The 112,793-nt window shown below is 53.3% G+C and overlaps 3 protein-coding genes across 18 annotated transcripts; 2 read left to right on the plus strand and 1 right to left on the minus strand.

The window, feature by feature from the left end:
* The first annotated feature begins 15,644 nt into the window (after positions 1 to 15,644).
* Positions 15,645 to 67,449, plus strand: COL16A1 (collagen type XVI alpha 1 chain). Of its 15 annotated transcripts, XM_003828130.5 has the most exons (71): positions 15,650 to 16,190; positions 17,800 to 17,906; positions 19,895 to 19,969; positions 20,080 to 20,197; positions 21,400 to 21,523; positions 21,834 to 22,100; positions 22,706 to 22,786; positions 22,918 to 23,043; positions 23,864 to 23,917; positions 24,218 to 24,244; positions 24,784 to 24,819; positions 25,835 to 25,861; positions 26,851 to 26,913; positions 27,197 to 27,238; positions 27,363 to 27,407; positions 27,496 to 27,531; positions 27,926 to 27,988; positions 28,351 to 28,395; positions 28,481 to 28,576; positions 28,766 to 28,804; positions 29,419 to 29,463; positions 29,599 to 29,625; positions 30,141 to 30,251; positions 30,907 to 30,942; positions 31,021 to 31,131; positions 31,490 to 31,525; positions 33,704 to 33,739; positions 33,848 to 33,892; positions 34,213 to 34,344; positions 35,127 to 35,162; positions 35,352 to 35,459; positions 35,751 to 35,873; positions 35,979 to 36,032; positions 36,234 to 36,275; positions 36,613 to 36,648; positions 36,735 to 36,788; positions 36,980 to 37,048; positions 38,915 to 38,959; positions 39,051 to 39,077; positions 39,881 to 39,940; positions 40,131 to 40,178; positions 40,297 to 40,350; positions 44,656 to 44,709; positions 44,928 to 44,960; positions 47,128 to 47,244; positions 47,331 to 47,372; positions 47,466 to 47,552; positions 48,309 to 48,353; positions 49,322 to 49,366; positions 51,114 to 51,167; positions 51,751 to 51,804; positions 52,341 to 52,394; positions 53,890 to 53,934; positions 54,036 to 54,089; positions 54,354 to 54,389; positions 54,738 to 54,800; positions 57,307 to 57,378; positions 57,580 to 57,633; positions 58,263 to 58,307; positions 58,509 to 58,553; positions 58,848 to 58,901; positions 59,329 to 59,382; positions 61,002 to 61,052; positions 61,389 to 61,478; positions 62,896 to 62,931; positions 63,518 to 63,562; positions 64,460 to 64,648; positions 65,089 to 65,155; positions 65,903 to 66,079; positions 66,278 to 66,355; positions 67,099 to 67,449. In XM_003828130.5, the coding sequence occupies exons 2-71, from the start codon at positions 17,834 to 17,836 to the stop codon at positions 67,299 to 67,301; spliced, it is 4,815 nt and encodes a 1,604-aa protein (XP_003828178.2). In that variant the 5' UTR covers positions 15,650 to 16,190; positions 17,800 to 17,833; the 3' UTR covers positions 67,302 to 67,449. The 15 variants fall into 15 exon arrangements, with proteins under 15 accessions (XP_034815849.1, XP_003828178.2, XP_034815857.1 ...); XM_034959958.3 differs by lacking the exon at positions 30,907 to 30,942 and having other exon boundaries at positions 15,645 to 16,190; XM_034959966.3 differs by lacking the exon at positions 40,131 to 40,178.
* Positions 67,450 to 74,734: 7,285 nt separating this feature from the next.
* On the plus strand, positions 74,735 to 90,044 carry PEF1 (penta-EF-hand domain containing 1). Of its 2 annotated transcripts, none has more exons than XM_003828129.7 (5): positions 74,735 to 75,112; positions 84,394 to 84,694; positions 86,603 to 86,758; positions 87,271 to 87,414; positions 89,068 to 90,044. In XM_003828129.7, exons 1-5 carry the CDS (start codon positions 75,089 to 75,091, stop codon positions 89,295 to 89,297), a joined length of 855 nt encoding a protein of 284 aa, XP_003828177.1. In that variant the 5' UTR covers positions 74,735 to 75,088; the 3' UTR covers positions 89,298 to 90,044. The 2 variants fall into 2 exon arrangements, with proteins under 2 accessions (XP_003828177.1, XP_063449347.1); XM_063593277.1 differs by lacking the exon at positions 74,735 to 75,112 and adding an exon at positions 84,051 to 84,190.
* A 1,984-nt stretch (positions 90,045 to 92,028) lies between these two features.
* On the minus strand, positions 92,029 to 102,265 carry HCRTR1 (hypocretin receptor 1). The gene is made up of 9 exons (XM_055103351.2): positions 102,035 to 102,265; positions 101,790 to 101,895; positions 100,525 to 101,160; positions 100,206 to 100,384; positions 98,830 to 99,073; positions 98,324 to 98,439; positions 96,170 to 96,396; positions 94,797 to 94,918; positions 92,029 to 93,119 (listed from the first exon to the last, which is right to left on the minus strand). Exons 3-9 carry the CDS (start codon positions 100,721 to 100,723, stop codon positions 92,929 to 92,931), a joined length of 1,278 nt encoding a protein of 425 aa, XP_054959326.2. The 5' UTR covers positions 100,724 to 101,160; positions 101,790 to 101,895; positions 102,035 to 102,265; the 3' UTR covers positions 92,029 to 92,928.
* Positions 102,266 to 112,793: the final 10,528 nt, after the last annotated feature.

A 112,793-nucleotide genomic window follows, 5' to 3' on the forward strand; every position in this document is an offset into this window, starting at 1 on the left:
TAGGATGCCAGCAAGACAGTAACAACATGTGCACACACAGATAAGCAGAAAGAAATTCTGAGGCCAGGTGCGGTGGCTCATGCCTGTAATCCCAGCATGTTGGGAGGCCGAGGCGGTCGGATCACCTGAGGTCAGGAGTTTGAGACCAGCCTGGCCAATATGGTGAAACCCCGTCTCTACTAAAAATACAAAAATTAGCTGGGTGTGGTGGCGGGTGCCTGTAATCCCAGCTACTTGGGAGGCTGAGGCAGAAGAATCGCTTGAACCCAGGAGGCGGAGATCACGTCATTGCACTCTAGCCTGGGCAATAAGAGCAAAACTCCATCTCAAAAAAACAAACCAAAAAAAAAAAAAAAAAAAGAAGAAGTTCTGCTTCCATGAACTAATCCAGAATTTTGCAATTGAAAATCCAAAAGGAAGTGGTTTTCATTCCAGCATGTGCATAAAGAAGTATGCTTCATGGATTAGTATTATTTCTATTGTGAATGATGTATGGGAGTGCCAGACTCTTCCCAATGGATGGCATGTAAATGTCTTAATCTGGCCCTGTTGACCTACTCTGAGCCATTGAATCAAGCCTTGAGCCAGGAGAACTTGATTGGTCATTTATTTATCAGTAAGTGGTGTCTGATGTCAACCCCATGCTGGGCCTTGGGATGGGCACTGACAACGTAAAGATGAGGAAGGCATAGTCTCTAAGAAGGCTCCCAAGATGGAGGAGCTGGGGGAAGGGATGGATACTGTTTCCAGGGGCTTCCCATTGCTCTTTGACTAAAACAAAGGCTCTCACTGTGGCACAGGAGGCTCGGCATGCTCTGGTCCCTGCCCATTGCTCTGTCCAAATGTCCTGCCACTTGCTGTCACTGACTGAGCAGCTCCATGGCCTCCTCTCTGCTCCTCAAACACATTTCATGGATTCTCCCTTCCCAGGGCCTTTGTGTTTGCTGTGCCCTCAATTTGAAAGTCTCTTCCCTGGCTGTCTGCTGTGCTGGCTCTTGTCTTTTGATGAGATGCCACCTCCTCAGAAATGCCTTCCTTGACTACCCCTTTCCCCCACCAAGTCATTTTTTAAAAATCACATCACCTAATCCTTTCCACAGTATCTCCTGATCTGAGTTTATATCACTTGTTTCCTATTTATTGTCTGTCTCCCCCACTGGACTATGAGCCCCTGAGGGCAGAACAGGGTCATACATTCATACTGTTGCTGGGACAGGATAGGAACTGCATAGATATTGCTGAATGAATGAATGAGGAGACATTGGGAGGGGGCTGTCCAGGAAGCAATTAGAGCTGAAGGTCTAGTTCTCAGTGCCCTGCCGCAGGCAGACTGTCTGTGTCTGTGCCTGTGGTGGGGTGGGGAGGGCTTTGCCTGTGCAGGCCTGGGAAGGGGAGAGCCCCATAGGACACCAGCCTCAGGGCATGCATATTGCAGAAGGCTCCTTCCTTGAATATTAACTCACTGCCAGACTGGCATCCCTGAATGCTGCTGAATTTTTCACTGTCAGGGCCAGTGGTTGATGGGGGATGGGGGTTGGGAGGACAGCACATCCACGTCCAGAGGGCCACATGTACTTTTGTGTGACATTGTCACGTGCAGCTGTTTGGGCAAGGGCTTGCTCCCAGGTGGCCATGCATGGATGCTATGGGCAGCTCTGTGTCTGAGCATGTTCTGCCCTTAGCTGGCCTGCCGTGCACACAGGTGAGTTGTGTTTTACATGCTCTCATTTCCAGGCTCAACTGAGGGAAGAAAGGGCCCTTAGAGAACATTCAGTTCCACTCCTCCCGTTGTGCAGAAAGGAAATCTGAGGCTCAGAAGGGAGAGGTTGCTCGAGGTCACACCATGAGTCCTTGGAGGATCAAGGCTAAAGCCCAGTGAATAGTGAGCATTTATTGAGAGCCTGTGGTGTACCTGGCACCATGTTGGGCATGGGGGACTCACTCTACTAGAGAAGCCCACAGTCCAGGAAACCAGGCTTGGGGAAGAAGGAGACAGACATGGGCCTGAGCATTAGGCTGCAGAGCAGGAGAGGTTTCCTCTGCCTTCAGAAGAGGGTGTCAGGGAAGACAAGGAAACACTTGCACTGAGCTCTGAAGACTAATTGAAAGCTCAGCAGGCAGAGAAAGGGGAAAGGGCACTCCAGGCAGAGGGTGCCTCATAAGCAAAGGCACGAGGCATGAAACAACTTGGCAAGTTTGGGGAATTGCAAATAGTGCAGTTCAGCTGGAGAGGATGGGCTGCGGATATGGGGCGGTGAGATCACAGTGGCTTTGTGGGATATCATCGGGGTTTGGATTTTATTCTGAGGGCCAGAGGGGAACCACGGAAGCAGACTTGGGTTTTAGAAGGATTTCTGTAGCTACGGAGGAAAAGCGAATTCAACCGATACATTTTGAGCAGTCAATATATGCCAGGTACCACGCTGGGTGCTGAGGATACAATTCTGAATGAGGCACATACAGTCTCAGCTCTGCAGCGTATTAAGAGACACACAGACAGGTGTAGTAGGGAGGAAGCTTGGCACACAAACAAGAAATACCCCGTTTCTGTATTCACTTTAAACCAACTCCAGTCTGACTCACTCTAAACGCTTTCCTATGAGTTGGCAAAAAATTTAATCTCAACCATCACTGAAGGCTCCCTCCCACCTTTCCCACTGGCGTGTGCAAGGAGCTGCTGGCCCTCTCTGCACATGGGCACAGAAGAGATGCCTCCTGTCTTCAGTCTACATTGGTCACACAGAGATGTCCATTGTCCTAGTAGTCCATATGGTCCCTTGAGGCTCAGTGACTAAGCTGTTCCCCTGCTACTTTGGAGCACTGAAGCTGGTTCCCAAGTGTTTGCACTCCAGACACCCCAGGTGCATTACCACACATCCCCACAGCTCCTGTCACCTGTCAAGGGAGCTATCAGCTGTCAGGGGAGCTAGACACAGGTCCCTACCACCCAAAGGACCCCCAGCTTCTGCACCCTCTGCAGCTAGCTTCTGCCTCTCAGTTCTCTGTCCTCTTCTCCCCATCCCTTGGGAACACGTGGCACGCCTGCTTCCAGAAGTTTAGCTCTTTCCAAACTCAGGACAAGCCATCAGACTTCAAGCAGCTTTTTGCGTTTGGCCCTGCACAGTTCCCTGAGGCTAGAAAAATCAAAGGGCTTGGCTACCAGCTTGCAAGTGGGAGGGGAAACTACAGGAGAACAAAGCAATTAATATCTCAATCAATTGTCCTGCCACAGGAGTGAATAAGCCATTAGAGACCCAGGCAGTGACTGCTCTGAGAGAGGCAGGCACATACTGGGGGTGGTGGGAGGTCAGACAAGGGGCACCTAACTAAGACCTGGGGTTCAGGAAAGGCCTCCCAAGAAGGGGAGTCTCTGCCAGACTAAGCCCTGAAGACAGCAAGGATGAGGCCAGGGAGGGCGTTCCTGGAAAAGGGATGAGGAGCTGACAGTTCTCCTGTATGGGTGGAACACAGAAAGCCCCAGAGAGGGACTGGGGCTGAGGGAGGTGGAGCTGGATGGTGAAGAGCTCAAGTCCCAAGTCAAGGTTTGGAGTCTATTTGGACCATAAGATGCTATTGAATGATTCTAATCAAGAAAGTGACACAACCGGATTCCTGTTTAGAAACACCGCATGGCGGCTGGGCGCGGTGGCTCAAGCCTGTAATCCCAGCACTTTGGGAGGCCGAGGCGGGTGGATCATGAGGTCAGGAGATTGAGACCATCCTGGCTAACACGGTGAAACCCCGTCTCTACTAAAAATACAAAAAATTAGCCGGGTGTGGTGGTGGGCGCCTGTAGTCCCAGCTACTCGGAAGGCTGAGGCAGGAGAATGGCGTGAGCCCGGGAGGTGGAGCTTGCAGTGAGCCGAGATCGCGCCACTGCACTCCAGCCTGGGCGACAGAGCAAGACTCTGCCTCAAAAAAAAAAGAAAAGAAAAAAAGAAACACCACATGGCTATGAAAAATGGATGGGGGAGAGGGTAAAACTGGTGGCAGGAAGAGCAGTTGTCAGGTGTTCCAGGGACTGGAACGGGCAGAGGCAGCTCCCAGGGATAACTGCAAGGAAGAAGGGAAGGGGATAGGACCTGGAGATGGGGGGAAGAAGGGAAGATAGATGTTAGCATGACTCCCCTTTCTATCTGGGGCGAATCCCAGAGATGGAGCGGACTGGGCAGGATGGTGGTGGGTAGGCGCCAGTGGGACCTCCAAGGAGAAAAAGGAGCCCAGGCGCGGTGGAACCCTTTCCGCACCCCACCTCTGCACTCCGCGATTCCCAAGCTTCCCGCTAGGTGGAGGGCTGGTGCCCTGGAGACCGGGCTCCGCCTCCCATCCTCCGCCCCTCATCCCAGAAGGATGGACCTTGACTTGGGCCTCCCCAAACCCCGCGTCCCTGTACTCGCCACCAGAGCTCATGTGTCTTGAGCCATCAGCTGCCCCCACTCCAGGGCTCCGTGGCAGAGGCATCGTCCTAGACACTTCTGCCCAGGCGCCTCCCTGGGCCTTTCTGTGCCCACGTATACAGGGCTGTTTCTATGCTCGGGGCGGCCTCGGCCACTCCAGCCTCGCAGACTGCCGGGTCCCCGCAGCTACGTCCTGCAGCCTGGAGGCTTCCCGTTCGCGGCGCCAGGAACGTTCCCTCACCCCCCACCCTCGACGCCCTTCTATTCCCTGACCCCACGCGGGAGGAGGGCTCCATGCCTCTCAGAGGCAGGCTACCCCTCATCTAGGCCTCCCTGGACCTTGGGACAGGTTCTAAGGTTGGCCAGGGCTGGGCGGAGTCAGATAGGAGGCAGGGCCTAGGGCGGAGTCAGGGAAGGCACCCGGCCACGAGTGTGGTCCAAAGGCAGACCAGTGGCGTGGCCAGAGTGAGCTGGAGGCGTGGCCGTCGGCGGGGTGGGGTCGGGATCCCCAGAACCTGGCAGCTTCCTCTCCTCTCCCACCCTAGCCAGTTCTGTCGCCCAAAGCCCCGCCCGCCCTGGCCCCTAGTCCAATGGGCAGACAGAGCGACCATCGGGAGGCTCCTGGTCCCACTTAACAGAGGTCGTTATTTGGGAGGCCGCGCCCAGTTCTCTGGAACTGCCAGGCCTTGTGGGGAAGGGGGGCGCATTCTCTGGGCCTGCGCCGCACACCCTGACACCCACCCTCCATGTGCTTCCACCCTTTTCCAAGTAGACAGCTGGAGGGCCTGGGGCTTGAGCCCCGAGCTGGAGGAGCTGGTCAGGCGCCTGCGCCCCCCACGAGGCCCCCCTTCCCTTCAGTCTGCGCTCAGGCCCAGAGCCGGCTCTAAAAATAGACCGGGCGCAGGAACGTGCCCACCCAGGAGCGGGTCAAGGAGGCCTGAGTCACCGTGTCGGGAGAGCCTTCTTCTTCTCCCCCCCGCCCCCCCACCACCTCCCACCTCGGGGGCTGAGGACGCCTCGATGGCCCGGCATCACTCCGGCTCTGCTGGCCCGACTCTGCGCCCTTGGCAGGGCGGTGCCGGCGGGGCAAGCGGTAGCAGCCACAGCCGGGAAGGATTAGGAGTTCCTGGGCCTGATTTATTTGGTTGTTTTCGTGAGTCTGGCGGCGGCGCCCCCGCCTGGCAGGACAGTCACGTCTGCATTGCTCTTCTCTCCCACCCAAGCTCATGGGTCTGTCCTAGACTTCAGGGTGGGGACCTGGGCTCGCAGCAACACAAAGTCCCGACCTGGATATTAGCGGTTCTGGAGCAAACACTGCTATTCCATAGATGAGAAAACCGAGTTCCAAAGAGAGGAAGAGGCCCATGGCACAGTAGAGTGCCCTGTGACAGCTCTGGATTTCACTCCACTTCCTAGGGCCTGTTTCCTACTGTAGGTGCTCCACCCGAGGATGACACCCAGGTTTATGGCCCATTCCCCTGTCAATTGGGAATGAGACATACTTGGGATTGTCCTAATGATTGAAATAATTTTTTTTTTTTGAGACAGAGTCTCACTCGGTCTCCCAGGCTGGAGTGCAACAGCGCAATCTCAGCTCACTGCAACCTCCACCTCCTGGGTTCAAGCGATTCTCCTGCCTCAGCCTCCCAAATAGCTGGGATTACAGGTGCCCGCCAACAGGCCCAGCTAATTTTTTTTTGTATTTAGTAGAGACGGGGTTTCACCATGTTGGTCAGGCTGGTCTCGAACTCCTGACCCCAGGTGATCCATCTGCCGCCTCAAAGTGTTGGGATTACAGACATGAGCCACCACACCCGGCCAAAATATTTCTTAAAAAGCAGTCGTGGCACATTGGGAGTCACACACAACTGGCTTCAGTCCCGCTCAGCAAGTTACCATCTCCAACACCTATTTTTCTCTCCTTCCAGAGGAGGATTAATGGGTGTGGTGTGGTGGGCTCCTCTTCCTGGAAGGACTTAGCTAAGGTGGTATGGGGAATGGTCACAGGGTACTTGGATGGATCTGGAACACCTGGTAAACTGAGGCGTGTATGAGGTCTGAATTGGGGGTGAGCGGGAGGGTGGTACCCTGGCCCTCACACAGGTCTGGCTCACTTCACCCCACTCCCATTCCCCTTCCCCATCTCAAGGAGGGGACATATTTGGCTCATTACAGGCTTAAGACCCTCAGACTTGGGAGGAATGGAGTGGGCTCAAGAGTCTCCAAGTTCAGCCTTCCCTTGTTTCCCAAGGGCAAGAAGCCTCCTAAAGCCAAACAATGCATCAAGGCAGACCTCGGCCTTGAACCTAGGCCCCCAGTCTGCCAATCCCCCAGTCCCAGGCTCTTTCTCCCACTCTCCCATCACCTGTCCTCTTTCATTCGAACACACCAGTGTCAGGCCTTTTCTGAATGGTCAAGGCTGACAAACAAATACTCCAGTTGGTTTTCTGTCTTTACATATTATCATTTAGGCCACTTCATGGAAAAAGGTCTTATGTCTGTCAGAAACGTCACTGAGCTCTCAAAGCTACATGAAACCAGCTATGTAAATAATAAAATGGGGGATCAGGAGGAAATGTCAGAGATGAACATGGGTGTAAGATGCAGGACAAGAGTCTGCTCAAATAAAAATAAGGTACATAAGAATGAGCATTGTTGAATGTTTACTATGGGCTTGGCGTAGTCTCATGCATTATCTCATTGAATCCTCACAATTCCATGTGGTTAGTGTTATTACTATCACCCCCCTTCTACAGATATGGAAAGTATGCCTCACAGAGGTGAAGGAATTTGCCTAAGATAATAAAGCCGGGAAGTAGCAGAGCCAGGATCACACCCTTTCTTGATCTCTGATTTATTTTCTGCTTTGGTGAAACAGTTGGGGTTTCTCCCTGAACTTTCCCTTCCCCTGCTCACTCCCTTAGCCTCCTTTCTAGCCAGGTCACCAGGCCTCTCCTGCCCAGCCCCAGCCCAGGCACTGCTGGGAGGAGGAGGAGCTGGGCAGCTGCCAGAGCTTCTCTCCACCCAGAGATTCCAGGATTCGAAGAATTTATGAGACCAACTGTCTGAGTTTCTTGCATGCAAAGAAAGAATCTGGGAGTCCTTCAATACTCCCCTCATCACCAAGCATCCCCCAGGAGACTCCTTGGTTTGTACTTCATGGAGGGGAGTTTGTCCTCAGAAGGCGCTCGACCCCCTCTTTCATTCATGCAGCAACTATTTTTAAAACACCTAGTCTCTGTCACAGGCTCTAGGGAGAAATGGTAACAAAAGCAGCTCCTTTTGTGACTTCTGGTTTAGCAGGACACAAAGACGTTCAAGCAAATCAATGGCCAATAATTGATGATCCTCCTCCCTCCTCCAAGCTTCTGCCGAGATCTAGCCCCCCTGGGGCCTGTTTCCAATTTCCTTCCCCACCTCCAAGTGGGAAGGAAAGTGAACATAGCCTCAAAGCTAAACATTGAGGGGAGGGAAGCCCGCCAAGGGACTGCGTGTGTTGTGGTGGTGAAGATTACATACTCTCTTTGTGGTGGCAATGAGGGTTACACACTCTCATTGTACATCTAGAATAGCTGGTGTTCATTGAGTTCCAGGAACCAAGCTCAGCACTTTAAATGTCCTGTCACAGGTAACCCTCACAGCATCCTTGTGAGGTAGGGACAATTCTGTTTCACCAACGAGAAAACTGAGGCTTACTCCAGGAAGATGGGGTAGTTTGTCAAAAGTCACACAGCTAGTAAGTGGTACAGGCAGGATTTGAACCCAGTTACCCTGGAACTAGAGTCCCCTTGCCCCTTCCTTTAGCCACTATGCTGAGGTCTTATTTGCATTTTTTTTTTGGAAACAGGATCTCACTTTGTTGCCCAGGCTGGAATGCAGTGGCATAGTCACAGCTCACTGCAGTTTTAACCTCCTGGGCTCAAGAGATCCTCCTGCCTCAGCCTCCTGAGTAGCTGAGACTACAGGCGTGGACTGCCACACCCAGCTAATTTTTAAAAATTTTTTGTAGAGACAAGGGTCTCACTATGTTGCCCAAGCTGGTCTCAAACTCCTGTGTTCAAGTGATCCTCCTGCTTGGGCCTCCCAAAGTGCTGGGATTATAGGCATGAACAACTATACCTGGCTCTTATTTGATTATTACAGGTGAAGAAAGTAAGGCTCAGAGGAGCTTAGGGTTTAGCTCAAGGTCACACAGCACAGCAGGATTGAGTTGTGTTGGTTGGTGGCCAAAGGGATGTTTGGATAAGGTGTGGTGGTGGCAAGCTATGCTATTCTTACCCCAAAAGGCTAGGGTCATTAGGTGTGGGATTGGGTCTGGAGGAAGTCTGGGGGCCACACCAGTCTGGGGGTTCTCACTGCTGACTATGTGCCACCCTCACCTCTGCTCCAGGAGAACCTGTGCTATGGGGCAGGAGCCCCTGGGAATACCTAGGCAGACGTGAGCAACATCCCACTGTCCCGCCTGGGCTTATGTCAGATGGCATCTTGTGCCTTGCTCTTACTAGGCCTGGAGAGATATCTGATAGGCAGGAGAAGAGGCTGTTTTAGTTCTCTGCTCACTGGGAGCTTCTTCTGTTTGGAAAGGGGGAGCATTGCCTGGGTTGGGGATCCTAACGCTGGTGAGCACTTCTGAGAGTTTACTAGGTGCCAGCATCCCGTGAGGGGCTTTCTCTTTGTCACTATCTCCCTTAATCCTTCCAGCAACCCTACGTGATAGGCACTGCTGTTATCTCTGCTTGCAGAGGAAGAGGTTAAGTGATATCCCCATCATAGACTCAGTAAGGGCTGGATTTGAACCCACATGCAGATAATCAAACATCATACTCTCCCGCAGGGGTTCTCAAATGTGGTCCCTGGGTCCACAACATCAGCATCACCTGGGAACTTGTTAGGAATGCAAACTACTGAATCAGAAACTCTGAGAGTGGGGCCTGCCGACCTGTGTTTAACAAGTCCTCCAAGCTTGAGAACGCCTACCCTCCTGCTTTACAGAACTTGGGGGACTGCAGGTGACCTGAGTAAACTCATGGGCCCTGGTGTTAGGCAGAGTCAAGTTCCAATCTCTGGCCCACCTGACTTTCCAGCTTTAAACCTTTTTTTTTTTTTTTTTTTTTTTGAGATGGAGTCTCGCTCTGTTGCCCAGGCAGGAATGCAGTGGCGTGATCTCAGCTCACTGCAACCTCCACCTCCCGGGTTCAAGTGATTCTTCTACCTCAGCCTCCCAAGCAGCTGGGATCACAGGTGCGCGCCACCATGCCGGGCTAATTTTTAGTAGAGATGGGGTTTCGCCATGTTAGCCAGGCTGGTCTCCAACTCCTGACCTCAAGTGATCCACCTACCTCCACCTCCTAGAGTGCTGGGATTACAGGCGTGAGCCATCGCACCCGGCCCAGAACAGGATTTCTCCCCTTCAGCACTACTGACATTTGGGGCCAGATAATTCGGATTGTGAGGGGCTGTCCTGGGCACTGTAGGATGGTAGGCACATCATTGGCCCCTGTCCTCCAGATGCCAGTGGCAACCCCTCCCCCATTATGACAATCAGAAATGTCTCCAAACATTGCTAAATGTCCCCTGGGAGCAAAGTTGCCCCCTGTGGAGAACCACTGGGGTAGAATAATTAGGCCAGTTTCTTTCATTTTTTTTTTTTTTTTTTTTTTTAGACAGAGTTTCACTCTTGTTGCCCAGGCTGGACTGCAATGGTGCAGTCTCAGCTCACTGCAACCTCAACCTCCTGGGTTCAAACGATTCTCCTGCCTCAGCCTCCCGAGTAGCTGGGACTACAGGGGTGCACCACCACACCCAGCTAATTTTTGTATTTTTAGTAGAGATGGGGTTTCACTATGTTGGCCAGGCTGGTCTCAAACTCCTGACCTTGTGATCCACCTGCCTCGGCCTCTCAAAGTGCTGAGATTACAGGCGTGAGCCACCGCACCTGGCCTAGGCCTGTTTCTTTTAGATGCCATAACACACCAGGCTAGGTAGCTTAAACTGGGATTGTATGACACATGGGGACCAGGGTCCAGGGCCACACAGTGGCTGGAGGTAAGACTGGAATCCAGGTCTTTTGTGCCTGCCACAACTCTCTGTGAGTCATTCAAAACAGGTGGGCAGAGTCCAGGGGCAGCCAAGCTGGGGCCCAGGATACCTGGAGTGTCTCCCTCCTCCCGTGTCCACCTTCCCTGGCCATTGCCACATCCACAGCAGAGTCCATCAGGATCTGGGCTCACCTCTCTTGCAGCTCTGGGGTAGTCAAACCAAGCAGGTCTCTGGTAACATGAGCTGCTTGAAGTAAGATGCCCTGGCTGGGCCTGGTGGCTGGGGAAGGTTGCCAGGACCCAGGTCTCAGTGAGGAGTTTGCCACGGCCCCGTAGGGGAGATGGGTCATTATCAGAGAGGAGCACTGGCCTTCCCACTATGACCATAAAGCTGCCAGTCAGAGGTGAAAGATGGGTCTCCCTGCCACAGGGACGCAGACAGCCGTGAAGACGTGGTGGCCGAGCTGATTTAGGACAAGAGGGAGGAAGAATGAAAGACAGAGAGGCAGAGATCTAGAGCCAGCAAGATGGAGACCAGACCCAGAAACAGAGACGAGCAGATGGAGAATGAATGAGACACACATGGAGAGACAGAGACAGGGTGAGGAGAGACAGAGACAGGGTGAAGAGAGATACAAATGCGCAGAGAGATAGTGACGGGGAAGACAGAGACAAACAGAGACAGAAGACAGGAACGTAAAGATGCGGAAAGTGTGAGAAAAAGAGACCAGAGACACAGAGACATAGAGATGCCAAGTTAGATACACAGGATCCCAAACACAGAGGAAAACAGAGGGACCTACGAAAGAGAGAGCTGGAGATGGGGACAGACTTGCTGAGAAGGAAGAAAGAGCCACAGAGATTTCACACAGACAGAGGACAGAGACAGTGAGAGACACACTCAGAGAAACCAAAGCAGCCAGAGAGAGCCCTGATCCTCTGGTCTCAGTCTCTCCTCTGTGACCCCGAAGCTGCAACTGTGTGTCTGCATATGAGAGCGCACGTGCATACTCATGTGTGCTTATGCCATACCTCCTGCAGTGCAAGGCTGTGTCTGTGTGCTTGGACACTGCTTGCATGCATTTAGCCACTCATTCAATAGTGGGTGCCTGCAGGATGCCAGGCTCAGCTGAAGGACGGTATTAATGGTGGACAGGGACACTCATGGAGCTTTCGTGCTTATTAGTGGAGAAAGACAACAAACAAACAAATACCAGAGCTATGTAGAAATTTAAAACAGGGTCGGCCTGGGCACAGTGACTCACGCCTGTAATCCCAGCACTTTGGGAGACGGAGGCAGAAGGATCACTTGAGGCCAGGAATTCAAGACCAGCCTAGGCAACATAGCAAGACCCTGCCTCTACAAAAACATTTTTAAAATAGCCAGGAGTGGTGGCGCCAGCCTGTAGTCCTGGCTACTCAGGAGGCTGAGGAGGGAGGATCACCTGAACCCAGGAATTCAAGGCTGCAGTGAGCTATGATCACACCACTGCATTCCAGCCTGGGTGACAGAATGAGACCCTGTCTCAAAAAAAAAACAAACCAAACCAACCAACCAACCAAACAAACCCCAAAACAGGATCATGTGATGGGGAGCAACTAGGGGCTCCTCATATCTAGTGGTCAGGGAAGGCCACTCTGAGGAGTTGACTTAGGGGGTGAGACCTGGATATCAAAAAGCCAGCCTGGCAAAGACGAGGGGCAAATCCTCGCCAGCAGAGGGAAGAGTTGGTGCACAAGGGCTGAGGGGAAAGTGAACTTAGTGAATTCAGGGCTGAGAAAGGAAGTGAGTGGGCGGCTACAGCTTTTGCGGTGAGGTGGCTGGACAGGAAGACAGAGGCGAGATCATGAAGGACTTGGCAAGGCCAAGGGAAAGATTTAGGGCTTTATTCTAGGAAGATGGATGCAACAGAGTGAAGCCAGCTGATATGGATTTGAAAAGGTCTTACTGGCCAGGCACAGTGGCTCACGCCTGTAATCCCAGCTCTTTGGGAGGCCAAGGCAGGTGGATTACCTGAGGTCAGGAGTTCAGGACCAGCCTGGCCAACATGGTGAAACCCCGTCTCTACTAAAAAATACAAAAATTAGCCGGGCATAGTGGTGGGGACCTGTAATCCCAGCTACTTGGGAGGCTGACAGGAGAATTGCTTGGACCCAGGAGGCAGAGGTTGCAGTGAGCCAAGATTGCGCCATTGCACTCCAGCCTGGGTGACAAGAGCGAAACTCTGTGAAAAAAGAAAGAAAGAAAAAGAGAGAAAGAAAGAAAGAAAGAAAGAAAAGAAAAGAAAAGAAAAGAAAAAAGAAAAGGTCTTACTGGCCACCAGGTGGGAAGTAAGTGGGTGGTGGGGCCCCAAGGCAGCAGGCAGATCAGCTGGGGGCTCTTGCAACAGCCCAGCAGAAGATGATCATGGTCTGGGTGAGGGTTGCAGCTGTGGAGGTGGGGAGGAGTGGATGGACGTGGGCTGTATTTGAGGGGTAGAACTGACAGGATTGGATGGGGGTGGTAGGGAAAAGAAAGGAGCCAAGGTTTTCAGGTTTTTACCTGAGCATCAGAATGAATTATGGTGGCATTTAAAGGGATGAGGAAGTCAGGAAGGGCATATCTGTGAAGAGTAATCAATCATGTGTGATGTGTCTGCGTGTGAGCCCGTATGCGCATATGCCAGGGCCCAGGTGTGCACGTGTACATGTGGGGGTTCTGGTCCACTGTTGAAGCCTCAGAACTTTACACCATCTCTGCTTGAACGCGTGGGGGCTCCCGGGCCTGTCCTGGGACCAGGCCCTGGGTTGGCTGTTCAACCTGCCCCAGCCCCAGCCCCAGGGGCTGCCCCTGCCAGACAGGGATTCCCCAGTGGGGGGCGGAGGGCCCTTGGGCACTGCCAACATCTGGGCATACTACCCCACGTCCAGAAGGCCTTGGTAGCCCCATGCAGCAGCAGCATGCAGGCTCCAGGGCAGCTGGTGGTGATTAGCAGCATTGATTACCTCGTAGTAATGCCATCTGGGGTGAGGGCACTGAGCCCAGCCTCATGGGATACCCGGGTTGCTGGCGTGCAGGGCTTTCTGGCACTGACTGCATGTAAAAGTGTCGGCATAGCTGCATGTATGCATGTGTGTACATGTGTCAGTGTGTGCATGTCCCAGTGGCTGTTTCTCTGGGAGCCGAGTCTGTGTGGCCATCTATGTCTGTGTGCACACATGTATGTGCTGCAGGTCTGCAGGCTTCTCTGCTTGCATATCTGAGTAATTATGCCTGTGGTCACATGTATGTTTATGTGCACACATGTCTATGTGTACAGGCATGCGTCTGTGTGTGCACATTCGAGTATATACAGTGCTGTATGCATGCATTCTGAGAATTATGCACCTGTGTTTGGATATGTCCAGGGATATATTTCTGTGGGGTAATCTGGGCTCTTACATGTGTTTCTGTGTATCTTTGATGTGGAGGTGTATCTTGAGTCTCTACACATCTGTGTGTAACTGTTTCTAGGGCCAGGGTGTGTCTGTGTGAACATGAGTGCCTATACATGCATATGGAGTCTGCGTACTCAAGTGCTGTGCTAGAACTTTACCTGACTGCATGTTTCTGGATGTGTGCACGTATGTGTGGAAGGGAGGAAGGGGCATGGGCACATTCCTAGACTGTCTATGATAGTGTTTCTAGGCGTAAGGTGTGTCCCAGGCTTGGCTGTTCCTGTGAGCACCCTTGGGGTGCTGTGGGAAGGCATCTGGCTCTCCCTTCTCAGGTTCCTCCATCCCTGGCCCAGCCACCTGCCCTGTCTGGGGCACGGGTGGGAGCTGTCAGGATGGCATGGTGGTTAAGAGCACGTGCTGAGTCTAGGCTGGCTGGACATGAGTTCTGCTCCACCACTGACTAGCTGTGGGATCCCGGGCAAGTTGTGTTTTTCCTGTGCTGCAGGTTTGGGAATAAAAATGGAATTCTGCCTTAAGGCGTTGTTGTAAAGATCGAAGGAGTTAGCATATGTGAAGTTCTCAGCACAGAGCCTGACCTATATGCGTTTCCCACCTCTCCCAAGTGCCCACTGCTGGGGCAGCACCCTCTGGCAGGGCAGGCGGGGCCTGTGCCCACCCACCCCGCAGGCCAGAGTGCTCAGAAGGCCCCACCCCCTCCGCTTCCCGCCTGCTGAGCTCAGCACTTCCCAGGCCCCACCACTGCCACAGCCACATCTGGGGCCAGCTCCTCACTGGGACCACAGTGGGGCGCCTCTGTGGCGTGGTTGGGGTTTCCGCTGACTCAGCGCCTCTGGGTCTGGAGGCGGGAAATCCCAGGCCTGCCCCTACAACCTCCCCCTACCCCGGGTTAGCCGAGGCCACAGGGCTGGGCGCATTGCTTCCACAGAGCCCCCAGAGCCCCCCTCAATTGGGGACCCTCAGTTTCTCCCTCTTCAGCCCAGCATCTCATGGCCTCTTGAACCTACTTTGTGGATCCTCAGCCTTGGTGCCAATAAATTTGCTTTCGGTCTACAGCGGGAGGAGACCCTTGGTGGGGATTCCACCTTGGTCAACGGCCCTGCCTCTGGACAGAACTCGGAACATTACCGGCTCCTTCCTCTTCAGAGCTCCAATCTTTCAGCCCAGCTCAATTCCTATTGCGTCCTTGGACCGTGAATATAAAGCAGGTCCCTCCCCAGTGCTGGTGTAAAGGCTTGAAATCCAGTCCCGTCCCCTGCCAGGGATCACAGTAATAACGATAATAGCAGCAAATATTTACTGAGCTCCTCTCATGTGCCAGACCGTGTGCTAAGCGCTTACAGCCTTTGGCCCATTTCCTGCTTACAGCAAAGGTCTATGAGGCATATACTCTCACGATCCCATCTTCCAGATGAGAAAACGGAGTATGGTTACACAGCACATTTGGAACCGCAAAGCCAGAGCAGGGGCCAGGGATTTGAGCCCTTCCAACCTCATGGAGTAAGGAGGAATAAGGGGACTCCCTCAGTCTCACTTCTCTGGGAGTCAGGCCAGAGCAGAGGGGGTTAATTTAGCACGGAGGAGGGAGGGGGTTCCCACCCTCCTCCTCCCAGTACAGACAGACCTAGGGACAGACTGACTGGGAATGTTAGGCAGAGGAATTGGAAAAAGCTGACCACCGAGGCTTGGGCGGCAGCCACATCATGGGTGCCACGCACTTGGGAGGAGGGTCTCTACCCTGCTCCCTCCACCCCTGTCCCCTCCCCGCCCCCCCACCCCGCAGCCTTCTGGGGGCCCAGCCAGGGACATGGAAGGGGGGAGCACTTCAAACTCCAGGCCTGGCTCTTAAAGGGCCCGCAGGAGCCCCCTTCCAGGGCAGCTCTGGGCAAGTAGGGTCCTGCCTAGCTCGAGGCTCGCTCACCTGGCGGTGAGGCAGGAGGGGCGGGCCTGGGAGCTCGGCCAGACCCGGGGCGGGGCTGTGCACCCCGCAGTCCAGCCGCCTCTGCTGCCGCTGGAGCCCCCTCTAGGCCCTCCTCTTCCTCCTCCCTGGCGGGCCGGTCCAGCTGTGTTCCATTAGTGTCCCTGGCAGGCCCCCAGCCCCCTGGAACCGCCTCTCTTCCCCCACCCGGAGTGGCCGGCAGTCCCCGGCAGGCGTGCGCCGGGCAGCAGACAGCCGGGAGAGCTCGAGCGCCAGGAAGCTGGGGACCCGTGACCGTCACGGAGAGATAGAGAACCCCCAGCGGACCTGAGGAACCTGGGCTCTGCTTCCTCCGGCTGCTGCCTGGACTGCTCAGTGAGGTGGGGGGATCCCCGGCCACCGGTAAGTAGGGATACAGTGGGTGGCCGCAGGGCTCTGGGCTGAGAGGCCCTTTCTGCCAGACTTGCTGTGTGACCTGAGGAAAGTGGCATTCCCTCTCTGGGCCTTGGTCGTCTTCTCTAGAGCGAGATGAGCTCTAAACTCCATCCTGGTTCTGACTCCCTGCGCCCAAATCTATGCCTCTGTGTTGGGGTGAGCCGTCTCCTTGGAAGCTTCTCTGGCTCTGTCCTTGCAGCCCTGCACTCTGGCTGGAGCCTGAGGAGTGGCGACCAGAGACTAGGAGCCGGAAGGGGACAGGATCACATCCATCCTCACGCCTCCACATGCACCCACATGGTGCCACAGCTGGCAGCCCTTCTATTGGCTGGCAGGAGGAAGACCAGGATAGGGTTTGAGAGCTGGCATGTGTATATCACTAGGATGGGGGATGAATAGGCAGGCTGGGGGCACAGTTCTGTCCCAGGGAGAAGGGGGCTGGAGTCCTATCTCCAAATATATTGGGGTAAGGGGTCCTTTCTGTTTTCATTTCCTATCCATGATTGAGGGAAGGAAAATTGGATTCCATTAGAGTTGGAAGGAATGCAGTCAGACTTGCATTAGAACTTCCCAACAGGAAGACCTACAGGAGGAGTGGTCATAGGCTGGCTGTGCGCATGTGGGTATATGCAAGCTGGTGTGTCTGGGTATATCAGCGAGCATATGTTTCCGTGAGCATGCCTGTGTGCAGATAGCTTTGTATGCACACTGGTACCACATATGTGTCCTTATGTACATGTACCTGCGCATCTGCATGTGCTGTGCTGACACATGCATGGCTCTGTGTTTGTGCACGTGAGCTGCCTGTCCTGGGGGAGGCCAGACGATGTATGGCTCTGCTGGCCACTTGCTGAGCCTGCATCGATTTATCTGGGCCCATCCATCAGGGTTTAATAAAACTAAAAGACAAGCATCCATCAGCTGGGGGCGGGGGTGGCTGGCAATGAGGTCCTGAGCCCTAGAGACCTGCTCTCCTGCCCACTATACCTATGGGGAAAGCTTCCTTGGCCCCCACACAGCCCTATGGAAGGCTGTGGCCCACAATCTCAGCCCAGTCACCAGCCCCTGACCCTGTGGGTGCCTGGGAGGGCTTCCTGGGCTGAGCTGGGTGCGCTAGTAAGGTATCAGGCTGGTATACATACCAGGACAGTGCACAAGATGCTAGACTTGAAATACTTCCACGTGTCTTGAAGAATAGCCTCTTCTTTAAGCCCTCATCACTATTCCAACTTCTCTGGCCTTCTAAGACCTTCTAGACCTCTCCCAATCCAGCAAGTATCCACTGGCACAGCCAGATGCTGCCTGGACACTATTTCAGTGCAGTAGGCAGCTTTCTGCTTTGCCTGAAAGCTGGTATCCGTGCCATACCGGTGGTTAAATATTTTGAATATCACCTCTGCTCAAATCCTAGCCCAAGGGCTGTGGTTGGGCCTCTGAGAGAGACTGATGCCTGGCCAGACCTCCTGCCGCCCCAATACCAGTGCCTGGGCCCCACAGGCTGTCCACGACTTGCCCACGTGTGGAGTTGTGCTGTGTGAACTCAGAAATCCTCCTTCCCGGTCTCTGTGGTTTTCAGGTGCTGTGGCTGTAGCTGACCTCTTTGGACCGGGATGTGGGTATCCTGGGCTCCTGGCCTGTGGCTGCTCGGTCTTTGGGCTACCTTCGGCCATGGGGCAAATACAGGTGAGATGACACAGGAGAGTCAGAGTATCACAGGCCTGCAACTGGTATCCTGGGGTGCTGGGGTCCTTGCACATATGTGACCATGTATGTGTGGTCGTGTGGGCAGTTATAGCAGAGTCTAGGGGCTGGGCTCAGGGTGATCTGAGGTGTTGGCACCCTTGAGCCTGTGTGCAGTGAGCTGGAGAGTGTGTGTGCGTGTGTCTTCGTACATTTATGTCTCTGAGCATCTCTGTGTTTGTCTCTCAGACTGGCTTTGTGCATTCGTATGTATTCCTGTGTCTCTGTGTGTAAGAGAACAAACCCCCACCCCAATACGTAAGCCAATCCTGTGGACACATTGCTGGTAGGACCAGTGGGGTGGGGAGGAACAGGCAGTGAGCTCTCCCTGCAGAAGGACACCGCCTCCCCAGAGAACCCCAAGTCCTGCTGATCCTTTTCATGGTGGAGACTCCATCCCTCTAGCTCACGTGCTTCTCCTCCTCCACGGCTGGCCCTGAATCTCTAATAAAAGGCCCACCCCGAGGCCCAGACTCTGGATGAGACAGAGGGTGCAGCTTTCCAGGGCCCAAAGCCAGGGGAAGTTGACCGGGCAACTTGCCTGGCCTTGCTGGGTGCCCTCTGGGCTCAGTAGCTCAGCTGCTTCGCCAAGCAGGAACAGAACTCCTAGGACCCAAACCCAGCTAGGAAAAGCAGAAAAACCAAGAAGCTGAGGTGAAAGGGATTGTGGACCCGGGGTGAGTGTGGCCGCCTGCCCCTTGTATGTGCACATATGTGTTTCTGCTTGTGTGTGCGTGAGCTTTGCTCTCCTCTCCCTCACTGGGTCCCCTGGGGGGGATGGGGCAGATAATTTCAACATCTGTAAGGAATCTGGGCCCATTGCCAAGGGGTGAGTCACCCATTGCTGCTGTGATGCTGAAGACAGTGATGGTCTTTCTGACCAGACCTGGGGGAGGGAGAGTGCAGTGGGGTCATTGGGACCGGGCCCCAGGGCCCCAGGATTCCTTCTTCCAGCCAGTCTAGCCAGGGAGTGCAAGGCCAGCTTCTAGGAGCTGTCTTCACCATCTTCTCCCACCTATCCCTCTGCATTGATGAGAAGGCCTTTTTGATTCTGGCCTCTGTCTTTCCTGTTGTAGCACCTCCCCCAACACTTCTGCTCAGTCAGCCCCAGGGCGAGGGAGGCCCATGGCTGCCCACCTGTTCTTTCAGGGCTTTGGAAACCTGAATTAAGCTATCTCCTTCTCTGGGAGCCCTAACCCATTAATATGCCCTTCCTGGAGCTCCAAGGCCCTGGTGGTACCCTTGAGCTTGTGGTCCCCTCAGACCCTCAATCTCTTCTCGCTGTTTCACAAGGTGGTTATTCAGGTAAATATTCATTCTGTTGGCTCCTACTTGTGTCTGGCCTGCTTGTCTGATTTGGATGTAGGATGTTCCTATTGCTGAGAACACGTGTGCCAGCTGCACATGTCATCCCTCGTGGCATGGGCACCTACAACTCCCACATGTACAGACACGTACACACAATGTGCATGATTCTGACATTTCCTTACCCCTGAAGAGCTCCTCTGCCCCCCACCTGGTTGTATGTCATGGAGGGGGCACATGTGTAAATACACAGCTCCCCACTCCATCTGTGCTCGAGAGCCACCTAGAGCTTCGTGTATTCTCTCCCTTGCTGGCCTAGCTCCTGACTTGGAGTGCTGGGAGATTTGGGTTCCTGGAGTTCTGGGCCTGCTCTGCTGTTGGCTCACTTAGTGACCTTGGCCTGGGCCTCAGTCTCTGGACCTCAGTCTTCCCAACTGTATGCTGGGTTGGGGGCCTCCAGGCTTCCTGGGGAGCCAGGGTCAGAAGGCAGGTGGTGAAGGCAGGATCTAGCTGATGGTCCAGAGTGAGGACTATAAACTTGCTCCCTCCCAGGTTCCCCAAGCGTCCAGCCGTGCAGCAACCTTGGCCTGAGCGCACCTAATGCCCCCCTGCCCCTTCTCTTCTAGGTGCACAATGCCCACCTTCACAGCAGGAAGGACTCAAATTGGAACACAGTAGTAGCCTGCCAGCCAACGTGACTGGTGAGCACCCAACCATCTCATCGCGCCGTCCCTGCAACCTTCCTCTGGGAGTGATCTGTACCCCTCTCCACCAGCTCAGCTGAGCTCTTCACCTGATGTCTCCCCCAAAGGCTTCAACCTCATCCACCGACTCAGCCTCATGAAGATGTCTGCCATCAAGAAGATCCGCAACCCCAAGGGGCCTCTCATCCTGCGCCTGGGGGCGGCCCCCGTGACCCAGCCCACGCGGTAAATGCATCCATGTGACCACTGAGAATCAACACTGACCTCAGCCACACTCCTCAGCAACTCCAGATGTGGGGCTTAAGCCCAGGGGCCTGTCTGTGGGTCATTTCATCCCACCCCCTGCCAGGAGTCAACCTGGTCTCCACCCCTGGGCTTGCAGGGTGGGCTGAGAGGTGGTACCTGGCAGACCTACCTTCTGTCTTTCCCCTGTCTCTGGCCAGCAGTGGGTGGGAACAGGTCTGCATCCTATGGGCACTGTGAGAACACAGGATGTGGGCGGGAACCTGGCAAGAGTCATGTGCGTGTGTGCATGTGTGTGTGTGTGCACATGCGTGTGTGTGCACCCATGTGTGTGAAGTCCAAATTCCCACAAGCCCTGGCCTGGCCCCTGCTTGCCTCTTCAACCTCAGCTCTCAAAATGCTCTTTTTTATCTCTTGCTGCTCTAGTCATGCTGAACCCTTTCCATCTTTTTTTCAGCATCTCTCCTTCCACCCTTGGTCCAGTTATTCACCTAGGGTATTCTGGGTTCATTGGAAGCACTTATTCAAATTGCAATGCGATAGCGAAATAGTCGTTCTGGGGATTCTTTGCTCATGGCCTCCCTGCCCCCATCAGACTTGAAGGCTCCATGAAGGCAGGCAGTGCCTCTGTATTTTCACCACTGTGTATGTGGGTTTTTTGTTTGTTTGTTTGGTTGGTTGGTTGGTTTTCTTTTTGAGACCAAGTCTTGCTCTGTTGCCCAGGCTGGAGTGCAGTGGCGTGATCTTGGCTCACTGCAACCTCCACCTCCTGGGTTCAAGCAATTCTCCTGCCTCAGCCTCCCAGGTAGCTGGGATTACAGGCGCCTGCCACTACACCTGGCGAATCTTTTGTATTTTTAGTAGAGATGGTGTTTCACCATGCTGCCCAGGCTGGTCTCCAACTCCTGGCCTCAGGTGATCTGCCCACCTCGGCCTCCCAAAGTGCTGGGATTACAGGCATGAGCCACCGCACCCAGCCTTCACCACTGTTATTCCCAGCAGCCAGACCCGCACCTAGCTCGCGGAAGGCACTCAGTAAAGGTATGGAGAGTGAATGAATGTATATGATGGAAGATGTGTGCCTGTGGATGTCTTGGGTAGGCTCAGCAGTCCTGAGGGCTCAGAGTGGGCAGCATTTGGGTCCTCATTGGAGCCTCAGGGCACCCTCCCTGCTCCATCTCCAGACGAGTATTCCCTCGGGGTCTCCCGGAGGAGTTTGCCCTGGTGCTGACACTACTGCTGAAGAAACACACCCACCAGAAGACGTGGTATCTGTTTCAAGTGACCGATGCAAATGGGTATCCACAGGTGAACCTCCCCTGTGCCCTGATTGCCTCTTAGGGCATTGGGTAGCACCAGTCCAGCCCACCTTTCATCCCGGCTTGTGACTTCTGGGGTCTCCCTGCTCCATCCTGTGCCTACCCTCAAGCCTGTCCCCAGCCCACCAGTACCTACCTCATTCTTTCAGGATGTACAGCTCCTTGACCCCAGCCAGCTTTCTTCTCTTTCTGGGCCTCAGTTCCCCTCCTGTGAAATGAGTTCAAGGTCCCTGAACGTGCCCATGGTGTGACTCTGGAGCTCTGAATCTCTGTCCTTTCCCTTTCCAAATTCTACCCAGATATCCCTGGAAGTCAACAGCCAAGAGCGGAGCCTGGAGCTCAGGGCCCAGGGCCAGGATGGCGACTTTGTGTCCTGCATCTTCCCAGTGCCCCAGCTCTTCGACTTGCGTTGGCACAAGCTGATGCTGAGTGTGGCTGGACGTGTGGCCTCTGTGCACGTGGACTGCAGCTCAGCCTCCTCCCAGCCTCTGGGGCCCCGACGACCCATGAGGCCTGTGGGCCATGTATTTCTAGGCTTGGATGCTGAGCAGGGCAAGCCTGTCTCGGTGAGTGCTAGGTCAGGCCCTGACCTCTGTTCCTGCCTTCTGGGAACCTGAGTGGGCTTCCTGGAATCTGTATCGGAACAAGTCCTTCTGCTGCTTAGAATCTTCCCCTGCTTTCCTGTTGCCCTCCAAATGCAGCCTAAACATATTCACCTGGCATTCAAGGCCCTTCATGATCTGGTCCTTATAAGTGTCTGCAGCACCGTCTTCCTTTACATCTCTCCGTGCAGCTCTGCTCTGATCAATTCCATCCTAGCCATCCAGCGCACCCAGTGCTTTCACACTGCCGTGACTTTGCCTACGCTGTTACCTCCACCTGGAATGCCTTTCCTTGCATACTCATCCGCTGAGTAGCTACCAGCCCTTCAAAGCCCAGCATGAATGGAACCTCCTCCTCTTTTGTTCCTCTGGGCCTCCTCTCCCTCGTTCCTGTGTGCGCAGTTTTGTTCTGCCTTTGGTGACAACTCTATTTTTGATGTCTCCCAGGCCAGACTGGAAACACCCTGAGGTCACATCCTGGGGCAGAGACATCTCTGTGCCTCCTGGGGGGCCAGGACACAGAGCCATTTGATAAAATGAAGTGAAATTGATGTGTGTGTCTCCTGCAGTTTGACCTTCAGCAGGTGCACATCTACTGTGACCCGGAGCTCGTGCTGGAGGAGGGCTGCTGTGAGATTTTACCAGCAGGGGTGAGTGGCCCGGCCCTTGGGCTGCCCAGGGACACACTGTGCTGGAGATGAGGGTCTGGAAGGTGATGCCTGGAGGTCTTAGGAGGAGTCTGCTCCTGTACTGACCCTAGCCCCGCTCTTCCACCAAACAGTGCCCCCCAGAGACCTCCAAGGCCCGCCGGGACACCCAGAGCAATGAGCTCATTGAGATCAATCCACAGTCTGAAGGCAAGGTCTACACCCGCTGCTTCTGCCTGGAGGAGCCTCAAAACAGCCAGGTGGGTGGGCAGGACAGGTGGATGCCAGCACAGGCAGGCACAAGTGAGATACCCCTCCCCTGAGCTGACTGACGTCTGCCACCAGGGTCAGGTGGCCATGGGCCCAGGGCAGGAGGGGCACTGGAAGCCCTCCCTATTTGTACACCACCCCTAAATGATTCAGGGAGGCAGAGACAGCCCACTGGCCACCACTGGGTGGCCCTGTGCCCACCTACCTATGGGTGTTGAGAGTGGTACCATCTAGCTCTGGCACTGCCTAGACCCTCACGGATGCCATCCAGACTCTTCTGATGAGGGCAGGACCAGGCTTGTCCCTCAAAGCCAGTTTCTCCAGAACAGAGATACCTGGGATCAGAGGTCAGGTCATACTGCTTCCCCCCAGGGATGGCTCACTCTCCTGGGCCCAGCGCCGGCCAGGGCCAGACTGGTTTTACACCCAGCACCATGGCCAGCTGTCTGCCCACTCTCAGGTTCTTTAGAGGTGGCATGGAAGCCTGGTTCCTCCCTTAGCCCCACCCCCTGGCTGGGCACTCTCCCTGCCCGCTCGGGCATCCTGCCCAGCCTTGGGCTGCAGGAACACAGGATCCCATTGATGCATGGTCTTGTTGGCTCTGACATCACATGGGTGGGTGGGGGGGAAGGAGGGGGACCTGTTGGGGCAGCCACAGGGGCCTGAGCAGGCCCTTGATGCCCCAGGAGGTGCCAGATGCCAGGCTGAGGGGTTACCTGGGGCCCATGCCCCCTGCCTGGGTGCCCCTTTCCAGCCTGGACCCCAGAACTTCCCCCTCCTCAAGGGTTTCTCTTTGCTCTGTCTGCCCAGGTGGATGCCCAGCTGACGGGAAGAATCAGCCAGAAGGCAGAAAGGGGAGCAAAGGTAGAGGTGGGGGTGGGGGGAGGAGCCTACCTGCCCTCAGTCTGCCCTCTGTGCCCCTGTAAACCCCAGGGATAAGGTGCTCCACTCCCACTCTCCTCCCGCCTTTCCCACCTCCTGGACAGAGCTTAGGACATGTAGGTGCCAGCTCTGATCAAGAAGGACGGATGGGGGTGAGACAGACGCAGTGCCTGGCACTCTCTAGAGTGCCCACTCCTGTTGGTTTGGGGGTAGGGGTGTTGGAAACAGTGCTTGGCCCCCTGAGCTCCCTGCCCATTCCCACACCCCCCACCCTTTCCTCAGGTCCATCAGGAGACAGCAGCCGATGAGGTAAGCCTCCCAGTGGACTGGCAGCAGGGGAGGTGCCAGCATGAACCCTTTGCACCAGGCTTTGGGCACGGATCCTCAGCATAGGGGTGCTGGCTGACTACACAGCTCCTGGCATTCCTTGAGGGCCTGATGCTGGGCCCTGTCTGTCCACTGCCTCTCGTTGGGTTGGGGGGTAGGTAGCCCTGGAGGACACTCCTGCTGAGTTGGCAGCAAATGGCCACAGGCATCATGGGGAGAGCCCAGCCTTCAGCCACGGTGCCCTTGGATTCTGGGCCGTACTCTGCCCCAGCATGCTGTGTGACCTGGGGCATATTGCTATTCCTCTCTGGGCTTCAGTTTCCCCATCTGAAAAATGGCTGTGGGGCTGGGTGGGTGGGAAATGAGGGGTGAGGCTTGTTTTATAGGATTCCTATCTTCAGGCTCCCCTCAGATTCCACTCAAGACATGTGTGATGTTCTGTGGGCCTGGTGGTGATGGAGGTGGGGAGGGCTCACCCCAGGGGCTCAGAATTGACCTCTTCGCCTGCTCTTCCCTTTCAGTGTCCGCCCTGTGTCCATGGTGCCTGGGACAGCAATGTGAGTGAATGGAGGGTGTGCAGGGTGGAGCGGGCAAGAGCCGGGAGTGGACGTTGCCTAGAGCTGGCTTGGCAGCCTCCTGGGTGAGGACAAGGGGGTCTTTGTACACTTTCACACTTGCTCCCTGCCCATCTCCCAGAGCTGGGCTTAACCCCCACTGCCATCTCCACCAAGCCAGGACTGTGTGGAAGAAAGCCTGTGACCTGCCTTGTCATCTGCAGTGTGTTCGGGTTCAGGGCATGGGCACGGGATGGTGGCCGGCAGGACCAGCGCCTTGGTTGCTGATCGCAGCTTTGCACTCCCTGCAAGTTCTCCCCCTGCCCTGGTGGAGGCTTCCTTCATTCTCCTGGAGGCCTAGAGAAGGGGAAGAGCTGGCTCAGCACGGCAAGGGCTCCCACAGCGTTGGTTCAGGGCCTGCTGTCTCTTTCTAGCTGGCCCTGGTCCAGCCTTCCTATGGGGGTCCAGAAGGGCAAGGAGAGGGGCTCAGTGTGAGCCCAGCTGGCACCCAACTGTGCCTCTTCCATAGGCAGCATGAGTCACCATTTTTCTGGGGCCTAACATTCTGAGTTGACCTGCCACATTGGTCCACCAAGGGTACAACCCCAGCTCCCCTCAGCTCCAAGCCCCCTGACTTTGGGGGACATCAGGAGTACCTCCTAGGCTCCCTGCTCCCTCTTTCAATCCAGTCCCCCACCAAATCTGTTAAGACTGATGGTCCCCAGATGTGCAGAGGTTACCATGGAAACCAAGCAGCCATGTTATCCCAGCAACTGGGAGGCGGAGCTAACCAAAGCCAGGCAGTTTAGAGGAGGTAGGTTAGACCCTCTGCAAATGTTACAGGCTGAGGAAATGGAATCGGCTTGCTAGTTTGCCTGGGAGGCAGAGCAGGGGCTGGGATACAGGCTGCTGGTCCTGCTACCATGCTGTGTTACCCTGTCTAAATTGCTTGACTTCTCTGGGCCCCTGGTTTTCTCTCTCTACCGGAAGTGTGATGCCCTCTCCTCTGTCCCCTCAGGTCACACTTGCTCCCTCTGGCCCCAAGGTGAGTCCTAATGGAGAACAGGACATTCCCGTCCTCTTTAGCAGCCCCAGCCATTCCCACAGCATGTGACCCTGTGGCTGTGTGTTTATATCAGGGCCACCTGAGCCTGTATGTGTGTAGGGTGATTAAGTGTATGCGTGGTAAAGAAAGCAGGGGGTTGTGTGTGTACAAAGATGCTAAGAGCTGCCCTTTTCTGAGGCCCTTCTGTGCACCAGGCCCTAGGCCACACCTATGCACACTTATTACCCTTTTGAACCCTCTCAATAGTCAGCCTGCAGGGTGGGTGCTATCATTTTACTTCAGGGGAAACTGAGGCCCAGCTGTGCCCACATATGTCTGACAGGGTGTGTTAGAATGATTATGTGTGGGTGTGGCTACATGCATCTCTGGGACACATGTTTGCATATGTGTGGCACACGAAGGCTGGAGTTGAACCCATATACCTGTGGGCCTAACGAGGCTGCAGAGCTTGTGAGTGATGGGGAGCGAAGCTATGCAACTGTGAGTTGTGCTTGTGTGTGCTCGTCAATACCGTTTTATTGATGAAGAAACTGAGGCTCAGAAAGGCGACATGACCTGCTCTGAGTGACATGCTAGCAAGTACAGGATTTGAAGTCAGGCAGCCTGACACTCAGCCAGCATGGGTTTCTGCCACCGTGCATGTGTGTGTCCATATGCCTCCAGCTGTGCTGTGTGTGAGCTGATGTGCTTGGGTACGGGTGTGGGGGATGGGATACCCCCCTGCTTGAGACTGTAGATTTGCCAAATATAGCGTCTTGGGGTGGGAGGACATGTGGATGAACAGGTGTGGAATCCATATGCTTGTGTGTGGTGGGGGGAGGTGTGGGGCAGGACACTGCTCACATGTGTGCGTATTTGCGTACCCATGTGTGGGGGGATGGGTGGAGGGGGCCAGAAGTGGGGAGAGCTTTCTCAAGGCTCCCATGTGCCCCCTCTGGTCCTATCTTCCATTCTGGTTTCACTCTCAGGGAGGGAAAGGTGAGCGGGGCCTGCCTGGTCCACCAGGCTCCAAGGGAGAGAAGGGAGCACGGGTAAGTGTCCCAGCCCTGCCCGTGGCAGGACCTTTGCCAGCTGTGCCCTGGGGTGAGGTGGGATGTGAGCCATCATCCCATCATCCCAGCAGAAAGCCTGCAGCTTGGCCCAGATCACGGGAGGGGGGTGAGGGCCAGGGTCTTTCTAGGGGTTTGGGTGTAGAAGCCCCCCTTTTCTAGGGATACTTAGGACTATGGGGTTCCCGGGCCGATCCTCCTCACAACACATCTAGGGGACTTCCCCAGGAGTTCCCACCCCTGATCCCTTGTTCCCTACTCCCAGGGCAATGACTGTGTTCGAATCTCCCCGGATGCCCCGCTTCAGGTAAGACTTGGAGGTGATGCCTGCTTCAGGGCCAATATGGGGCCAGCCCCTGGGGAGGGACTGTGCGCTTGGCAGCCCGTCAGGTGACCCTCTGCCCCTCTCAACACTGTGTTCCCCTGTTCAGTGTGCAGAAGGCCTGAAGGGAGAGAAGGGGGAGTCAGGAGCTCTGGTGAGTGTGGGACCAGGGATAGGGCAGGGATGGTGGGTCCAGGGCCCAGCCTTACCCTCCCTTCCTCTGTCTCCCTTCCTCATCTCAGGGACCCTCAGGACTCCCAGGCTCAACAGGCGAGAAGGTAACAAGCCTGGATTTGGAGGGGGGATTTCCAGGGAGGTCTGCAGGCTCTACAGCCATGAGGAAGGAGGAGTCGGGGTTCTCTGAGGAGAGGGTGTCAGTGGGCACAGAGCTGGCAGGACCCTCCCTCCCCCATCTCCCCCACCCCAGTCACCCTGCCTCGTCCAAATACCCAGCCGACCTAGAGGGAAATGCCACAGATTCCCCCAGTAAGTGGCCTGGCTGGTCTGGAAGTTCTTCCTGTTGTCTACCCTCCCGTGGTGATTGAAGCCATTCACCCTCAGGGGAGACAGAGACCAGGGGTCTAGAAGGCAGTTGTCCCTCCACCAGATGGAGCTGCCCAGCTGTCCCAGGCCCTTCCCTCATCCTGGTCACTCTGCTTCTTCCTTCCCCAGGGCCAGAAAGGCGAGAAGGGCGACGGAGGCATCAAGGGCGTGCCGGGAAAGCCAGGCCGGGACGTAGGTGCCTGGGACCCTTCCCCACCATAACCCGCAGCACGGGGTCTGAGAATGCTGGGATTTAACCTTCGGGAATCCAGCCCCCTCCCCTTGCTCAGACAGGGTGGGGAGGGGCTGTGCCACAGGAGGCACAGCAAGAAGGGGACAGAAAAGGACCTGAGCCCAGGCCCCCTCACTCCCAGCCTCAGAGCCCCGAACCTCTAACACCATAAGGTTGACAGGTGCTGACCTTGGGGCACCAGGGTGGGCTCTGGTTTGGGGGAGGGGCAGGGAGGGTGGGACAGGTGGGCATTCACCTCTCCCAGTGGGGCGGTGCCAGGCCTCAGGGCTGTTTGTACACCCTCCCCCTTATCCCCCCACAGGGCCGGCCAGGAGAGATCTGTGTCATTGGGCCCAAAGGGCAGAAGGTGAGTTGTGGATGTTTGTGGGGTGGAGATGGGGTGGCAGGGCTGGGGTGGCAGCTCTCTGATGCCCACCTTATGTCTGTGCCAGGGAGACCCTGGCTTTGTTGGGCCTGAGGGGCTGGCAGGAGAGCCTGGGCCCCCCGGCCTCCCTGGACCCCCTGGGATGGGACTGCCTGGGACCCCGGTGAGTACCCCCTTGCTTCTCCTGCTGTGCTTTTCTCAGAGACCGCTCTCCCACCCTGGCCAGGGAATGAAGGGGGGAAGATAAGGCTCTGTCCCAGGGATCCTGGCTGGAGGAGAGGGTGAGGGTAGAAGATCTCGCTGTAGCGAGAGGTCCCTGGAAACTTCCACGTGACTCTGTTTCTGCCCTCAGGGGGATCCAGGTGGCCCACCAGGCCCCAAGGGAGACAAGGTAAGCATAGGTGGGAGTGTGGTCACGTGGGGAGCTCCATGCTTGACAGGAGGAGAGAGAAGGGGCCGGGGCAGCTTCCCACAGGGGAAGCAAGTCCCAGGGAGGAGGCCGGGCCTTTGGAGGAGGAGGCTGGGCTCGGCTTGGCCAGGCCCCTTGGCGGGGAGCGTCCTGTCCCCATCCCAGTGCTCACTGAGCTGCTCACTGCAACCTCCGCCTGTGTTCCAGGTATAGGGATGGGCAGACCTAAGTGTTGTAAAGATCCAAGTGGACTTTGCTGGAGGGCCCAAGCTCATTTTAGAGCCTTGTGCCTGGATGTGCAGAAAGCTCTGGAAATTTCTGTCTGTGACTGCTGGGGTCATGCGGATCACCTCTTAACCTGTGCACCAGTGAAGGGGCACACAGAAGCCTCATTTTCTCCCTTCCTTTGAAACCTAGAATGGCTTGGGTTAGACACGGAGGGCAGGCAACAGGAACCGACCGAATGGAACAAATGGCAACAAGAGATTTGGCAACGATTGTTCTGCCATCACAGAGGGGCACGGGTGGGGAAGGGGGAACGCACCGAGATTGCATTGGCCAGAAGGCTCCCCCCTTATCCTTTCTTCTGACCACAGGGCAGCTCGGGGATCCCAGGAAAGGAAGGCCCTGGTGGGAAACCTGTGAGTGACACCAATCCAGCAGGGGAGGGTCGGCTCTTCCAAGGCCTCTGGAGGGAGGGGCTAGGTCCTCCGGCCCTCAGTTGGCACACCAGCCCTCTGCCCTGGCACTGATGCCCATTGCCTCTTTTCTAACAGGGGAAGCCAGGTGTGAAGGGAGAGAAGGTGAGTCTTAGTCCTGGCTGCCCAGATCGGGGTGGGAATGGGACCCCCTTTCTGCAAATGACAGTGAGCATCAAGGGCCCTAGGCCTAGGGGTGCTGGACCTTCCTCAGGGGACCCCCACCCGTTCTTCCTCTGATGTCCATGTGCAGTGAGTACATAAAGAACCTGGCTTAGGGGTGAGCTGGGTTCAAACTCTGCCTCCACCACACACATGGTTATGAATGTGCCAGATCAATTAGCTTCTCTCTTAGCCCAAGTTTCCATGTCTGTCAGTGGGGCACAGTCATGTTTTAAGGCTTACGGCGAGGATGTAGTTTTGCGCCACCCTGGAATCTTGTGGTGAATGAATGAGTCAGTTGAACAGGAAGCCCCAGTGGCATTCCTGGTGTCCACTTTGATGTTGGGGGTGGGGCTCTGGTGGACCCAACGTCTAGGGCTGGTCTGCGCAAGAGGCCCCTTGCCTTCCCTGGGGTCTCAGCCCCACCCTGTCCACATATTGCCTCTCCCTTCTGCTAGGGTGACCCCTGTGAAGTGTGCCCAACACTGCCTGAAGGGTTCCAGAACTTTGTTGGACTTCCTGGAAAGCCAGGGCCCAAAGGGGAGCCTGGTGATCCTGTACCAGCCAGGGTGAGTGCCCAGGGTGACCATTGAGGGACCTCCCCCAACACACAAAGAAACCTGGGGGCATGATCATAGAGAGGAATTGGGCAGAGGGGCTGGGTACTTCTCGTGGCTACAGAGAGATTATGGGCAGAGAGTCTAGGCTCTTACTGTGGTAAGGGGTCTGAACCATAGAACTCAGGGCTGGGCTAGAGTGCCACCTCCGGTCTCCATGGCAACCTCCCAGGGCTTTCCAGGAGACTCTAGGATGCCTTTTGGGCAAGCTGGGCTGGAGCCCACCCTTACTGTGAGTGAGGCTGTGTCCTAGGATTGGGTATGTTTTGGGGGTGGAGGAAAGGAGTGAGCAGGACTGGGTTAGCCCCCTCTCTCACAGACCCCCTCTTTCAGGAGCACCTGGGAGCTGTCAGACAAAAAGGTGATCGGGTATATGCAGGAACTTTCCACTGGGTTAGCTTAACCTGGCGTCATTCCCCCCGCCACGCTCCTGCTTGTTATGTGGGTTGATGAACCCTGCCTCTGGGGTGCTGGCCTTGGACCCCATGGGACCCCTAGGTGTTTGGACGGTTTGCGTGTGTGACATTGCTGTCCTCGCATATTGCCAGGGAGTTTGGGGGTGCCCCATCGTGCCCTGCCTCAGCCCACAAACCTTTTTACCCTGCAGGGAGACCCTGGCATCCAAGGCATCAAAGGAGAGAAGGTGAGGGAGCCCTGCTCTCCTGGCTGCCCTCCTCTGCCTACCTGGAAGCATTTCTGATCCTTCCTCTTCTTTCCCCAGGGGGAGCCCTGCTTGTCCTGCAGCTCGGTTGTAGGGGCCCAGCATCTTGTGTCCTCCACAGGGGCCAGTGGAGATGTGGGTTCCCCTGGCTTTGGTCTGCCTGGCCTTCCAGTGAGTGACGACTTTCTCCCAGCCCAGCCCAGTTCAGCCATCCTTGCCATACTGTTGATCTCCCTGGCTTTTCAGATCCCAAGTCTCAGGGCAGGGATCAGGAGGGAGGGGAAGAGGCAGGTGTCCCAGGCCTGTCTCCTGGTCCCTCCCTCCGTCCCTGTGCTACCCCAGGCTCCTTGCCCTGGAACTTCCTCTTAGCACCTCTAGCTTCAGTTGTCTAACTGAAGAAACTGTCCAGCTACCTGAAGGACATAATTCCTATCTTACCGTTCTGTTTCTGGTTGGACACTGGGACCCGGGGAGCCTTGGAGAGGTGGGAGTGGGGAGATGCTGAGACTCTGTCTTGGTTGTTTTTCAGGGTAGAGCTGGGGTTCCAGGGCTGAAAGGAGAGAAGGTGAGACCTGGGTTAGATGTCAGGGACACTGGAGTTTCTTGGCAGGCAGGCAGGGGAGGAGCGGTGCGGGCGGGGAATAAGGGTAATATAAACAAGAGATTCAGACGGTAAATTCACAGTGAAATTAATTTACTAGTGTTTTGCAGACTTGAGTCAAAGAATTTATTTCTGAGAGCCCTCATGTTCTGTAAGAGAATTCCTTAGTGTAGCTGTGATGATATTCTAAAACTATAAAGCACATTCAAGATTACCTTATAATATTTATAATATGTAACACTTCTTTATTGCTTATGATGTGCTGGGCACTATTCCAAATCTTGTAAGTATATTCACTTGTTTTGTCCTCCCAGAGTTTATGGGGTATGTGCTCCATTATTCCCATTTCACAGATGAGGAAACGGAGGCACAGAAAGGCCAAGTAAATTGCCAGGTGATTGGATGCAGAGCTGGGATTGAGCCCAGGAAGCCTGGCTCCAGAGACTGTAATCTTCACTACGCCTGTGGGTCACTCAATTTCAGTGCCTGTGTTAACGTATCTATTTATGATTGCATTGGAGACAAATGGCAGGCTTGAACTTCTAATGCAGTGTTACCCAAATGTTACCCAAATTCTGTGGGTGTACGAGTGCTCAAGTGTGAGAAACACTGAAGTATGTGTGCAGACTCAACTCTAACAGGGGAAGCCCACATGTCACATCACATGTGGGGCCTTTGCACCCCCACCCCACCTGCCGCCTCTTCCCAGCTTCCCCATCTCAGTCATCAGCTCACAGCCAGCCCCTCAAAGCCCAGCCTTGCGGTCCTCCTCAGATCCTTCACTCCTGACGCTGCCCCCTCCCTCTAGCCCCCCAGCGAGTCCTGACAGTTCTGCCCATGATGGCTCTCTCACCCCCTCCACTTCTCTCCATGCCCACCACTGCCATGGTAATCTGCGTCCCCATGGCCTCTCTCCTGCATGGTGGAACCTCCTCTGGCTTGCCCGTGGCCACTGTAGCCCTGCGCAGTCCGGTTTTCACCTGGTAGTTTTTTGTGTGTGTGTGTGTGTGTCTGTGTGTTGTTGTTTTTTTTTTTTTTTTGAGACTGAGTCTCACTCTGTTGCCCAGGCTGGAGTGCAGTGGCGTGATCTCTGCTCACTGCAACCTCCACCTCCCAGGTTCAAGTGATTCTCCTGCCTCAGCCTCCCAATTAGCTGGGATTACAGGCGTGCACCACCACACTCAGCTAATTTTTGTAGTTTTAGTAGAGACGGGGTTTTGCCATGTTGGCCAGGCTGGTCTCAAATTCCTGACCTCAAGCGATCTACCCTCCTTGGCCTCCCAAAATGCTGGGATTACAGGCGTGAGCCATCGTGCCCAGCCTTCACCCGGTAGTTTAATGTGGCTTTGTAGAAGAATCAGTATTTCCCTCCTTAGAGTCCCTCTGTGACTTACTTTCTAACATAGCTCCACTGTATCTCACAGGACCCCGGATGCCCCAGCCCCCATCCTTCCCAAATTCATCCGCTTCTTCCCCTTCTCTTCGGGTTTACTCTGCTTTAGCCATGCGGATCTTCTTTCCATTATGGAATATGTCCGGACTACTCCCACCCGTCAGATTTTGTACTTGTGGTTCCCACTAGAAGCATCCAGAATGTTTTTCCTCTCTACCCTCCCCCATTCTTTCATTGGATGACCTTATTCTCATTCTTCTGGTAATAATCAGGGTTAACACCTCTCTGACCACCTCCATTTACTCTGTCTCATCACCTTGTTGATTTCCTTCATAGTACTCACCACTGTTTAAAATGATGATTTAGAAAGTTCTGCGTGTGCAAGCTCAACAGGCATTGCTGTTTGTCCTGCTCACTGCTGTCTACCCAGTGCCTCAGCCCAGTGCTCCGCCTGTAAAGGTGTCCAATGAAAGGCTGTTGGAAAAATGCCTTCGTGATTTTTGTGTGCTGAGACAGGGCTGAGGGTGGGCTGGATTCCATGAAGTGAAGCTGAGGGCAGAAATAGGGCTTCTAGCCTCTGGCTGGTTACAGAGTCCCTTGGGGACCTTGGAGAAAGCCCTCTTCCTCTCTGGACATGAGAGGGTAGTCTGGACATCTGAAGGGGCTGCTTTTACAGTTTTGGGTTTGGGATTGCTCTAGCACCTGGACTCCATCCCCTCTTTAATCATGGTTTCTGTGCTTTCTCTCAGGGTAACTTCGGGGAGGCAGGGCCAGCTGGCAGTCCAGTAAGTCTGTTTTGGATGGCAACAGCTTGGGAGAGGACAAGGTGGGAGGGGCTGATAGGCATGGCCCTGGCAGATGCTGGGCATTACCTGTAGCGTCTTAACATGCAGGGGACACCAGGACCAGTGGGGCCAGCAGGCATCAAAGGGGCGAAGGTGAGTCTGGGGACATTCTCCGTGCTGCAGCCTGGGTGAGCTTCCTAGATAGACACTCGTCTTGCTCGACTTCGAACCCTCTGGGGCTCCTTGCTGTCTGTCGGGCAGAGTCTGACTCCTTAGCAAGGCACGGAGACCCCTGATGACTCAGCTCCACCTTTGTTTCTTTCCTGTTCTCCCTTCATCTTTCCGAAGATAACCCCTCACCCAGCAGAGGTGCAGTGTCAGACCCAGTGACATTCCCCAGCCCTGGATTCCAAACCTGGCTCAAGTGCACTAGGGCCTGGGGGACCCCCTAACTCAATGTCCTTGCTTGGCAGGGGGAGCCCTGTGAGCCGTGCCCAGCCCTGTCCAACCTTCAGGATGGGGATGTCCGTGTGGTGGCCTTGCCTGGCCCATCCGGAGAGAAGGGGGAACCTGGGCCTCCAGGCTTTGGCTTGCCAGGAAAACAGGTGAGGTGGGATATAGGCAGGGGCCTCTGGACGGGGGATGCAGGCGGGGCTAAGGAGAGGGGAGGGGTCCCGCCTGGGTCTCTTGACTCCCTGGGCAGTTGGGGGTAGTAGGGAGGGTGTGGCGGGGTCAGAGCCTCTGTCTCCAGCAGGAGCTGCCCTCACAGGTCTCTGCCCTTTATCCTGGGACAGAGTATGGCAGAGTGGGCAGAAAGCACGCCATCCTAGGAGCAGAGAGACCTGGGTTCCAATCTTAGCTTTGCTTCTTACTAAGTCTTTGACTTGAGCAAGTCACCTTCTCTCCACCTCTGTTTCCTGCACAGAGTAAAGCCTAGTAATGGCGTGTGTGAAGTGCTTAGTGGCACACCATGGGCACTGGGGAAATGGCAGTTACCACTGTGGTTATTATCACTGTTACTGCTTTCATAGTAACGGCCAGCACTGCCACAGTGGACACTATGTGCCAGACACTGCTGCACACGACATATTAGCTTGTCTAACCTCACAGGATCCCTACAGGGCAGAAGCCTATACTATTTTTATCATCCCCATTTGACAGCTGAAGAAACTGAGGTACGGAGATAGATGAGCTAATTTGCTCATGTCACCCAGGCAAAGAGTCTGGCACAAATCTTTGCTCTGCACCTGGGCAAGATTGCTTCACTAGCACGAAAGCAGAGATTTTGTTTGTTTGTTTACTGTTGTATGCCCCAGCCTGATGTGGTGCCGGGCACTTTGGGGTGGCTGGTATGAGTGAGCGGGTGCTGGAAATGCTTTCTCTTCAGGGCAAGGCTGGAGAGCGTGGACTGAAGGGGCAGAAGGTGAGAGGGCCTCCGTGGGCACGGGGGTGGGCATGGCATCCTCTCAGATCCCCTCCTTGCCTCCTTTTCCTCCCTCCCTAGCCCCCAACCCTCAGCCCCAGCAAAGGACTGTGAGTGCCTGCGAGTCCCAGGGGGCAACCTGCCCCCGGCTGGGCCATCCTTGCTTTCCTTGAACCCCACTCCTTACAGGGTGATGCTGGGAATCCTGGAGACCCTGGAACGCCGGGCACCACAGGGCGGCCAGGACTGTCAGGAGAGCCTGGAGTTCGGGGCCCCGCGGGGCCAAAAGGAGAAAAGGTTAGTCAGGAGGGGTGGTTGGGGTCAGGGAGTTTGTTGCATAAAAAAAATCAGGTGTCGCACCAGTGAGGGAAGGACTGCAGGGCCAGCTGGGGCCTTAACGGCTGTCAGAGTCACTGAGCGGAGGCTCCTCGGGGCTTCTCCTCTGCTAGGAGTGTCAGGGGCCTGTTTTGATTTCCCAGGCTGACGTGGGAGCATTCAAGGGGCAGAGTGTTCAGAGGGGTGCAGGGTGTCCTGGCCTGGGTGCCAGCCCCAGCTCATGGGCTCCTGGCTGTACCCATCTCTGACCAGGGTGATGGCTGCACTGCCTGCCCCAGCCTGCAGGGGACAGTGACTGACATGGCAGGACGGCCTGGGCAGCCCGGCCCCAAAGGAGAGCAGGGCCCCGAAGGCGTGGGCCGACCTGGTAAACCCGTGAGTTGCCTGCCCTCCGGCCCTTCCCTGCCTGGGCTTTGCCTCCTCTCCCTCCTGTCCCCCTTTCTCCTGTGGGGACTCCATGGGCCACCTTATGCCTTTTAGGGCCAACCCGGTCTACCAGGAGTTCAAGGGCCCCCAGGACTGAAGGGCGTGCAGGTATGTGTGAGTCTTGGGGCCCTGGGCTGTAGCTACGTGAGGGCAGGGGTGGCATAGGGAGATCCATGGGGGCAGTGGGCCTGGAGTGGGAAATGGAGGCAGGGTGCAGGGCAGGGAGAAGCTGGAGGAGAAGGGGCTGGGGAGAAGGGGAAAGGGTGACTGGAGAACCTCGAGCCAGGGACTGTCCTTCTGCCTCTTCAGGGAGAGCCAGGGCCTCCAGGAAGGGGAGTCCAGGGACCCCAGGTGAGTCTCTAGCCCTGCCTTTGCCTGTCCTCTCAACACTTCCATTAGCCAGCTACCTACTTCCATCCACTCCCAAACTTCAGGGCTCTGCCTGCCCCCAGATGCACAGGACTTAGTTCTGGGACCAGGGATCAGGCCGCAGCCCTGGCCTGCTGTTGCTTCTGTCAGGGACTTGCCTTTGACCCCAGCCTCTCTGACCCTCAGGGTCTCCTTGGGGAGCTCTTCTGAATTTGGGCTGGCAGATACCCCACCCAGACCAGGTCTGCCGGTGCGGCAGGGCCAGTGGGTCAGGTTGGCTGTGGCTGCTGTGCCCTAGTCTGCCCTTTCTGACTTGCAGGGGGAGCCTGGAGCCCCGGGTTTGCCTGGCATTCAGGTACGTCTGCCTGAGTCCTGAAGGAGGATAGCAGGGGAGGGGGCCATTCTAGGATATGGGTTAACTAACTGTGCTTCCATCTGCAGGGACTTCCGGGACCTCGGGGACCACCTGGCCCCACTGGAGAGAAGGGTGCCCAGGTGAGCCTCTGCCTCCATGGGTATTGGGCCTGCAGTATTCCAGAGTGTCCCAGAAGCAGGCACAGGGGACATGGGGGCCAAGTGATGCCTATCAGAGGGCTGCCTAAGACCTGTTGAGATGTGTCTTACCTGCTGGGTTGTAGCTGGCTTCCAATTCTGCCCCTGAGACCTTTGTACCTTCTCTTACACAGGGATCTCCAGGGGTGAAAGGAGCCACCGGACCCGTGGGACTTCCTGGGGCCAGTGTCTCTGGGCCTCCGGTAAGTCTTCTCTGTGCTCCATGCTGGTGGTGTTGCTGGAACCAAGGATGTTTCTGCTGGGAAGAGGGCACAGGGCTGACCCTGCCCATCCCAGCAGCACAGGGGATGGGAGGAGAGAGGCCTCAGTCCAGCCTCAGACAAGGAAGACCTCACTCTTTTAGGGGAATGCTTGAATAATACAATAATGATCACCACCATTTTTTGAGCAGTGATCATGCTGAGGCCCTGTGCTAAGCTCTAAACACAGAAATTCATGTCATCCTCACATCAGCCCTGTAAGGGAACTCACTTCATAGATCAGGAAGTGGAAGGCCAGAGGGTGAGGAGGCAGAGCCAGGGACTTCAACCTAGGCCTGTCTGACTCAAACCAAAGCCCATCCCCAGTCATTAGGGACATGTGAACCGGTGCTGCCCAGTACAACTGTCTATGAGGATGGAAACGCTGTGTTCTGCACAACCACAGGTGGCTGTTGAGTGCATCTGAAATGTGGCTAGTGTGACTGAGGAACTCAATTTTAAGTGACATTTAATTTTAATTAATTTAAATTTAAATAGCCCCATGTGGCTATGGACTACTGTATCAGACGGCACAGATCCAGACCAGCAACTACCTCCAGTATAATTGGAAAGACCTTCCCTTTGTACTATTCACCCAGTGGCTCCCACGTTTTAAAAGACATGTCTATTGAACAAATTGCACGGATTAAGTAATCATAAGTGCATTTTCTCATTTTTAATCATCAAAGACCTGTATAGTCGTCAGCTTCTACTCCACATGAACCTGCTAGAATTTTACCAGATAATCTAATTGCAGCCAAAATCAAAGGCATGCTACCTTTCAGCCAGTCTGTTCCATGCCAGGCGGTGGGCAAATGCGTAATTTGTCTTGGGCTTTTGGCAATGTTAAAAATAGCCCAGTGAACTGTATCCTCTTCTATCTTTGCGGATCCCTGGAGAAATTCTAGTTCCAGTTTGGGATTCACTGATAGGAGAGTGCACCAACGTCCAAAGCAGGCAGGGACTCGCCCAAGCCCACACAGCCGGTCTCTATTGTCCCTCAGAGCTGGACAGCCAGGGTTCCTGCCTGTCCCAGGGAGCCCCAGGCAAAAGGAGAGATGTGGGCCAGGTCCTCAGGGAGCTTCAAGTCCCACGCGTGAAGGTGGCGGAGCCCACATGAAGGAACTATGAGCACAGAGCTATGAGCCTCTGCGCGGCCAGGCTGGCTTCTCCTGGCCTGAGCGGACTCCATGCCATTGCCCAAGCTGCTTTCCTTTTCAGGAGAACGTTCCAGACCTCTCCTCATGCTGAATTCCATCCAGCAGGCTTCCCTTCCTCAGCCCCACACTCGCTAGGGGCGTGACCCTAGGCAAGCGACAGCTTCTCAAAGTCTCCAATTTCTTGGAGGGGCTGAAATCCCTTTATCCCAGTTAGGTCAACAGATGTAACTTTTGTGATAGGGAGAAAGTGTATCAAGCACTAAAGGGAGAGAGGAGAGAGCAGAGACTTCAGGCTACACATGCCTGGCTGCAGCTGGCTGTTGGGTCTATCATGAAGTTTCTTCAGGGCTCAGTTTCCACACCTGAAAACCAGAACAATACCGTCCTGCCGGGCTGGGAGAGCGGATTCCATTCAGTGTTCCCCGACGGGTACTTGGCCCAGTGGCTGGCACTCAGACGTGCTCAGGAAATGCCAGTCTTCTTCCTTGTCCGGCACCTCAGTCTCCTCCTCTGGAACGTGGGCCCTCAGCCCTGGGCTCCAGGGGAACCTGGCGCTGCTTCTGTTTGTCCTACAGCCCTTTTCTGCAGCAGGCCAGATGGCTGGCCGCTGCCCAGTCTCACCCTCTGACTCTGGGCTCTCTCCCTTCAGGGCCGTGATGGGCAGCAAGGACAGACGGGACTCAGAGGGACACCAGTGAGTACAGTGTCTTGGGGCAGCAGGAAGCCATGGCCGGCCCTGCCTCGGCACCCCTATCTGCTCACCTTCCTGTGTTTCTTCCCTGCAGGGTGAAAAAGGACCACGAGGAGAGAAGGTGAGTTCCAAGGGCCTGTGACCCATATTCTAGGGGATTAGCAGCCCCTCCAGCCTTCCCACCCGTGACCCATACTCTGGGGGATTAGCAGCCCCTCCAGCCTTCCCACCATGAACCAGGGGAGCCTGTGCACATGAAGCTGCCTTGGACTGGAGGATGGGGGTGGAGGAGGCATCCTGGGCTCCTTGCTACCCCCAGCTTTCTGGTTTCAGGGGCTCCACATATCCCCAGCTTCACCTGGTTGCTGGCCTGGGACTCAACCAGGATTATAGGAGACTGGAAAACTCCAAGGCCCCCTTAGGAGGGCAGCTGCATTTTCAAATGGGGGCTGAGTCAGAGGATGGGGCAGGAAGTGAGCTGGAAAGGACTAGTGGTGAGAGGGCAGAGAGGTGAGGGGCTCCCGAGCGAAGGGCATGGAAGCCAGGCTGGGCCCAGAGGAGCGGGGCTGCAGTTGTACTGAAAGCAAGATTACCTGCGTGGCAGCAGAGAAGGTTATAACTGACGACTGTGACAGCAGGACCATCGTTTGCTGAATAATCACCATGCGACAGGACCCCTGCATACACGAATCCATTTTGTCCTCCTGAGACTCCATGCACTTGGAATTATTGTTCCCATTTTACAGGCGAGGAGGCTGAGGTGCAGAGAGTTTGAACAGGTTGCCTAAGGGCACATTAGAAGAGGCAGATCCTGGATTGAAACCCTGGCCTCTCCATCTCTAGAGCCCCCGTGCCTCTCGGATGTCCATTTCAAGAGAGCCCTTCGTCTTCATCCATGTCTCACAAAGGCTCTTGTATTTTCAGGGTGAGCCAGGGGAGTGCTCCTGCCCCTCTCGAGGAGACCTCATCTTCTCTGGCATGCCGGTAAGTGGCGCTGTGAGAGCCTTCCCCCAACTGGGGGAGAGGACCAGCTTCAGCCTCATCTGGTGCCCAGTGTGCAAAGGCCCCGCAGGGCCACGCACCCCAGCCAGCCGCCTCCCCACGCAGCCCCGCGCTTGGTGTAGACGTTGCCTATAACCTCTCCCCTTCTTTTGCGACCCCCACTCCCACCCAGGGTGCTCCGGGACTTTGGATGGGCAGCTCCTGGCAGCCGGGCCCGCAGGTGTGTCGCTTGTCTCCTCTTGTCCGCCAGTGCCCCGCGGCTTGTCCACCCTAAACAGCTGCTCTCGGCCATGGGGCAGAGCTCTCTGCTGGCTCTGACTCTTTTCTCTTTCCCTCAGGGTCCACCAGGTATTCCCGGACCACCAGGCCCCCCTGGAGTACCTGGGCTGCAGGTAAAGGGGGAGAAGAGGATGAGGAGCTTGGGTGGCAGAGCTCATGGGTCAGGATGGCTGCTCCTGGCTGGACCCCAAGGATGCTGCTCCCCCACCCCAAAAACACAGACATGCCATTTCTCACTCCTCTGTTTACCTGCCTCCCAGGGTGGCAAGGAGGGCCCACTGAGCCTCTAGGCCAGGCTCTGCACTCCCAGCACTGTTTCAAGCAATGCACTGTTGCATCAGCTGTCAGGAACCCACAATCTGGGTCAGATAAAAATCCCTTACCCTGGTACAGAGCCCGGCCCACTGTTTTGGAGTAGCATTCAACACTCATTCATGCAACATGTGTTTTTGCACATTTGCTATTTTCTGGCACTGCTTTAACTGCTGTGAATACAGTAGTGGCTAAAAATAAAAGTCCCTGCCCTCTTGGAGCTTATATTCTAGTAAGAGAGACAGACAATAAGCAAGATAAATAAATAAAATATAGTGTGTTAGAAAGTGATACATACTAAGGAGAATGGTAAAGCAGGGAGTGAGTATAGAAAATGGGATGAGGGCAGGAGAAGTATTTGCAAAATGTACTGAAAAGAAGGTGATGTTTGAATCAAAACTTAAAAGAGATGAGAAGCTGTGAGGGATAGCCTTTGTGGCAGAGAAAACAGCCGGTGCAAAGGCCCAGAGGTGGGATGTGTTTGGGGAATCGCAAGGAAGCCAGAGATAGTGAGGGAAGAGCATTAGGAGCCAAGATCTGTGTGACACTGTGAATAAAGGGTACATTCCAGAGGCAGGCAGCCTGAACTTGAATCCTGGCTCTGCCATGTGCTAGCTGTGTGACGGTAGGCAAGTTCCTTAACCTCTCTGTGTCTCACTGCCCTCTTCTGCTAAGTGCGCCTAACTCATAGGGCTTTTGTGAGTATTAAACAAGTTAATGCATGTGAAGGGTATAGAATTGTACCCATGACTATTATATATTATTTATGTGACAAATGCTTAGAAGGCATTAGCTATCATTATTATGATGATGAGTACTATTATTATTTTACGTCCATTCTTTTATTCATTTGAGCCTTACATAAAAGCCCCAAAAGGAAGGCAGTATTATTATTCCTAAGTCACAGCTGGACAAGCTGAGGCTCTGAGAGATGGAGTATCTTGTCTAAGGCCGCCCGACTAGGAATTGACAATGCTAGACTGGGGCTTCCTCATGCAAAGCACTTTTTACCTTCTTCTGATGCCTTTCAGGACAGTTCCCAGTGGTTTGCCTAGCAAGCCACATTTTCCAGAGGTTCTAGGTGGCATAGACACCACTGTCCGTGTGTCTGGCTCCCAGCTCCTAAGAGAGTGATTCTCACCTGAAGAAGCAGGGCAGCATCACATGGAAGCTTTTTACAAGCTACTCCTCCTTGCCCCAATGATTTGATAGATTTCGTATCTTTCCTCCCCACCCCCGCCACCCTGGCACACCTCCCCTGCCACCGTGGGCTGGGAGTCTGCTCTAGTGAGCCACTGTTGCTGATGGGAGTCTCTGCCAGGATCCCAATTCTCTCTACCCTATTGGAAGTGCTGAACTAGAGCCCACGCCACATATTTGCAGCCACACATTTGCCGAGTGTCTGGGGCTTTTGGGGCTTCCTGCCACACTGCCAGGAAACAGGAATCTGTCTGCAGAGGGCTTGCAGTTTGCTTGGGGAAGCGTAAGAGTCATTTCAAAGTGACCCATTAATAAGCGAGAGCTGATGTAGTGTAAACCCTGCCAAGACATGCTGGGGAATGAGGCAGAAAAGAGTGACTGCTGAGTCTGGTCCCAGGCACCAGAGTCCTTACCTAGTGCCAGTGCTTGAGACCAAGCCGAGGCTGCTGCTCACAGGTACCTGCCCCATGCCAGGTGGGATGCAGGAGGGCCAAGCAGCTCCTTTATTCAGGTATAGAAACAGGCTCAGGGATGTACAGCACTTACTCATCCAAGGCTGTATTGTCCCAGTGCTTAGTTATCTCATTTCATCTCAGTCCATTCCACAGAGGAGGAAGCTGAGGCACTGAGGTTAAGAAAGATGCCTGAGGCAACTAGTAGGTCATTGAGCCCAGCTTTCAATTCTGGCTGCACTTTGCTTCCGCAGTAGGACAACAGGTAGAACATTTAGTTCTGAGAGGTCAGGAAAACAATTACAAAGTATCAGGCTTGAACTAACACACTGGCCCTGGAGAGGGGAGCAAGGGATGAATAATGATTTAAGGCATAATAATTAACATGTTCGGGCCAGGCATGGTGGCTCACGCCTGTAATCCCAGCACTTTGGGAGGCCAAGGTCGGCAGATCACTTGAGGTCAGGAGTTCGAGACCAGCCTGGCCAGCATGGCGAAACCCCGTCTCTACTAAAAATACAAAAAGAATTAACCGGGTTTTGTGGTGCATGCCTGTAATCCCAGCTACTCAGGAGGCTGAGGCAGGAGAATCGCTTGAACCCAGGAAGCAGAGGTTTCAATGAGCTGAGATTGCACCACTGCACTCCAGCCTGGGCGACAGAGTGATACATCTCAAAAAAAATAATAATAATAAATAAAAAATAATAATTGACATGTTCAAGGCATTTTCCCTGTGCCAGGCACTGCTCTAAGCCCTGATGGTACACAGAGGTGCCAGGGGGCCGGATGGTGGCTGGCTCCGGGTCTGACCCAGGCCTGGTAGAGCCTGCCTGGAAATTGCTCGGGGGCTGGTGATATGTTCCATTGCTGGGAGCTGGGACTTGAAGGAAGGCCAGATCTCAGAGTGCACCACGGAAATCCTGTGCAGGGAGGAGCAGGCTGAGCAGCGGTGCATTCACTCAACACGTACTTAATGCACATCTCCTCCATGTTGGGTGCTGGGGATTCAAAATGGAACATACTCCCTGCCTCCATGGAGTATTTAATATGCAAATGTGCCTCACGAATCTGCAAGGGGAACATTGTCTGGGTGGCATGGATTTAATGTAAACATCGTTGCAGCCATTGTCTCCTTGAAGCCTCACCATAAACTATCCCTGTTTTATAGATAAGGCAACTGAGGCATAGAATTTTTTTCCCCCAAATAAATTGCCAAAAGTTATACAGGTAGTCAGAATTTTGTATCTAGATGAATCTGACTGGCAAGCACCCACCCTTGCTGTGTACATGAATGTTCTGGGGATGTCTGTTGAGGAATGATGCTAGAATTGTGGTTAAGAGAGGGGTTAGAAGCCAGTGATCCTTGCTCTGGACCTCAGCTCTGAGCCTTGCTCAACTTGTGACCTTTGGCAAGTTACTTACTCCTCTGGGTTTTTTTTTTTTTTTTGAGACGGAGTCTCCCTCTGTTGCCTAAAGTGTAGTGGCGTGATCTTGGCTCACTGCAACCTCCATCTCCCAGGTTCAAGTGATTCTCCTGTCTCAGCCTCCCGTGTATCTGGGACCACAGGCACACACCACCATGCCCTGCTAACTTTTGTGTTTTTAGAAGAGACGGGGTTTCGCCATGTTGGCCAGGCTGGTCTCGAATTCCCGGCCTCAGGTGATCCGCCCACCTCGGCCTCCCAAAGTGCTACGATTGCAGGTGCGAGTGACCTTGCCCAGCCTCCTCTGGGTTCTTTGTGCTATTTTTAAGATGGAGATAACAGCACCTAGTTCAACAAGATAACTGTGATGATTAAACGAGAAAATAGGCTGGGTGTGGTGGTTCACGCCTATAATTTCAACATTTTGAGAGGCTGAGCGGGGAGGATCACTTAAGCCCAGAAGTTTGAGACCAGCCTACCAGTGAGACCTGGTCTCTATAATAAACACAAAAGAATTAGCCAGGCATGGTGGTGAGCGCCTCTAGTCCCAGCTACTCAGGAGGCTGAGGTGGGAGAATCGCTTGAGCTGAGTTTGAGGCTACAGTGAGCTATAATTATGCCATTGCACTCCAGCCTGGGTGACAGAGTGAGACCCCGTCTCTAAAAAGAAAAAAAGAAAAAAGAAAAGGAAAGGAAAAAGAAAGAGAGAAAATATAGAAAAACGACTTAGAACAGAAATAAACAGTAGTTCCATGGAAGACCCTCTGCTCAATTTCTGACCTTCCTCTGATGTGGGGGGAAAACACTTGCTGTTGGACGGTTTGGGGGGTCGCTCTTCTGGGCCTCCCTGGCTTTCCCTATAAGGGTCGAGAGGCTTTTGAGCTAAGAATAGATGTCAGCCTTGTGCCAGCCAGGGCTCTCAGCTCTGCAGGACAAGGGGAAGAGGAGGCGGGGATGATGAGAAGGAAACAGGCTGACCAGCAGGCTAGAGAGATGGAGCCCACTCACTCGTGTCTCTTCTTGGCTACAGGGAGTGCCTGGAAACAACGGTTTGCCAGGACAGCCTGGGCTCACTGCGGAACTGGTGGGTACTGGCCAGGACTCCCTGTCCATGCCCCTTCCCTGCCCTTCCCAGGGCTGCTCAGGCTATGAAGCTGGCCCGGTAGCTGCAGTGGGGGTCCCTCTTCTCTCCCACTTCTGAGGCTGGAAGGTGCATGACGTGTCCCAAGGCTCTCCCTGATCCCATAAGTCTCCATGTTCCTTCCCCTCACCTGCTTGAGCCCACACATCTGTCTCTTGCAGGGATCCTTACCAATTGAACAGCACCTCCTTAAGGTAAGAGGGTACCCAGGAGGGAAGTGTGAGCTGGCGGGGGTGTCTCCTAAGGGGATTCTCTTAGTAAGTGCTCAGCTGTGTGGCACCTCGCAGAGAGAGCAGCAGTTTGCAGGGAATACGCGTTCCAAGCATCTGTCTAAGAGGGCCTAGCTGATGCCTGGCTTGTAACAGGCCCCCAGGCAACATTTGCTGAATGAGTGCTTAAAGGAATCCTGTGAAGGTGCCCACATGGCAGATGCTGTCGGCAGAACCCAGCCCTGAAGCCTGCCCACAGCAGCTGGCAATGAGACCCCGTAGCACCCGGGTCACACTGCGGCAGAGCCCAGCAGCTTCCAAAGCAAAGCAGAGGGGGTGAAAGTGCAGTGGTGGGGGGCTGTGAGATTGGGTGTGGCCTGGAAGAAAGCTTCAGCTGTTCTCTAGTCAATCCAGAAAGAATCCAGGGAGGAGATGGATTTGAGAAGCACTTCTGGTAGTCCAAGAAAGGGGACTTCGGACCTGGTCAGAGGGTCGGCCTGTGTCAGGGCCTGTACACAGCCTTAATGCTCTACCAGAGGGCTGTGGCCTGGGCCGGCTTCCCAAACTGAGCAGAAGTTCCTATTGGAATCAAGGGTCACATAGCCCATCTTTGCTTAGTCACCTCTAGAAACAAGAGCACAGTAATTCCCCAGGTTGCCTTCAGGTTTTTGAAGGAGGCCCTTATGTTCCTGGACTTTCTCTCCTCTAGCCCAGCATCCTCAGGGGTCTTTCCCATGTGTTGGCCTCCAGAGCCCCCCCCTCATCCTGGCCACCCTCTTCTGACACTGGCTAACTAGTGCCCTGGACATCCCGTGACCCCGATGGGCCTTGGTCAGGGCAGAGCATGGGGGCTGTCTACCCCTTCCCTGCTCTGAACGGCAGATTTCTCCAGAAGCAGCCAGAGGAGGTCGGGGTAACCTCTTGGCATCAGTTACATGTTGGATCACAGTGAGGTTGTGGCAACGAAACCCCCAGCTCTTCTCCCCTCTGCTTCTGTCAATGACTGGGCAGTGATCGTGTGACTCCAAATCCAGGATTTGACATTTCTCCTGTAACATTTCATCTGTTGGCTTCTTCATCAAGTGCTCTTCAGAGGATTCCAAATAGAAACTGCGCATAGTGTGGAGAAGGGGTCAGATGGCACCCCGGGGCATGCTGACCCAGAGCCCCAGCCACCACCTGCACCCATAGTCCAGGAAGCCTGGGGAGAGAGCACTGGCTGTGGCCTAGGACAGGCCCACGCCAATCCAGGCTCCCACTTTCCTTAGACAAGTCATGCCGCCTCTCTTGAGTGGGCTTTCCCATCTCCACAATGCTTATAAGATTCCCTGTCTCACTGAGCCGTCAAGATGGCATGTGATAATGTGCAGGGCTTATTATGTACAATGCCCAGCGTCATGGGTGCTGAGTAAATGCCAGTTGTTATTACTGGGCTTGGTGGTGAGCAGTGAAAGTGAGCAGGGGCTCCTGCCTGGGCGTCTGTGGACACGACACTGGCCACAAACAGGCTCCGGGCTCCTGAGTCCTCAGAAATTGCAGGCTGGTTTTCACTAGTGGGTTTGATTTTTCTGAGAAAAGGACCCATAGCTTCCATCAAACTCTCAGAGGGGTCTGTGACCCAAAGAAGGTTAAAGCCCTTCCTGTGGGGAAGACAATTCTGGTGGTGTGATCCGAGCCAGGAGCCCGTGAGCAATCTGAGATCTGTCCCAGGGGCTCCTGGGAAGGGCCTGGCTCCTCCCGCAGCTGTTCCTTTGCTCCCTTGGGCAGAGAAGCTGGCGTTCGGAGCCAGCCTTTCCAGCCTCGCTCCTCGTGGCTTGTCCTCGCAGTGGGTGCAGGTTGCAGGAACAGCCGGGACAGATGGTCCCTCTGCGGGCCCCTCGCCTCCACCCACACGCCTGTCTGGAAAGTGGCTTTGGCTTAGCTGTACCAGAGCTTCTTCCTGGAGGAAACTCAAAGCCAATTGTTGGGAGTGGGTCCCCCGAGGATGGAGCAAAGCTGCCGCAGGGATGCGGCTGGGGAGGGAGGGAGTGTGGGAGGAGGGAAGACGGCAGGGCAGGGAGCCCTGGCTCTGGGTTCTCACTGGGGCTCCCCAGTTGGCCCATCCTGCCCATCTCTGACCCAGGCCCCACTCCTCTCCCCACTCCCTGATCAGAGTATCTGCGGGGACTGTGTCCAGGGGCAGAGGGCCCACCCAGGGTACCTCGTGGAGAAGGGAGAGAAGGGAGACCAGGGCATCCCTGGTGTGCCAGGCCTCGACAACTGCGCCCAGGTAAGGGACTGGGCTTGGGGCTGCCCTATGCAGGAGGGCTCCCTGGCTGCCTCATCAGACAATGTGCCTCTCATTGTCCCTTGCAGTGCTTTTTGTCACTGGAGCGCCCAAGAGCCGAGGAGGCCCGGGTGAGTGCCTCGCCTTATCTCCCCCGACCATGCCCCATGCCCCACAGGGACAGGCCCTGACTGCTCACTATCACCGTCTCCATCCTTCTCCAGGGTGACAACAGTGAGGGAGATCCCGGCTGTGTTGGGAGCCCAGGCCTACCTGGTCCTCCGGGATTGCCAGGCCAGAGAGGAGAAGAGGTAAGACCAGGGATGAGGATTCATCCTCAAGGGAGCTGGGGCCCTGTCTGCCTTTGAGACCTCTTGGGGGCCTCCGAGGCCTCACCTGACATCAGCCCTTTACCACTCTGGGCTCATCTGCTCTCCTGGCACGTGGCTTCTCTGGGATACACAGGACCCAGGGTAGGACACACTCTTTCTCCCCAGTGCCCAGCTGCGTCCTCTGCCTGCAATGCTCTTCTCCAGGGCTTATTCCTGCACTCCTTCAGCTCGGCTCAAATGTCTCCTTCTCAGAGAGACCTCCCCTGACCACCCTCTTTAAAATTGAACTCCACACCAACCCCAGAGCCTCCAGTCCCCTTGGCCTGCATCATACTCATCACCATCCAACATCCTGCCTATTTACTTCATTCAGGAACATTCTACAGGTGTCAGCTCAACACCAGCTATGTGCCAGCTCCTGTTCTATTTGTTAGTGTCTGTCTCTCCCCTAGAATGTAACTGCTTTGAGGCAGGGGTTTTTATTTATTTTGTTTATGCTGTGATCCTAGCCCCTGGACTAATGCCTGGTACGTAATAGTTGCTTGTTAAATGTTTGTAGGATGAGCGAATGAGCCAAATGAAAGATTGTTCGAACATCAGCTAAGTGGTCCTGCTTGGACAGCAGCCACCCTCTGTTGACCTTGGCCCTGGCAAGCTGGGAGGAAGGCTGCTGGAATCCCAGGGGCTCTATGGGGCCTGGGCCTCTTCATCCATTTCCCTTGGCTTCCTTTGCAGGGTCCGCCTGGCATGAGGGGCTCCCCGGGTCCTCCAGGCCCTATCGTAAGTATCAGTGGTGCCCTGGCCTGCTTGAGAAGCTCTCAAAGGGGTCATTACACTCAGACACCATCCCGCGGCCTTGTCCCCAAAAGGCTGGGCAAGGCAGGAGAAGGGAACTTCCACTGCCCTCCCCATCCCTCTGCAGAGCATCTGCAGGGACTGTGCTCTCCTACCACCGAATGCCCTGGAACCGCCCTGCTCTGCCTACTGCCTGCGGTCCTGCTTAGGGAAGGTCCTCAGAGGCACATCTTTGCTTCCCTGTCCCCACCCTCTGCTGCGCTTTCCACAGTGGCCCCAGGCCGCCCTCGGCAGGGGGCCTAGGCTTCAGGCTCACAGCCTCCCAACCAGGGAAGCATGCGGCATGCTGGCCAGACCTCTCCATGCCCCTGTGACTCCAGTCCCCACAAGGGCTCGGGGCTAAGATGGAGCTGTCCTCCATTGCTCTGTAGGGCCATCTCTAGGGTAAATCTACAAAAACCAGACCAGGGTATCTACTCTGGAGTCCTCTGTGATGTTGACATGGCAGGAAAATAGAAGTGACTAGGAAAGATTGAAAGAACTGAAAATGCTTTCTCTGGAGAAGAAAATGGCTGGTGGGAGCTGTCTTAGAGCCAGGGAGCCCCCCACTCGGGGGACAGGTGGAGGTCGGGTGGCAGGCATGGTGGGCAAGGCTGAAAGAAATGGGCTTCTGCTGCAACCGGGTCTTCAGTTAGACTCCGGAAGACTCAGGAAGCCCTCTGACTCTGGAGCCATTCCGCATCTCCGTCAACGGAGGAGCCATTCTTCCCGGAGCCAAGGGGAGGAACAGTTGTCTTTTGAGCCAAGACTTTCAAGGAGTCTCTTTTCCACCTGCCTTGAAAATACTCCCATGACCTCCTCTCCCCATGACCCCCAAGCCCCAGACTGTGCCCTCCAGGCTGTCCCAGGGTTACTGTGCCTGTGAGATGTGACCTGCCTGTTTCTCCCACCAGGGCCCCCCAGGTTTTCCTGGTGCTGTTGGCTCCCCCGGATTGCCTGTAAGAACCTAGCGCTGCTCGACCTCCCCTCCCCCCCGTCAGCCAGGTCTCTGTGGCTTTTGCTTGTCTCCCTCCTGTCGTGCCTTCACCTCCGTCCTCCGTGTTTGTTGTCCCCCTTCAGGCACGGTAGCTAACGACACGGGTTCTCTGAGGTCCCGGCAGCTTGGACATCCTCCCAGTCTCTGACTCCTTTCCGTTTTCTCCTCTCCCTCCTCTCCTGCGTTCTTTCTCTCCTCTTCTCTCTCTTGCCCCGTTCTGTCTTCCTTCTCCATTTCTCGCACCATCTTGCAGCACTCCCCCAAGTCCTCCTGAGCTCGTGAACCTTCCTCTTAAGCTGGTGCCTCTAGGGGGCCCCTCCATTCCTGCCTTCTCACTCTGCCTCCTGCTTCTCACCACCTTCGGTGTTGCCTGAAGATTTGCTGAAAGTAGTTCTTGGGGCCCTGCCAGGCACCTGGCTCAGAGCCCAGCAGAGATGCCAAAGCTTTAGGGCTTCACATTGCAGGCTGGCACAGGTTTGCTGCCCTGCTGCTTGGCAGGGCTGTCCAGAGGCACCCAGGGATTTAAAGGCAGCCCTTCCTGCACCTTTTCCGTTGTCCTAGAGGAAACTCTCAGCTGCCTCCTCTTCCCTTCCTCTTCCTTGGCTCCAGTCCCAGTCTGCTCCAAGGCGGGGCATGTGATACCAGCCAGTTGGGTTTCTGGGTGTCATGCGGCCCTGCCCCTCTGTGCCCGGCACCTTGGCCGGCTCCTTCTGCCAGGTGTCGTTAATTGCTCTGCCTTCGTCGTCGTCACAGGTGTGTTTACATCACCCCCAGCCTCATTGTTGCTCCCTCCTGGGTCACGGAAACTAACCTCCTGTTTGTCAGGTTTCGTGTTCCTGGGGCCTGGCTCCTCTCCTCCCAGGCCTGGTGATGGAGGCTCAGGGAGCAGGGCCCCTCCTCGTCACAGTTCCATCTGTCCCCACGTCCTCATCTGTGGCCGGGCCTTGTCTGTTTCTGCTTGCTTGGGTGAAGGGGCCATCTGTCCGTCTAGCCATCTGTCTTGTGTCATGGAAAGGTTTGGGCGCCATCTCTTGAGGGGATGAGGGAGAAGGGGGCAGGAAAGGTGCCCTTAATGGCATGACACCTGCAAAGGCTGGGGTAAGGAATTAGGGGTGGGGGCTGTAGCTCTCGTGGAAAGTGACATGCCCTCTCACCCTACAAAGTGACAGGGACTGCTCTGGAGGCAGCCTTCCTGTGTCTCTCCCCTGCCTCCCTCCAAGAAAGTGATTTTTGCTTGGGGTGGGGGACTTGGACAGGTAAGTGTTGGGTATCTGATGATATGATACACTTTGGTGGCAGCATCCATCTGGGGTACCTCTCCTGACAGTTGCCCCTCAGAATAAGCACACATCTGATCCATCACCTTCCTAAAGGTGTATCCCAGTCAGTTACCATGGCAGGGCATACCAGTGACGGGCACCTGAGAGGTACCCTCCCAGAGTCACCTCTGCTGGAGGGCATATCTCTACAGTTATCTATCTTGAAGGGTATCCTCCTGAAAGGCACCCATATGTGGGGTTCACACCTCCACCAGTCATCCTGCTGGAGCACACCCATTACGGGTCACCTTGCTAGGGACACTACGAGAGCCACTATGGCCTCCATATTTGCCTGGAGTGGGAACAGAAGGCAGTGGGGCAGGGGGAAGGAGTCAGGGGCTGGGTGGGGACCGCCCGCTCCTGCAGTTTCTCATGATTTTTCTCTCCAAGGGCCTTCAAGGAGAGCGAGGTCTCACGGGCCTGACTGGAGATAAGGGGGAGCCGGTAAGAGGAAGCTGGCAGGGGCTGGAAAGGGCTGGAAAGGGAGGAAGAGCTGGGGAGGCAGAGCTTGGGCTCTGAAGGGTGGCTGCTGAGTGGAAGCTGGGAGGTGGACTCCTTGAGACTCTCTGCCCTTCTGCTGGGATTCCCTCAGTGTGAGGTTTCCACACTCCCCCAGGAGCAAAGGAGGCCGATCTCCATGTGCCCTGACTCCCTGCCAGAAGCACGCACAGCCCCTGTCCTCCAGCAGCGTCCCTGGGGGCTCCCCTCCCTCCCTCGGCTGTTGTCACTCAGCATCCCAGCCCACCCCCTCTTCCCTGGTCCTCATGCCTGCTCTGGGCTCCCTGCTCCGGCTCAGCTCTCAGGGTCTGGGCCAGGCTGGGGTTCGCCTCCCCAGCCCAGGTCTGTGGTGGTGGTCACGACCGAGGGGACCTGGGGCTTGGGGAGATGGCCCAGTGTGCAATGCTGGGGCAGGCTGGCACCTGCTAGATGGCAGCCCCAGAGGTTTTAGCTTTGGCCACCCTCTTACCCAGTGAGGGGAGAACAGAAATGTTGGGGGGCTATCCATCATGTCTGCCTTTCTTTGCAGGGTCCTCCAGGGCAACCAGGTTACCCAGGTGCCACGGGCCCCCCAGGACTGCCTGTGAGTAAGGGGACCCTTGCTGGGGAGTGGGTGCCAGGTACCAGAGGTTTGGGCTGGTGGTCAGGACACAGCCAGGCTGGGCAACCCTCGGCGGGCTCCCCATTACTGGGCATTTCAGCCTCCTCCTTTGCCTAAAGTCCATGCAGCCCCCTCTCCCCATTGTAGGCCCCCTTGGCAGTGTGGATTGGTCCCACCACTCTGCTCAGGCCTGACTCTCAGAGCACTCTGCCAGGCCTAGACACAGCAAGAACTGAGATCTGCCTCCTGGGGGTGAGGGGTTTGGGAGATTAGAGAGACAGCTTAGAGGTGCCACCCCCACAGAAGCTGCTGGGTGAGTGTGTCCTCCTTTCCACTGGGGGCTTGGGGGGCACGGTGGCAGATGGGAGGCACGGCAGCTTTGGAGCACCCAGCGGTCCTCCCAGTGCCATCCCCCCAGAGCCAGTCTGGGTGCCAGCTGCAGTCTCCGCTCCTCGCATTAGTGCCGTGATGGACTAATTCTGTGGGGCTAATTCCACTGTCTCTTTGCCACTTGTCAGGGCATCAAGGGGGAGCGTGGCTACACCGGGTCAGCGGGAGAGAAAGGAGAGCCGGTGAGTCCCAGCGGCGCGGGGGTGGGTGCAGGGCTGCACGTGGAGCCACACAGTCTCGGGCTGGAGACTTGGCAGCAGCCTGTGAAGGGGAGGATCGTGACCCCTGCTGCCCCCCCGCCCCCAAGCCTGCAGCACAGGCTGGGTGCTGCGGAGGTGGAGGCTGTGAGGAGAATCCCCGCAGGGCTGCCAAGGGGAGGGGGCCAGGAGGCAGCCGCAGAAGCACTCCTCCACCTCCTACAAAGGAGGACCTGGGATTATAGACCCCCAGTGGACCCCAGCTCCCCAGAGCCACCCTCCAGAGCCAAGGCCTGCCAGGCCCCACGTTGAGCACAGGAGTTGGGCTGTGACCAGATGAGGACACTGGGGCCCCCAGAGTGACAAAGCTGAGACTCACCCAGGCTCCCGAAGCTAGTGAGTGAGTTAGTGGTGGAACCTGGGCTTGAACACACATCTATCTGGTGACAAACCTCACAAACCTCAGATCTAGGATCAGCCAAACTGGGACTGCAGCCTTACAGATTCACCAATTTCAGTGAGGCCCCAGTGGGATTCAGCAAACTCCATCAGGCATTTACTCAGTAATAGATATTTCTCAGGGGCCTGTGGGGTGCCAGGCTCCCCTCTGAGGATGTCTCCATGAACAGAGCAGGCAGTTGCCCTCTTGCCCTGCCATGGGGGAGGCAGCTGCCAGATGAATAAACAAGTGCCTAGGAACGATGAGGTCTGGGACTCATGGAGGAAATGGGACAGGGGAAGGGGCTGGAGAGGTGTTTGGGCACCATCGAAGCGGAGGGGCAGGAAGGCCTCTCTGAGCAGGTGGCATTTGAGCTGAGAGCTGACTAGCAGGAGGGAGGGATCCCTGTGGCTGTCTGTACTGGGGAATTCCAGAGGGAGAGGCTGGGTGGGGCACTGCAGGAACAGCTTCCAGCCATCAGATGATTTGGCAAGGGTTCAGGGGACCTAGGAAGGGGGGAAGGGGGCATTCTAGGTAGAAGAGAAAGCTGTGCTAAGGGTGCAAAGGCCTGGGGGTGTGAGGGTATACAGTGTGTCAGAGAACAGCAGTCTGACTGAGCAAGGCGGAAGATGAGAAGGAGAGAGGGAGGAGAAGTGGGAAAGGGTGGCTGGTGCCAGATCACAGGCTGCCTCAAAGACCAGCGTTGGTGGAAAGTGTGCGCCCCACTCAGAGGCAGAGGGAGCCGCATAAGGTGTTTGAGCAAGAGAGTGACATAATCAGAGCTATGCTGGAGGAGAAGAGGGCAGCCATTTGCTGGCTGGCTTGGAGTGAGCCAGGAGGTGGCAGGACGAGTTAGGAGGCTGGTTCAGTAGCTCGGGCAAGAGCAGGGAAGCCTGAGCAGATCAGGCAGAGGGGGCCTGCCAGCCCAGGGGCCTCCCAGCACATGCCACCTCTGTTCTGGGCAGTCCCCTGTCACATCCCCCTACCTCATCCTTCACCTCCCCAGGAGGAGTGACTGATTCTGTTCCTTTGTGTCCTTAGGGCCCCCCAGGATCTGAAGGCCTCCCAGGCCCCCCAGGCCCAGTGGTGAGTGAAGGAGGGCATGGGGAGATGTGGTCCTGGTCTTGTCCTGGGGTCTGAGGGCAGGAAGATTAGGTTTCGGCTGCATTGTTCTCTGTGGGTGACAGGGTCCCAGAGGAGAGCGAGGACCCCAAGGTAACTCCGGTGAGAAGGGCGACCAGGTGAGTGATGACTGGGACCCGGCTGCAGGGAGGCAGGGAAGGAGCTGGGTCCCTGGTGATCACCAGCTCTAGTCTCCCCACCCTACCTGTCCTTGGGTTGTGACCTACCTCATGCCCAGAGCCTCACCTGCCAGCCATGGTGGGCAGAGGGGAGGGCAAAGCCCATGGGTTTGAGGGTGCCCCCCCCCGTCACTCTTTCCACCTGGGCAGCCAGGCAGGAGAGAGGGGGTGGCACAGCACACTGCCCCTTGCTTCTCACCCTAGGGATTTCAAGGCCAGCCAGGCTTTCCGGGCCCACCGGTGAGTGAAGAAGACACAAAGCCAGCTCTGTCTGATGTGGTCTCATCGGGAGGGGCAGGCCTGACCAGGCCGGGCTGGGGGAGGATGGTCCTGGGGAGAAGAGGGGAGAGGCAGGGGAGAACGGCCTGGGCGGCCAGGCCTGATTCCAGGAACCAGGACCTGGAGAGCCCAGCCTCTTGTGTGGGCCCCAGCCCAGCAGGCCAGGCAGACGTAATGCTCCCAAGTGGTGCTTCTAGGAAGTCAAAATGAATTGCATTAACAACAGTGCATCACGCACAGGAAGAATAAAGAAGGGGAGCTCCCCCTCCAGCCCCACTTTCATTCCTGCCTGCCCCTTTGTTGATACAGGGTCCCCCTGGATTCCCAGGCAAAGTTGGATCACCTGGCCCACCTGGCCCTCAAGCAGAGAAGGTGAGCAGGACCCTGGGTTGGCAAAGTCACAGATCTGAGCCATGCAGCTCCCATGCCCCTGTCCCACCCCTAGCATCAGGCTTTCAGGAAATTCCAAGACTGACCCAGTTGCACTGAGGCTGGGAAAAGAGGCCTCCAGGATGGGCCCAGTGACTACTGGAGGCCGTCAGGCTTGCAGTGGACCAGTGGGCTCCTCGGGATGTCTGCTTGGCCCAGGATGCCTGCGGCCTCTGTGCAGCCCAGGCCCTTGTCTGCTGTGATGGGGGGAAAGGCAGGGAGGTAGGTAGGGAGGAGGCAGGGGGTCTGATGGAGGAGTAGAATGTGATAGGCAGCCCAGGCCACCTTCGTCTCCTGGGCGGGAGGATAAGCGAGGAGCTGAGAGAAGGGGGAAGCGCGTCCTGAAGGAGGACACCAACGTGGAAGGGGAATGGGCTCCTCCTGGGTAGCCGTGCTCCAGTTGTCCCCAAGGGCCCAGAGAGGGCAGGGGTGGCCCGTGTCCTGCCTGGTGACAAGGGTTGGGGGAGCAGCAGTTGGCGGAGCTCCTATGCTGGCTGCTCTTGACTTTGGCTTGATAAATGCTGGAGACATGGCTCTGCCTTGGCTTGGGGCTGACATCCCTGTCTCGGCCCAACCTCTGGGCTCCCTAGATGTGCTCAGTGGGTGGTGTAAGAAGCCCAAAGATTGACTTCTGAGCTTGGGGTCGGGGGACCTGGGTTCAGAGGGACAGGCAGGAGCCTCTTTCCCCTGAGCCTTGTGGAGAGCCTCTTTCCCCTGAGAGCACACGCATGAACGTCTCACTGTGCAGGTGAGGAAACTGACACCCATAAGGCTCGGGGCAGCCCAGAGGCACACAGTGGTGTTAGCAGCAGAACTGAGACTTCCTTCCCAGCTCCAGGAGGACCCGGGCCCCTCACTACCTCCCCAGAGCCCATGCTGATCAGCCATGCTTGGGACAGTGGTGGTTGCTAGCCCCCTTCCCCTTCCCCCTCCCCTTCCCCTTCACCTTCACCTTCCTTCCCCTCCCCAGGACCTGAGTGGCAGCCCCTGCTCTCCTTAGGCTGGTCATTGCAGAGAATCCCAAACCTCTGGCCAGTGGTTCTTCATCCCAACTGCCAGTGGGGGCCAACATTGGTTGGGGCTCTGCTGACCCCTCCTGGTGGCTGGTGGCATTACAGAGCCCCCGAGTTCTTTTTCCCCTTTGCTGGGTCTCTCTAGCGGGATTCCTTCCCTTGACCACCCTACAGCCACTGATCCAGGGCAGCCACCCTCTCCACGCTGGGAGAATGCAGCCACCTTCCCCACTATGCTGCTTGCCTCCCCCCGCCTTTTCTGGTAAACATTCCAATCCATGCATCAGTTCTCATCACTCTTCTGCTTTGAACATTCAATGGCTCCCCAGTGCCTGTAGCAGGGGTTTTCAGACTTTATTTTGTAGTCCCAGAGTCTTTTTATCACATAAAAGCAAATGTAAAAACCTCAATCTATAAAACAAATACAAGCAGAGATTCCCTGGCTAAGACAACGGTGGGGGTCCTAGAGTCCCTCTCTCCAGTCCCCACTTCATGCCCCCAGCTTCCAGGCTCCCCCAGAAGCCCCAGCGCTCTGAGAAGTACAGCTTAAAAACCACTGACTGTTCGATAAAGTTTAGCACAGCGTTCAGGGCCCCCACTCATCATGGTGACTCTTCCAGCCTCTTCTGCCTGCCGGCCCATCCCACAGGCTCCCCCAGACGCCCTGGCCAGGCCAGGCATGTGCCCACTTGCAAGTCTTTATCCTTCTCTTAGGTTCCCTCTGGCATGCACTTTTCTCCTTCACCTGCCCAATCCCAGACATCCTCAGAGTCTAGCATCTGGTGACACTTCTGTGACACTTTCCCTGATCCCCAGCCAGAGGGAACTGCTCCCCGCTCCTGAGCTCCCTGAGCCCCTTTCCACACAGAACACTTGGACTGTTGTATTGCCCCTGGTTGTGTTGGGCCCATGACCCTCACTGGACTGTGAGCTCCTTGAGGACAGGGGCACCCACTTTTTCATCTTGGGGAATCAGAGCCCACATGGTGCTGCGTGCGCTGTTGAGGCCTCTGTGCAGCCCGGGCCCATGTCTGCTGGGATGGGGGGAAAGGTAGGGAGGTAGGTGGGGAGGAGGCAGGGGGTCTGATGGAGTAGAATACAACAGGCAGCTTTCACAGTGGATTGAAGCTGTGCTTTCAGTTCAGCACATGCTACTGAGCCCCTGCCATGCCAGCCCCTGGGTCAGCACTGGAGAAGATGCCCTGTCCCTTCCTCATGGGGCAGCAAGGAAAGGGGATGCTTTGCAGATGAAGACAGATCCTCCTGGGGAGGCGACGTGTGGCACATATGCAGTTAGACAGGGACAGATTGGGCCCAGAAGCCAGCTGTCCTGTTTCCAGCAGTCACCAGGACCCTTGACCCAGGGCCTGGTCTCCACGGGTGGGGCAAAGCCCTGCTGACTTTATTGTGGGGCGGGGGGGGGCACTGGTTTCCAGGGCAGCGAAGGGATTCGAGGCCCATCAGGCCTGCCTGGCTCCCCTGGGCCACCGGGACCTCCTGGGATTCAGGTGAGTGTGTGCCCTTTCAGCGTGGCAGACGTGTGCGATGCATGCACATGTGTGTGGTGCATGTGTGTGTGTGCACCTGTGTGTGTGTGTGCTGGGGTGGGAGTCAGGGGAGGGGTGGAGAGAATTGAGGGGTTGGGCCAGGCCTCCCACCTCCTAGGGCTCCCGCACCAGCATGTAGAAATGCCTCTTTCCTGTTTCCAGGGCCCCGCCGGTCTGGATGGTTTGGATGGGAAGGACGGCAAGCCTGGTTTGAGGGTGAGATGATGGGCTGGGAGGGCAGGCATCCCTTCCTCTCCTTTTTGCCAGAGGAGCCAAAGTCAAGGGAACCCTGATGGAAAGAACCGAAGTATCCCCGTCTTTGTCAGGGGGCACCCATGCCCTCCCTCGGTCTGTCTCCCTCTACCCCAGCTCCCCGATGGCACCACAGCCCCTTGGCTTCCCAGTTCTCCTAGTGGCCTTAAGCAGGTTAGGCGAGCTAGGTCTCACCAAAGGCAGGATGGTGAAGGCACTATGTATGCAGAAACTCAAGACAGCTGAGGAAACCAGGCTGGGCTTCAGGAAGAATCAGGGTGTGGACATGGAAGGACTTGAGCAAGCCCTGGCTCCTTGGGTTTTGCTGGGGAATCTGAAAGGGCTGGGGCCACAGGACAGGGTAGAACATCAAAGTCAACCCCCTTATATATCCCAAAGAAGGAAAGCTAAGGCCCGGAGAGGGGCTGGAAGTCACTGAGGATCCACAGCCAGTCAGAGGCTGAGCCAGGCTTGGATTCTTCCCTCCATCTTAGGATAGCTGGGGAGGGCTGGAGAGAGGGGAGGACAGAGGTATGAGTTGGATACAAGCTGGGCAAAACTCTTGTCTCAATCCTCCTCGTCTCTTTCCCTAGGGGGATCCTGGTCCTGCTGGCCCCCCTGGACTCATGGGACCACCGGTAAGTTGAGCTGCAGGAAGGAGTTGGAAGCTGCGAAGTTGCAGCTTCTGCCTGGGTGGCTGCAACAGCTCAAATCCAGATCCTCTGTGGACCGTGTTATGACTTTGGATTGGTTTGAATTGTTTGAACTGAGGAAGGAGGAGTGGGAAGAGGCCCCCAGCTGACATGAGGGACATGAGAACTCCCTGCTTTTTCTTTCAGGGCTTTAAGGGGAAAACAGGACATCCTGGCCTCCCAGGACCTAAGGTAAGGGCTGGTGACCTCTGCCAAGCAGGTTATCTCTGCTCTCCTGAAGGCTTGCCCCCAGGCATACATGGCAGCCTATCCTGGGCAGAGAGGCCATCCCAGCATCAGAGCCTCCTGGGGCCACTGGTGCCTGGCAGACTGGGTCAGGACTTCTCTGTCTACCAGCTGGAGGGCATCAGAGGGCCTCTGGCCAAAGCTGGGGCAGGTGGCAGGGTCCCTCTGATGTGAGGTTGACTTGGGGTAGGGATGTCAAGTGAAGGTCTGGTAAGCTCCAGCTGCTCCTCTCTCTTCTAGGGTGACTGTGGCAAACCAGGTCCCCCTGGCAGCACTGGCCGGCCTGGCGCAGAGGTGAGGGCCAGGGATCCACATGGCTGCCTTCAGTTTGCCTTCAGACTCTGCAGAGTCTGGGATGCAGCCGCTTCTTCCTGCTCACTGGCAAAGTGGCTGCTTTCTGTCCTCAGCCTTCTGGGAGGGGTGTCACCCAACACTGCACGTCTTGAACTTTCTCCCTCCTATTAAGGGTTGTAACTGGTTCTGCTCCCTGGAGGTTACTGGGTCACCAACCTAAAAAGGCAGGGCCTGGCCTGCTCAGGCTGAGGATCCGCCTTCTCTACCTAACTCTCCGGGAAACTTGGGTCTGGAGGCTGGGAATTGGCCCAGCTCCTTTGGCCATTGGCGTTACCATGTATTCTGCCCAGCCCCCTCCCATCCGACAGCCACATGGTGCAAGCAAGTCAGTTTCAGTGTCATTTTTTCCTTTTTCTGGCTCCTGCAGGGTGAACCTGGTGCCACGGGACCCCAGGGAAGACCCGGTCCCCCGGGACACGTTGTGAGTTGAACCACTTTTGTCTCTGTCTCCATACGAGTTAGCATTTTGGCGGGTGGTTGGTGGCGCATAGGCTGTCATGACCTGAGAGAACTTGCCATAGGGGCTGCCCCAGCCGTGGGAGCACTGGGGCCACTCCTTCTGTGGTTTCCAGGCTTTTCGTTATTTTCTTATTTTCTGGGCACATTCAAGTTCACTTATCAGATGGAGGTCATTCAGTCAACAAATAATCGTGGAGCCCCTGCGCCATGCCAGGCTTGGGGGACTTGCTGATGAGCTGGATTGGGGTTGGGGAGACAGAGTGACAGAAAGAGAAGAACCAGGGGTGACTCCTGCATTTGACTTGGGCAACTGGGTAAATAGGTGGTGTGTTTCCCAAGATGGGGTGACTTGGAGAGGACATTTATCAAGCAACAATGAATTTCCTGTCTACTTTACTCATCACTAACATAGATGACTGCCAGGCAGTGCCTTTGATCAGTGTGATGGCACTGAGCTGATGGGACTCCAGAGAAAAGCGAAGATACTGGCATTTTGTTGCAGCCCTGTTGTGGCTGGCTGCATAATAATTTCCAGGAGGCTTTTGGAAATGTTAAAAATAGTTCATGACCAAAAAAAAAAAAAAAAAAGAAGAACTCTCAGGCCCCCATCACTATTTTTATGCATCTCAAGGGGTCCAGAGGCCCTGGATTGGGAATGCCATATCAAGCCTGGTTCCCCCTCACATTACAGATGACAGGGGGAGGTGCACTCAGAAGCGTGGCCCCATTGGAGACTCAGTAGGGCTGAGGTCGAGGGGGTGCAGGGTTCCGCCTCTCTCTTCCGTGTGTCCAGCCCCTTCGTCTTGCAGTGTGGCAGTCTCTGCGCTGGACACTTCCACCCCAGGAGACTGGAGATGAATAGAACAGAGGCTATGGCTCTGGAACGTGCCACCTGGGGGTGTTGAGGGAAGCACTATAAGAGAGACCCAAGTGCCCCGGGGGTTCAGAGAAGGTGTCACTCTGATCAGGGAGGTGACCTTTTGCACCACAGAGGCATGGATGTAGGCATCAGAGCTAGGGAAGGGCATTTCAGACGCAGCCCTAGTGCAGCAGCAGGGACTGTCTGGGTGTTGGAGTCCCGTGCGCTCCAGTGTTGGCCAGCAAGTGTTAGCTCCTTGTCACTGTGGATGTCGGGGTCAGTGCCAAGCCCCTGCCCCTCACCCCCTGCTACACGGACCCCCAGCTTCTGGTCTTCCCTCCTCCACAGAACAGCAGGAAGTGGACTGCCTTTAGGGAAGCAAGGGTCTCAGTAGCCACCTAGGCCAGGGAGTAACTCCCCCAGGCCTTTGTCCTCTGCACTTGGCCTCTGGCCATGGCTTTCAGATCATCCCCCTCAGCACAGCCCCAGATGCTCTGCTCAGCCTGGGTTGGAGGGAGGGTCCTGTGTGCCCAGGACCCCCAGGCCTCAGCTCTGGGCGCAAATCTTGTCAGAAGCTCAAGTGCAAGACCAGAGCGAAGGAAGGTTTCCAGAGGAAATGGAGCTGCTGAAGTTTAGAGCTTGTTTCTGCTGTCAGGCCCTGTGCCTCCCAGGGGTCTTACTATTAGAACCTGTTTCTATCCCACTGACTCATCTCTCTTTAGGGGCCACCAGGGCCTCCAGGTCAGCCAGGACCAGCTGGGATCTCTGCAGTGGTGAGTAACATGCTCCACTCCTTCCTCCCTCCCAGGAGTTTTGCCCTGCTTGACTGTGGGCTCCATTCAGAGGAAGCTGGGGGGATGGAGAACAGTTTGTCTCATCCCCTCCTTCCCTGGTGTCAGCCTCTCCTGCCTCCAAAGATCTCGCCTTCCAGGATGTGGCAGAGGGCTTTGGAGAGGGCTGGAGGTCATCTCAGAGTCCTGCTGCAAGTTCAGGCAGTGCCACCTCTCCCTGTAGTCCCTGGCACACGATGGAGTGTCTGTCTCTGGCTACACGGGAGTCCTCTTTGCCTGCTTTCCTCCCCTCTCACTGTCCCCCTTCCTATTCTCTAGGGTCTGAAAGGAGACCGAGGAGCCACCGGAGAAAGGGGCCTTGCAGGCCTCCCAGGCCAGCCCGGCCCCCCTGGACACCCTGGCCCCCCAGTAAGATCCCACATTCTACAGCATAGCCCAGGGGGAAAGAGTCAATTGGCTCAAGGCCTGTTGAGCACAGCACAACATATCTGGGGTCTCTAAGGAAGGAGAGGCTGTCAGCATGGCAGGATGGCAGCGTGGCATTCGGGCCTGAGGATCATGCTGAATTTGGAAGGATAGGCCCTGCAGTGCTGTGCCAGGCTGCACATGAGGTCACTGCCCATGACGGTGCCTCAGCATCAACCTTCTGCAGACCCCTTGGCTATGTGTCCCTGTTCTGCCTCTTCCCCTTCCCCAGGGGAGCTTGTCGGTAACCACAGAAAATCTTGCTAAATGTCAGGAACCAGAAATGCAGTGCTGTTACTGTAACTTCCTGAGGTCCTCGGAAACCAGGACTTGGTCTCAGCTCACGTTTAACACTAAGAGCGCTGATATATCGGTCACCAATGTGTGCCGAATGGTGGACTAAGTGCTTGCTGTGCATTTTATCTTAATCTGTGCCGCAGCCCCATTTAGTGGATCTGATTGTCCCCATTTTACAGATGAGGAAACGGGGGCTCCGCAAGGTTAGGCAGGTTGCTCGGAGTCACATAGCTAGTGAGTGGAAGAGCTCTGACTTGATCCCAGCCTGCCTGATTCCAGAACTCATGTCCTTAGCCACTCTGCAAATCTACCTCTCTCAAAAGTTCCAGACAGGTGAACCCTAACAGGTGCAACTGATTGCCAGGGTCAGGGATGAAGTCTCCTGGGAGAGCAGAGGCAGGGACCCAGGTCTCCTGGGACCCATCAGGATGCTTTCCATCAACGCAGACTTTTTCTGTGGGGCAGCAGCAGTGACCGTGGGGCTGGTGGCCTGGGCTGGGGTGTTTGACTCCAGTCAGCCCATCTGCCAGGCGGGCCCAGTCTCACCATGCCTATTCGCTCTGATTCCTGCCAAGGACCCTGCCTCCCTCCTTGCAGGCTCAGGAGCCTCCATGGCCCCTGGATGAATCTCCCACTTGCCTAGCAATCAGAGTCCTCTTCCCCAGCAGCCACCAGAAGAGAGGCTGCCTTGCTGGTCTCAGGGAGGGGGCCGGCTCAGGCTGTTCATGTGTTCATTCAGCAAACGTTTAACATAGATTCAGAGCCAGGGAGTGTGCAAGGTGCCAGGATCCAAGCACACAGCAAGGCAGGCACGGTCTGTTCTTCCCTTGTAAAGCTCTTGTAGACGGGGGCTGGGAGCTGTTGGGGCTCTGGGATCACGCTGGAGTATGGGGTGGGGGTCTAAGTTTCCACGGCCTGTGCCCAGATTGTCAGAGGGTGAGGGCTGGAGGATCGTGGCCTCTGGGTGGAACAGGGGGCTGGGCTTGCCCCATGTACAAAGTGAGGCATCTGACACCAAACTGGGTTGGAGCTCCTCATGTCTCCATTGCTCTCTACTCCCCAGGGCGAACCTGGTACGGATGGTGCAGCTGGCAAAGAGGTACAGTTGTACTGGTCTTCTCTGTTTCCTTGGGGGTGCTTCTCGCTCCTCGCCTTGCCCTGACCCCTCTTCATTTTTTTCAGTAAACATTCCTTCTATGTACGGGCTGTCTCTGGAAATTGTTAACCCTGTTGTCCTGGGGAGAGGAATTAGAGACTTGAGGCCAAGGATGGGAGTGAGATTTGTTTTACCTTTTTTTTTTTTTTTAAACCCTGTACCTGGTCAAAAAGAAACAACAACAACAACAATAATAATGATAATAATAAATTCCAAACAAACATCTCCTGGGTACCAGGTCTTTCCAGGCCCCCCAGTATGCCACAGACTGGCCCTCTCATTCTGACTTCTCACCTCTCTTCATCTGTGATGGGGGCCCAGCCAACATGCTTAAACAAGGCCATGCCCCAGAGGACATTATTTTCCCTTCCAGCTGGGCAGGGAGGCTGCGCTCCTTTCTCACACAGAGCCAGGCTGGACACACCTGGGGGCCTCAGGCTGTGGAAGGGGCCTCTTCACTGCACCTCCCTCCCCAGGGAGCCTCAGAGATGCTGCCTGGACTTCACCTCTGACTTTTGCTTTCCTCTAGGGACCCCCTGGAAAGCAGGGATTCTATGGACCTCCTGGTCCCAAGGTGAGTGGGCACTGGCTGGGCTTGAGAGGAGAAGCTCACGAGTGGATGAAGCCCAGCTGCAAGTTACGGCTTTAGCCACAGAGAGGAGACACAGGAAGGCCAGTGGGCAGGGGGAAAAAATGCAGAACTTGGAGCAGGATAGTGTCTGAAAATTTCTCACATGGGGTCATTAGCTGTGGTTGGGGGGAAGGAAATCTCCAGTTCATTTACTCACTGATTGACTGATTGATTCATTCATTGTTTCCATTTCCCGAGCACTCCCTTGCTCCTGCTCACATTCCAGGCCCTTGTCCTGGCCTCAGGTAAACAGAGGTCCCTGAACAATAGGTGCTCACAATAGACCAGTCACACTTACACTAGGGATTGGCAAGTTTTCCAGAAGACATGAGACATAGCGCTGTGGGATGAGAGGGAGGAGCACCCAACCCAGCCTGGGGAGTTGGAGAGGCTGCGGAAAGAACAGGAACACTTCAGCTCAGGAGGGGTGCACTGGATAGAGAGAGATGAGGGGAAGGGCATTCAGGACCATAACAACATGGCAGAATCAGAGAATCATCACCAGTGAGGTCTGGTGGGAGGCAGAGGGTGGGGAGAGGAGGCTGAGGAAGGAACGATCAGGACCACATAATGAATGGCCTTGCATGCCCGGCCAACGAATGAGTGCTTTATCCTGAGGACATTTGGGAGCCATCAGAATTTCTAAGCAGGGAGTAACACCAGGAGAACTGTCTTCTAGAAGGACCACTCTGGGGCAGTGAGGTGGAGTGACCTGTCAGGATGCTGTGGCCACAGTCTAGAGGGAGACGCTGGGGGCCTGGTGGGAGGGTGGAGAGAAAAGAGCAGATTGGTGAGACATCATGATATAAATTTGACAGCACTAAGTATCTATCTTTGTAGGGTGATCCAGGAGCTGCAGGACAGAAGGGCCAGGCAGGAGAGAAGGGGAGAGCCGGCATGCCTGGTGGACCTGGCAAGAGTGGTTCCATGGGGCCTGTTGGGCCACCGGGCCCTGCAGGAGAGAGAGGCCACCCTGGAGCTCCGGGGCCTTCGGGGAGCCCTGGCTTGCCTGGTGTGCCTGGCTCCATGGTAAGGGGGAATGCTGGCAGCTGTGGGCACTGTCCCATAGAGCAGGCATGTGGGGTGGAGCTCGGATCATCTTCCAAGCTCCTGCTGACATTCTGTGGGAAACAGCCTGGCTCCCACAGAGGGCAGCTCTTAACTGTGTGCGGAAGGGTGGGGATGATAGGACCCTCTCCCCAGAAAAATGCACTTAAGCACAAAATGTTTTGTATCATATCTGGGTGGTTAGGACTTTGGATTGAGAATCTACGGAGGTTGCTGTGAGCCAAGATCGCGCCACTGCACTCCAGTCTGGGTGACAAAGTGAGACTCTGTCTCAGAAAAAAAAAAAAAAAATCTGTGGGAGGCTCCTGGGACCTTTGCCTTCCTCCCCATCCTTTATTTCCATAGGGGAAAATGCCAGGCTTGGAAGTATAATTGAGGCAGGTTTTCTTCTCTTTCTTCAGGGAGACATGGTGAATTATGATGAAATCAAGAGGTTCATCAGACAAGAGATCATTAAAATGTTTGATGGTAACTGGCAGCCAGCTGGGTGGCAGTGGGTGCTGCCTGCCCTTCCTTGTGACTTCTCTGCCCTGCCTTGGCCTCTTTCTCCTTAAAGCTCAATGTCCTCCTGCTCTCACCCTCCACACACTCACAGGCCTGGGGTTGACAGGCAGATGTTCAATTATCCTTCAGACCTTCCTTGTCACCTGTTCTGTTCAGAGATAAAATGATTCCCTCCCGCATTCCCCGAGCCCCCACTTGAGCAAAGGAGACAGACAAGAAAATTGGTATTAAACGAGTCTGCCTGAAGTGAGCTCTAAATACAGGGGCGAGCGGCACTGTAAGATGGCTGGGGTGGTTTATTTGAAGTGTTTTTTTCTGTTCATTTGTTCATCCAACATTGATGTGCCAGGGACTGGGGAAAACGCAGGCCCTGTCCTGAAAGGGCTGGACGTCTTGCTTGGGAAGCAGACCTTGAATGCCAAGCAAGGAATGCGGACTTTATTCTGAAGCCAGCGGTGAACTAATGAGGGGTGTTGGAGCAGAGATGCCATAGTCAGATCTGGGCTTTGGAAGGATCTCCATGGGGAGCGATGTGGAGGCCAGGACGTGGGACCCCCTTGCGAGACCCACCCCCATACTCCTTGCCCTGACATCCCTGTGAAGGAAGGCTGCTGTGGACTTCATGCTGGTGGCTTATATGCAGCATCTGCAGTCATTCTGAGTCCCTGGGGGACCCTCTGACCTGTCCCTGTCCTTGTCCTTTTTTTACAGAGAGAATGGCTTACTACACCTCCAGGATGCAGTTCCCCATGGAGATGGCGGCAGCTCCGGGACGACCAGGGCCTCCAGGGAAGGATGGTGCTCCGGGCAGGCCAGGTGCTCCAGGGTCACCTGGGCTCCCTGGTCAGATTGGCAGAGAAGGACGGCAGGGCTTGCCAGGAGTAAGAGGTAGCTCTGCCCTACAGTTCCCAAGGGACACATGTAGTTCTTTGGGGCAGGCCTAAGTATTCCATGAGGTCTGTTGTGAATATGGGATGTGTGTGTGTGTGTGTGTGTGTGTGTGTGTGTGTGTGTGTTTCAAGTAATCTGACTGGCTGTGTCATTTTTCTGCTCAGGGATAGGACTTACTTATTTCTTTTGTTCCAGGACTGCCTGGTACCAAAGGTGAAAAAGGAGACATTGGTATTGGCATTGCAGGAGAAAATGGTCTTCCCGGCCCCCCAGGTAGGAAATACCACCATTTGAGACCATGAATCCAGAGCAGCAGAGACCCCTTTTCTTTCTGTTTCTTCTATGACACAGCTGTGTCAAACTCCAAATAACAACAGGCCAGTCAACCACATTTATAGGAATGCCACTGTGTGCAAGACACTCTGCCAGGGCCTGTGGGGATGTGGGGGCGGAAGACTCAGTACCTGTCCTTAAGTCCTAAACTGGGCTAGCATGATGCAGTAGGAGAGAGCTGCATGGAGGTGGGGATGAGGAACTCGAGTTCAAGTTCTACTCAGCACCTCACTGGCTGTACACCTTGAAGAGGCCACTTAAGCCCTTTGGAAGTGCTCTCTACGATGAATGTTTGGCTATATAGCCTGAAAGAGAATGGCCAAAGCCTGATGACCTGGCTCTGAGACCCAGCATCACAACTTACCAGAGGTGCAACCTCTCTGAGCCTGTGTCCTCATCTACAAAATTAGACAATAGCTTCTTTCTCAGGAAACTGTGCAGATTCAATGAATAATGCATCAAAAGCACTCAGCCCTGTGCCTGGCACATGGAAGTTCTAAATAAAACTTGCCAGCAGTATTGTTATTGTTAAATCAACGTGAGGCTCGGACTAGGTCTTCATGAAAACGTGGTAACTTGAGAAACAGTCATCAAATGTAAGGTATTATTTGATGCCATTATGGCTTCTTTTCCCTTATGATCTGGGTCTTCTGATTTTCCCTCTGTGGCCCTTCCCTCCCTAGGTCCTCAAGGTCCTCCAGGCTATGGCAAGATGGGTGCAACAGGACCAATGGGCCAGCAAGGCATCCCTGGCATCCCTGGGCCCCCGGGTCCCATGGGCCAGCCAGGCAAGGCTGGCCACTGTAATCCCTCTGACTGCTTTGGGGCCATGCCGATGGAGCAGCAGTACCCACCCATGAAAACCATGAAGGGGCCTTTTGGCTGAAATTCCCCACCTGCCTTTGGATGAAGGACTCCGTTGGGAATAAATGGCCAAAGCTTATAGGACTCTGTGACAGGTTGTGAATGTTTTTGTTGTTGTTGTTGTTTTTAATTGCTGTTAATATTTTTTAAGTAATAAAGAAACAAAACTATCTGCCTTTCCCTTCCAGTGGGTTCCTCTGGTGCTGCAGCCAGAGCTCCCTGTTGCCCTCCTTTTCCCGTTTAGTCCCAGGATCAAAAAAGGGCATTTTGGGTACAGGGGCATATACCTGTAATCCTAGCTATTCAAGGGGCTGAGGTGGGAGGATCGCCTGAGCCCAGGAGTTTGAGACCAGTCTAAGCAACATAATGAGACTCAGTCTCCGAAAAATAAAAATTAAAAAATAAAGGGTATTTCCCTCCTTGCCTGTGGTCAGCCAGTGGTGCTGTGAGATTCTGCTGGATGGGGGCAGCTGATGACCCTTTGCTCCTCGGGATCTTGTGCCCTGTTCTTCATGCCTACGTCTCTTGAGTTAGAGAAGGAGCATCACGCAGCCTCTTCTCTCAAGTGAACCAAAGCACGTTGGAAGGTCCCACTTCCTGCTTTAAAGGTCCCTCCCTATTTGATTCCCTAAAGAAACCCGTGTTCAGTACCCCACCCACTCTTTGCCCATCCACTTCACCTTGTCAGTGTGACCCAGAGCCGCTCCGGGTTGCACCCTGGGAAAATGCCACCCGGTGCTGAGGTGTGTTCATCTGCCTGGAAGCCCTTCCAAGCATGCAGGCACTTCTTGATGCTCCAGTAATTCTGTGATTAGAATACCTGTGCAAACAGGAGAGAAGACAGGCTCCAGCTCTGTCCTAGGCAGCCAGGGAATGCTTCTCTGGGAAATGAGATGGAACCTTCTGCCTGTACCAATGCATGGTCACTAGCTCTCTATAAGTGCTTCCAGCAATGACTTTCTGGAGGGCGAATAACATCTCCTGTTTTTCTTCATTATTCTAATATACGTGGTACTTTTCCTGTACATCTTAGCCTAGGCCTTTAGAAACAGCCAGGTTGTATCAGTACAAAGAGTTCATGGGCAAGCCACGAGCAGATCTAAGCTCACGGTCCTCAAAGTCCACTGGGAGTTTGGTGATCTATCTGTTGTGTCCTTCTCCCTATGTAAAAAAGGCTAGGAAGGGGAAAAAAAAAAGACAGTGAATTGAATATTATAGAAACATTCTCTCTTGAGCTTCTTCCTTCTCTACTTTTTAGATCTCTTGTCCTGATGGGCTGGCTGCCCTGTGAGAAAGCAACAAGGCACTTCCAGGGGGATTTCCAAAGAAAGCTTTTTCACTGGCCCCAGCTATCTGGAAGGTTTATTCAAGTTGGATACACTTCAAAGGACTCACAGAGCAGGCTCAGAAATGTACCCAAAGTCTAGATGCTTATCCAAACTGCCTGAAGCCTTCAAACCGGCTGTCAAATCTCTGCAGAGCTGGTATTTCTAGCACATTTCTGAAAATTCCCTTCTCTAGTTGGGTCCCAAATACCAGGAGACCAGCCTATTGATGGCTTTTCAGAACCTTTGCCCTATTTTTTTTTTTCCTGCCAGGAGCAAAGGTGTGCTGGTGGCCAGAAGAATGAAATCAGACTCCTGAGCATGCCCGAGTGTCTCATGTGATGTTTTTAGATAAAGGAGGCGCTGATTCTTTTTTCATCCCTCCCCAGCTATTCTCAGTTAACCCTGGTTCTAACATAAAACATTAAAAAGCAAAGGCATCATTTTTGTACTGAAGTAGCAGCCAGGTTTTGGACAGTGGAAGAGGACAGATGTTAAAGCACTCCCATTGGAAGGCCAGCTTCCTCTTTCAGCCTAGTCTGCCGAGTACTAGCTGATGATAGGCCTTCTGATGAGGAGCATGTTGGCGCTGGCAGAAAGAAAGAGACGCAAGGACCAGCTGTGGAATTGAGCAGGTTGGCTTTGAAGGCCAGAGGGGAAAAACTGCTATGAGGAAACATCCAACTCACCCCCTTTAAGGGTCACCAGGGAATTGATCCTTATAGAGTAAATGATGCCTTCTTCACTTTTCTTCCTGAGTCAAATTCATGCTACTCTTAAGGGATTCTACGACAGGCTAGGTTTAAGCTTTCATGATTTGAATGCATGTCTCCCCGGAGTTTGAAATCGCTGTATTTTCTTGGACCATGAAGAACCAGATGGAAAGCTGAATTTTATAGTCTCTTCTGTTACTGTGGTCAGCAAAAAATCCATGGATCTTGCTCATCAGTTCAGGAGCTGGGTAAGCTGAAGAGAAAGCAAGGAGGGGCATGTGTCGTCCATTCCTCTTAGGCAGCTTTTGCACGTTCCAACCCCATTATCCTTCTGTCTTCATTTCTTAACCTACTCCAGGCTTTCCAGGCAGCACACAGATCATTCAGATTGGAAAAGTCTAACTTGATGAGTCCATTCCTCTTCCTACTTTGTCCCAGGGACTGTACTAGGCTCTGGGGATCCCAAGGCAAACTAGACAGATATGGTCCCTGCTCCCACAGCATCCACAGGGAGAGCAGACAGTTAAACAAGCACCTACAATAAAGTGGGATGATAGGGCAGTGCCAGGTACAGGGGAGTGCACAGCTGGGGAACCTAACCATGTCTAGACGAAGAGATGGATTCAGGCAGAGGGAACAGCACGTGCCAAGGCCCAGAAATGACTGGGTGCAGCAGGCTGAGTGACGGGAGACAGGACAGTGTGATTGGATTTTGGAGCATGAGCAGGGAAGACAGTTGGAAGCCACTGGTGGGTTTCTCACAAAGGTGTGTCAAGTCAGGTTTGCCGAGTGGGGAGTTCGCTGATGGCAGTGTGAAGGATGGGACTGGAGGGTCCTTAATTTGAGAAACCCTCTGCTCAATAAGATGGAGAAAAGGCTGCTGTGTATTTATTCTGCAGAGAAAAATCTAAACTTTGATGCTTCTGGAATTTAAATCTTCATTTTTTGTCATAATATTTTCCTCTGTCACTCAAATTCAACAGGATCTAATTAGACTCTTTCTTCATCTGGGGTCTGTTAACCCCTTTACAAGACTAGATTTTTTTTTTTTTTGGAGGTGGGGGGACGGAGTCTCACTCTGTCACTCAGGCTGGAGTGCAGTGGTGCGATCTTGGCTCACTCAACCTCCACCTCCCGGGTTCAAGTGATTCTCCTGCCTCAGCCTCTGGAGTAGCTGGGACTACAGGCACAAGCCACCATGCCCAGCTAATTTTTGTATTTTTAGTAGAGACAGAGTTTCACCATGTTGGTTAGGCTGGTCTTGAACTCCTGACCTCAGGTGATCTGCCTGCCTCGGCCTCCCAAAGTGCTGGGATTATAGATGTGAGCCACCGTGCCCGGCCATGGATTTTTTTTTTTTTTTTTTTGGTGCTGGAGATCCCAAAGGACTAGATCTTTTTTGTGGCTGTCCTGAACAGTTTATGGGAATAGACGATGTCAATGTACTCTCCTTATGATCCCATAATGGAAGGGGAGAGTGGCCAAATTGCCACGTCTGCTGTTCTCATTCCTCTGTTGCTTCTGTGGAAAGTTGCAAATCATCCTCTGATCCACAGCATCCAACTGGAATTTAAATTTCAGAACTGGATCTAGTTGGAATCAAAGAGAATTAATTGCATAATAATTAGATTGGTGTTGGTATTCCTTCTCAGTAAGCCTTACAGAAGCTTGGTGCGAGCCAAGTGGCTCCTGGGAGGCTGTGTCTCTAGGGGAGGCAGTATTTTCCAGTGGATGGGCTTTTCATTACCAAGCTCTGCCTCACCTCTAATGGGTCAACCGCAGGGCTTCCACGAACTCAGGAAAGTGCTCTGTGTTCTAAAAAAAGTCTGGAATCCATGCTTTCCCCTTGGGCTACAAGTGAAACAATAACAGGAACTTCTCCACCCACCTCTGTCTGCCTCAGGTAGATGAGGTTTTGGAAGTGAGTTGATTGTTTTTCAGTCTTAGGAAGATCCTGATCTCTCTTTTATCCAGGCCCCTCCAAAACAAACATACCTGGGCCTGTGTGGGTCCTCAGAGGCACAGCCCTGGCTGTTGGCTTTGGCACGTTCCTGACTCCCTAAGAGAAGATGTGAATGCTCCATCCACGAAATAGCACAGACCTCCCACAGATAGTTCTCCTAAGCCCTTTGCTGGGCATAGGGGAATGGGGGCAAATAATTCTCATAGGAGTTGGATTCTCATCACCTAGAACAGAGCCTGGCAAGAGGTGGGAACCCAATGGGATCATATGTTTGTGGAATAAATGAGTGTGTGTCACATGACTCCAGTTTGCAGGCCAGCTTGTCACTGTTCTCTCTCCAGGCAAATACCCCCTTGACCTTCAACCTTCTTCCCTTCTGAAGTTTTGCAGCTCAATTCCACCAATATTTTTTGAACTGGGGGGTTAGGAAGGTAAAGAAGACACAATCTACTAACTATTAAATACTGAGTAGTTAAAAAAAATGCAGACCTGGGATCAAGTCCTACTTCTCCATTTATCTTTTTTTTTTTTTTTTTTTTCCCCAGACAGAGTCTCTCTGTTGCCCAGGCTGGAGTGCAGTGGTGCAAACACAGCTCATTGCAGCCTTGACCTCCTGGGATCAAGCAATCCTCCCACCTTGGCCTCTGGAGTGGCTGGGACTCCAGACACATGCCACCATGCCTGGCTAATTTTTTAAAACTATTTTTTGTAGCGATAGGGTCTCACTATGTTGTCCAGGCTGGTTTCGAACTCCTAGGCTTAAGTGGTCCTCCTCCCTGCCTCCCAAAGTGTTGGGATTATAGGCGCGAGTCACTGCGCCTCGGCTCCATTTATCTTTTTGATAACAGGAAGGTCACTTAACCTCTCTGAGCCTCAGCTCCTCATTATAAATGGGTAATAGTATCTATCTCAAAAGACTGTGGTGAAAATTAAACAACACATAGTACTTAGCACAATGTCTGGCACCTAGTAAGCACTCAATACATGATAATAATAACTACTAACATTGAATTCATGCTAGGCACTATTCTAGGTGCTGAGGTTAGAGGACTACATAAGAAAATGACAATTCTACAATATACATGTAAACAAAGTGGACAATTCAACTAGTGACATGTATTATGAAAAAATAAGATAGATGATGGGAATGCGTGGGGGGCAGTGTCAAGAAACTCCCCCCACCCCAGGTGATATCTGAACTGAGACCTGGATGATAAGGAGAAGCCAACCAGTGAAAAGTCAAGGGAAGACTATCCCAGACAGAGGGAAAAGCTAGTCCAAAGACCTGGAGGCAGGAATGAGCAGGCAGTCAGAGACCAGCCAAAGCCAACATCCAGGAATGAGCTCTGTACATTCCAGGAGTGGCACAACCAGGCCGGCATGGCTGGAATGAGGCAAGGGGGACAGCAACAGCAAGAAATGAGGCTGGAGATGCTGGTATGTGTGGCCATGAATGTCATTAGGATGAGTTTAGCTTTTATTATAAGAGTGATGGGAAGTCCCCAGGGAGTTGAAGCCAAGGAATAAGATAACCACTCTGGCTGCCTGTGGAGAAAATGAAGTGTGGGGAGAAGAGTGAGAGCAGGAACATTGGTCAGTCGGCTATTGTAGTGATCCAGGCACGGATGATAGTGTCTTGGACTACAGTGATAGTGCGAACAGGGAGAAAAGAGCAGATGTGTACATGTTTGAATTAGAGCAAATGGAGATGAGGGAGGTGAGGGAGTGTGTGGAGAAAAAAAGGACACACAGGAATGATCTTAGGTTTTTGGCCTGAGAGACTGGGTGGATTTTCTGAGATGGAGAGGAATGGGTTTTGGGGAAAACACCAAAAGAAAACTCTTATACAAGGCAGGCTGGAATACCACACAGTGACAGTACCAAGTGCAAAGGGGGAGTGGCAAGAGAGAGTGGCTAACTCTGGAGCTAAGGGGAATGTGGGAGGGTTAGGTGGAGAATGGAATTGGAACTGAGCCTTGCAGGACTGGAGTTGGGAGGGCTGCTGGTCCAGGTGAAAGGAGTGGTTTGAACCTAAGTTTGGGGCATGAGCAGGTATAATAAGCTCATTTTCAAATTTACACATTTGTTCCTGTCAGCTAAGAAAAGTGAAATTTAGAGAGGTTAAATAACTTGCCTAAATAAAATGTGGTAGATATACACTGTGGAATACTATGCAGCCATAAAAAAGGAACAAGATCATGTCCTTTGCAGGGACGTGGACGGAATTGGAAGCCATTATCCTCAGCAAACTAACAGAGAAACAGAAAACCAAACACCGCATGTTACCACTTATAAGTGGGAGCTGAATGAGGAGAGCACATACACACACTGGGGTCTGTCGGAGCGTAGAGGGAGGTGGGAAGAGGGAGAGCATCAGGAAGAATAGCTAATGGATGCTGGGCTTAATACTTGGGTGATGGGATGATCTGTGCGACAAACCACCATGGCACACATTTACCTATGTAACAAACCACATCCTGCTCATATACCCCTGATCTTAAAAGTTGGAAATTAAAAACAAACAAACAAAAAACCTGCCTAAGGTGATACAGTTAGAAAGTGATAAAACAAAGATCCTCCCTCCAAAGCAGAAGTGCTGAATGGTGGAACTGAGCACAGAAATACAGAGTAGCAGAAGGGGCCGTAAGATTGGAAAGTTGAGGCTGGGCCAGATTCTGAAGGGCCTGGAGTGCCAGAATGAAGAGATTGGGCCTTATTTTGTAGGCGTGGATGAAGAGCATCCATTGTAGGCTGTGCAGTGGGCAAGTGGCATGATCAGCACTGTGATTTTGGAAAGTGCACTTGGTTAGATAGATGGACTAGACTGGATAACAGTTCGTAACATTCATTTATTCATTTATTTTAATAATCGTGTCAGTCGCTATACTAGGTACTGGAGTTATAATGACAAGCAAAAACAGACAAAACCCTAGCCCACATGAAAGAACTTGACAAAGAAATCAAATAAGCACACAAATAAGTGTTGAAACGGAACCACTGAGTGGCAAGTACATGGTGCTGAGATCACTCAGTCACTAGGATTTGACCTACGATGGGGACCGACCTAGACCTCCCTGCTGAGAACTGGACATCCATTGACCCCGGTTCTAGGCGACCCACTGTGAGCTAGGGCAAGGCAATTGCCTCTCTGCACCTCAGTTTCCCCATTTATGAAGAAAGAGGCACTAGATAATTCAATTTTCCTCCAACTCTAATGATCTGGGGTTTTTTTCTCCAAAGACCACAGATCTGTATCCCACTACAAGGGTACTAACTAGTACCCAGTACCTTGACATTAGAGGAGTAATTCCGCCATCGCCTCTCCCTACCGGGAAGAGTCGGTCGGTTCCCCGTTGTCAGGGCAACCGCCTGGCCACCGCCCCTCGTCTCCTTTCCCGCGGCTCATCTGCGGAAACTCAGGAGCTACTCCAGCAATTACGTCACTATCATGCGTCCCACTTGCCAGGTTATAACATGGCTACCGCAGCAACACCCCACCCAGGCTTCTCACTAAATTTCCCAACCTGACCACCTCTTCGGCCCACTCCACCTCAGGAAAAGGAGGAACATTAGCGCTGGTACAGCCGCCAAGACTTCCGGAAGCTCCATCAATCACTTAGCTCCCCTGGTCTCTCGGTAGGCATCCGCCCACCGCCCCCATCGTCACTTCCGTCGGCCGACAGCACCACCCAAGATTGACAGGCGCGGACGTCCAGTCAGATGCGGGCCCAGCCCCAAAGCCGAGACGAGGGGCGGGTTTGAGAGCGGAAAGCCCCACCCCTTGTCTGAGTGTGACGTCAGAATCACCATGGCCAGCTATCCTTACCGGCAGGTGAGTGTGTGAGGGGCCCGCGAATCCAGGTAGCGGCGGTGCCAGGCGCAGGCCCGACGTCCCCCTGCTCTTTCTCCCCGCTTTCTCCGCGCCCTTCCCACGATGGGTTCGCTTCAGCGAGGCCTTGCGCTGTAGAGAACCGAAAAGGGACCGTCGGTCGCGCCCTGCTCACGTCATGAAGGACCGCACATTCGCGAGGTCGTGTCGCGCCCCCTTGACGTCGCTCACGCGAGGATTTGGGGACCTTGGACCCCACAGGTCCAGGCTGGCGCTGGCCTGGGCTCCACAGCCTCCCAAGGCCCCCATGGGGGCCTTGGGCGGGGGCATCAGCCATGACCGGAGGTTTAGAGTTCTGGTTCCGCCGATCTCATTTGGGGCGTCGGATAAAAATCCAGGCTTCCGGACCCACCCCACACTGCATCAGAGTCATCAGGAAACTGGTTGTAGCAGGCGCCACAAGTGAGCTGGTTTGACCACTGACTTAGTTCAACACCGCCATTTCGCTTGTAGAAAAGTGAACCCCGAGAAGACACAGAACTTACCTGAAGTCACCAGGCAGTTAGGCAGCAGGGCCGAGGTCAGAACCCGGGCTATCTTCAGATGCCTCTTCCCCAGCGTATCTTGATTCAGTCAGGAATACCGCAGCAAGGTGATTCTGTGGCCAGAATTCTTTGTTGGGTGATAGTAGGGTGTTGAAGTGCACTTTGGTGTCAGAGGTAGGTTCATATCTTAGCTCTACCACCTAAATAGTCGTGAGCCCTTGAGCAAGCTGTTTTGCCTTTCTGAGTCCAAGTTTCCGCCTGTAAAATAGGGCCGAATAATAGGATCTGCCTCGTAAAGCTGTTGTGGAGAGTCAGGAGGTGATGCTTACGAAGCGTTTGGTACATAGTGAGGTGTAACATGTGTTGCCCTTTAGCATTTTGATTTTTAGTAGACTTCTAAAAGGCCAGTGCCCGGAGGGTCCTCAAAATAGAGCCCTCATTTTACAGAGGAGGAAATGAAGCCCACAGAGGGCTGCGATCACACAGTTATTTAGGAGATGAAATCCATAAACGAAATGTGGGAAAACAAGATCAATTGGTATATTACACAGTGCTCAACTGAGTTTAGTCACAGGCCAAAAGATGTAACAGTCCTTCCAGGGAGTGCAGTCTTGTGCGGGTTACACAGTGTTTGGACCTCCATTATCCTAATCATGAAGTCCCTATCGGCATGCAGGTATTATTACCCCTAATTAACTGCTGAGGAGCAAACCCAAAGAGGTTCAGTGGCTTCCCAAAAGTCACACGTAGTAAGTGAGGGTGAGGCCATGACCAGAGCTTAGGACTTCTCTTATTGCATCCTTAGAGAGAGGTAGGAAAGAGAGAGGCCAGTGCGGGCTGGAGTTAGGAGGAAGTGTAGCATAGCAGTTGCTTCCTAAAGTCCATTCCATTTGCTGAGTCTTGGGAGGTTTTAATAGATATTGTTAATATAGGAGGATTCTGTAGTTAACTAAAGTTTTGGAAATACTCTTAAGTATAGCTGAATAAGTTTATTGACCACAAGCTATTTCAGAATCCTTAATTTGCTAATGTACATTGTAAATCATCCAGAAAGGAATATAATATGCAGTATTTCTTAAACATATCTAACCATAGAAACTCCGCCTCCCCGCTTTCTTTTCAGATGTCTGGTCACTTTTTTGACTCTAGTATTTCTGAGGAACACAGGCTGAAAAAACATTCATAGTGCCTTGTTTCCCAGTGGCTGGTCTTCTGCCTCAGAATCACCTGAGAGCTTGTTTAAGAAAGCACACTTTTGGGTCCCACTTCAGACCTGTTCTGTACCCAGGAATCTACATGCTAATAAGCATTAGGGACAATTTGTGTGCATCCTAAAAGCAGTGACAGGTTAGACAGAACTGTGCTAGAATTCTAGCTGTATTACTTAATAGTTATATACCCCTGGACAAACTAAGGGCTCTGAGCCTCAGCTTCCTCACCTGTATAAAGGGAGAAATAATACCTGTGAAAAGGGCTAAAATGAGGTTAAAATGCAGGGAGCCTGGCGTGTTGCTAGTGCCTAGTACATGCCAGTGTCTGGTGGCAGCTCTTGCTGCCGTGACTGCTCTCATGATGCCATGCTGCCTGGGCTATTCCTGGAGTGAAATACTGAAAAGGAGCACAGAGAGAAGAGTCTGGAATAGAAAAAGAAATGTTGTTTTTTTTCCTACCATACCCTTGTCCGCCTCCTGGTCTCAGGTGTTCTAAGAAAGGAAACGAGTTGTTTTAAAGCATCTCAGTCAGTGCTGCCTCCCCTCCACCCACTACATAGCTTTGGAGGATTCCAGCCTATTGTTAGGAGTCAGAATTCCTGTAATTTTCCACTGCTTCCAGTCCAGGGTACCCAAGCAGGGACTGGGTATTGGAGTAGTAAAATTCAAGCACCCTTTGGTCCTATGGGGGAACGAGCTTGGTGGATTTCAGTGCTTAAGAGCTTAGTTTTTGAGGCCAGAGAGAGTTGATTTCAAATCCCTGCTTTGTCACTCCCTTGCAGAAGTTTGTTGCAAAAGTCTGAGACTCAGTTTTCCCTTTTTTGAAAAAATTTTTTTATTTATTTGTTTATTTTTGAGACAGAGTCTTGCTCTGTCGCCCAGGCTGGAGTGCAATGGCACAATCTTGGCTCACTGCAACCTCCGTCTCCCGGGTTCAAGCAGTTCTCCTGCCTCAGCCTCCCAGGTAGCTGGAATTACAGGCACACGCCACCACACCTGGCTAATTTTTTGTATTTTTAGTAGAGACGGGGTTTCGCCATGTTGGCCAGGCTGGTCTCAAACTCCTGACCTCAGGTGATCCACCTGCCTCAGCCTCCCAAAGTGTTGGGATTACAGGCGTGAGCCACCACGCCTGGACTAGTTTTCCCTTCTTTAGAATGGGGTCATAATAGTATCTACCTCAGAATTACTCTAAAGATTAAATGAGAAAATCCACGTAAAGTGCTAGGTATGATGTTGGGCATGTAGAATACTCCAAGTGGAGGAGTAATGCAGTTATGCAGATTGAAGAGGCAATGTGATAAGTATTAAATGGGAGTAAGTGTAAGGTACAGCACGGGAGAGTGAGATACCTAACTCAGTCTAGGGGTGCATTTTTAAAAGAGGTGATATTTAAGCCAACAACTGAATCACTGGTAGAAATTAGCTGAGTGAAGAAAGGAATGCTATTCCAGCAGAGGAAATAGCTGCACAAAGCCCATGAAGCAAGTAAGACAGCCTAGTGTTTTGGAGGAACTTTAAGAAGTTCAGTGTAGTTGTAGTGATGTGGGGGAAAGGGGTAGGAAATAAGACTAGAAAGGTAAGCAAGGGCCAGATCCCAAAGGGCCTTGTATGCCTTTTTGGGGAGTGTGACTTCGTCCTAAGAGTAGTGAGGGAGCCAGGGAAGTGTTTTGTCCCATTTGTGCTTTGGAGTGCTTACTGTGGGGTGCTGTGAGAATGGATTGAAGCAGGAGAGACAGGAGGCAGGGATACCGGTTTTGACGCTATTGAGGTAATCTAGGCTAAAGAGAACTGTGACCTGGTAGAGGAGATTTGAGAAGCACTTGGGAGGTAGATTTGAGAAAACTTGGCCTTAGGTTTGGATGATTAGGCAGAACGGAGCTCCATTCACTGAGATGAGAACACAGGGAGGCATGGGTTTGGAGGGAAGGTCCAGGAGGCTGCTGGATATGTGGGTCTGTAGCTCAGGAGTGATGAAGCTGGAAAGATTTGAAAGTGTGAGCACAGAGGTAATTGAAGTCTGGGGATGGTTCTTGGCTCATTGTTCATTGGTTGCATGCTTCTCTCCTATTTCAAGTGGCTCTGCTGGTGAATGCTTGAACTGTTCCTCTTGTCTTCCTGTGATTGTTTAACCCCTTAGTTTGGGCTTCCCACCTCCTCCTGTGCACTTGAAGGGTAGCTCTGGGGTACGAACCTGTCTTTGCAATGCTCCCTCCTCCATTCGTCATCAGGGCTCAGCTTGGAACAGCCTTTGATACCTTTAAGCTTCACAGGGGTCTTGAGGTTAGAAGACTGAGTCCTCAGAACTGGAAAGAAAAAAAAAATACCGAACTTTCTGAGGTGGTTATTTGGGAGGAGGTAAGATCCCTACTGCTTGCGCAAGTGCAGGTAGAGATTCCAGGTGGTTCTGCAGAGATTCCATTATTAACTGAGAGGTTGAACTGAAGAGTCTTTGGGGTGTCTTCCAAAATGTGGCTTGGCTCTCAAAGTGACTCTAGGTGCTGGGACGAAAAAGAATGAGATTTTTCAAAGAGTCCCTGATTTCTGGGCTTGAAGGCTCTGAGAGATCACCTAATCCAGCCTTCCCCCTCTACCTCTGTCCACAGTAGAAATTCATTATATTTGACAAAGACATTTAGCACAATCCCTCACACAGACACATGCTAGGCACTCACTCATTTATTGAGTGAACAAACAGAAGGGGGTAGTGTAGAGTCATGCAGACCCTGACTTGAATCCCAACTTGCCCATTCTAGCTGCATGATCTCAGGCATGTTATTAAACTCTCTGCCCCTTAATTTTCTCATCTGCGAAATGGAGATGACACTGTTTACCTCACAGGACTGAGGATTAGTGAGAGCTGGTTGAACTGGAAGCACCTAGCAGAGCCTCAGTAAATGTTTGTTGCCCCCAGTCCCCCCCAGGGCATCAGATGTAGCTTATTTGCAATCAGCCAGAGCCCTAGAGATAGTTTTTCTGTGTTGCTTCAGAAGCTGCAGTTACTGAACTCTTCCTGTCCTTCCCCTCCACCTGCCTTCACAATCCTGTTTATCAGTATGAAATAACTCTTGGAAAAACTCTAAAAAGGGCTGGGAGCATGGAGTAGTGTAAAAGAACGTGGTTCAGACCTTTGCTAACAACTCAGTGACACTGGGTGACCCTCTGTGAGGTGGGGACCACCTCATCTTCTTCCCCAAACTTCCTGTGCAGCCTGGATTCTGTCTCAGTTGGCTCCACCTCCTTCATCTTGTGCAAAAGCTAGAAACCCGAGTCATTCTGAACACTTTCCTCACTCCTCCTCCATCTCTTTCCTAATCTAATTAGTCACCAAGTCATGTCTGGTCTATCTCTGAAATAGCTTCAGAATCCATTCCGTTCTCTTCATCCCCAAGTGTGCTGTCTGGTTCATGCCCTGCCTGCCCAGCACCTGGGCTACTGCCTCCCTCGCTGGCTCATCCTCCACACCGCCGCTGGTTACTTCTCTAAACAAGGTTCTCATCACGTTCCTCTCCTATTGGAAACCCTTCTATAGTGCTCTGTTTTCTCCGGCATAAAGCCCCAACAAAACTCTTTAGAGTGGTGTTCATTTGTCCAAATATTTGTGGAGGCTTGCAGGTGCCAGGCACTGTGCTGGGCCCTGGGGTGCCATGATGAGTGAGGCGCAGTGTCTGCCCCTGGGGAGCTTACTGTTGGGTGGGGGAGATGCTAGACAGAAACTACTCTTAGACACTGATACCTCACGGCTAACTGAAATGCAGGGGGAGAGGTGCTTGGTCAACGAGTGTATAGAGGGCCTGCCTTTCTGGGTTCACACTGCATTCTTGGCTCTGCGGTTTAACTCATTCCCTGAATGCACTATGCTCACTCTTAAGTCTGTGCGTTTGTCTTTCTTCTCTCTTCTGTCTGGAGTGTCCTTCCTTGCCTGCCTTTTGGAAAATGTCTATGCATCTTTCAAGGACCATTTCCAATATCACTGCCACTTCCTCCAGGAAGCTTTCCTTGACCCACTTCATACATTGTTCATTTATTCATTCTGCAAACAGCACAAATTCCTCCATCTAAGCTTCCTTGATAGCACATAAGTAGATTTTTCTGATGGCACTGATCAGATTGTATCACAATTATCTGTGGGCTCCTTAAGGGCAGGACTTCATTTACTTGTGTCCTCAGATCTACTACAGAGCCTAGTACAATATTGTCACTCTGAAAATGCGTGCTGAATGAAGTCCTTTAACAGCTCCGTGGCTTAGTTTCTTCATCTGTAAAAGAGGGCAACTAACATCTTCCTTTTTTCTGTTAGGAGGCCATTGGCAAGATTCTGCCTGTAGTGTTTGTGTTTGTGAAAGTACTTTGTAAACTACAGAGGAGGTCTTCAAATGCAGGACAGAAAGGAAAGGGTTTAATTGCTGCCAGACTACAATAGCCAGAAGGGCAGGAGACCTGCCTGGCAGCACCTGCTTTGTTGGCCTGGGGATGTTTCCTAGGTGGTTTATAGGTGGTTTCCTAGGTGGGTTTTCCTAGGTGCCAGGTGCGGTTTATAGCTTTACTCACAGGGCTTATAGTGGGGCAGCTACTTCTGGCTTCGTGTCTGGCCTGTTCTTTGGGTGTGCCCAGATTCTGCAGAGTTCCCACTCCCTTTCCATCCTATGCTGGAATCCTGAGCCCTATTGCTTAATGAAGGAGTGTTGTAGCAGGAGGCAGGGGGAGTCATTGGGTGCAAGGGAGTGGTCCAGCCTTGTCTCTTCCTCCAGCTCACAGCATTACTTGAGCAAGTCCCTCCCTCCCTCCCCCATCTGTAAAATGGGGGTTAGGTTAAGTGACTTGTCTTCTGGGTATTTCTCTTGTCACACCTCTCCAACCCCTTGGGAATCCTGTTCATTCTCTAAGTCCTAGCTCAAATGCCACTCTCATGGAAACACTCCCTGATTTTACCCTCCTTCCTTTGCAGTCCTATGGCACATGACTTATGTCTCCATTTCAAACACCTGTTTTCCTTATGCTGTTTTGTTAGACGTTACACAGTGTCTACATGTTGTCTTGTTAACCGCGAGCGCCTTCAGATTGCTTCACTCTCCTTTATACCCCACCGCGCACAGTTCACCTGGCCCAGGACTTTGCTGATAACAGTAATTAATATAGCAATAGCAGCTATGACTTACTGATCATTTGCTTTATGCCAGGCACTGTTGTAAAAACTATTTTTCTTATGTGAGTGGTTTTCAGACTGTCTTTTCAGTCACTGTGAGGGGTTTTCAGAGCCCCCTCAGAATGTAGCAAGGGAGGGGTTCCATATTGTAGGGGCTCTGGAGCTCCCACCTTACTTCAGCCAGAGCAACTTTCTTGTATTTGTTTTATTTATTTTATCAAAGGATTCTTTCTTTCTCTCTCTTTTTTTTTTTTTTGGAGACAGGGTCTCCCTCTGTTACTCAGGCTGGAGTGTTGTGGCACAATCACAGCTCACTGCAGCCTCCAACTTAGGCTCAAGTGATCCTTCTGCTTTAGCCTCCCGAGTAGCAGGGACTACATGTGTACCACCATGCCCGGCTGATTTTTAAAAATTTTTTGTAGAGGTGGGATCTTACTATGTTGCCCAGGTTGGTTATCAAAGGATTCTTTAGCTAAAAATTAAACTGACAGAATTTTGCTGCATTTATTTTTTATAATCTGCAGAACAGTCCAGTGAGGAAGGAATTGTTCTATTTGTGAGGAAGCAGGCTCAGAGAGATGAAGCCACGGGCCCACAGTCATGAACTTAGCTGATGGGAGCAGAGTTTTAAATTGAGATCTGTGTGAGCCATTCTTGTCTGTGAAGGAGTCTTGCTAGTAGCTATGACAGCTTCTAGGGTAGAAAAGCTCCCAAGGATTGCTGAGTGGGGGAGGTGACAGGGCCTGCTTCCTGCCCTCCCCACAAAAAAACCTCATGAATTTGGCCTTAGCCTTAAGAGTAATTATTTCAAGCTATCAAACACAATAAAAAGAGAAAGCCCAGGCTCTCAGTGGCTTGGCCACTGGTGCACTTACAGGTTGATCTAGAACATATCTAGATGGTGCCGTTCTCGGAGCTGGGCCTAGCTGCTGTCTGTGCCCTTGAGCTCAGCTTGTCTGCAGATGTGTTGGGGCTGTGCTCTGCTGGGTCCTGTGCTAGCCATTTAGGGAGATGGAGCGGAACACTCCGAGGGCTACTGGTGTGGGAAGATGGATGAGAGAGGGAATGCCCCCATGTATGCTCTAATGCACAAATGCCCTGGACATAGAGCCGAGAGACCCAGGTTCTGGTCCCAGCCCCTCCACACAGCCTGTGTGTGACTTTCCTGGACTTGAGTCTTGTCCTCTGTAGGAGGCTATTATTAATGGTGTTTATTGAGTGCTTAATTTGTGTCAGGCCCAATGTCAAAGGGCTTCACATAGCTGGCCTCATTTCATTCACAAACTAACCTGAGAGGTAGCTATTATTATTCCCATTTTATAGCAGAAGATATTGAGGCTTAGAGAGGATAAGTCAGTCCGGTTAGTAAATGGCAGAACCTGAACTTGAACTCTTGAACTGGTTGTTTTTTGTTTCTTTGTTTGTTTTGAGATTGGATCTTACTCTGTCGCCCAGGCTGGAGTACAGTGGTGTGATCATGGCTCACTGTAGCCTCGACCTCCCCAGGCTCAGGTGACCCTCCCACCTTAGCCTCCTGAGTCATTGGGACTATAGGTGTGCGCCACCACACCTGGCTAATTTTTGTATTTTTTAAATAGAGATGTAGTTTTTCTATGTTGCCCAGGTTTTTAGTAGAGATGTTGTTTTTCTGTGTTGCCCAGGCTGGTCTCTAACTCCTGGGCTCAAGCAATCTGCCCGCCTCAGACTTCCAAAGTGCTGTGATTACACAGGTGTGAGCCACCACGCCTAGCTGTTGAACTGGCCGTTGAAAGCATTGTATCGTATTGCCTTAGGAATAGGGTCTCCCCTGCCTGCCTCACAGAGTTGTGAGTGAGGATAGGGAAATGTTTTTACATCAGGGTAAGGAAGACATGCTGTGGATGAATCCATGCTATAGCTATGTCATTTGTGACTGATGAGGGTCAGGGGTGTGTGTTAGAGACTGCGTTTGCCCCATGAGTTCTGCAGATAGAGATGGGAGTACCACAGGATGGGCATTTGGAATTCTGTTTGATTCATTTGCCTATTCATTCATACAGGAAATATTTACTGAGCATCCATTCTACACTGGGAGCTGCGGATAAAGTGACAAACCAGACAGGATCCCAGCCCTTGTGGAGCCCCTTGACGTGCAGGAAAGGAGAGTTAGGAAAGGAGGATTTCAACCCTGACTCTGCAGGTCATTGGCGGGGTGACTTTGGGTAACTCGTTGCTCCTCTGGAAGCCTCAGTTTGCCCATCTGAGCAGTGAGATCATAATTCCAACCCTACCTATAGGATCAGTTGAAAGGATGGTGGTGGAAGTGCTTTATAGTTGTAAAGTGCCATACTCTGCCTAGTTTCTGGCCTCATCATTCTGACTGATATCTTGCTCTTCCTGCAGGGCTGCCCAGGAGCTGCAGGACAAGCACCAGGAGCCCCTCCGGGTAGCTACTACCCTGGACCCCCCAATAGTGGAGGGCAGTATGGTAGTGGGCTACCCCCTGGTGGTGGTTATGGGGGTCCTGCCCCTGGAGGGCCTTATGGACCACCAGCTGGTGGAGGGCCCTATGGACACCCCAATCCTGGGATGTTCCCCTCTGGAACTCCAGGAGGACCATATGGCGGTGCAGCTCCGGGGGGCCCCTATGGTCAGCCACCTCCAAGTTCCTACAGTGCCCAGCAGCCTGGGCTTTATGGACAGGGTAAGTAGTAATCTTGGACTCCGGGTACCTCTGACGTGGTTCTGAGTTATCCATGGCCAGCCTTTGTCCTTCCTGTGGGTGCGCAGGCAGCCTGGTCTCTGGCACCTTAGCATCTTGCTTCCAGCTTCAGTGTGTGTCCTCAAAATGAGAAGTTTGTCAGCTAGTTTTGTTGCAAGCATTTATTTGTATTGCTTGCTCATGCTTACTTTCTTTTGCTTACATGTCAGCAGCTGTTAGCTGGCTGTTGAGTTTCTGTTCCCTGTGTCTTTTCATTCAGGGATCCATGCTGAAGGAGCAGCTCCTGTTTGGGATATGTTATCTTTGTAGCAGAGAGAAAGAGCAGGAGAGCTAGCAGGAATGCACAATGCCTCTTAAAGCTTCTCTGAAGTACTGTATGTCTCGCCCACTTGCATTCTTTTGGCCAGAGCACCCCCTGATCAAGACTGACATCAGTAGGATGGGAAAGGATGCCCCTCTGCAAGCCACCAGGCAGTGGGAGAGGATGTACAATGCTCTTAAGGGAAGGGGAGATTAGCAAGTAATCTAATAATAGATTATTGAACTGGCCTTTTAAACCATTGTACCATATTAGTACAATGTCTGTGGGTGTGCAGACTGTGTCTCCTGGCTAGAGATTATTAGCCAGGAGACGATAATGTAGCCTACCATGGGGAGAAACTCAGTTTAAATATCCGTTTCACTGTGAAAATATCTCAGAATACACACATTCCAGGCTCTTTGCTGAGGATTTTATTTTGCTGTTATCTCATTTAATCATCACAACAATTCTGGGGAAATGGGTTCATTTTAGAAATGTGAAAATCATTACTCAGAAAATTGTACATTTTGCCTAAAGTCACACGAGCTAGTAAGGATCAGATCCAGGGTTTGAATCCAGGTCTGCTTTGATTCCAAAGCCTGAGCCCTTCTATACAAACTACACAGTTCAAACATGTTACAGAATCTCTCCTGCCCCGGGGCTGTGGCCCTTGCTCCCCTATGACACCGATGTTTTAGGAAGATGGCTAGAACCTGCCCGGATTTTTCCAAGGAAGTCAGACTAATCCCTAAGTCAGGCATACCTTTTTCCCTCTGTCCTTACTGGGCTTTGGTACTAGGCAGTGGTTTCTGTCCTCCACAACTGCCCATGGCTGTCTTTGTGTGAAGGGACCCCGATTGTGGCCAGTTAACTCAGTGTCCTAAGGTAGACAGACTTACCAGCTTCTACACTGTTTTGTTGTTGTTGTTGTTGTTGTTGTTGTTTTTTGAGATGGAGTTTCGCTTTTGTTGCCCAGGCTGGAGTGCAATGGCGTGATCTTGGCTCACCACAACCTCCACCTCCCGGGTTCAAGCGATTCTCCTGCCTCAGCCTCCCCAGTAGCTGGGATTACAGGCATGTGCCACCACGCCCAGCTAATTTTGTATTTTTAGTAGAGACGGGGTTTCTCCATGTTGGTCAAGCTGGTCTCAAACTCCCGACCTCAGGTGATCCGCCTGCCTCGGCTTCCCAAAGTGCTGGGATTACAGTCGTGAGCCACCGTGCCTGGCCACTTCTACACTTTTATCTACCACCCATTCCCCCATCTCGCAGTTCACCTTTTCCAGAGAATTCTTGAAATGCTACAGGGGTACGGGTCCCCGTTCCTTAAAAACATAAAATCAATTAAGAGTAGTGTCTGGAACACTATACGAGAACTCCAGAGGACTCATGGAATAGAAATCAACTGCAAATACTCATGAATCTTCACTGAAGGTCCTCTTCCATCAGAGTAAGAATGTCAGCTTGATGGAAGACAGGGAAGGTGAATTTGTGAAGCTTCGTGTGTAGGAAAAACCTGTAGCCAGGAAGTTACTGAGGCTGGCCCTTCCTGGCATTTCTGTTGATGGCCTTCACACCCCTTCCTCCAGGTGGCGCCCCTCCCAATGTGGATCCTGAGGCCTACTCCTGGTTCCAGTCGGTGGACTCAGATCACAGTGGCTATATCTCCATGAAGGAGCTAAAGCAGGCCCTGGTCAACTGCAATTGGTCTTCATTCAATGATGAGACCTGCCTCATGATGATAAGTGAGTCTCCGCCTTGCCCTTGGGCCTGAGCTGGGGCAGAGCCACCTGAGAGTGGACAGTAGGTGGGTGGGTGGACATTCTGAAGAGAAATTCATTGACCAGGGAGGACTGTGGGGAGGAAGCTAGGTTCAGGGTGAGATCCCCTAGACTGAGAGCTCTTTTCCTGAGATCTTTCTTAAGTTCTAGACCCTGCCTAGTTACAGGTTAACTTAGTTTCCTCTTCTGTAGAATGGTACTCCCTCCCCTGTAGGAAACAGCAGGGAGGGGTCAGGTGCCAAGCCTGCAGAGAAAATGCAGTTCTGGATGGGGTGGGGCTAAAGGTGTCCAGAGTAGGAGGACGGTGCAACGCTTGATGTGGGTGTCTCAGGTGCAGGCATCTGGGCCTCAGGGCTTGGTTCTGTGAAGTCGCCTACTCCAGCCTGGAGAGAAGGGCTGCCTCAATGGGTCCTGAGGGGGACCCTTGGCCTTCAGTCTTGAAGCCTTCCTCCCCTCCTTTCCCTCCTCACCTTCAGACATGTTTGACAAGACCAAGTCAGGCCGCATCGATGTCTACGGCTTCTCAGCCCTGTGGAAATTCATCCAGCAGTGGAAGAACCTCTTCCAGCAGTATGACCGGGACCGCTCGGGCTCCATTAGCTACACAGAGCTGCAGCAAGGTGCGGGTCATGGCCGGGGCATGATGGGCAGGGCAGAGCTAGACTCTTCTCTTTACACCCTAAGATACAACAAAGGGGTTTCCTCTTGTTACTGAATGTCCACCTGCACTACAAAATGCTGTTCTCAGTGCAGGCCTGCATCCCTCACCCCTTCTTTGACCCAGCTGGGGCACTGAGCCAAGAGCCAGGGCAAGGAAACACCTGGGTCCAGAATCAGGGCTGGACCCTGGAGTGCTGGGTGAGACGGCCCCAGCCACAGGGAGCCTTAAGGATGGAAACTTGGCACCTTAAGGACTATGAGACCAGTGTGTGTGGCTTGGGTGACTCCTTCCTGTCCAGTTTCTAGCATGTAGAATGGAAAGAGCCCTGAACAGGGCTCAGAAAGATGGGTCTGTTGCCACCTCTGCTAGTGGACAGTTTCTTTCCCAACTTTTGGGACCCTGAGCACTCTAAAAGTTGCAGGTGGGGAAGATGACCTGAGGCCACAGCCCCAGGTCTGGTTCCAAACTGACTGTGTAAGGCAGGAGGCCACAGTTTGGGCTCAGGCAGGTTAGTAAGAGGTTCGCGGGAGGACCCAAGAGGGAGCTTTGCCACCCAGGAGGGAGAAAGGGCTCCCCAGAGAGTCTAGTCCTTTGCCCAGGCTGTGGATTTCATTCAGACTAAGGAGGTCTGTGGGCAGGAGTGAGTGCACCACATCTGCCCCCAGTAAAAGGGAGGGGAGATGACCTATAGTAATCACCTACTCTTGCCAGCTTTTGTCGTGGATATTAGTAAGGGTGATATTAACCACAACAAAACGTATTTACTGAATGCTTGCTATTTTTAATAGGCTTATGTAATTCATTCTTCCCATGTGCTAGGTACTATTTATAATTCCACACCCTTCAATGAAGAATCCCTTATAATCTCCCTTTTACCGGTGAGAAAACTGAGGTTTAGTGTAGGTAACCTGCCCAAGGGCCCGCATAACAAATGGGGAGCTGAGGTTTTAGCCTGGCCTGGTAAGTTATGAACAGAGGAAGGAAGGAAGCATCCCAGTGAAGAGACAGGATGCTCCAAGAGACCTTGGAGTGACGGTGACTTTATTAAAATAGCATTTACCAAGTGCTTTTTCTGTGCCAGTCACTGTGCTAAGTGCTTTACATGATCACCCGTTTTAATCCTTACTAGAACCTACAAGTTAAGTATTATCCCCATTTTAGAGATGATAAGATAGGGATAGTGAGGCTAAGCAACTTGCCCAGTGGCTGACGCCAGAGCAGGTCCTCATACCTCTGCTGTGCTGCCTCTGATGTCTGCCCCAGGCAAGGTGGTCCTGGGAGCTCAGGCTTCCTTTTGGAATGCAAACGAGTCAGAGATGATTGCGGATAGTCCGTTGTCGTCTCTGCAATCCCCTGAGCCTCAGTTGAAGAGACAATAATGGAGATTTGGAGAAAGAGGGATGAGGGCCTTCCACCTAAGGGGAGCATCCAGACAGGGTCCCTGTTGTGCTTCTGACATCTTAGACAGACCCTTGGGATTTCTCTACCCTCTTTGTGCTTCTGTGCCCATCCTCTCGAAGTTCCTTGAACTGTTGTGATCCAGTATTGCTGATTGATGGAGGTGCTCATGGCAGGTTTTTGTGTGTCTGGTCTGTGTGCCCCTCTTCTCCAGCTCTGTCCCAAATGGGCTACAACCTGAGCCCCCAGTTCACCCAGCTTCTGGTCTCCCGCTACTGCCCACGCTCTGCCAATCCTGCCATGCAGCTTGACCGCTTCATCCAGGTGTGCACCCAGCTGCAGGTGCTGACAGAGGCCTTCCGGGAGAAGGACACAGCTGTACAAGGCAACATTCGGCTCAGCTTCGAGGACTTCGTCACCATGACAGCTTCTCGGATGCTATGACCCAACCATCTGTGGAGAGTGGAGTGCACCAGGGACCTTTCCTGGCTTCTTAGAGTGAGAGAAGTATGTGGACATCTCTTCTTTTCCTGTCCCTCTAGAAGAACATTCTCCCTTGCTTGATGCAACACTGTTCCAAAAGAGGGTGGAGAGTCCTGCATCATAGCCACCAAATAGTGAGGACCGGGGCTGAGGCCACACAGATAGGGGCCTGATGGAGGAGAGGATAGAAGTTGAATGTCCTGATGGCCATGAGCAGTTGAGTGGCACAGCCTGACACCAGGAGCAGGTCCTTGTAATGGAGTTAGTGTCCAGTCAGCTGAGCTCCACCCTGATGCCAGTGGTGAGTGTTCATCGGCCTGTTACCATTAGTACCTGTGTTCCCTCACCAGGCCATCCTGTCAAACGAGCCCATTTTCTCCAAAGTGGAATCTGACCAAGCATGAGAGAGATCTGTCTATGGGACCAGTGGCTTGGATTCTGCCACACCCATAAATCCTTGTGTGTTAACTTCTAGCTTCCTGGGGCTGGCCCTGCTCAGACAAATCTGCTCCCTGGGCATCTTTGGCCAGGCTTCTGCCCTCTGCAGCTGGGACCCCTCACTTGCCTGCCATGCTCTGCTTGGCTTCAGTCTCCAGGAGACAGTGGTCACCTCTCCCTGCCAATACTTTTTCTAATTTGCATTTTTTTTCATTTGGGGCCAAAAGTCCAGTGAAATTGTAAGCTTCAATAAAAGGATGAAACTCTGGAGTTCCATGTTTTCCACAGTGATTTCTCAGCTACAGGTCCATCCACTCATTCTTTCAGTGACTAAGTACATCCTATACACCACGCCATGCAGAAAGCAGCAGCTTGGGGGGACATTGCCTATGTGGGGCTCCTCTCCACTGCCAGAGGGAAGTTGAAGTATAAGGTAGCCAGCTGAGGGGCCTGCCGGGTTCAGTTCAGTATGGCCTGAAGGTCTATTTAGGAAGCTATTTCATAGCAGTTTTAGGGCTGGCATTCTGGGTTGAAAGCAGCTACCTCAAACTTCATAGCCTGGCCTTTTCTATTTTCTCAGGCCCTAGTTTTATCTTCCAGACAAACTCCATTTATTAAGTCATAACGTTCTCCCCACTTTTATTAAGCACAGACATCTGTACTTGCAAGTCAGATCTTTAGATCAGCATAATACCCAGTCTACACCGAGTGTCTGTAATGAGCTGACCACATTTCAATCAAAAGCCAAAGACACCAGACATTCTAGTTTGCCAGGGGGCTTTATTCTGGGTAATGGTGATTATCTTTTGGCTTTTTGAGATAAAGAGCTCTGAGGCCCTGTGCAGGGCTCTCCTCCCTGCAGTGGGTAGTTGGAAGTAACTATGACTGTTTTGCAGGTCAGTGAGGCCCAGCAGTGTGTCGGGCTTAGCCAGGTCAGTTGCATTCTCCTCTGGGCTGCTGTAGTGCTAGAATCCCCGCATTAGATGGAATCCAGTTCCCAGAGGCCAGCCCCCATCCAGAGCTAAAATTCCGTTCATAGTCCCCATGTGAGTCTGGCCTCTGCTTCGCCAAATGCAAAGAACTCAGTGCCTTTCAAGGCAGCCCATTTCCTCCATGACTGGCAGAAACATCTTCCTTATGTGGATTCTAAATCCTGCCATCTTGAAGACACCACCATTTGCTGTGGTTTTCTCTGTGGGCCACCCAGGACATACATCACCCTTTATGCATGCCAACCCTCTATATAGTGGAGCCTACCCTATATACCATATTTTCCCCAAGTCCTCTCTTCCCTGGGCCAGATAGCCCCGGGCTCTTGAGCAGTCCCTCGCTGAGCATCTCTGCCCTTGGCATCCTGGTCACCTCCCCTGAATTTTCTTCAGTTTATCCGAGTCCCCCAGAGTGGAGGGCTGAGGCCCCCCACGGTGCTGGGTTCAGCCAGCAGAGCGTGCAGCCATTAGGAGCAGCGCCTGTTGTTTCTTTGTTCCCACTGAACCAAGTGTCTGCTGAAACCCGATGGTGCCAATTGTAGTCTCTCACCTTTGTGCTCAGCTGAGGCTGAGGAGCCCAAGACCTGGATTGATCTTGTAAGCACGGTTGGTTCTGAGCTTGGGGGCCAGCCCTCATACCTCATTCTGCACACTCACCTCCAAGCCTACCTATGCACTGTGCCAACCGCTTTGGATCCTAAGGCCAGTGGGAGTGTGGAATGGGCAGGAGAGCCCATCCTCCTGGCAGCAGCTAGAGCTCTGCCCCGTCCACAGAGAGCTGGGCTGGTAAGTCGTGTGGAGAGCAGGTGGCATACTTAGACCACACATTCCACCTGCTCTGGGTAAAGCGGGGTGCTTAGGAGGAGCAGTGCTTCAACACTCCTGGGCTGGGCCCCTGGCAGCACCAGGGCTCTGCCCACGTTCTTGACGGTTGAGGTCAGAGGGAGCCCACAGCTCTATTAATCAAGTTAAGCAGACCTGGTGGTATGCATAGCAGAGCTGGCCCCTGCCAGATGTCCCTGTTCCTCTCAGCAGAGTAGCACTTCAGGCTGCACTCCACGTCCTTCTCTGGCAACAAGGCTGAGGGCCTTTGGCAGCCTTAAAATCATCTCGGTGGCAGACGGAGCATGTCTGGCCAAGTCTGTGGCTTTCTCTTTTTATCCTGTGAGTTCATAGAAAATAGGCGCAAGCCTTGGTTTCCAAGAAGATGAAGATAACAGTAAATCAGCCCGTTAACCCGCTATCTGCCCACCCGGCCCCCCTTACCTTCCCCAGGCCATTGGGCCTGTGAGCAGACAGTTGTGTCGAGGGGCGAGGTCCCGGCGTCACAGGATTGGCACCGCATGAGGAGGCAGCACCACGTGTGCCGAGGCCTGGCTGAGTCCATCTGGGATCCCGTGTGGTGGGGGTGGGAGGTCAGCAGATAAGAGCATTCTAGTGCCTTCTTGTCTTCCCTCCCCCCAGCTTCCCCACCTTCTTCTGCTCCTAACCTAAGCAGCACAGATTTTGTGCAATGACAAGGAAAGGGAACATTCAGTGCCAGGCTTTTAATTACAGTTGCTTCGGGCTGCTGGCCTCTGTGCCAAGTGGCCATGGAGAGTGTTTTATCACACCACAAAGCCAACAAGGTCGGGTCTGTGGTGTGTGCCCTTGGCACCTGGTTAGGGTGGGGCTGTGCTCGTGGCCCGCTGGAGAAAGGCTGGGCCCAGATTAGTTCACACAGGCATCAGAACAGCTGGCCAGGTGCAGCCCTGGGCTTCAGGGAGCCATGGAACAAGATGGAAATGCCTGTTGGGACCTTTAGAGCAGACTCCAGGGAAGGCCTGTAATTGGGTAGGAAAGGGGTCTTTAGGAGGATGACCAAGCTCTGGAAGGAGGATGGGGACAGATTATACTGTGGGGTATGGCCAAATGAGAGAAGTACAACAATAATCATGTCCACAACACTTCACAGTTTACAAGGAGCTTTCCACTTGCTTCAGCATGCTTAATCCTCACATCAACCCTGCTTAGGGGACACAAGCTCAGACAGAGGAAGTGACTTATCCAGAGTCACACAGGCAGAAACCCAGGACTGAAGCCACAGCCTTTCACCACATCCAGCTGTCTTTCCATGAGGGGTAGGGGCAGATCCCCCGAGCCGGAGCCTCCAGGGCAGCCCTCGCTCAGGGCAGCACTGTGGTGACGCTGGTGAGCACCACATGCTCAGAGATTTTGGAGACGGAGCATCGGCTCTGCAAGGACAAGGACTTGTGGCTGGCAGAGGAGCGGGGACTAGGGGCCTTCAGAGAGCCGCAGGGACCCAGGCCAGGCAGGCAGCAGGAGAAGGCAGCCTTAAACTGCTCCCGGAATTTGCCTTGGTTGGGAGACAAAAGACACAGCCATAAGGAGACAGATGCAGCAGGAAGGGGCCTTGAGCCCAGGGACACCCACGCAGCTCCAGCCAAGCTGCCTATGAGGGGGCGGGGAGGGAGGGAGGGATAGAGCTGGGAGGGAGAGCCCTGAGGCAACCTCGGCACCGCCAGAGAGAGAGGACAGAAGCCCTGGAGCGGGTTCCCAAGGAGAGACGCAATTGCCATCTGATTCCTTGACTGTGCTCTGGCTTGGAGGCTGACTCAAAACGTGGTGTCTGGCTCAGGGGCCTCAGGTCACCTCTGCTCTCCTTGGTGTGTACGTGGGGGTCACTATCTGTTGCGAGGCTTGTGTCCTCTCTGCCCTTTGATGATGAAAATGACGGCAGCAGCAGCCCTTTTGCATTTGGCAGTCACGCTGTGCTGGGCGCCTCAGCCTCTGTCCGCCAGAGCATCCCAGCACCCTGAAAGGCTGGAGTCCTTTATCCTCACTTCACAGATGAGATGCACAGAGGTACAGTGGCTTGCCCAAGGCCACCCAGCCAGAAGCTGAACCCAATTCTAATTCCAAAGCCCTTCTCAAGGGGGAGGAGGGAAGGAGGGACCACCACACCACCTTATTCAGCCCAAGTATACCAGGGAAACAAACAGATTTTGTCAGGCTGAAGCCCCTTTGATCATGTGTCATTAGGCTGCCAGCCTCTCTGGTGCCCAGCACAGGGTCAAGCACATAGTAGGTGCTCAGTAAACATAGGCCAAACAAAGGCATATGTGTCAGTAAGTCTGTCTGCCCTCCCCTCCCCACACAGCTCATCATCTATTCTCTTTTCTGACCTGGAAACCCGCAGCCAGCCTTGTTGAGTAATTCTTGAGTCTCAGTGAGGGTTATACTATTGACTCCTGATCCTTTCTTTAACCTTTTAATAGTTCCTCAAAGATTATTTCTGTCCAGGCTTGAACAGTCATCTGGACCTGTTCTTTAGAAGTCTATTCCCAAAGTCAGAGGGCTGGTGAGTCAGACTTCTGCTGAGCTCAGCCTCAGGGCCATTACCACCCTGAGACTGGGAGGTAGAGGGAGGGGGTGGGCACTGTGGGACAGCAGAGAGGAGAGGCCTGGAGTGGGAGTGGGGGTGGCAGGGGAGGAAGACTTCCAGAGGGGACAACCCCTGAGATTCCGGTCACTCTGCCAGTGTGTGTCTAGCTGAGCCGGCGAAGCCCTTCCCTGGGCCTGGCTTGTCTCTCAGAGTGACCCTACTTTAGCCCTGACACCTGGACTGTGCAATCCTTCCTCGGGCAGGGGCTCCAGGGCCCTCCTCCCACAGGTCTGACTCCCTCCGGGGAGGATGGGCTCCTCTGCCTGAGCTGATTGGAGGTCTTGCTGCGCCTGCACCCAGGGTGGGAGTTGGGGGTGAGCTGGCCTAGCCCCTGCCCTTCCACTCACTCACTGGGCTGCAGAATCTGCAAAACTGGATCCTGGGTGCCAGCCACTGTGGGGAGTGTGGCCTGTCTCCCACTCAGGCCAGGGCCGCTTGGGGTGGGTCCTCCCAGAGCAGGATCACTGTGCCCACAGCAGGTACATCCTCACCCACCATCCTTTATTTGGGCCCTGGCTTGGGGATGGGGAGACTTGTCATGTGGACTGTTGGCCACCCTCAGTCACTTTGCATCCCCAGCCTGCTCACCACTGAGGAAGTTGTAGATGATGGGGTTGGCAGCGCTGTTGGCGTACACCAGCCAGTGGGAGAAGGTGAAGCAGGCGTAGACAGCTTCGCGGTCACTGGCTTGGCGGAACATCCCGAACACCCTAGGCCCAGGGTGGAGGAGCGTCAGAAATGGGGTAGCTGCGTATGCATGTATTGGGGGAGTGCTGCTCACAGAACCTGAGCTGTAAAGTGCAAGAGTTCCTACTGCCCACTTCTGTCCACGTTTCCTGGCCTTCTGTACCTGAGGTCTTGGCCAGGGTTTGGGGTTCTCAAGCATGGAGGGTATCAAGCACCGTGATGGGCATCTCTAGCCTCCTGGCCATCGGATCCCCTGGGGCTTCCCATCCACTTTCTCATCCATCCTCACAGCAACATGATGAATCATAGACATCATCCATTTTTCCATTAAGGAAACTGAGGCTCAGAGAAGTAAAGTGACATGCCGAAGATCACACAACCAGGAAGTGGCCAAGCACAATCTCAGAGTGAAACTGTCTTCTGTCCAATAGCCTGCATTCTCTCCCCGGCGCCCTGCAACCCTCTTTGGCTGTCCCTACAGACACGTGCATGGTTAGCTCTCTCACTTCCTTCAAGTCTCTGCTCAAATGTCATTTCCTTGGAAAGGCTTTTTTTTTTTTTTTTTTTTTTTTTTTGAGACAGCTGTGTCACCCAGGCTGGAGTGCAGTGGTGCAATCACGGTTCGCTGCAGCCTCAACTTCCTGGGCTCAAGCTATTCTTCCACCTCAGTCTGTGTAGCTAGAACTACAGGCACATGCCACCATGGCTGGCTAATTTTTTGAATTTTAGTAGAGACGAAGTCTCATTATGTTGCCCGGGCTGATCTTGAACTCCTGGCCTCAAGCGATCCTCCCTCCTTGGCCTCCCAACGTGTTGGGATTACAGATGTGAGCCACTGCACCCGGCCCCCTGCTTTTTTTAAACCATTGTATCTAAAGCAAAAGCAAAAACCCACCAACCTTTATCATTGCCACTCTCTGTCCTATTTTATTTTTCTTCCCAGCAGTTATCACTGCCTGACATTATAATATACATTGATTCTTCTATTTACTTCCCTTCTCTCCTGCTAGAATGCAGCCTCCATGAAGGCAGGGACTTTGTCTGTCTTATGGACTTGTTCATTGTATTTCCAGCCCCCTAAAATGTGATGATTAAGTGAATGAATGCGTGAATTTTCACGATAGCCCTAGGAGATGGAGGCTCAGAGAAGAGAAATGGCCTGCCCAAGATCACATAGTGGAGAAGGGGTGGAGCCAGGTCTTTCTCCCAAGCAAGGAGAGCTCCTTCCCCAACCTCAAACTTCTACCCACCCCAACCATACCCCGTGCTCTCACCTCTTAAGGACATTGAGGACACTGATGGGCAGGTAGCAGAGGGCGAAGACCAGCAGCACCACCATCAGCATCTTGGCTGTCTTCCTCCGCGCACGCATCTGCTTCACTTCAGCCAGGAAGGCGCGGGCCCGGGGCTGGGGCTCTCCACTCAGGCCCTGCTCCAGGTCCCCCAGCTGGTCTGAGGGGCGCTTCCAGTTCCGCACCAGTGCTGAGGTGGTGCCGGGGATCTGTCCAGCACACATAGAGACAGCAGTGGTGGGTACAGCACCTTGGGAGGGTGGTTGCCTTTTGTGGGGCCTACTCCAGGCTGGACCCCGGGCAGGGTGGAGATGGGCAAAAGGATAAAACCCTTGCAAGAGGAAGGAATCTAATGTTTATGATAGACTAACACTCTAGACTTGAGAGTGAACGATAGACTTTAATTTTCTTTTCTTTCTTTTTTTTTTTTTTGAGATGGCATTTCACTCTTGTCACCTAAGCTGGAGTGCAATGGTGCAATCTTGGCTCTCTTCAATCTCGCCTCCCGAGTAGCTGGGATTACAGGTGTGCGCCACCACACCGGGCTAAGTTTTGTATTTTTAGTAGAGATGGGGTTTCACCACGTTGGCCAGGCTGGTCTTGAACTCCTGACCTTAGGTGATCCGCCTGCCTCAGCCTCCCAAAGTGCTGGGATTACAGGTGTGAGCCACTGCGCCCAGCCTAGACTTTCATTTTCCATTAGCTCTTTGTGAAACCCTCTACAACACGCCTTGTGGAAAGATATTATTGGTCCTTAGGTATAGATGAGGCAACTAAGACTCAAAGAGGTGGGGACCCTTGACAAGACCCCAGGCCACATCCTGTCAACTGCCCATCCATCCTCCCTAAATCTCCAACACTATCTTTGAGGGTAGGGGTGGGGGTGAGTTGTGCCTCCCCTGGATCATACCAGACTATGAGGAGGCCTGGGCAAGGGGTGAGCAGGTGGGCAGCATCGAATGGCCTGGGCCAGTGCCCATAAGCCTGGGGTGGTTCTGGGCTCCTGGAGAAGCCTCTCCTGCCACCGGACACTCAAATCACCCACCACAGAGGGGCATGGGGCTGGAGTTCTGGAAACGCGGGTCTAGAGCCAGCTCAGCCATTCGTGAGCTATGTGACCTTAGCCACCTCATTTTCCTTTCTAAGCCTTGCTTTCATGTCTGTCAAATGAGGAGGATCGTGCCTGTGTCCTGCTTGGCTGGGGGGTCTGTGGGGAGCAGATGATGAGTGTTGGTGGACTACAGGGCTGGCCAGTCAGGAAGGGTCCTACTGGACTGGGTGCTCCTCCAAGGCAGGACCTGGGTCACAGCCAGTCCGTGTCCCCATCCGCTGCCCGGCATGGCCTGGGTGCAAGCCAGTACTTCCTGTGGAATGTAGGTGACATCCCCAAGTGTGAGAGTCCCTTCCTGAGCCTGGTCACGTTCTGGCCTGCCTTTTCTCACCGCCCAGATGCCAATCCAGGACTCCCACTCGCTAGGCCAAGGGCCTCTGACCACCCCTGCTCCCCAAAAACCTAAGAAACCCACCGTGGGTCAGTCTGTAATACAGGAAAGAAGACAGGCCCTGGAACCAGAAGGCTCTGCTGCTGTTGAATCTGGCAAGTTGGTTGCCCTTATTTGGCATTTGTGACGTGGGTAATGTTGCTTCTTTTGTTAGATAGTTGTTAAGACATTGGATGCAAAGTGCCTAATTTGGCAGGCACCACGGAGTTGCTATTATTATTGTTGCAGTGGTACTAAACTGAGCAGTGGGAGCTCACAGATCTGGGCTTTAGTTCCTGATCTACTCACTAGTTGAGTGGTTTGGGGGAAGTTATGTTGATCTTCTGGGTCTCGGTTTTCTCATATATTTAATGTGGGTAATATGTGGTGGCTAAGAGGATGCAAGATTATCTGGGAGTGGATACTTCAATAAACGCCAACCACTAATAGAAGGACGTGTTACTATTCCATTCCAGGGTAGCCACTGGTGCTTTTGGCCTTGAGTTTGACGTGTCTCTGGGCTTCCCCTCTCTTTGGTTGCAGCCAAGATGGCATGTGCTGATGGCAGAGGACTGCCTACTCAGTTAGACCAGTAGCCCTCCCACCCCCAGCCCACACAGTGACTGGCCTAGCCCCTGCCCAGAGTGGGCCTCACCTGGCGGCCCCAGAGCTTGCGGAATATCTGGAAATAGGCCATGGCCATGAGGCCCAGTGGGGCCAGGTAGGTGACAATAAAGAAGCAACTGTGGTAGATCTTGGGATAGAGGTCATCTGCAGGGGTCAAGAGATGCAGAGTCAGGCCCAATCCGTGAGCCCCACCCTGCCCTGGTTAGCAATGCCACCCTGTCCTGACTACGGCCAAAGCAAGGCCTAGGAGCAGCTGGACCCCATACAGCCACCATGGCAGACAGAGACCCTGGAGTTGTCCAACTTGGGGTGTCCCTCCTGGAAGGACATCTACACTAGAGCAGATGTCTACATGAGGGGAGGCACCCACCCTGGGAGTATCCCTGGTAGGAGCCAGTCTAGGGTGTCCCCTAGGGAAATACCTGCTCTGGGATTTCCCACTTTGGAAGGGACCCTGCTAGATGCCTGCCCTAGGGGTACGTGCTCCCAAAGTGCCCACCTGAGGGGATGCCTGCTTGAGGCTTCCACCATTACCTGCCCAGCGTTCATCACAGACTGAGAAGAGCCGTGTGCGGTTGGCTAGCTCAGGCAGCACACTGCTGCATTCCATGACTGCAGCCTGGGGCACCATGATGGCCAGCGACACAGCCCAGATGCCCAGGATGGAGCCACGGGCCCGCCGGGCTGTGCTCTTGAACAATAGTGGGTGGCAGATGGCATACCAGCGGTCCAGGGCGATGAAGCTGAGAGTTAGCACTGCCACTGACACGGACACGGCCTGCCCCATGGGGACACAACGTCGGTCATTTTGGGGGCCACCCAGCGATGTGAGAGTAGGTGAGTGAGGAGGCTGACAGCAGGTGCAGGGCAGTGCAAATCCTGACTCCACCACTTACTGGCTGTGTAAATGTGGGCAAGTCACTCACCCTCTCTGAGCCTCGTCTACAGAATGGGAATATACCATCTACCTGGCAAGATTCTTGTGCGAATAAGTGAAATCATGTATAAACAATGTCCAGCTTTAGACCCGGCACATGGTAGGTGCACCCCTCCGGTGAATAATAACTTGCACCTACGTAACTTACTATGTGCTGGGCACTGTTCTCATCATCCTCATGACAATCCCACAAAGTGCTCTTGCCCCCCTGTTACAGATGAGGAAACTGAGGCACAGAATTCCCTCATCCATCTGTCTTTATGCTCAGGGTCACCAGAGTTAACCAGTTGAGTGGGGAGCCTCAAAATAGTGGGAAATCCAAAAGGCATTTATCTCTGCCATGGAATGCCATCCCTTCCCCAGGCTGTTAGGAAAAAGCCCTCATTCTGGGAGGCAGAGATGAGTCTGGGCCAGAGGTGTGTGGGCATTGCCTCTAGGGGTGCCCCCTGCCCTCTGGGGTGCAGGAAGTGGATCACAGGATACAAACTGAGAGAAGCCTTCCTTCCACCCCACTAACCCCATCCGGACATCCTGGTTTCCACCACTGGGGTCTTTCCTGGCCAGTGCAGGAGGGAGAGGAGACGGCTGTTTCCATCAGGCCCCTCACATCTGCCCCTTTGGGATTGGGGAGCAGGCCTAGGGTGTTGTGTATGTGTCACTGTGGGCTGGTGCCTCTCTCCTTGACTGTGTGCCTGTGTACCTGGAGGTGACTATACGTGTCCACACGTGTCTATGTATATGTCTGTGGCTGTGACCGGGAGGGGATCTCTGTGAGTGTGTGGGGTTGTGTCTGTGTCCTCGAGTGTCTGATCTGGTGGCTTGCCCTTGCTAGCAGCAGAGGATGACACTTCAGGGGTCATGAGCCACTGACCTGTCTGAAAGGCAAGTCTGGGGGTCACTGAGACCTATGCAAGGCCGTGGGTTTTTTACAGGCGTGACAAGGAGTGGTGAGGGGTGCCTGGGCAGAGCTCACCTGTAGATAGGGGATGACCTTGCAGAGGGCATGGCCGAACAGCCAGGACTCAGTGATGTCCACCAGCAGGCTGGCCGGCAGGCAGATGGCAGTCACCAGAACGTCAGCCAGGGACAGGTTGACAATGAAGTAGTTGGTGACTGTCCTCATGTGGTGGTTCCGCCACACGGCCAGGCAGACTGCAGGGTGCAGCGAGGTGAAGCTGGTGGCAGAGCCACACCCATCCTAGTTCTGCCTAATCAGCGAGCCCTCCTCCCACACAACCCCCTTCAATCCCCAGGGAAAGCCGGCAGCACTGCCGGGCAAGCCCTGGACCTACCCAGCGTGTTGCCCACCAGGGCCATGACGAACACAGCCACATAGGCTGCGATGAGGACCCACTCATACTGTTTTGGGTACAGATAATCGCGCCACAGATAGCGGAGAAACTCGTCTTCATAGTCTGGAGGCACAGGGGACGGCTCTCTGCTGCCAGGGGGGACCCCCATCTGGGCCCCTGGGGTGGCTGAGGGCTCCATGAGCTCAGGAGCTGCTGCAGCAGAGGGGCATCCTAGGCTCTGCAGAGGGAGAGGAGGGAGCTTGGGCCAGCCCTCAGCCCACTCCCTTCAGGGTGCCTGGAGGCTTGCACCCAGGTCTTTTCGGGTCTCAGCCTCAAACTTCCTGAAGGGAGGAAGGAAAGGAGGGAGTGGGAAAAGAGAGAAGGAAGGAAACATTAGGGATTGTGCCAGGCGCTTTGCGTATAAGTTCCCTCTTAATTCTCAAGGTCATGAAATTGGTGGAGGAAGACAGACCTGGGTTGCATCCCAATTCCACACCAGTTGCCTTGGGTAGCTTACCTGGCCTCTTTCAGCCTTGGTTTCCCCATCTGTCTAATGGGGTGACAGCCCTACATACCTTACAGGACCACGATGAGGAGTAATGAGCTCCGATGCGTGCCAAGTGCTTCACCAAGAACCTGGTACGAGAAGGTAGTTTCGGGGACGTTTCCGGTTACCATTATTAGGGTACCCTGCTTTGCAGATGAGACCGAAGCTCAGAGAGATTGAGTCTCTTGCTCAAGGTCACAAAGCTCTTAAGCCAGGTCTGTTCGAACCCACCAAACACCGTAGATTTGGGAGGAGAAGCCATCCCGATTGCAAATATTTCTTGAGCCAGTTCAGAGGCTTTAACTTTGGGTTGGGAAAACGGGCCAAGGGAGGTGTTAGAGACCCAAGCCCCACCCGCCATACCTGCCAGACCCTCCGGTGGGCACTCGCGGACACGCACACATACAACACACACACAGTGGGGGTGGTGCGCGGAGGGACTGACGACCCCTTGCGAGCAAGGGGAGCATCCAGGCCCCCTAAGAGGCCCCCTTTGGGTCCCCAGGGCCGCGACGCTCCCCGACGGCCGCCAGGAGCCGCTGTTCCGGCGCGCGGGTCGCTCTCCATTCATAAATCCAGCCAGCCCAGCTCCCCGCCCCTCCCTCCTCCCGCACTCAGCCCCTCCTTCCCCTGGCTGGGCTAGGACGACCCCGGCCAGGTGCCGGAGGGTTGCGGATCCCTGGAGACCCCTGGGGAAGGGGAGGGGACGCCTTCATACCCCACTGAACGCCGGCAGGCCCGCTCCGTCCGCGGGACCTTCCTGCACCTCGGGGGCTGGCGGGGCTCCGGGAAGGCGCGGGGGAGCGAGGGCACTCGGAGCCTGCCTAGAGGAGAGCAGCGCTGGCCGAGGAGCCAGTCTCCCAGCACCCAGGTTACCCCCCGAGACTCTTGGCTCCTCCCATCCCTCGCCGCGGGTCCTTTGGAAGCCCCATCCCAGGCCTGGGGGTCCCCCACACCCCGCACCTGTTGGCTCCGGGACCCGGGCGTTCTCGGCTGCTGGTCCCCGGACCTGGCACCGGGGACTTCGCCTTCCTGCGAGGAAGGCCGAGCCTCTGGGGGCCGGGACTGCAGGAGGGGGCCGGGGCAGCCCCCTCCCTAGGCTGCGCTGCCTCGGCTCGCGGGGCTCAGCACGATCCCCGGCAACTGCGCGGGCTGTGGCTGGGCGCGGGCTCCGCCGGGCTGCGCGCTGCGGGGAGGGAGGGCCGGCGGGAGGGGCAGGGCGGGGTGGGAGCCCCCAGACGGTCTTGGCTCCGTGTCTTCCAGCCCCGAGACCCGCAGGGCGGAGGGAGACGCTCGTTCCTTCTCGCCTCCCACTTCAAGCTTCCATCCCACCTCCATTCATGCGTCCATCCGTTCATTCATTCCATCCTCATTCATTCAACATTTATGCCCCTGGCCACCCCGCATTCTGGGCGCACTTAGTGTGTGCCGGCGGGCCTGGCAGCTTCAGAGGGCCACAGTGCAGAGGTGGAGCCCAGCCCCGCCTCTCCTTGCTGCCTCACCTAACCGAGGAGGAGGATGGCACAGGTGGGTCACAGGGGTGAGACAGAGAGGATGCCTGCACCGCCTCCAGCCTAGCTCCGGATGCTGCTGTAACAGCTAGCTCCCAACGATGCCAGAGAACCCTGTTCTCCCATCTCCCAGCCCCCCATCCTATCTGCCCCCAGTTTCTCTTTTTGTTATACCTACTGTTCCCCCCAAAAATCAAGGACGCCGGTGGGGACAGAAGTGGGGGTTCGTTAATTCCACAAATAACGATTTATTAAGCTGTGTGCTAGGCAATGAGTTCTAATAATACAGCTACCGTTTGGATAATGCATATGATGCCTGCTGTCATTTAATCTTCATATCAACCTGGTGGGGTGGTCGTTATTGTCCCCATTTTACAGATAAGGACACTGGACCCACATGGGGCAATGACTTGCCCAAGGTCGCACAGCAGAGGCAGAGCTGGGCTTTAAGCCTCTGCCCCTCTCAGGCCTCTAGCCTCTCTCACCAGACACAGTCTCCCTCCCCTGCAAAATCTCTCTGGCTGCTGGGGGAGGCAGGTGCACACCCAGGCAATTAACCTGTGGTGTGAGGAGGGTGTGAGGGCCCTGGGGGCTGTGGGGCACAGAAGGACAGACCGACTCAGCCAGGGCATGAGAACAGGCTTCCTGGAGCAGGGACATCTCCATGGAGACCTGAAGAATAAGAAGGTAGCCTGCAAGGGGGATTGTGGTATTCGAGGAGAGGCATTCAAGGTCAGGAAACAGCAGGTGCAAAGGTTTGAAGGTTGGGGATTCTGGAAATCACAGGTAGGTGAAGGGTGACTGCCTGAGCATCAGGCAGTCACCTTGGCCATCCCCTAGCTCAGCATAGGACCTTCCTAACATGTCACCCTCTGAAGCTCACACTCTTTCCCTCCTGGGAGGTGACTCCTGGGATGCAACCACCATCTTTCCCGTTGCAGCCAAAGCCCTTTTCAAAGGCTCTGAAGATGCGCCGTTAGGCATAGGAGGTGTGGGAGAGGAACTGGAGCAGCATAAGGGAGGGGGCCAGTGACCTTAACCTCTGCAGAACAGGAGGACGGACTGAAGCTAAACCCAAGGCAGAACTTTGTCCTTGGGCAGGTATGGCATCTGCATGGTGTGTGATGTCTTGTCTTCCCTAGGTGCTGGCCGAGGTAGGAGAATGAGTGAAGGGACTCAGAAGAGGGGCTGCTGTGTGTGTGTGTGTGTGTGTGTACATGTGTGAATGTGTGGGTGTGTGCATGTCTGCATATGTGTGCATGAGTGTGTGTTTGTGTTTGAGTCTTGAATTCAAGTAAGGGCTGTGGTGTGTGTCTAGGGAATCCAGTGTGTTTGAGTCTGTGCATATGAGCAGGGGGTGGGCTCTGGGTTGATGACTGGAGGTCACTCTGGGTGGGATGTGTCTGTCTGGGTCTTGATCTGTCCCTGTGTTTTGGCGTTTGTGTCTATGGGGAATGTGTATGTGTGAGGAGATGACTGTTTCTCAGTGTGGATCTGAATGTTCAACTGTGACTTTGACTAGCACTGGCCTCCCAGCGTGTTTCCCTGTGAGTGTGGGAATGTGAGTGTGGCCATGCCTTTGTGTGTAAGGTTCTGTGAGTGTGCATATGTGGAACTTGGTACATCTGTTCCCACGGCAATGACTCATCTTATCCCCCCACATTCTCCCCCCTACCTGGAGCTGTGACTGTTTGCTATGTAGGGGCTGAAGAGGGGGCTGCAGCATGTAGGGGGATGGGAGGCAGATCGTGTGGGGACACTCCAATAACAGCTGCGGCAAACAAGGTGCAGCCCGCAGTGTGGAAGGTACAGATCCATGTTTGTCTGTGTGGGCGGTAGGCACCGGCCAAGCCCAGCACAGCCCAGGCTTAGAACCTAGCCCAGAGTGCAGATCTCCATATTACAGGGCCTCCCAGATACCATGGGTTGGAGTGGGCAAGGGGCTCGCCAGGCTCCCCCATGTCATGATACAGGGTGGTGCATGTCTGTGTAGGGAGGAAATCATGGCTGAGAATTCCCCCCAGTATACAATGTCACAGAGTCAGTCCCATCTCCACTTAAGAGGGATCTCAATTGCCAACCTTCCCCCACCCTTTATCTGTTGGTGCCCCAAAGATGGCTGCTCCCCAGGTCAAGGGATATCCTAAGAGATTCCTGCCATCACAAGCAACAGATCTCCCTGTCTTCCCTATCAGACGCTGGCCAGGGATTTTCAAGCCAGCAGCAGGAGCCAGGGCTCTGGCCTGGAGGCACTAGGCCTCGCAGCCCCTCTGGTCCTGAATCTGGCCTATTTAGCCACAGCCTAAGGGTGGGAGAGGCCAGTTATTTGGCCTAGATGGGCATGAGAGAGAGTGGGTGTATGCTCAGAGAAAATCCTGGGGGCGGGGTGGTGGGAACCAGTAGTGTTCTAGAAGACCTACAAGAAGCTGCAGGATTTTGGTCCTCGGGCACAACAGCACTGGCTCTGGGAACCCTGGCAAAATGCCCATGTCCAAGGGAGGGCCCTAGGGACCTCAGGTCCTCCATGTCCAGGCTGGGCTCCCAGCCCTGGCGCCTCCTCTGCCCAGAGAGGGCTGGCCTCAGGGCTTTGCTGTGCTTGAGCTGTCTGTCAACAGGGGCCCCCACGACCTCTTTCCTGAAACCAGCCAGCCCCAGCCTTGTTGATCTAATCCTGAGCCTCTGAGCCACAGCTCCCTGTCATATCCATCTTCAAGTGTCACCCTAGGCACTGGCCCCAGGTGCTACCTCCTCCTCCTTCCCAATCCTGCTGTGACTTACAGTAACCTCTGTCTGGCTAGGACTAGAGTAATTGGAATGTAATTGGGTTTCCTCTTGCTAATGCCGCTACAGACCTGGGCACGTGGATAGGAAAACTCTGGGGAAGGCAGAGGTGCTTTGTAGAACAGCAGAGATCAGGCAGCAGGCCGAGGTGTGGGGTGGGTGAGGGGAGGCCAGCAGAGATGGGCTGTGCTTTTGGAAAGGGGGATTCTGAGGGCGGAGCCTAGGAGGCCACTGAGCAGCTGCGGTGTGTTGGTCTTTGGGCCAACAGCAGTGGCCTCTGGGGGCTCATGCCCAGGGAGGGACCCAGAGACCTCCTGTTCCCCATATCCAGGTCCTCAGCCTTTGTGCCTCTTCTCCTCTGGATGGGCTCCCTCCTTCAGGGTCTGGGTGGCTTGAAGCAGACAGGCAGCCACTAGGAGAGGAGGAGCCCAGGACCCAGAGTCAGGCATTCTCTGTGACTCCCAAAGCTGAGATCATTTTCCTCTTTTGTTTTGTTTTTTGAGACAGTCTTGCTCTGTTGCCCAAGCTGGAGTGCAATGGCACGATCATGACTCACTGCAACCTCCACCTCCTGGGCTCAAGTGGTTCTCCTGCTTTGGCCTCCCAAAGTGCTGGGATTACAGGTGTGAGCCACCACTCCTGGCCTAGAGAGCATCTTCAAGCCAGTGGCAGGAGCCAGGAAGAAGGGGCTGGAGCTGGCAGCCTTCTGTCTGTCCACTTACCCATATACTCACTCAACAAACAAACTCGGAGGCTGGGTAGGCTGCAGAGACGGAGACTCTCCTGGTTAGGCTAGGGAGACCCTCATGGAGACGAGTGGACAGGGGTGGTGTGAAATGCATCAGGATGGAGCCTGTGGAGGCAGGGTGGGGGCAGAATGGGACAGCACCAACAACAGGGCACAGAAACCACAGAAAATACATCTCCTCCCACCTGCCCCCACCCCGCCCCTGGTGTTGAGGAGAGGTCAGGAGCCAGGCTTTGGGGTCAGGAAGACAGGGATTAGACTGCCACTCTGCTGCTTACTACTGGGTGATCTTGGGCTGGTCACTTCCTTCATCTCTGTGATAGGCTAAATAATGGCCCCCAAAGATGTCCACGTCCTAACCCCCAGAACATGTGGCTATGTTCCATGGCAAAAGGGGCTTTGCAGATGTGGCTAAATTAAGGGTCCTGGCACAGACAGACATAATCATACACATGCACATATTTAAAAATAATTTAACATTTTAAGAAGTCCAAGTGGTCATCATTTGTCAGACATCGTGACACTTAAGTGGACATTTGGTATTGTTTTTAGCCATGTATTGGTGTTGGGGGCTGCTAAAGATCTAAACCCTAAAATAATAAATAATATTAGTAATAAACAATGGCCACAGTAAATGTGTGCTGGTATGATTATTTTGACACAGGGACACACAAGTGGGGGAAGGAAAAAGGAGGGGCCTGTTCTTCCTGGGAAGTGTGTGTGTGTGTGTGTGTGTGTGTGTGTGTATGGTGGGAAAGGTGGGGAGCTGGGGTTTCAAACTATAACCTGGATCACCAGACATTTAAGGAAAATATTTAGCAGGGCAGAGAAAGACCAAGATAAACAGAAAAAATTTCCAGAGGCAATTTGGGCTAGGTATTGAGGGGTGAACAGGAGCTCACAGCTAGCCTTTGAATGAGACATGCTAGGCAGGAGTGGGAGAGGAAGAAGGGGCAGTATTCCGGGTAGAGGGGACAGCATGAGCACAGGCAAGGGGTGGACATGGTGAAAGGCCTGTTGTAAACTAGTATGCCACAAATACTAGTTTGGCCTGAGAGTGTACCCATGAAGAGGAGCAATGAGAAACAAAAAGATGGGTGAAACGCTGGCCTCCAGGGCAGGCTGAGGTGCTTGAACTCAATCTATCCCAAAGATGATGGGAGGGTTTAACCCAGGTGCGACACAGACAGGTCGGCAGTTTTGTCCTGCAACTTAAGCAGATTGGAAATTAATAACACATTTTCCTTGTAAAATATTCAAACCATTCAGAATAAATGAAAAGCATTATTTTTATTTCTGTGGATTACTATTGACTCCTGTATTTGAATATAGTGACTGTAACAAAGAGCCCCACCAAATGACAGTGGCTTTGAAAGTTGAAAGTGTTTTTCTTGGCTGGGCGAGGTGTCTCACACCTGTAATCCCAGCACTCTGGGAGGCCAAGGCGGGTGGATCACTTGAAGTCAGGAGTTTGAGACCAGCCTGGTCTCAACATGGTGAAAATAAAAGTACAAAAATAAAAAAATTCTCCTAAAGTTTTCCACTAAAAAAATTTCTACTAAAAATACAAAAATTAGCTGGGCGTGGTGGTTTGTGCCTGTAAGCCCAGCTACTCGGGAGGCTGAAGCAGGAGAATCGCTTGAACCCAGGGAACGGAGGTGCAGAGAGCCGAGATCATGCCACTGCACTCCAGCTGGGCGACAGAATGAGACTTGGTCTCAAAAAAAAAAAAAAAAAAGGTGTATTTCTCTCTCCAGGGCTGGTCAGGCAACTCCAATGTCATCAGAAAGCCAGAATTCTGCCAGGATAGAAGAGTATCATGGTTACATGAACAGATTATTCTAGGACCATATTGTATGGGTTTAAACCATGGATCTGCCACTTACCAGCTGTGTGATCCTGGGCATGCTATTTAGCTTCTCTATTTTGAGTTTCATCATCTGTAAAAGGGGATGATATAGTACCCATCTGTGGTAGGGAGAATAATAGATGTCTGAGTCCTAATCTCTAGAATCTTTGAATGTTACCTTACATGGCAAAAAGGACTTTGCAGAAGTGATTAAACTAAACATTTTGAGTTGGGGGTATTATCCTGGATTATTTGGGTGGGCTCCGTGAAATCCAATGATCCTTATAAGAGGGAGGAAAGAGGTCAGAGTAGTGACAGGAGATGTGAGGATGGAAGCAAGTGGTCGTGGTGATAAGAGGAAAGGCCCACAAGCCAAGGAGTGCAGGTGACCTGTAGAAGCTAAAGAAGGCAAGGAAATGGATTTTCCTGAGTCTCCAGAAGGAAAGAAACACTGATTTTAGATGTCTGACCTCCAGAACTGTAGAAGAATAACTTTGTGTTGCTTGAAGCCACTAAGTTTGTGGTTAATTTGTTACAGCAGCAATAGGAAGTGACTACATATCCCCATTGGGTTAAATGAGTTAATACATGCAAAACACTTTGAAAGGTGCCTGATGCATACTTAGCATGTATATAACTGTTAGCTACTATTATAATATTTATGGCAAAACTCTTGGCCTAGGCTGGGTGGAGTGGCTGACACCTGTAATCCCAGCACTTTGGGAGGCCAAGGTGAGTGGATCACTTGAGGTCAGGAGTTCGAGACCAGCCTGCCCAACGTTGTGAAACCCTGTCTCTATTAAAAATACAAAGATTAGCCGGGTGTGGTGGTACACACCTGTAAGACCAGCTATTCAGGAGGCTGACGCATGAGAATCACTTGAACCTGGGAAGCAGAGGTTGCAGTGAGCCGAGATCATGCCACTGCACTCCAGCCTGGGTGACACAGCAAGACTCTGTCACAAAAATTAAAAAACTCTCGACTTACGTCAGAGATGGCTGGTCACGTCCATAATTCAACTAAGTGGAAAGGCACATCACTTTTGCTAACATCAAGTTGACCTAAATTTGGTCACCTGATCACATGTAGCTGCAATGGAGGCTGGGAAATATAATTTTTGTCTGGGTAGCCATGTCAGGTGGTGTCCAGCTGAGATGTAAGAGTTCTGTGACTAAAGATAGAGGAAGGGGTGGTTATTGAAGAACTAACAGCATCGGAAACAATTCCTACTATGAAAGACGAGTTTATGGCCGGGTGTGGTGGCTTACACCTGTAATGCCCATGCCTGTAATCCCAGCACTTTGGGATGCCAAGGCTGGCAGATCACTTGAGCCTAGAAGTTCAAGACCAGGCTGGGCAACATGGGAAAACGTCATCTCTACAAAAAATACAAAAAATTAGCTGGGCTTGGTGGCAGGTGCCTGTAGTCCCAGCTACTTGGGAGGCTGAAGTGGGAGGATCATCTGAGCCCAGGAGATTGAGGCTGCAGTGAGCTGTGATTGCACCACTGCACTCCAGCCTGGGCATCAAAGCAAGACCCTGTCAAAAAAAAAAAAAAAAAAAAAAAAAAAGGAAAGGAAAAAGAAAAAGAAAAAGAAAGAAAAGAGATGAATTTAGCAAAGGTAACTTCCCTCCAGAGTTTGGTTAGATACAAATATTTCCAGCTGTTTTTTCTTGTGCCATTAATTTCATGCACTACCTGTTAACTCCCCACTGTGTAAGATGAGACATCACTCTTGCTTTCTCTCCTAATTCCTTTTGCTAAACTGCTACATTTGCATCTAGTTCTATATCCATAATTAAAATGTTCTAGTTTTGTGTATTGTCTATCTCTGAATTTCAAATATTGAAAATCAATAAAGTGTTCTTAAACAATATGATGATTATATAAACATTATTCTCTACAGAGCCAAATAGAATCCTGGGACACATAGAGAAGGAACTGTAATCTCACAGTTTAAACGCTGCTCAAAGGGAAATGCTCCAGGCTTCAAGCTCAAGTGTATTCTCCACTCCCTCAGCTATTCAGAGTCATATGACATTTTAATTCACTTCATATTTGGACCATGACTTTCTTACACAATTTCTTGTTCTCATGGAGTTTCTAATTGCTTTCCTCTTTTCTCCTTGAGAGAAGAAACATATGCCTTTTAAGTCAAGTCATTAAAATCTTCCAGCTTCTTAATTACATTATTTGTTGAATGAAGCCCATTTTCTTCCTAAAGACGTTCTTCTCCAAACCCTCTGACTTCCTGTTCTAATTTTGATGGATGGCTTTATGGACCTCTGGTATTTCTATTCACTGTGCTACTGGGTTAATTCCACTGTTTTGTGAATCTGTTATGTCTCTCTTTCTCGAATTATGTCCCTTTATCTCAAGTATATTTTCAAATAACATTTTTAAAAGGGGTGCATGGAAGGAAAGCTTTCTGAATCTTTGCATGTCTGAAAATGTCTTTAGGTTGTCCTTTCACTGACTGAGTTGGGAAGCATGAACCAGCAGGCTTAGGGTACGTGGCAGAGGGCAGATATGCAAACAGACACTCCAGCCTCCACCCTGGGCCACATAAGGAGGGATTTACTCTAGACATCAACACTCCCTGTAGGCACTCTAGTCCTTAGGAAAAATATCACTCACTTTTTTTTTGAGACGGAGTCTCATTCTGTCGCCCAGGCTGGAGTGTAGTGGTACGATCTTGGCTCACTGCAACCTCCGCCTCCCGGGTTCAAGCAATTCTCCTGCCTCAGCCTCCTGAGTAGCTGGGACTACAGGCACGTGCCACCATGCCCGGCTAATTTTTATATTTTTAGTAGAGATGGGGTTTCGCCATGTTGGCCAGGCTGGTCTTGAGCTCCTGACCTCAGGTGATCCGCCTGCCTCAGCCTCCCAAAGTGCTGGGATTACAGGTGTGAACCACTGCGACTGTCCAAGATGACTTAATTTTTTTAGAAAGCTGTTACCTCTCTTTAAAAATCTCTCCCCTCCCTGTATGTTCCAGATGTCTGCATTTGTTAGGGGGTGGGGTGTTGATGGCAAATACTGGCTTGTTACTCACTAGGCTTTTACTTGAGTATTTTCTAAACTTTTGTTATTCTTATACCACATCTCAACTTTTGTGGCATCTTCTTGCTACTTTATTGTTATGTACTTATGTATGGTATGATGGTTAATATTAGGTGTCAACTTGATTGGATAAAGGGATGCCTAGATGGCTGATGTTGTTTCTGGGTGTGTTTGTGAGGGTGTGGGCAGAGGAGATTGACATTTGAATTGGTGGACTGAGAGAGGAAGACCCACACTCAATGTGGGTGGATGCCATCCTGTCGGCCGCCAGCAGCTGGAACAAGGCAGGTGGAATGAAGATGGGATAACTTTGTTTGCTGATGTTGAGCAACTTTTCATATGCCTGTTTGCCATTTGTATGTCTTCTTTTGAGAAATGTCTGTTCAGGTCTTTTGCCCATTTTTAATCAGATTATTAGATTTATAGAGTTGCTTAAGCTCCTTATATATTCCTTTTTTTTTTTTTGTAGAGATGGAGTATTGCTGTGTCGCCCAGGCTGAGTGCAGTGGCTGATCTCAGCTCTCTGCAACCTCTGCCTCCTGGGTTCCAGCAATTCTCCTGCCTCAGCCACCCGAGTGGCTGGGACTACAGGCGCACGCTGCCATGCTCGGCTAATTTCTTTTGTATTTTAGTAGAGGTGGGGTTTCACCGTGTTGCCCAAGCTGGTCTTGAACTCCTGAGCTCAGGCAATCCTCTCGCCTTGGCCTCCTAAAGTGCTAGGATTACAGGCGTGAGCCACCACGCCAGGCCGAGCTCCTTATATATTCTTGTTATTAATCCCTTGTTGGATGGATAGTTTGCAGGTATTTTCTCCTGTTCTGTGGGTTGTATCTTCACTTTGTTGATTGTTTCCTTTGCTGTGCAGAATTGTTTTAACTTGATGTATTCCTATTTGCCCATTTTTGCTTTGGTTGCCAGTGCTTGTGGGATATAATTCAAGAAATATTTTCCTATGTCTAATGTCCTGGGGAATTTTCTTGCAGCAGTTTCATAGTTTGAGGTCTTAAAGTTTTTAACTCATTTGATTGGATTTTTGTATATGGTGAGAGATAGGGGTCTAGTTTCATTCTTCGGCATATGGATATCCAGTTTTCAAGGGGGTCTCCTTTAAATAGTCCTTTTTCTCCTCACCCAGATTCCGACATGCTGGGAAAGAAAGCAAAATACTGGTTATGGAAGAACAATAGCCCTTTTATTGTTGATGCTATAAAGTGGGGGCCTTAGTGGAGGACAAGAACTAGAGTCTTCCCAGCTGAACCTCGTCACAGCCTCACTACCTACTAACAAGCAGGACTTGACCCCACGCCCCATGTCATGGGCTCACAGCCTCGGTCATGCCTCTCCTGACCACTCTTGGAGTCCTGGTATGTCTGGCCTCATTGACAGAGTGGACTGAGTTTTTGCAGGAGCTGAAGAGACTACTGGAAGAGAGAATTTTTCTTACGGACCAAGGAGCAGGAAGCTGAGAGCTTGGCCCAGAAAACCTTGGTTATCAGAAGGGTGCAGTGGCTCACACCTGTAACCCCAGGACTTTGGGAGGCTGAGATGAGTGGATCACCTGAGGTCAGAAGTTTGAGACCAGCCTGACCAACATGGTGAAACCCCATGTCCACTAAAAATACAACATTAGCTGGAGGTGGTGGTGGCGTGCATCTGTAATCCCAGCTACTAGGGAGGCTGAGGCAGGAGAATTGCTTGAACCCAGGAGATGGAGGTTACAGTGAGCCGAGATCACGCCGTTGCATTCCAGCCTGGGTGACAGAGCAAG

The sequence above is a fragment of the Pan paniscus genome, chromosome 1 (assembly GCF_029289425.2).
Source record: "Pan paniscus chromosome 1, NHGRI_mPanPan1-v2.0_pri, whole genome shotgun sequence".
NCBI classification, from domain to species: Eukaryota; Metazoa; Chordata; class Mammalia; order Primates; family Hominidae; genus Pan; species Pan paniscus.

Coding starts and splice junctions, on each gene's coding strand:
- COL16A1 (XM_003828130.5), top strand. CDS start 17,834: ATGTGGGTATCCTGGGCTCCTGGCCTGTGGCTGCTCGGTCTTTGGGCT. Junction 27,408..27,495: donor AGGGGGAGTCAGGAGCTCTG/GTGAGTGTGGGA, acceptor TCCTCATCTCAG/GGACCCTCAGGACTCCCAGG. Junction 31,132..31,489: donor TTGGTCTGCCTGGCCTTCCA/GTGAGTGACGAC, acceptor GTTGTTTTTCAG/GGTAGAGCTGGGGTTCCAGG.
- HCRTR1 (XM_055103351.2), bottom strand. CDS start 100,723: ATGGAGCCCTCAGCCACCCCAGGGGCCCAGATGGGGGTCCCCCCTGGC. Junction 100,385..100,524: donor CCTGGTGGGCAACACGCTGG/GTAGGTCCAGGG, acceptor TGCACCCTGCAG/TCTGCCTGGCCGTGTGGCGG. Junction 99,074..100,205: donor AGGTCATCCCCTATCTACAG/GTGAGCTCTGCC, acceptor CCCATGGGGCAG/GCCGTGTCCGTGTCAGTGGC.
- PEF1 (XM_003828129.7), top strand. CDS start 75,089: ATGGCCAGCTATCCTTACCGGCAG. Junction 84,695..86,602: donor GCCTGGGCTTTATGGACAGG/GTAAGTAGTAAT, acceptor CCCTTCCTCCAG/GTGGCGCCCCTCCCAATGTG. Junction 86,759..87,270: donor GACCTGCCTCATGATGATAA/GTGAGTCTCCGC, acceptor CCTCACCTTCAG/ACATGTTTGACAAGACCAAG.